The sequence below is a fragment of the Chionomys nivalis genome, chromosome 9 (assembly GCF_950005125.1).
Source record: "Chionomys nivalis chromosome 9, mChiNiv1.1, whole genome shotgun sequence".
In the NCBI taxonomy this organism is placed as follows: domain Eukaryota; kingdom Metazoa; phylum Chordata; class Mammalia; order Rodentia; family Cricetidae; genus Chionomys; species Chionomys nivalis.
The window spans coordinates 11,084,127-11,226,770 of record NC_080094.1 but is presented as its reverse complement, the minus strand read 5'-3'; the positions used below and the strand labels follow the sequence as shown (position 1 = coordinate 11,226,770).

Below are 142,644 nucleotides of genomic sequence, written 5' to 3'. Positions count from 1 at the left end.
GGCCAAAAAGATTCTGTCTACTCATTGGTTTCAACAGATGGCAAAGCCCAGAATAGAGTGCTGTGGGGTTTTACTGAGTCACGTGCCCAGCCCTGACCCAATCACTGTGACCTCAGCGGATAAATGGCTGTAACTGACCAGCTTGGAGGCAGGGCAAGAGGAGCCAACAAATGCCTCTGATTGCATGCACAGAATCTAAAATAAAAATAAATCTTAAAAAAATAAAAATGAGAAGGTCAAAGTCTGCTCCCTCTTTGCAGGGCTGAACTCTGCTTATGCCGCACAGAGAATGAAGTCAGCAGGTTCTAGCCTGGCTCATCGTGGGCGTGCAGTGCACAGCTTCCAGACAACTTTCAGGTTTTGTCTGCCTTGGCAGAGTAATGCGAAATTAGAATGGGGAAATATTTAATATTTAATATCAAGCATTAAAAAGAAGCCTGCTAACACTTCAGTGAATCTCGATACAAAGACTCAGAATGACAATAAGAGAAAGCCCAGGACAGCACGAAGGCTCCACAAGTGAAGAAGCTTGCTGCCAAGCCCGACCACCTGAGTTCGGGCCCCAGGACTCACATGGGAGTGGGAGGAGAGCACCAACTCCTAAAAGTTGCCCTCTGGCCTCCACATGCATGACATGACACATGCTCCCACACAAGCAATCAGTGGAAAGACAAAAATAAGTAAAGAGAGAGAGAGAAAGTTTTGTTCTGAATAAGTCCAAACACACCTGCACTGGCAGTCAAAGAGAAAGAATGTGGGTGGCAGTGCCCACATCTGCCACCCCAGCACTCAGAAGCCTGAGGCCAGAGGATCACTGCAACTGTGTGGTCAACCCCAGCTAAAAAAGTGTCCCAGGCCAGCCTGCACTACTTGAGACTCCATTTCAAAAATGCAAAAGCTAAACCAGGAATGGTGGTGTACATCTTCAATCCCAGCACTTGGGAGGCAGAGGCAGGCGTATCTCTGAGTTTAAGGCAAGCCTGGTCTGTAAAGTGAATTCCAGGACAGCCAGGGCTACACAGAGAAACCCTGTCTCAAAGAAACAAAGCAAACAAACAAGAAAAAGTTACAAATGTATCACGCACTTATCCACAGGAGTGCATCTGATTTTTCTTTTCGTTGTGATGTTTGTTGTTTGAAAAAGAGTCTCTCTGTGGAGCCCTGGCTGACCTGGAATTCACTGTGTAGACAAGGCTGACCTTGAATTCATGAAATTCTGCCTGCCTCAGCCTCCTGAACATTGGCATTAAAGGTATGAATGCTGGCAATAAAGGTATGTCTCCACATCTGGCCCTGGGGTAGAGATTTATTAAGGTGCCCATGATGCTTGCTGTGAGCCACCACACACAGAAAGACTAGTACTTTTTAAATTCTGTAATTCCCCTGGTCTACAGGAGTTCCACAGGAGTTCCAGGACAGCCAAGACTGCTCGGGGAAGCCCCGTCCCAAGAAGCCAACCAATAAAGCAACAAAGCAAGCAAGCAAACAAACAAACAAAAAAACCTGTTCCCTTGGGCCAGTGAGAAGTCTCGGTAGAAGAAGGGTTGATGCCAAGCAACACAGTAGAGAGAACACTGCTACAAGTTGTCCTCTGACCTCTGTACATGTGAATGGCTCCTACGCCGGCTCCCATCCCAAAAAAATAAATACATGGGTGGGTCGGTAGGCAGATAAATAGATAGCAGTAAAAACAATCTGTTATCACTACCATTGAGATAGAAAGTTCAAAGTATTGCTGAAATTTCAAGGCTAGCCTAATCTATTCATTGATGTCCAGGCCAGTTAGGTCTACACAAGGAGACCCTGTCCCAGATTAATTCAGGGTGCGGGAGGGACATATAGGCTGATTTGCATGTCCAAGAGTCACTTGCAGTTTGTATAAGGAAGTTCAAATTTAATAAGGTCAAAACCAAGCTGTTGCTTCCTGACTGCCCCAAACCCATTTCTCCGCCTGGATGCTCTTTCCCAATCTCTCTTCACTTCTGGGGGGCCTGCCTGCAGGTCCAGCTGTAGCCAGGTGACTCACATGTCTGCAGCCCAAGCACTAGGGAAGTAGAGACGAGAGACGAGGTTCAGGAGCTCAAAGTCATCCTTGACTACAGGGCATCTGAGACCCTGTCTCAAACCAAAACAAAAAGGCATCCTGCTGAGGATAGCAGAGAGAGTCCTTGATGTTCTCATATTCCCAAGGGAACCTAGGTCTAGACTTCCTGAGGACATGGGACACTGGATATACAGCCCAAATCATCCTAAAAATGCATGCACACATGCTCAGACAGAGGAAAGGGAAGAAGAATTCTGGGTGTGTTTCTGAGGACCAGGCCTCCAGGGGCTGAGGGACAGGCTTCCTTATCCTGTGGACGCATAGACAGACACACACACACACACGCACACACACAACACAACACACACATTTGTTGATGTTGTTGAAGACAGAATTTCACTTTGTAGCATCAGTGGCTGGCTTCAAACTCACAGCAATCCTCCTGCCTGAGACTTATAAGTGCTGGGATTACAGGCAGGCACTGCCCACCCCGTCATTCTGGGTTTTAAAAAAATATAAAAGGCAGGGTCTCACTCTGAAGTCTTGGCTGCCCTAGAACAAACTGTGTGTTCCGGATTGGCCTTGGACTCCCAGAGCTCTGCCGGCCCCACCTTCTGAGAGCCGGGAGGAAAGGAGACCACTATGTCTAGCACTGGATTTTACTCTATTTTACATACATACATAATTTGAGACAGGATCTCCTGTAGCCCGGGTTGCCTCAGACTCCCAATATAGCTGAGGGTGACTTTGACCTCCTTGACCTCCTCATCCTCCTGCCTCCACCTCTCAAGTGATGAGATTACAGGTGTGTGCCATGTGCCCAGGTATGTGGTGCTCAGGACTTCCTGCATTCTAGACAAGGGCACTATTGACTGAGGCACACTCCCAGATCCTATTGTGTGTGTGTGTGTGTGCCTATGTGTGCCTGTGTGTATGTGTTCATGCATGTGAACTGGTACTCGTGGGCAGGCACTTTGGAAGCAGAGAACAAATTTGGGTGTCGTGCCTTAGGAGCTGTTCAACTTGTTTGAGAAATGATTCTCAGTGGGACCTGGGGTTCACTGTTTCAGCTAGGCAGACTAGCCAGGGAGCCCCAGTGATCCATCCGCCTGTCTTTACCACCCCAACTCTCCTGTGAGCCCAGTTTTTCCACATGGCTGCTGTGGACTGAACTCGGTTTACAAGTGGTTTCCCGGCCCCACCTCCATTCCTGGATTTTTACTGTGCTTGGAGTTTGCTAACTTGAGGTCAGCCTTCACCATTCCAAAATCTAGGTAGCAAGACTTCAAAGTCAACCCAACAACCGGGTTTTACATTTCTTTGAAGTACTTGAGATAAGTAAGCCTTTTCATCCGGCAAGCCCAGCCACAGTAGAAAGTCTCCCAGACGCTGTCCCTCGGAAAGCAAAGAAAGTTGTCGGCAGGTTTCATGACTAAGAGGTCAGAGGTGATTCAGCACTGCATCCGAGGGACCCCCAGCATCCTTCCTGCCTGCCTCTCTATCCCCCTCCAGCCCCCCAGTTCTGCATTTCAAAGATTTCCTGAGCTCACCCAGGCACCGGCTGTACCTCCTTGAAGTTCCTTTGAATGTCAAGTTCAAATGATTCCGCCTACATCCTCTTCAAAGACCACGCAGAAAGTGTGGCTGGCAGCTGAAGGACCTCAAAGGTGGTCTTGTCATTTGTTACATAAGGCAGGAGGCTGGGGTTCTGGAGGAGATGTTTTCCCAAGATGACACATAGCTAGTTGCTGATGAGGTATAAATCACCAAGGCTCCCCAACAGCTAACATTTTCTTAGCATGGGTCTTTTGCGCCTAGGTCCTCTGTTCCCCTTTGCCATCCTGCCCAAGGGGTCTTCTTTGTTTTCTAAGAATGTCAGTACTGGGTGATCCCTATGAAAAAATTTAGCAAGGTTCGGGGTACAGCTCAGTCGCTAGAGTGTTCACTTGATGCACAAAGCCCTAGGTTCAAACCCCAGCATTGCATAAACAGGCATGATGGTGCGTGACTGTGATCACAGCACTAGAGCTGCAGAGACCAGAGGGTCAGGAGTTCAAGGTCATCCTCTACTCTACTACACAGCAAATCCAAAGCTTGCTTATCTGTCTGAATGTCTATCATCTGTCTTCTATCTATCTATCTATCTATCTATCTATCTATCTATCTATCTATCTATCTATTATCATCTATCACCTATCTATCATCTATCTATCTATCTATCTATCTATCACCTATCTATCATCTGTCTATCTATCTATTATCTATCTATCTATCTATCTATCTATCTATCTATCTATCTATCTATCATCCGTCTATCTGTTTAATGAGGCAACTTCTCAGGATGTAGCCCAGACTAGACTGGAACGTCAGATCCTCTTACCTCGGGCTTCCCACTGCGGGAATTACAGATGTTCACCACTGTACTTAGCTGTCTGTTGACCCAAGGTGTCCTATAGCTCAGGCAGATGAGGAACTCAATATATAAACATATTTAATCTTGAAATTCTGCTTGTTTGTTTGGGACATGATCTCATTCTATAACCCAGGCTATCCTGGAACTTATTTTATAGTCTAGGCTAGCCTCAAACATGTGTGATCCTCCTGTCTCTACCTCCTAAATACTGAGATTTCAGGCAGGCACTTCTATCTCATGCAATGGTAGACAAGGAATTATACGTGATAGGTGCTGAGCCTAGCTCCATTCTTCCTTGTGCTTGGGGTGGAGTCCAGGGCTTGCCTCACCATGGAGTCACATTCCGGGTCCTAGTCATTTTGGTTTCTTAGCTCAGGTCGGTATGAGGACATCGGCCAGCCCACTATGACCGGCTGTGCCGTAAATGCTGGAATATGCCTCGGGCTGCAGGCAACTCCCAGATTTACTGTTAGATTTCTGAGGCAGTTTAAAGAAACAAGAGGCAGAAGAACAACTGATCTTTCAGCAGCCCGGACAGTGCCTATGGGTGCATACAGTTGAAGGGGCAGACTCCCCCGTGGAAAGTTGAGCAGACTGCTGCTAGAGAAGAAAAGATGGCAATTTCTAGGGACAGAAATGACCACAGCACTTAGCAACCATTTCTCTTCCGGAGTCTCTCCTTCCCTCCCGGAGGTGCCTGCCCAGGGTCAGAGGGGTTGTCCCAATAGATAGTCATCACTTACAAAGCCCGTAGTGACAGAATCTCAATGAGTTGTTAGTGCTTACCACAGAAAAATGCCTCTCCCCAGCTCTCAGGACAAAGCTGGAAAGGCTGCCCCACCGGAGAGCCAGCATGCACTCTGGGCACTCTACCAGGCCCACCTGTAGGCACATCTTTAGCATGCTTTGGGCTGTGGTCACTATACGGTCAGTCAAGAGGCCTTAACTGAGCTGGATGGTGGTGGCACGTGGCTTTAATCCCAGCACTCAGGAAGCAGAGGCAGGCGGATCTCTGAGTTCCAGGCCACCGAGTGAGTTCTGGGACAGCCAGAACTACACAGAGAAATCCTGTCTCAAAAAACAAAAAACAAAACAAAAAACAAAGGGGGGGGGGGCTTAGCTGCCTAGGACATGGAGTTTTTGTTTTTTGTTTTTTGTTTTTGTTTTTTTTTTTGCTTTTTTGAGACAGGGTTTCTCTGTGGTTTTGGAGCCTGTCCTGGAACTAGCTCTTGTAGACCAGGCTGGTCTCGAACTCACAGAGATCTGCCTGCCTCTGCCTCCCAAGTGCTGGGATTAAAGGCGTGCGCCACCACCGCCCGGCGGACATGGAGTTTTTGAGGGGTAGCCACGACCTGTCTTAGGCTATGTCAGAAAAACAAGTCAGCATCCGACTATGACCCCCAGCGCAGTAGAGCGGATATGGATGAGAACGAGGCTGCTGAGCACGGCACTGAGGTAGAGCAGGCCCCTCTCGCCCCAGGTGAGTTTCCATGTGCCTTTGGGTAGACTGGAAGTAGGAATTTTTGAAGAGTGACCAAGGAGAGGGGGACAACCTTGGGAGCATAGGGCCGGCCACTCGTCCTGGGGGCCACCAGCAGTGAGCCAACGTTCTGTCCCTGTGTCTTCATATCTTCCCACATGTTTGAAATATGGATATTTTGAGAAGCAGGGACTTGAACTTGGCCTGTGGCACCACTGTCATGTTGCCTAGCTCTTACGTTTGGTGTGGATGAACATTATGGCTTGGCCACTGTGAGAACCTAATCACAATGTCATGGGCTTTCAAAAAGTGTCTAGACAGGGGACAGCATGAGAATGGAGAGAGTTTCCATTGAGAAGCTCTGTCTTTCCAGGGTCCTTTAGGGGACCCACATAAGCATCAAGCTGCTCCCACCGTCAACAAAACTGCCTTGAACAAGCCAATGCACACCTGCCCTGCACCGGATGCAGCTTGTTTTAGATATAGCGAACATTAATTTTTTTCTCAAAAATCATAAGTCCTGCAGGGCAGTGGTGGTGCATGCCTTTAATTCCAGCACTCAGGAGGCAGAGGCAGGAGGATCTCTGTGAGTTTGAGGCCAGCTGGTCTACAGAGTGAGTTCCGGGACAGGTTCCAAAGCTACACAGAGAAACCCTATCTGGAAATTAAAAAACAAACAAACAAACAAACAAAAAAACCCAAAAAAACCCTCCTAAATAGGACAGGGTAACACAAACACACCATGTGGCCAAAGATGACCTCCACCTCTCCTGGTTTATCTGAATTTTCAACCTCGGAGGAGCACATTTGAAAGGCAAATTTGCAAACCCTGCATTGTGAAGCACACATGTAGTCTGGCACTCAGGAGGAGGGCACAGGAAGAGCTAGCATTTGGGCTAGCCTGAGCTACATAGCAAGACCTTATCTCTAAGAAAAGACAGAGACAGAAAGGGAGGGAGGGAAGGGAGCCGGAACTGGGGAGCTGGCTCAGTGGGGGAAAGCTCTTTCCGGGCAAGCATGTGAACCTGAGTTCAAATTCCCAGCACACAAAATAAAAGCTGGGAGTGGCCATACACCCATAACCTCATTTCTTCAGTAAGCAGAGAAAGAAGGAGGCTAGGGCTTGGTGGCTACCAGCATAGACCCAGGTTCAGTGAGAGACCCTGTCTATCAAAATTTAAGTTCGCGGTGAGAGGAAAGACGGTTGTGAATTCTGCCTAAGATTCGGGAGGCGCTGGGAAGAACTAAAGGGCTTTCCTGTCCTTCTCATAAAGCGGGGCAGGATTTCTCATTCTTTCCAAAGACCCAGAGCTGAGAAATTAGAAGATGATACGTCAACAAGCCCAACGGTCATCACCTCCCACCTTCCTCCTCCCTCTCCTGGCTGCTCAGAGTTCCCAAAGTAACAGGAAACTAAAGGTGGGGATGTTTCACCCCCCAAAACCAGAGACTGAAAGCCCACAGCTTTGTGACCACGCAGGGAAGGCAGACCTGTGGGCAGAAGAGAGCAGAGGGCTCAGCTCTAACCTCAGCAGAGAAGTTGTGGCCGCGCAGGGAAGGCCGACCTGTGGACAGAAGAGAACAGAGGGCTCAGCTCTAACCTCAGAAGAGAAGTTGAATTCTGGGTATGAAGTGCATGAAAGCCAGGGGAGTGTGAGAGCCAGGCGAGTGTGCAAGCCAGGCGAGTGTGCAAGCCACCAAGGCTCTCTCCTCTCCATCTTGGCACAGCCATAGTCTGTTCTAGCCACAGACTCAGGGACATCCGGGTTCCAAGTCACTACCCTGGACTCATAGACATCACCCCCAAGATGTTTATAGATGGAAACAGTTACGTTAGAAAAGTAGAAGAAAGGGAGGAGGATGAAGATGAGGAGGAGGGAGAAGATGATGAAGACAAACATCACTAGTCCTGGAACTCACTATGTAGACCAGGCTGGCCTCAAACTCCTAGAGATCCACCTGATTTTGCCTCCCACGTGCTGGAATTAAGGGTGTGTGTTACCGCCACTCAACAGAAGAAATCTTTAATCCTAGCATCAGGCAGCAGAGTCAGTGGATCTCTGGAAGTTTGAGGCCAACTTGGCACCCACAGTGAGTTCCAGTCAGCCAGAACTACAAGGAGACTGTATTTAAAATAAATAAATACAGTAGCCTAACTCAACTGAAGGAACTAGAAACAGAACAGTTAACCATGTACTCATTTAGAAAAGAAATGCTATCGTACATCATAGGTCAAGGCAAGAACTGGCCCCCAGCCACACAGGAACTCAGTAGGCAGGCGCTCTCTGCTTGACCCACCGAGATCACACCTGCTTCAGTAGCAGGAGGTAACTGGTCACTAGTGGACGTGCTGTTCACCAAAAGCCCCATGAGTCATTCCCCAAGGTTCCTGGGGAAAAAAGGCATCCAGATAAGGTGCCCATTCCAGGAAGAAATAAAACCTTGGCCCAAGGCCCAGACTTTCAGGGAAAGCCATTGGCCTGCTGGGTGGGGGTCACCTTGAACTAAGCCTCTGTCCCACTGTCTCTTAATCACTCATTCACCAACTATTCATAGGTATGCATTATTCATTCATCCGACGCATGCATATTAGGAGGGGCAAAGTGACTTCATCTTTGAGTACAACCTATGCCCTTTAGCTGGGTTTGTTTTTTTTTTTTCCTATAGTCTAAGCTCCCTGAAGCCAACTGTTATCCAACAATATCAAATGGAAAATTCCAGAAACAAACAAACAATTCTTTGTTTTGTTTTGTTTTTGTTTTTTTTTTCGAGACAGGGTTTCTCTGTGGCTTTGGAAGAAACAAACAATTCTTTTTTTTTTTTTTTTTTTTCGAGACAGGGTTTCTCTGTGGCTTTGGAGCCTGTCCTGGAACTAGCTCTGTAGACCAGGCTGGTCTCGAACTCACAGAGATCCTCCTGCCTCTGCCTCCCAAGTGCTGGGAGAAACAAACAATTCTTAATTCATTTTTGAGCCAGGGTCTCTCACTATACAGTTCTGGCTTGCCAGGGACTCACTGTGTAGATTAAACTAAACACAAATTAATGAAGTTCGTCCTGCCTCTGCCTCTTGAGTGCTGGGACTGAAGGTGTGCACCACACCAGATTACAATTCGTAAGTTTTAAGTCGGGCACCACTGCCAAATAGCATGGTGAGATTTGGCTCCCTCCTGTACCATCTCCTCGGGAGGCCACTCCTCATGTGCAGGTGGCCTACATACATGCACCTTGTCGCATTTCAGAAGTGACTCCGCAGCCATTTTGGATCTGAATCCACTCTTGGGGCACTGGTCTGTTCTTAAAATTATTCTCCTTAATCATTTGCTTAAGCAGGGCTGTGCATGTTCCACACCATAGTGACAGAGGGGCTTCGTGACATCTGTGGTTTCAGGTTTCCATTGAGGGTTTGGCCACATGCCTCCCTTGAGTAAAGCCAGCTCTTCTATATGCTTTCCCATGATCAACGTTCATTAGTACAATCAATACTATGCTTTGGTTGTTCAGATAAGGATTGTGTGTGTGTGTGTAGTGTTCCCCATTAATTCTCCAAAAGATCATCACCATTATCATTAACAACATTATCATCACCATCACCACCACCATCATTATCATCACCATTATTAGTATTGTCACTTGATATTATCATTATCAGCAGCAGCAGCATTACCATTATTACATCATCAATATTGTCACCAGCATCAATACTGTCATCATCATAATCATCATTATCATTGCCATCATCACTGCCATTATCACCATCACCATCATTACCATCATCATCACCATCATCATCACCATCATCATCACCATCATCACTGCCATCATCACCACCATCATCATCACCATCACCATCGTCATCATCACCAACATCAACATCACCATCACCATCGTCACCATCATCATCATCACCATCATCACCACCATCATCGTCACCATCACCACCATCATCATCACCATCACCATCGTCATCATCACCATCACCATCGTCATCATCACCAACATCACCATCACCATCACCATCGTCACCATCATCATCATCACCATCATCACCACCATCATCGTCACCATCACCACCATCATCATCACCATCACCATCGTCATCATCACCATCACCATCGTCATCATCACCATCACCACCATCATCATCACCATCACCATTGTCACCATCACCATCGTCACCATCATCATCATCATTACCATCATCATCACCATCAGTACATCATCATGCTGGCCATGGAGTTTAGCTGGCAGCAGACTACCAATCAATGAGGTAAATAAAAAAGAGGGTGAAATATTTTTTGTGGGGTAAACCATGGAGTAAATCTGTTTGGTGCCACTAGATCCAGGGACTCAACACCAGAATATCCAGCTGGTGAGATAACTTGGCAGGTTCCTGTGGCACAAACTGAGTCACCTGAGTCTGATCCCCAGAACCCACAATGGAAGGAGAGAATGGACTCCCACAAGTTGTCCAAGAACCTCTACAAGCGTATCATGGCACAAGTTCACATACACACACTGAATAAATAAATCTTAAAACCCATCCCCCCATCTCCTCCATCACTCTTTAGCTCTGCTCTACTCTGCTGGGATTCATGTTCACTCAAGCGTTCTGTACAAGGTGACGCCCACAACTGGGTGCCCATGGCTGGGTGCCCACGGCTCCACTTTCATTTCTGGAGGGGTGGTGAGCACCTCTGTAAGCTCCCCTGTAGCTCTATTCAAAGGGACCTCCTATTCTGGGCAGTTCCAGTAAAGATTCCGAGAATGAATCTGATTAGTCCAGCTGGAGCCAGGAGCTTGTCCAAGAACCAATTTCAACAGCCAGGGAATTTTCCCAAGCCATGCCTAAGGCTTGGGTACCAACTGAGACAGGAGTGGTTGAATAGAGTACTTCCCCTAGGTTTGATCCCCTGGACTGCATATACCTGGGCATAATTCAGAGCACCTATAACCTAGCACTTGGGAGGTAGAGGCACCAAAGTCAGAAGCTCAAGGTCATTGTCTCCACATAAAGTCCAAGGCCAGCCTGGACAATAGAACAAATGGGGCAGTGGATGGCTGTCTTCCGATGACAGGATGTAAGATCTGTCACACATGAAAGGCAGAAGACAGTTTCCTGGAGAAGATGGCCCTCAAATTGAAAACTCAAGTTCAGCTGGACTTTACCAGGTGACAGGGAGGAAAAGACTAGAAAAAAAAAAAAAAAAGACCAGAAAGAATATTGAAGGAGAAGGGTCTCATTCTAGCAAATGCAAGTGCTTGAGGGGACAGTGGAGGAGGAAGAGGAGACTGCAGCTTCGGCCTAGGCTTCCTCCCTTTCCCGGGGCCCTGACTCAGTCATTGGATTTAACTCTGCTGGCTCAGGCATGAGTCCTGTTCGAATAAAGTCAGGTCCCATCATCTACTGACCAAGACCACAGCCCTGAGATGTCAGCTGATGCCACATACTGAACCACAGATCTTCTGGGGTTGCTCGGGGGGAGGGCTCCCAGTGTAAAATGGGGCAGGAATTGATGTGGGATACTCCTGCTCGCTGTGTGAAGATATGTCATGTCATTCTGATTGGTTTACTAAACAACTGAATGTCCTTCCTTTTCCCAGGCATAGAGGATGCTGGGAAAAGGAAGGGCCGAGTTTCGAGGAGACACAGAGGAAACATGACATGGAGGAGATGAAGTAACAAACCATGAGCCACATGGCAGCATGTAAATTGATAAAACTGGGCTAATTTAATTTGTAAGAGCTAGTTAGAAACAAGCCTAAGCTATTGGCAGAACTTTCATAATTAATAATGTTTCCATGTGATTATTTGGGAGCTGGTAGGTGAGACAGAAAAATCTGCCCACAAGGTATTGCTATATGCTGTGCTGTGGTGTTTGGCTGACTGGCACCCAGGCAGCTTTTCTTCTCTGGGAGAAGGGTATCCAGTAGATCTGTCGCCACCGTGCCTTGGGTGTGCCCTTTCTGAGTTGACTCATCTCCTCACCTCAAATGTTGTGAGGAACCTCCCCCTTTAAAAAATCAAGGAAGGAAGAAAGAAAGAAAGGAAGTCTGTGGATCACTTGAAACTTATGTAGCCCAGACTGAACTCAATCCTCAACCTTTTCCCAAGCATGAAACCCTGGGACTTGTGCACATGTTTTCCACTGAGCTGCACCCAGCCTTGACCAAGCAGTGGATCCTCATGTAAGATAAAGGAAAATGAGGACCCACAGTGTCTAGGCAGCTCACGAGAGACAGCAAAACTGCGCTATTCAGGAGCCGGCTCGAGGGTATGGAAAGTGGCACGGCCCTTCTGGAAAACTGTCTAGGTCTCAGAGATTAGACCCCAACTCATCGGGTGACTCACAAAACCACCCAAGTGGAACACAACTAATAATGTACAAGAAAGTGAGATCTGAGCAAGACAGTGGAAGCACACATCTTTAATCCCAGAACCTGGGAGGCAGTGGTAGGCAAATCTCTGTGAGTTCGGGGCCAACCTGGTCTATAGAGTGAGTTCAAAGTCAGCCAGGGCCATACAGAGAAGTCTTGCCTCAAAAAGAAAGGAGAGAAGAATGGAAGGAAGGAAAGAAGGAAGGAAGGAAGGAAGGAAGGAAGGAAGGAAGGAAGGAAGGAAGGAAGGAAGGAAGGAAGGAAGGATGAGATTTGTCCACACAAGGTAAATCTAAGTAAGAGAGTAAGGAAGACTGAGAACAACACAGACAGACACACAGACAACTATAAACATGAAGAAGAAAAAGTCTACAGGTATTTGTTCTTCTCCAATGTTCTTCTCTTCTTAAATCTTCTGTCTTAGTCTCTTCTTAGTCTTCTGTTCGTCTTCGTCTTCTTGCGACTCGAGGGAAAGGAGGACGCAAGACACAACAAAGCTCGGCGCGCGAAGAGAGAGAACAGACGGCGTTTCAGCCTTTTAAAGGGTCCCCCACGTGCGTGCGTCAAGCGCCACGTTCTGCGCCTGCGCAGCCTTTGCGTGGAACGCTAGGGGCTCCTGGGAAATGTAGTTCCCCAGGCGAGCCACGCTCAGGGGCCTTCTGGGGAATAACAGTATTGACAGAAAAAAGTGAAAAAAAGGACACTTGAAGAGTCAGAACCTTGTCTCTGAAGATCTATTGTGATAGATTCTTATTTTACGGTGTGTGTGTGTGTGTGTGTGTGTGTGTGTGTGTGGTGCCCACAGGGTCCAGCAGAGGGCACCAGATCCTTTGGAGCTGGAGTCACAGATGTCAGCCACCTGATGTGGGAGCTGGGAACTGAACTCAGGTCTTCTGAGACTCCCAAATCATTTCTGAAGCCCTTAAGGAAGCTGATGAGACAATTTTTCACAAATGTCAACACAGAGACTCTGCCTTTAACTCCTCAGAACATTCTAGGACTCCCACTCCCAGCCGCACCAGGAAACCATGCCAAAACTGCCTCTGGGCTCAGTGGTGTTTCAGCATCAACTCATTGTCTCTGAAATGACTGGTTTCCAGGTACACCTCAGATCATTCTCCACAGTAGATAGCCCACACCCATACCGTGAGTGGCAGAAGGCTGGGTTTGTTTTTTTCTTGAAACAATGAAGCATGCTTTCCAAAACACTCTCTCTCTCTCTCTCTCTCTCTCTCTCTCTCTCTCTCTCTCTCTCTCTCTCTCTCGGTTTTTCAAGGCAGGGTTTTTCTGTGTAACAGTCTTGGCTGTCCTGAAACTAGCTCTTGTAGATCAGGCTGGCCTTGAACTCACAGAGATCTGCCTGCCTCTGCCTCCCGAGTGCTGGGATTAAAGATGTACACTGACTGTGTCCTCTCTTTAAAGACTAAAGCTCCCACCCACGTGAGTGTTGAGACTCCTGATGCCCAGGCATGGATTCTGCACTGAGCAGACCATCTCCTTTCTGAGGGCCTCAGTTTCCCCATACATGCAAGGAGCAGAATTTCGAGGCATAAGTAAGAATCACGGGAGTTGGTAAAGTACTTGGCCCACAGCATGAGGAATTCGGATTTCTGTACCGATGTAAAACGCCGGGACTAGTGGTGCAAACCTGTGACCTCATCTCTGTGGGGGAGTAGAGACAGGAAGATTCCTTTGCTGGCCAGCCAGTTCAGGGAGAGATCCTGGCTCAAAACCTAAGGCAGAGACCAGGCGTGATGGTGCACACCTTTAATCCCAGCACTTGGGAGGTAGAGACACTCTGTGAGTTCAAGTCCAGATTGGTCAACATCTAGGAGTCCAGGCCAGACAGGCCCATATCGAGAGACACTGTCTTGAATGTGTGTATGTGTGTATGTGTGTGCGTGAGAGAGAGAGAGAGAGAGAAAGAGAGAGAGAAATACATGTGCATGTGTGTATATACATACATACACACACATACATACATACATACATACATACATACATACATACATACATACATAAATACATGGCTGGAGAGGTGGTTCAGTAGTTAAGAGTACTGGCTGTTCTTCTAGAGGACTGGGGTTCAGTTCCCAGCACCCACATGGCAGCTCACAGTCATTTACAATTTCAGTTCTGGAGTTATGACACCCTTTTCTGGCTTCTGCAGACACTAGGCATGCACCTAGTACCCAGATATATATTCAGGCAAACATTCATCCACATAAAAGCTCTTTTCAAAATTTAAATTTCAAATAAAGAGATACATAAAATAAGGTGGAGAGAGGTAGAAAAAGACACTCAGTGTGACTTCTGGCTTCCAGCCAAGCAAGTGTGAGTATGCATCCATGCAGAAACGTGAATATATATTACACATTCACAAAAATTTGTAAGGATAATGTCCAGTACTAACTGGCTTGGCACAAAGCCTAAATTTTTTGTCTACTCAGTGACCATATCTCCCCCATTTCCACTTGATTATTTGATTGGCATATACTTTCAAAAAGTAGAAAACAGAGCCGGGCCATGGTGGTGCACGCCTTTAATCCCAGCACTTGGGAGGCAGAGGCAGGCAGATCTCTGTGAGTTCGAGACCAGCCTGGTCTACAAGAGCTAGTTCCAGGACAGGCTCCAAAACCACAGAGAAACCCTGTCTCGAAAAAACAAAAAACAAACAAAAAAAAAAAGTAGAAAACGGTGAAAAACAAGTCTTTCCCCCAGCTCCTGGAGCCACCCACTTCCTCTCTTGACACAACCACGAGAAAGGGTTTCAAAACCACTTCCAAGTGACAGAACCGCTGCGAGAATTAATCGGAGGACGCCAGAGGCTGGCTGTCGTCCCGTCCTTTCAGAGGAGGAGGCAGGAGAAACAGGAAGGAGTTCAAGGCCGGCTTGGGCTACAGAGAGAGTCCCAGGAAAGCCAGGGCTACACAGAGAAACCCTGTCCTGAAAAACCCAAACAAACAAAAAACCCCATAACTAGCCTGGTCCATGTGGTAAATTCCAGGGGAGCCAGATTCACCTATTTATTTGTTTATTTTTTTTTTCAAGACAGGGTTTCTCTACACAGCCCTGGCTGTCCTAGAACTCACTTTGTAGACTTGACTGGCCTCAAACTCACAGAGATCTGACTGCCTCTGCCTCCTAAATACAGGGATTAAATAAAGGCTTGCACCATCACCCCTGGTTTGTTTATTTATTTTATTTTTACCAGTACCAGGGATTGAAGATAGGTCTTTACAAATGCTAGGCAAGAGCTTTACCACTGAGCTACAGCCCAAGCCCTTGTTTCTTTCTTTTTGAGATAGTCTCATGAAGTTCAGGCTGGCCTCAAACTCACTTAAGTGGCCAAGGACGACCTTGAACTCCTATCCTCCCCACTTCTATATTGCAATTACAGGCTCACACATGGTACTCAGCTCAGTTGCTTACTTTTGGCTAGCTTATTAATAACCAATAATGCTGATTTTTCAGACCCATTAGGATCTGAGCCACACACACACCCAGTTTCCCCTCGACATTTCAACACATTCCCAGGGAACAGGATGTAGTTGTTGGCAACCACAGGACTCTTAGCAAATGTGGAAAAGTTACTTCATTACCTTTCTTTCCTAATGTGGGTCTGTGCTGAGAAACGTGTCCTTAGGCAATGTGTACTTTGTCACCCGCCGCAGAAGGCGTCACTCTCACAACACAGCCTGAGCTCTAGTCCGCTGTCCTGCTCTCACTATGTAGCCCTGGCTAACCTCAAACTTGTAGCCCAGAAGTGCTGCAGTGTTTCTACCCATGCCTCGTATTGGTGGGGTTACAGGATTATAGCATATATGTGACTATTCCTTGTGCGTGTGAGTGCCCGTGGAGACCGGAGAACAACCTCTGGTGTCATTCCCAGGTATCACTCACCTCCTTTTATCTTTTGTGTTTGTTTGGTTTTATGTTTTTTGTTTTTTTCCCAAAATAGGGTTTCTTTCCTGATTGCTGAGTTTAAAGGCATGGCCCACCATATCTGGCTCCTTTTACCTTTTATCTTTTCTTTGATACAGGGTTTCACTGTGTAGCTCTGGCTGGCTATAAACTTTCTTTGTAGACTACAGTGGCCTCAAACCCACAGAGATCTGCCTTCCTCTGCTGGATTAAAGTTGTATGCTGCCACCAATCCCACCAGGATCTTTTGTTTGTTTTGTTTTGTTGAGACAGGTTCTCTGATTGGCCTGGCACTCCTTGATTAGGCTAAGCTGACTGGGCAGTGAGCTCTCAGGATCACCTGTCTTTAACTCCCCAGTTCTAGGATGGCAGATACACACCCAGGCCATGTCTCTTGTGACATTGGTGGTTTTTGAAAAACACAGACCTGTTACTTCGCGCACTATCTTAGTCAGGGTTTCTAGTTGTTGTTGTTGTTTTTACTGAGCTCTATATTTTTCTCCGCTCCCCTCTCTTCTTTTAGTCAGGGTTGCTATGGTTGTGATGAAATACCATGACTAAAACACCTTGGGGAGGAAAGGGTTGATTTGGCTTACACTTCCAGATCATTGTTTATCATCAGAGGAAATCAGGACAAGGACCTGGAGGCTGGAGCTGAAGGAGAGGCCATGGAGGGTGTTATTTACCGGCTTGCTCCCCATGGCTCGCTCAGCCTGCTTCCTTATAGACCCCAGGACCACCAGCCCAGGGACAGGACCATATTAAGCACTAATTAAGAAAATGTCTGCAGCCTGATTTTATGGAGGCATTTTCTTAACTGAGGTTTCCTCCTCTCAGATGACTCTATTTCTTGTCCAGATGACATAAAACTAGCCAGCACATAGACTGTACCTCCTTTGGATTAGTGTAACAGTAACTGTAACAACCGCAATAGAAGATCCTCATCCCCGCAGGACCTGAGTTCAAAGACAGCCTGCCCTGAGAGACAGATGCTCTGAGACTCCTGGCCTGCGTAGACGCACTCAGGTTTGATAGAGTCAAACTTCATTCCTTTGGCTGGCAGCAGATGCCAGTTGCTTACAAGGGCCAAGCCAGGTGCCATCTTTGCTCAAGAGCAGCTGCCGTGTCCTTGAGTGTATGTCAAGTTATTTTAAGGACAGCCCCTTCTCTGTCTTCGCTCGTGTGCTGGAATAGCTCCCTCCCTCGTCTTCTTCAGCTCCTGAATTTTATGTTACCTGCCCAGGGAAATTTTAACACTAAGATTGGATGTGTAACGGGGATGGTGCACACCTTTAATCCTAGCGTTCAGAAGGCAGAGGCCGCTGGGTCTCTGAGTTCAAAGCCAGCTAGTGCAGGTGTCTATAGCAAAATTCAGGCCAGCTAGAGCAGTGTATGAGACCCTGTCTCAAAAAAGAACAAAACTGCAAGCAGGGGTTGGAGCAGTATAGCCAGTGCAACCACAAGGACCTTAGTTTCACTGAAGAACTTTGCATAAAAAGCCAGACATGGTGGCACTTGCTTGTAAGCCTAACACTGGGGAGATCAGCAGGTCTCTGGGGCTTGCTAACCAGCCTGGGAGTTCCTGATTAGTGAGACACCTTGTCTCAAAAATTAAAAGAAAAATAAGAACTAAAGGTAAATGATGCCTGAGGAATGGCATTCGATATCCTCTGGCTTCTCATGCATGCACATTGGCGCACACACTCTTGATCTAGATGAGCACGGCTGCTCATCTACATCAAAATAATCCCAAAACTGAGCTGAGGCAGGGGGATCAATACAGTTCAAGGCCAGTGTAGACTAGATTGAGACTCTGTCAAAAAGAAAGAGAGAAGAGAGAGACAGAGAGAGAACTGGACTGGGCTGGAGAGATATCTCAGCAGCTAAGAGGGCTTTCTCTCTTTTAGAGGACCCAAGCTCAGTTCCCAACACCCACGTAGCAGCTCACAGCTGTCTATAACTCCAGTTCCAGAAAGTCAAATGTTCTTTTCTGACCTCTGAGGGTACCAGGTACACACAGTGCACACACACCTGCAACAAAAATACCCATGCACAGAAAATAATGCCTTTTTTTTTTTTTAATTTTCAAGACAGGGTTTCTTTGTGTAGCTCTGACTGTCCTGGAACTCAGTCTGTAGACCAGTCTGGCCTTGAACTCACAGAGATTCATTAAGTCTCTGACTCTTGTGTGTTGGGATTAAAAACATGCCACCACAGCCCAGACTGATTTTTGTTTGTTTTTCATTTTGTTTTTTAATTGGAAGACTCCTAAGCATGGATCAGGCTCTGTGTCCTTCCCTGGCTCTGCTTAGTCAAACCATCTAATCTGCCTTCCTATTTCTCTCTGTTTTCCACCAGAAGCAAACCAGTACCAGGAGCGCACACAGACATATCTGGCCCCTGGCACTGTGCACAGTGGACGCTCAATAAATACTCCCAGTGCTAAGTATGGTAGCGAGTGCCTGCAATCCCAGCACTTGGGATGGGAGGCAAGAGATCAGAAGTTCAATGTCATACTTGGCTAAAAAATGAGGTTGAGGCTAGCCTGGGATAAATGAGACCCTGTCTCCAACAAGAAAGAAAAAGTAAAATAAAACAAAAAATACTCTTAAGGTTAGGGGTGTGTGTTACTAATAGAGTATTTCTCAGATATATGGGAGACTCTAGATCTGTCAGATAGATAGATAGATAGATAGATAGATAGATAGATAGATAACAAATGTTTATTACAAAATGAAAGACTGAGTGAGAGCACCATGGATGCTATGAATGGAGTCTTCCCCACAGCTCTGTCTGGCACCAGACTGAACCTGGATGTGGTCATCACGCCACATTATAGGGGCAGTAGGGATGCTGTGGCCAGAGTCAAGGAAAGCTGGCACCTGTGCTCTCGGGAAGGATATTCCCATTTTGGCCCTCAGCCCCGGCCATAACCAGCTTCGAAAAGACTATAAGTACATGGTGGGAACTTTCAGCTGAGGCATAAGATGCATTCGGGAAGCACTGGGTTTCAGTGTCCGGGTTCATGAGAAAAAGTACACTCATGGCCACTGCCGTGCCACCCTGGGCATGCCTGATCTGGCCAGATCAGTGCACACATGACTTCAGCCACACCACCCCAACCTAGCCCATCATGTCAGAAGAGTTCATACATAAGTGATGGCTTGGTGAACTTTGGCAAGGACAACACCCCTGTAGCCAGGAAGAGGGGCCTGCCCACATCCTTATGGTAACTCTGGGTTGTTGTGGAATGTTATTTTAAGATATGTAACATTTATTTATGCTGTGGAACATTTGTCCTTTCTGCTTCGTTTCCTGGCTTCACAAGGAGACACTTTGCTTTCCACGTGCTCCACACCATCTCTCTATGAAGTCACTCCGTCATGTGTTTCCACAGAGAAACCCTGTCTGGATAAACATCATATTTATGTGTGTGTCTGTGTGCATGATTGTGTGTCTCTGGTGCCCTCGGAGGTCACAAGAGGGCATCGGGCCCCCTGGACTGGAGTTACAGACAGCTGTGAGCCACTGTGTGGGTGCTGGGAGTTGAACCCGGGTGTTCTACAAGAGCAACAATTGTTTTTTTTTTTTTTTTTTTTTTTTTTTTTTTTTGTGTGTGTGTGTGTGGTTTTTTTGAGACAGGGTTTCTCTGTAGCTTTGGTGCCTGTCCTGGAACTAGCTCTTGTAGACCAGGCTGGCCTCGATCTCACAGAAATCCGCCTGCCTCTGCCTCGCGAGTGCTGTGATTAAAAGAGTGCACCACCACCACCTGGCAGCAACAGTTGTTCTTAATCACTGAGCCAACCCTCAAAATCTCAACACCTCCATATCTTTACATTTATCTACTGAGCGTGATTGCTTAGTTGTGCATGGTGGCAATGAGCTCAGGCTATTAGGCTATAAGACGAACGCTCTAACCCCTGAGCAATCTCACTCGCTTTCATTTCTTTTCAAGACAACTCTTACCTAAGTTGCCCTTAGTAGTCTTGAACTCTGTGGCCCAGGAAGGCCTTAAATTCACAGTGGTCCTCCTGCCTTAGCCTCCTCGGCTGGCTGGTTTTATGTCAACTTGACCCAAGCTAGAGTTATCTGAAAGGAAGGAGCCTCAATTGAGAGAACACTTCCATAAGATCCAGCTCTAAGGTCTTTTCTTAATCAGTGACTGATACAGAAGGGCCCACCTAGCTGTGGATGATGCACTCCAGGTGGTCTGGTTCTATGAGAAAAGCAGGCTGAGCAAGTCGTGGGGTACAGCAAGCCAGTAAGCAGCTCCCTCCATGGTCTCTGCTCCTACCTCCAGGTGCCTGCCCTGTTTGAGTTCCTGTCCTGACTTCCTTCAGTGATGGACTGTGATGTGGAAGTGCAGGTCAAATGAACCCTTTCCTCCTCAGGTTGTTTTGGCCATGGTGTTTTATCAGAGCAGTAGGAACCCTGACCAGGACACAGGGCTGGGATTACAATGAATACAGAGCCCTGCTAGTACTGGGTTTGACTGGTCAGTATCAGCTCCCCATCCCCTCACCACAACACCCTGTCACCTGTGAGGTTCCTTTTGACTCCATGCCCATGTGAGGCCTGTGGAGTTTGCTTGAGCCATGGCTCCAAGGAAGACTGAATGCACGGAGCTGGTCAGTCAGCAAATTTTATTGTTCCACCCATAGAATGAATCTAGGGATGCTCATGCATCCCAAGAGGCCCATCAGTCAGACTTTGGAATTTGGGAGGTAGGGGAGTAGTTTGTTTTTCTGGAAACAGGACTCACTTTATAGTCCAGGCTGGCCTTGAACTTGTGACCTTTCTGATTCATCTTTCCGGGTGCTGGGATGGTCTGTGTGTACTAACACATCTGTTTTGTTCCTTGGGATTTTGCTAGAATTATTGGGTAGGCATTGATTTCTATCTTCTTCTTCTTCCTCTCTCTCTCTCTCTCTCTCTCTCTCTCTCTCTCTCTCTCTCTCTCTCTCTCTTTTTCTTGTTTGTTTTTTGAGACATGGTTTCTCTGTATAGCCCTGGCTGTCCTGGAACTTGCTCTGTAGACTGGCGGTGAACTCACAGAGATCCACCTGCTTCTGCCTCCCGAGGGCTGGGACGAAAGGCGTGTGCCACCACTACCCGACTGATTACTTATTTTTAAAATTACATTTAATTTACTCCTTTTGTGTGTGGCATGGGAGGAGCACACATGTACCGTAGCACGTACGTGAAAGTCGAAGGACAACTTATTGGAACCAGTTCTCACCTCCCCCTTGGTGGACCCCAGGGGCCAAACTCAGGGTGTCAGGCTTTGTACCAATCGCTTTTACTCACTGAGCCATCTCACGAGCTCAGGAAGGCTTTATTTCTGCTGAGGTGAGCCGGTGAGGCTTAAAGCTCAAAGGTGGCCATGATTGGGTCTCCAGTCACAGAACTCTGAGTCCTGAGAACACGAGGCAGAATCTAGCTGCGCCTGAAGCACAATCATGTCATCTCCACATACCAACTTTATTCCTCCTTCAGCTGAAGACATTGTAGTGGGTGATGTTGGTTCTCTGCCTCTGCCCCCACTCTCACCACGGATGTGGAATGTTTTGATTCCACTCTGACACTCCCCAGATGGACAATAAAGATTACTTTGAGTCAGAGGGCAGAGCTAGCCGACCAAAATTAACCATAGAAGTTTTTAAAGACTAAGGACATAGAGAGGGACACAGGAAGTAGTAGGGAGGGGCTTAAAGAGATGCTCAGTCCTGTTGGATTGAGGAAGGAGAGAAGGAGGTCACTGGTCACTTCACCACTTCTCGGGTCAATCAGGTTCTTACCCTGATATCTGACTCCTGAGATTTTATTGATAAAGAATTGTTAGATAAAGGCTTCACCTGGTATCCAAATTGGGGCACGAGACCACGAGGCAGCAGCCTACTTTGGAGCCACTGGCATCACCACCATGGCTGCTCCCCCACCAGTCTTTCTATAGCAGCCTCCAGCTGCCACCTGTGCTCAGCCCCAAATGCCACAAACACCACAGGCAGATGGGCCCCAAACACCTCTGTAGTTAGCTGCCCATTGCAGGCCTACTCTGTAATTTCGGTGGCCCCTGTACCCGTGCTTCCTGCCATGCGAGCTGGCAACCCCCTGTATCTGCTTTACCAGGGGCTTTCTCTCTCTCCCTGTGGGTTGAGGGCTTCTCCTGGACCCCCACCTCCATGTACTGCCACACCAGTTCGGCTGCCTTGACACCTGCTTCGGTTTTTACTGCTGCTGCCACCGCCACACACTCTCAGGCAAGCAGCTGCAGCCGTCCTTGAGTTCGGAAAATTAAAGTATGTGCACCATACCATAAATACATACTCAGGATTTCAATGGGCAGCTGCTTTGAGTTCTGAAAATGTTGATCTTGATTATGTAATTATACATTTATTAAAAGTTATGGCCATTATGGGAATACCTGACAAGACTCCAGCATATGTCTCTAGAAAAATTAAACCGTCTTTTGCATATTACAACATAAAGCATATTACGGGGATACCACGCAATCCTACAGGACAAACAGTTGTAGAAAGATCTAATTACTCTTTAAAATAAATGCTTAATAAACAAAAAGAGGTAATAAGGACCCCCTGAGATAGATTGCATAATGCTTTATTAGCTTTAAATCTTTTAAATGCTAATGAGAAAGGAATGACTTGCAGAGAGACATTGGATGATAGAATAAATTGCTGAATTAAATCAGTCTGTATACTTTAACAAGATGTGTTGACATCAGAATGGAAACCAGATATGTGCTACACTGGGGAAGGAGTTTTGCTTTTGTTTCCACAGAAAAAGAAGAGCTATGGATACCATCAAGATTGATAAAGATTTGATTGAACAAGCAAGACCTCTTGATCAGGAAAGGAGACAATTCATCAAACAGTGTGGTCTTTCAATCCAAACTAACTTAGAAGACTAACAGACATCTTTCATTTGATTAGATACTACCTGTCAAAAAGGGAAACTCCCCAAAGTTAGTGTTGGGGAAGGGTTTTATTTTTGTCTTTCCAGGATAATACAAACATCCTACTAAGTAAACTAAAGACCACTGGACAAATGAGACTTGAAGAAGGAGAAATCATCCAGAGAAAATTTCTAGAAAAAGGAACAAATTTGCCTAGTGGTTTAGCACACCACCAACAAGATAAAATTTCGTACATCTTCCTAAATGATGTTTGTTTCTGCTCCTCTCTACAAACACATAAAGCAAGTGGTTTTTTTGTTTGTTTGTTTTGTTTTGTTTTTTGTAGTCCCAATTCAATTAAAAAATTAAAGCTGGGTTTGGAGTTGGAGTGTGGCTATCTCCTTCTCTAAACACAAGCATGCTTTTTAAAGGAAAATCTAAAATCTCTAGCTCATGTCAGAAGAGTCACCTGGCATGGGACAGGAGAAAAGCCAAAATTATGACTGTATTTGCCTCACGGAGCTAGTAAGATGACTCAGTGAGTAAGAGCCAAACTGCTCTTGCAGAAAACCCAAATTCAGTTCCCAGCACCCATACCACATTGTAGCAGCTCTCAACCACCTGCAACTCCAGCTCCAGGGGAATCTGGCACCCTCTGGCGTCCTCCAGTGCCTACACTCACATGCAAATACCCACATCTGGACAATACAGCACATGCGTTTAGTTCCAGCACTGGGGAGGCAGAGGTAAATGGATCTCTGTGAGTTTGAAGCTAGCCTAGTTTACATATTATGAGCTCCAGAAGAGTCAGGACTACATAGACCCTCTCTCAAAATAGTAATAATCATAATCATAAATCTTTAAAAGTTTTTGCCTCATAGCTGTTTTTTCCCAACCTGCTTTACACCTGAAGCAGGGCATGTGCTATATTCTATAAGGTAACTTATGGTCTGTGAAGCAGAAAGGCCAGGCAAGAAGGACTCCCCTCACTTCCCAACACACCCCCACCTCCACCCTCACCCCCCACCCCCACCCCTGGCTGTTCCTGGGCAGGATCCAGATGCCGCTACCACCCTCTCACTCCTACCTCCTCCCAGTCCATTCATCACCAAGCTTGGACAGCTAGCTCCCGCTCAGCTGGCCCCAAAGAAGCCCCGAGTCCTTCCTCCACCCTTTCATCTGCAAGGCCTCCAGGTGATAAGAACTCTGCATCATCTTCCTGTCCCTGACCTTTGAAAGCATCCTGTCCACCAACAATCTGTGACAAAGACTGTGATGTTCTTTTTTGGGATAGAGACAATGGGAAGAGAGGAGTTCCCAAAATGTACCATTCATTCATTTGTTCATCCGTTCATTCATTCACACAGTCAAGAAATACTGAATGAGCGTGTGGGCAGGGGTTCTACGCTGCAGACAACAGAGTCAGCTAGAGGACTAAGGATGTAGCTCAGGTAGTTGAGCACTTGTCCAGCAAGCATGAAACCCTAGGTTCGATACCCAGCATCACATAAGCTAAGCATGGTGGCATACGCCTGTGATCCTAACATTCAGGAGACAGAGGTAGAAGAATCAAGTTCAAGGCCATCCTCAGCTAGTAGGGACTTTGAGGCCAGCTTGGGCTACATGAAACTGCCTTAAAAACTAAGAATCGATTAAAGGAGCTGAGCAGAAACCAATTGATTAAAAGCAGTAGAGGGGCTAGAAAATGACTCAGATTAAAGCCACTGGCTGCTCTTGCCGAAGGTTTGATTCCAGCACTGGCATGGCAGCTCACACTGTAACCTCAGCCCCAGGGGCTCCAATGCCCTCTTCTAGCCTTTGCAGGCACCAGGCATGTAAGTGGTACACAAGCACGTATGCAGGCAAATGCACCATATATAAAAAATACAATAAAATTTTAAGTTAAAAGCACTGGAGCTGGAAGAGGTGGCATACCTCTGTGATCCCAACACTCTGGAGGCTGTAGATGGAAGTTTCTGTCCTGCCTGGTCCTGCAGCCATTCGGTTGCAACAAAACACGCAGAGGTTTATATTAATTATAAACTGGTTGGTCTATTAGCTCAGGCTTATTATTAACTACTCTTACTACTTAAATTAACCTATTATTCTTATCTATGTTTAGTCACATGGCTTGGTACCTTACTCAGTGAGACATTCTCATTTTGCTTCCTCTACATCTGACTGGTGAATACAGACGGAGCCTTTCCTCTTCCCAGAATTTTCTTACTCTGGTTGCCCTGCCTATACTTCCTGTCTGGTTACTGGCCAATAAGCACTTTGTTAAAGCAATACAAGTGACAAATTTTTACAGGGTATATAAGTATTATCCCACAGCACTTCCCCTTTTTCCTTAAAAAAAAAAAAAAAAGAACTCTGTATCTAATCTTTTTTGTTTAGCTTTTCTCCTGACCATTATCCATAACAACTTATAACCGATGCTCTAAACAAAGACAAACATCCATAATCCATTTTGTTAAGAAGGTGGGCGTAGTTTTCTAGGCTACTTCCTATTGATTGAGGGCACTGATAATCTTATGGGAACCCAAAGAAAATTTAGGATTATGGTCAAGTCTTGACTGGAGTATTCTTTGAGGCTGGATCATCTCAGCCATCAGTCTTGAAACTGTTCTGGATGTAGAACTCAGAGACAACTGCAACAGAGGTGCTCTGAAACATTGGCTCATTTGGGCCATCTGATTCTATCAAAGATTTTTCAGGGGGTTCTTTTCAGTAAAACCTGATTTTTCTTAACATAGGATGAATCCACAGCCTCTCATTTCCTGTGGAAACAAAAGCAAAAGCTCTTCTCCAAAGTAACATATCTTTTGACTTAAATTTTGAAGTCAAGGCATTTTCAAAATATATAGGATGGATTAATCCAGCAGAATTTATAATTAAATGTCTTTTAGAAGTACCATGTCTGCCTGCATGCCACTGTGTCCCACCATGATGATAATGGACTGAACCTCTGAACTGTAATCGAGCCATCCCAATTAAACATTTTCCTTCATAAGAGTTATCATGGGCATGGTGTCTCTTCACAGAAATAGAAACCCTAAGTCATTACTCTTGCAAAAAATTGAGTTCTGAGCCGGGCGGTGGTGGCGCACACCTTTAATCCCAGCACTCGGGAGGCAGAGGCAGGCGGATCTCTGTGAGTTCGAGACCAGCCTGGTCTACAAGAGCTAGTTCCAGGACAGGCTCCAAAACCACAGAGAAACCCTGTCTCAAAAAACCAAAAAAAAAAAAAAAAAAAAAAAAAAAAAATTGAGTTCTGTTCCCAGCACCCATGCCAGGATGCTCATGATCTCCTGTAGCTCCAGCTCCAGAAGACCCGATGTCTCTGACCTCCGAGGGCACCTGTCCTCATGCCTGTACACATGAGCACCCAGGCACACATTCACCCAGAGAACAGGGAGTCAGGACCCAGTCATTGTAATAAACTTTATAGTCTTGTGTGGGAGAGTCCCGGAAAGTGTTTGGGAGAGAGTGAGACCCCCCCCACATACATTCGAGCCTTAAGCCTGGTTCATTACTATCTTAACACAAAACAGTCGTATGTTAAAGAAAACTTCACTGTGCTAAAATCCTTGCTCCTCTGCTAGTGAGGGCCTTTAAACTGCACTCTGGAGGCCCCACAATCTTACCTCTTTCTAACCGGCTTCGGGGATATTTTATTTACTTTTGAGACATGGTATTAGAATGTAGCCCTGACTGACCTGGAACTCACCAAGTAAACCAGGCTGACCTCAAATTCACAGAGACCTGCCTGCCTCTTCTTTCTGAATATGGAATTAAAGGTGTGCCTCACCTTACCTGGATTTTTAAAAATAACATGAAAACTGTGTTTATGCTGTGTGTGTGTGTGTGTGTGTGTGTGTGTGTGTGTGTGTCTTGTGCTGGGGACTGAACCTTAGGTTTCACGTATTCAAGAAAAGCTCTCTACTACTGACCTATGACCTATGACTTATTTTTTTAAATGGGATCTCTCTATATGGCTCTGACTGGCCTCAAGCTCACTGGGTAGAGCAGGATGGTCTCACAAAGATCCGCCTACCAAAGATCTGCCTTCCAAGTGCTGGGATTATAGGCTGCTAGCTAAAAAGTGCTTTAAATATCACTGTTGTGTTGTTGTTGTTGCTGCTGCTGTTGTTGTTGTTTGGTTTTTGTACATTTTTGCTTGTATCGGCATGTCACCTCTGTGAGGACACAGTTTTTGGTTTTGGTTGATTGTCATCACTAGGTTCATAGGTCCTGGAGCAGCCTGGCTACATATTCAGTACACAGTTGTTGGATGGATACTGCTCTGTATTCATGGACTCAGCAGGCTTGTCTGAGCTGAATGGTGCTGTGGCAGATTCTTTCCGGGATGACATGTGACTCCGACTCGGTTGTTGAGATGGAACAGAACACCCACCGAGGAAGCCGTGAAGTCGTCAAGTGGGCACATGAGGCTGAAAGCACTGGAGCTGGTCGGGCAAGCTGTGGTCGTCATCCTTGGGAAGTGGAGGACGGAGGAGCGTGTGGGCCAACCTGTGGTCATCATCGTTGGGAAGTGGAGGACGGAGGATCAGAGTCCTCGATCTCCTCAGCTACATACGAGTCCCCGTCTCCAAACAAAACAAAATGAAAGTCCCACACCAAACCAAACTGAAAGGACATTAAACAAAGCAGGAGTTGAGTGAGTCAGGACCCTTCCCCCGCTCCACTCACAAATACAAATACAGGATGGGACAGAGGAGGGGACCCAGGGGACCCACCCAGTCTTTAACAGGTTCCTTGTGTTTCAGAGAGCAAGGACTTGAACAAACAAGGGTGACTTCATGTCCAGGCAAGAGCTACCCAGGCGACATAGTCCCCAAACACAAGGACAAAGGCTCGCAGGCCACTCGATACTGCCACAAAGCTGCAGGGAGGCGGGGTTGGCTCGGTGCCCACTCCCGAGTGCAGTTGGCTTGCCTTTCTGAGTCTGAAAATAACACTGGCTCGTAATTATAATAGATGCTTCCTTTTAAATTTTTATTTTATTTATGAGTGTGCTGTGTGTCTGTGTATGCTACATGTGGGTGCCTCGGGAGGCCAGAAAAGAGCACTAGATCCCTTTGAGCTTGAGTTAGAGGTGGTTATGATTCACCCATCTGGGAGCTGGGACCCAAAATGGGGACTTCTGCAAGAATAGAAAGTGTTCTCAACCGCTGAGCCATCCCTCTAGCCCCTAAAGGTATTTTCAAGGCAGACATGCTCGTATACACCTGTAATCCCAGCATCGGAGAGGCAGAAGCGGGATCAATTCTGTGAGTCTGAGGCCAGTCCGGGCTGCATGTTAAGAGCCTGTCTCAAAAAATAACAATAAAAAAAAACAGGGGCTGGACTCTGCCTTGGTCGAGTGCTTGCCCAGCATACATGATGCCCTGGGTTAGGTCCCCAGCCCTGCATAAAACCAGGCTTAGGCCCATAATCCCAATGCTTGAGAGGTAGAGAGGCAGAGGCAAGAGGGTCCCACGGAATTCCAAGCCAGCCTGGGCTGCCCAAGACCCTGTCTCAAAAAACAACAGCAAAAGCAAAGCAACTAAGGACACTTTTAGACAACATGGGGAGTGCTAGGAGGTGAAAGATGTGAGTTCAGAGCAGTTTTGAAACCATCCTGGGTATTGTTCAGTGCACAAATGGAATTCAAGCCCTGAGGTGAGTCTGTGCTTTCATTCCACGCTGCCACTGGTGGTGTCCTGAGCCCTACCCTGCATGTGCTCCTCACTCTCCGTGTATTGTTGGTCCACCTGCAAGTCACATAGCCCTGTGCGCTGTGATTGGGGAAACCACGGCACATAGCCCTTGAGTGAAGTGCCCATTGACACAGTGCAGGTGACCTTACAGGGGATTCAGGGGTAGACATTCTGGTCTGCGGTCCCCTGACTCTCATTGCTCCCCATACCGTGCTCTTTCCTGCTCCTCTCCATGGGCAGAAGGTTGTGTTGACTCTGCTATTGATGGGAATTAGGGTTTTCTACTCTTTTCCTGATAGGAAATAGAGAGAAACTTCCTCCTGGGTCTTCAGTGAGGTAAGAAAACTATGGTTAAATGTCACCATAATCTGTGTTTCTAACCAGGAGAGGGCAGTGCCGGGGGCTCAGCCCACCTTGATCAGTTGTCCACCAGGCACGGGTGAGGGCTGGGGGAAACTTACCCAGAGGGCATATCTACCCTGCATGGCACTGAGCATCTCCCATGCTCACTCACTCCAAAAACAGTATTCTGAACTGCAAATGGGGTAAGTTAAGGCACACAGACATTGACTGTCCCAGGTGGCAGGTACCGGTGGTAGTGCTGGGATACAACACATCACCTGGTTCTGGCCTCCCATCCTGATTGACAGCTCTGGGATCCAAGGTGGAGTCAGACTTACTATGCAACTGACCGTGACCTTGAATTTCTGATCCTCCTGCCTCTACCTTCAAATGCTGGGGTTGCAGGTGTGGCCATCACGACCAGCTTCTGTGGTGCTGGGGACCGAACCTAGAGCTTGACACCTGCTAGGCAAGCTCTTTACTGACAGAGCTACACACATGCCCAGCCTACGCTTTGTTTATTGAGCCGGGGTCTCATGTAGCTCAGCTTGGCTTTGAATCTGATCCTATTGCTTTTGCCTCCTAAGTGCAGGAGCTACATGTGTGTCCCCAGCTGTTTACACAGGTGCTGGGGTGGGTGGGGCACCAGTCCTCATGCTTGAGAAACCATCTCCCCATCCCCTATGTCCACAGTCACTGCTCGGCCCCCAGTTCTGCAGACCAAGGTCATTGAGGCCTGTGTCTTCTATGCTCAGGACACCAAAGGCAGAAACAGACATGGCTGCCTGAGCTGTCCTCTGCAAGAGCCAGCCTGCTTGCTCTCTCAGATGGCTGTTGGGATTCAGTTCTTGTGGCTGTAATTCCTGTTTCCTTATTTGGGGACACGACGCAATTCTCTCCATAGTCAGAAATGAGAAGGCACTGAACTGGGCATCTGGAAAATGGTATCTGAAGCTGTGACCGGTGTCTGGATGAGGACTGGGCAGACACGGGAGTGCTGTGGATGAGAGGTCTCAGGGAAAATGTTCAACTTGCACTAACCCTTCTGAAAAGCCGATCAACTGATTGGGACTTCAGTGGTGGAGGAAAAGTTGGAATGATGCAAATTCAGAGTCAAACTATCCTTAGCCACCCTTAGCACCCCCAAAACCCATCTGTTGCTTTGGTCCTTGCACTGGGTAAATCTCTAAAATATACAGGCATTGTGTAAACACCAACCAAGAGGTTTGGAGTGTCACCAGATAGCACCTGAGGCCTGGAGCACAGATTTACCCATTGGGCTCTGACCTGTCCACCTAACATTGCCACCAATGCATTCCAGAACTGTCTTGATTTATGGCTTCCTTTGTTCGGTTTCCATAGCAACCCCTAATATTGCTCCCATGTTGCAACTGGAATGTGAGGTGATGTAGATGTGCGTTCCCAGGCCACAGGCCCTGGTATTTGGCTCCAGGATGCATTCTGAATGCCTTTGAGGAGAGAGCTGTTTTGCACGGACCATGCTCTTTGGTCCAGGAAGAAGAAAGAAGGGAGAAGGCTCTGTGACTCACAGGGTAGGGAGGACAGGGCCATGAGAAATGTCAACACATGATCCGGGCTTCCTGTGACTAAGCGGGCAAGGCAAGCTAGTGCCTTGTTAGTTTGGGAAAGAGGATGGGCAGTTGAGAAGTGTGCCAGGCATGGGCAAGGGCTTTGCTGACCTCCTCTGTCTGCTCCTCTGTCGCCAGCAGGCTACACAGCAGCCTGGGGATCCTTTTAAAATTAATTAGATAATTGACCTCATGATAGCCCAGGTCAGATATAGACCAGGCTAGCCTCAACTCTCTGTGCACCTGAGAATATCTTACCGTCTCCAATCTCCAAGTGTGGGACACCCCCACTCCTAGCTCCCTTATAAAATTAAACATTTTTTCACAGTTCAAATCATGTGGTGTTTGCATTAAAAGCAATCAAATAGAAATAAGCAAAAGGAGAGAAACAGAGGAAACCTTCACTGGGCCCCTTAGAGCAGTGGCTCTCAACCTGTGGGTCACAACCCCTTTCAGGTCGGGTTTCAGATATTTACATTATGATTAAGAAAAGTAGCAAAACTACAGTTATGAAGTAGCAATGAAATAATTTTATGGTTGGGGGTCACCACCACGTGAGGAACTGTATTAATGGGTCGCAGCATTAGGAAGATTGAGAACCGCTGGAACACAGGACTCAAAGGGTTAAAAGGAGGCATTGACTGAGACCTTAGAGAGAGTAGAGCACCCTGGGACTACACGGAGGATGTGGGCTCTGGCAGGGACACAGAGTGTGCAAAGGCAGGGACACAGAGTGTGCAAAGGCAGGGACACAGAGTGTGCAAAGGCAGGGACACAGAGTGTGCAAAGGCAGGGACACAGAGTGTGCAAGGGCAGGGACACAGAGTGTGCAAGGGCAGGGACACAGAGTGTGCAAGGGCAGGGACACAGAGTGTGTAAGGGCAGGGACACAGAGTGTGCAAAGGCCCTGAAGCAGATTGGACCCTCAGTTCACACAGAGCAACAAGGAGGCCATGAGGGGTTGGTGGTGACCACAACCACCAGGGAAGGGGGTGCTGAAGGCCAGAGTCTGGTAGCAGCTGTGGAAGTGGGGCACAGGTGAGTCCTGGATGAATCTGAAGGGTCTCAAGTGGCAAGCATCAGAAACAGGGCAAGTGAGAACGGGGGCCATTTAACCACGAGGGAGATATGGAGGTTGGGAACTGCCTCCAGGCCGCCCCAGTGGTGGGAAGGACTGGGTCTGGGTGGAGGGAAGCACTAGGAACTCGCCTGTTTGGATGAGGATAAAAACCCGCGTCACCATGCAACTCCACTGCACCAGAGTTTGTCCCTGAAGCCAGCACCACAGCAGGCCCCTTCTGCAGAGCCTAGGGACAGCCCCCAGGGTCACCTAGCAGCAGGAGACATTAAGAAAGCACAGAGTTCTTGGACTAGCCCGGTTGTGCCCCCAGAGTAGAGCCCCAGGCTTCAAAGTTGCGCTTTCTCTCTCTCTCTCTCTCTCTCTCTCTCTCTCTCTCTCTCTCTCTCTCTCTCTCTCTCTCACACACACACACACACACACACACACACTCCTAAAGTCACTCCATCACTCATCACTCAGGAACAAATACCCAAGGCCCCCAGGATGGGCCTGTAGCAAAGCTACAATTTGAACCTGGGTCTTTGAGACCAGGTCTGGGCCACTAAGCTGTGTTGGGGTACCAGGCTGTTCCTGGGGTGTGGAGGCTGAGGGGGTTCCTGAGCTTCAGGGTCAGTCAGATTCTTGGTCCAACCCTAGTGGGAGACCCCACCAGCCCAGAAGTCCCCAGCCAGGTCTGTGCCTGGTCCCTGTGCATAAGGACAACTACCTAGGAAAGGAAACTGGGACTGAACTGGGGACCAAGGTGCCCCAGGCTCTGACTCCCCACTGTCTCCCAGTCCCCCTCTTCTGGAGGAACTGGATACCCTAGGCTCCAGCTCCCTGTAGATCATGGTCACCATTAACCCCCTCTTTGAAACGAATGCACTGTGCTCTCCCATCCCGCCCCATTCCCTGGCCAGCTGGACCCACTTGGATGCAGACTGCTGTGCAACATCAGAAAGGTGACTTTCCCTTTCTGGACCCAGGGTGATATCAGCCTGTGCAGCTATATGATGCTTGGGTCTGGGCCACCGTCCCTGGGCTGGGAGAGGAGGTCACACTCTGCTCGCAGGCTCACCGCCCAGAAGTCACTCCTTGTTCTTCCGACATTTACAGAGCGCCTGCTGTGCACAGGTACTGCAGTCGGCTCAGGGGACATTGCAGGGAACAGAGCCAACGAAAGATCAGGCAGCCAGCAAGCAGGTGAGCCACGAAGGAGCAGAAGGGGTGGCCATTCGTCACTGGTACAGACAGGGCAGGTGGCAGAGAAGACGCAGGGGTGAGGGACTTCTTCAGGTTGTCATCACCCTTGAAGGCCATGACAGTTCTACCTCAGCCTGCTGATGACGGCGCTCTCGTCACCAGGTTTCTCCTGATCTCATTGTTGGGTCTGGGGCCCGTCAAGTTATCACACAGAGTCTGCCACAATCTCAGGAGATGGGGCTCCTTCTGTCCCCCAGACAAGGACAGAGACGCCCAGAGAGGTGAGGTGGACAGCCAATGGTCACACAGCCAGGAAGTAGCAGTCAGGAATTGGGTGGGAGAAGAAGGGTGACCAATGCCAGGTGGGTGTCCCGAAGCCACTCCTGGAAGGCACCAGGCAGGCACCAGGCAGGGCTTGGATGGGGTCAGCTGGACAGAGCTGGGTGGAGAGCCAGCTGGGACCAAAGCCTTAGCAGCCACAGGTTATGGCCCTTGGGCCCCAGATAGGGTGACAGACACACCCAGGCTCAGAACTGGCCACGCCGCCTGCTGGAACATGAAGTACTCAGACCAGAGGCTCAAAATAGAATGCACCGAGCCTGGGGTGCCTGGGCTAAGGGAAGGGCCAAGTCAAGTCCTACCAGCCTGGGGCTATGGGCTAGAGGGTCTGGGGTACCCTGAGTCAGAACTGGGTCTCCCTGGTGCCATTCTTCTGACAAGACTCCCAAGATGTTAGCGCCTTTCATAATGAAGCCAGCTCCTCAGACAGTTGTGTGGCCTCTGGTACAACCTCTACGAGACTCAAGAGCCATTATCTGCATGGTCTTGTCCAGTCCCTCAGTCATTTTACAAGCTTGTCTGGGAGCTGACTAGGAACCTGGACTCATAAGAGAGCAAAACAGACCCCAAACTGTGCCCTGGCAGAGAGGTCAAGCCTACAGGGAGGGTACCAGGGATACCGAGCACCTGTGGTGGAGGGGACCAACCAGGGAACGGAACACAGAGCGACGCAACAGAAGACAGCTCCAAAGGGGTTCAGGGAAAGTTTCACCCACAGAGACCAAGACAAGGAGGGGAGTGTGCACCCGAGGGAAGACTTCTGTGTGACTGCGACGGCTGTGACTGGAAGTTTTGAAGAAGACTGGAGGGGGACGCTCAGGGATGGTAGCAGAGGGCCAAGGAAGGTTCTAGAGTCATGGTTCAGGGATCTCTAAGACCATTGGGAAACAGATATTTACATTCCAATTCATAACAGCAGCAAAATTACGATTATGAAATAGCAGCAAAAATAATGTTATGGTTGGCAGTCACCACAGCATGAGGAACTGTATTAAAGGGTCGCAGCAGTAGGAAGGTTGAGAACCACTGACTCATGGCAAGGGTGTCTGTGGGTTGGCAGGGCTCCCTCCCATCCTCAGCTTCCTGGAACTCACAGGAGATCAAGTTAGCAGTCCAGACTGGAACCCACAACCCCCACCCCAGCCAAGAAACCCTTCTGGGAAAGTTGCTACAGGTGTTAGGAAACCATGAGGAATGTAAGCCTCCAGGCCGGGATGGACAGTGCCCAAGGACTCAGGAGGCCAGCACCAGACCACTGCCTGCCCACATGTGGAATCTCTCAGCCCGTTGACCAGGATATATAGTGTTCCTAGCCGTGGAGTGGGGGTGGGGACTTCCCATGCCCTACCCCAGTTCACACTCTTTACAGAGGAGCTACCCTGTGTGCTTTGCCAGCACCTCCCCGGGGCCACAGGTACCACATAGCCCCACACACACATTGCCCAAGAGGGGGCTGACTTGTCTCGTAGCACATACACACCAGGGGAGGGAAGAATGTGCCTGCAAGAGCAGCAGAGAGTGGGCAGACAGCGTGCAGGACTGGCTCAGGGAGAAGCAGGCATCCCTTGTTCCCATTACTTACAGGGCAACCGGGCCTGTGCTGGGAGGTGGGTGTGCAGCCTAGAGCAAAACAGCCGGATCCCCCACCTGTGCCACAGCTGCATTCCAGAGGAGGGAGATGGTGAAGGAACTGGATAAACAAGAGGATAATCTCTAGAAAGTTCTAGTAGGAGGCAAGAGGGGTTGGTCGGGGGGCCTCTGTGAACTGTGGCCTGGATCAGAGAAGACTGTGGATCGAGCTGGGGAGCAGCACGTGCAAAGGTCCTGGGGCAGCATAGTGGGGTGTTGCAGGGGTGAGGCTAGTGTGGTTGTGAGAGGAAAGAAAGATGCGAGAGGGGCTGGGGGCAGAGCTGGGGTGCACAGCCTTACAGCCTCTGAAGGCGTTCTGCTGTGAGAGTTGGAGCCCTGCAGAGTTCTGTGGAAACCCTGTCCTCGAAGAGCAAGGGCAAAGGCAGAGGGACCTGCCGCGGACAGCAGTGGTGGGCAGTGTGGACCCAGAGACCCAGGCGCTTGGATGAGCCCAGCAGTGGGAACTGTGGGGAGAAGGGACGGACACCCAGGTGTGAGGTCCCAGGTGGCACCAGTGCTGGCTCCACAGAGGGAGCCCTGGGAGACGTGGAGAGCTCTTGCCGGGCACAGGGCCTCCATGGGGAAAGGGAATCACCTGGTCCCCATGGCCCTGTCAAAAGCACAAATCAATAAAGATCCCCCTGGGACAGGTGGCCTGGCTTCTATGACCAGCAAAGGACAAACTGTATCTTCAAAGGGAGTCACACACTCTGTCCTCTGGCTGCCAGCTCATGCCCTGAAGCCAAGCAGCACCTGTCCTCTGTCCAGGTCCCCAGCTCCCAGGGCCAGGATGGGATGAACACAGTCCTGTGTCTTCAAGCTGTTTCCTCTCGACCTCCATCGTGTGGTCTCCTGCCCCGCCACCCGTCACTGGCCCTGACTGCTTCTCACCCCCAGAAGTCTCCACTTCCTTATCCCTCATAGGCCAGCACCTCTACGTGTCTTCCCTCTCTCATAATCCGCTGGTTCCCAAGTTCACCAGCGAGGTCGGTGGCCACAAAAGCTTCGAACTCAGTCTGACAAGGACGCTCTGAAGCCTCCACTCTGGCTACAGTCTGCTCCTCAGCTGACCCCAGGCGGGTGCAGGCTGATGACAGTGTCAGCAGGAAGGGGGTGACACAAGAAAGGTGGAGCAGACCCCCCCCCCGTGACAACCTGGCTCTGTCCCCAGGCACCTGTGGAAAACAGGTCTCAGATGAGGAAGTAGGGTCTTTGCCAAGAACCCCACTTTTGTCAGTAGGGAGTCTCACAGCCCACACCCTCAGGCAGAAGAATTTGGGACAGTGGCAAACACTGCCCGTTGGACACCCCACAATCCCTGGCTCCTTGGTTTCTAGGGTGCCCTCTGTCTCTCTTCTCCACACTGCTATGGCATCACCTTGGACCCTCTGACCCAGAAACACAAACTCCAGCTGGAAACGGAGCAGAAACTGAGGCCTTGAGAGGACACTGTACCCTGTGATGGCCCCAGAAAGCATTGAGTCTTCCCTCTGACTTTCCTGATGTCTAGGACAGTGTTCACCCAGGAACACAGTAACCTTCAGGGGGTACAGCACAACTGTGATTGGTTCACCCTTGGGCAGATTGCTCTACCCCCGGGGCCTCCGTTTCCTCATCTGAGAAAAGGGGTTGTGTTGAATGATGCTCCACAGGGCATTTGCAGAGATGGGACTCTAGGGTTTGTGGTGAGGTTTGACCTGGAACCCAGGAGCCCTTCACTCACGCCATCCATAAGGCAGCTGTGCGGTTAAGGCTCCCTTGTGGCTGCCTAGCCTTAGACTTCATTTGGGACAGTCTGTGGCAGGAAAGACCCCCCCCCCCCAGGCTCTTGCTCACGGCTGCCTAAACCTCAGGGCCTTAGAGGAGTAAAAGAAGGGGGAGGTGGCCAAGGCCAGGCCTGTGAGATAACTCTGAGCCTTGGCTGTACCCATGCTTCGAGGCCGCTGCCTGTCCACAAAGGGAATGTCACATCTTGCACAACACAGGAAGTGGGGCCTGGACCCCATGTCCACCCGGCAGCAGACAGGACAGTCAAGGGAGGCCCCCACCAGGCTTCCTGTGTGCTGAGCACATTGGACAGAAAGCAGAAGTGGGTCGTAAGGTCACAGGGCAATCCCGGCAGCACCTTCCCCTCCCTAACCAACTGCTCCATCTGCCTGTCCTTGACTCAGGGGTCCTGGGTTCAAATGCCAGCTCTGCCACTTACCAGCAGAGTGATTCTAAATGCCACAGCTCTCTCTCTCTCTCTCTCTCTCTCTCTCTCTTTTTCTCTCTCTCTCTCTCACACACACACAGACACACAGACACACACACACACAGACACACACACACTGTATTCAGTTGCTGTGAGAAGCCGTAGTCTGCCCCAAGCTCCCCATCTCTACTTGGGCATGATGGCCATAGTCTTCATTTCAAAGCCCAAGATAATTGCTACCTGCAATTGAAGATGTTAAGATACCTCAGGAGAGGGTAAACTGAGGCCCTACTGGATGAATAGACATGAACAGGAGACCACTGAGACTCCATCCTTGCTCCCAAGCCCACATCAGGCATTACTAATCAATGAGGATCCAATTTCCCAGGAGTCCTGATGCAGACTCAGCAAAGCTTAACACCACACTCCAGCGCTACCAGCAGGGACAGCATAGCATCTGTAAACCAGTGCACCTGCTCGCTCCAGTGGTGACAAAGTGGACGGAGTGAGACACCGGGCCTCGAGACCCTGGTACAGGCAGCTGCCCGACCCCTTCCTGCCATCACGTCTCCCTGGTCCAGGATCCTCAGGGTCACTTCCTCAGGGCAGAAGTGGTTCAGTGGCAGGCAGGGGTTCGGGCCACAGTGGGCTCAGGGAGGGGAGGCAGCAGCTGCTCCAGGGATGGGGTCCAGGACTGACCCTAAAGATGCTGCAGGCTCCTTGGCAGTGCCAGGGAAAGTTCGCTGACCCACAGCCTCAGCCAGTGGTGCGAGGGGAAAGCAGAGAGGAAGACAGAGCATGGCCCCTCGCCAGCTCTGGCCCTGTGCCTGTGTTGATGGCTGTCTCCCGAGTCCAAGCCTCCATCGTCACACGCCTGGACATCTGTGCTTATCTCCGGTCTGCCTCCCTGCTGTCCCCTATCCCCACACACTGCCAGGGGGCCATGGGTACAAACTCCTTAACTACTCCTCCGACCCTCCCCAAGTCTCCTAAGGGTCCCTTCCATGTCCACCGACTCTCTGCACTGTACCCTTGCTGGTCCCTCTCCCTGCAGTACACTGCTTCCTCAGAGTCTCTCCTGAGACATTGGCCGCCACCCTCCCCATGACCCTCCATGTCTGAAGTTATCATGGTGTGTTGTGGGTCCACCGCAGACAACAGAGAGCACGGTGTTCAGGTGGTGTGTGGAACAGCAGTCCTTAGAAACCGTGACTCCATGGTCCCCAAGCCACCCCTGAGGAGGGGACTCAGGATGTTCAGCAGGTGGTGGTGCCAGGTAAAGAAATGCTGTGCCTTCTGGGGAGGGAGAAACACATACGCGTGCGCACGCACACACACACGTGCACACACACTCACACATGCATGCACACACACACGCACACGCACACACAGACACACACAAAGCTTCTGTTTGTCTTGTTTCTGTCTTTTAAATCACAGTTTTATTTATTAGGCGGAGGGCGTAGGCACACCTCAGCAGGTATGTGGAGTCAGAGGACAACCTGCAAGAGTTGGTTCTCTCCTCCCACCATGTGGGTCCCGGGTATTGAACTCAGGTCCTGAGGCTTGGCAGCCGGCACCTTCCATCCACTGAGTCTTTTTGCGGACTTTGGGTTGGGTTAGTTAGGTCTCAGCCAGGCTGACCTCAAACTCATAATCCTCCTGCCTCAGTCTTTCCAGTGTTGGGATTACAGGCCCGTGCCACTACACCTGACTAGACACAATTTTTTATTTTATTGCTTTGAGACAGAATCTGACACGATAGCTGAGACTGACTAAGTTCCAGACACAACTGTGCCAAACCAATTCAAATTTCACCAGATCCAGGTGCAATTTAAAATATATATGTGATAATTATTATTTTATTGTATATTATTTATTTTATGTAATTTATATATGGTATATACTATATATACACACACACACATACATACATCTGACCTTGTCAGATGGAGAAACTGAGTCTGGGATCTTCCCAGGGTACCACCCATTTCCTCCCACCCAGAGAAAAAGGGAAGGAGGCATTGGTTAGCCAGTAAGAGTCTGGGCTGGGAATGGACAGGGTAGGGATGGATAGAGGCCCTGTTTCCATTTAACCACAGCCCTGGGACTGTCCCAAAAGGGAAGCAAAGGCTACTTGTCCTCATGTCCTGAGCTCCTAGGGGGAGGGCTGGGTACCTGGGGTCTGGGGTCACAGAGCTGCAGTCACAGGGCCTCCTAGCGGCTCTTCCTCTGCTGCGTCCACCACAGAACTCTTGCTGTGCTGAGGGCCCTGTTCCCTCTTTCCCATCCATCTAGCTCTGCTCACCGATCTGCTCTCTGCTCAGCCCCTTCTTGGCCTCCCTAAACTCTCAGCCTCCTCCCCATCCCTGTGCACCTGTCATCCTGAACTGACACCACCAACCCCCCATACCCCCGGCAGGAATCATCAGCTGACCAGACTACGTCATGAACGCTGGCTGAGTGAGTGAGCGAGTGAGTGGGAGAGAGGAGGAGGAATAGGATGTAAAGTCACTCCACCCTGCCCTGCCCCATAGCCCGTTCTGGCCTTCATCTCTGCCCTGCCACCCTGGGGGGTGCCCTGTTTCTACAAGGCCACCTCTGTCACTCACTCCTGGTTTCAAATGCCTCCCCCTCACCTCTCCTCACCTCTCAGCCCATCCTGTTTGGATGGAGATAGAAGGACAGGCTCCAGTCAGGGTATCTGGGAGGTTCCAGGCGTTGTTGCCTTTGCAGATTTTGGACTCCCCTCCAACCCTCAGACAGTGCCCTGATCCCCTGACCTACACACTTGCTTTCTGGCACAAAGCAACACCCAGATCTCTGTAGGAGCTCACTCAGGGTAGGCTGGGCCAGGAGCCCACAGGAACCAACACCTAGATCCTCAGGTCCCAGCACAGCTGGACGCTTTTATTCTCCTGAAAAGAAAAACAAAAACAAAAACAAAAAAATCCCTGCACCAACCTCAGTTTTGGGGAGTTTTCCTTTTCAGCAGGTTATATTTGATCAAATGAAAGTCATTTGTTAGAAGAAAAAGTCATCGGACTGGTGAGATGGCTCAGCGGTTAAGAGCATTGCCTGCTCTTCCAAAGGTCCTGAGTTCAATTCCCAGCAACCACATGGTGGCTCACAGCCATCTGTAATGAGGTCTGGTGCCCTCTTCTGGCCTGAAGGCATACAGACAGAATATTGTATACATAATAAATAAATAAATAAATAAATAAATAAATAAATAAATAAATATTTGCCCGGCGGTGGTGGAGGCCGAGGCAGGTGGATCTCTGTGAGTTCGAGGCCAGCCTGCTCTACAAGAGCTAGTGCCAGGACAGGAACCAAAAGCTACGGAGAAACCCTGTCTCTAAAATCCAAAAAAAAAAAAGAAGAAGAAAAAGTCATTTGTTTGGAAAAAAGAGAAGAGAGAGGGAGAAAGGAGTGGGAAGAGGAGAGGTGTTCTAACATTATAGAAATAAGAAACTCACTCCCTCAGGTCACTGACCTGCTCACTCTCCCCAAACACTCCAACCTCAGCCTTCCCACCCCCCCTTCTCTATGTAGTCATGGGATCATTTTGAAGAGATCAGTATTTGCTGCTGACTTTTATTGTGTTGGAGGAGGCCACTTGTTGTTTCTTGGCTGCTCAGCCCCAAAATAATGACACAGAAATTATATTATTTAAATCACTGGTTGGCCCATTAACTCTAGCTTCTTATTGGCTAACTCTTAAATCTTAGTTTAACCCATCTCCACTAATCTGTGCATCACCACAAGGTTGTGGCCTACCAGCAAAGTTTCAGCGTGTCTTTCTCCGGCGGCTCCATGGCTTCTCTCTGACTCTGCCCTTCTTCCTCCCAGCATTCAGTTCAGTTTTCCCTGCCTAGGTCTGTTTACCCTATCAGGCCAAGCCAGTTTCTTTATTCATTAACCAATAAAAGCAACACATAGACAGAAGGACCTCCCACATCATTATTGTGACTGTAGAAACGACCACCTCAGTTGAGTCCCAGGGCAAGCCTGTGCTGCATATGCAATTCTGCATATTTCTCTCTGGTCCTTAGTTAACAACTGTTTTACTCCCCTCTAACTTCCCTGCCTTAATCTGCAGTGTTGGTTACCAGTTCAATTCCATACTCTATCAATATCATGCCCTTTAACTGATTTCCAAGGAATTCTCCCATCCGCCATTCTGGGATATCCCCACACTATCATCTAGGGTTCTGTCAACTTCTCTCTGGTGCTGGCTTTTGTTGCAGAATATTATTTTAACTGTGTAAAGGTGTGTTACATTTGCTTATGGTACATTTGTTTAATTATGTAAAGGTGTGGGGCTGGAGAGATGGCTCAGTGGTTAAGAGCACTGACTGCTCTTCCAGAGGACCCTGGTTCAATTCCCAGCACCCACAAGGCAGCTCACAACTGTCTGAAGATCCAGTTCCAGGGGATCTGACACCTTCGCACTAATGTACATAAAATAAAAGTTAAATCAAAACATAAAAAAATATTTAAAAAATAAAATAAAATTAAAAAAAATATGTAAAGGTGTATTGCATTTGTTCCACCCTGCCTCCTAAGGCACCTGATTGGTCTAATAAAAAGCTGAATAGTCAATAGCTAGGCAATAGAAGGATAGCTGGGCAGACGGGCAGAGAAAAGTAGGAGTAGGAGACATCTAGGCTGGGATAATAAGAGAAGAGAGAATGAGGAAGAAAGAGAGGGATACGCCCAGGGCCAGAAGCCAAGCAGCTGCCAGGAAGACATGAGGAAATAGGAAAGTAAGATACACAGAATTGTCGGGCAGTGGTGGCGCACGCCTTTAATCCCAGCACCCGGGAGACAGAGGCAAGGGGATCTCTGTGAGTTAGAGGCCAACAGGATCTCTGCGAGTTCCAGGACAGGCTCCAAAGCTACAAATAAGCCCTGTCTCAAAGAAAAAAAAAAGTACAAAGCCCTGAGGCTAAATGTAGGCAGATAAGAAGACACAGATTAAAACAAGAGTTAAGAAAGGCTGAATTCATAACTAATAAGTCTCCATGTCATGATTTGGGAGCTGGTTTGGAGACCCAAAAGAAAGCCTACTCCAAGCTTTCCTTTGCTTGGTCACATGTCTCATTCTTCCTTGCTTGACACACCCCCTCTCATGGTAGCACAGCCTCTACCACCCTGAGAAAGAATGTGAATAAGGTAGGCAGTCTGAGATTTTCAGATCTGAGAATGGTTTTAAATTACATCTATTTGTTTATGGATGGGGTTCATGTGTCATGGCACACGCATGAGGTCAGGGGACAACTGGGTAAAGTGTTCTCTCCTTTCTTTACATGGGTCCAGAATCTGACTCAGGCCTCCAGGCTCCCACATGAGTCATTTTGGGTCTGGCCTGTGTTTCTCTGCCTCCTGAGTGCTGGCTTCCAGGACTCACCCATCTCTCTCAGTGTGGAGCCTCTAGAAGACCACAGGGTCTTTGTTCTGAGCTCAAGTTTCACAGTGATGCATCTTGGCTGGACCAGAAAACCAGCTTCTTAAATAGACTTATTTCTTTGTTTTATACTTTGTCCCCATAGGTCCCCACCCTTTCAGCTTTACTTCCAGAGGTCCCTGGTGCATCTCTAAGTCTTTTAGAACTTTGAGGATTTATGTGTGCTTTGTTTTGTTTCATTTGATTTTATTTTTCTGAGACATGGTTTGTTTGTGTAATAGTCTTGGCTGGCCTGGAACTCACTCTGTAGACAAGGCTGGCTTTGAATTCACAGATCCACCTGTCTCTGCCTCCCAAGTGCTGAGATTAAAGGCATGCGTGACCACCACTCAGCCTGTCTGAAATTTTTTTTTAAAGATTTGGGGGACTGAAAGATGGTTCAGTGGTTAAAAGCACTGGATATTCTTGCAGAGGACCCAGGTTCAATTCCCATGACCTCCATGGGCACCAGATATGCAGGTGAAGCATTCATGTACACAAAACAAATAACAACCTTATATTCAGACATTTTTTTATAAAAATTATTGACTTGTGTGGGTGTCATTTATGTGTGTGTGTGTGTGTGTGTGTGTGTGTGTGTGTGTGTGTGAACTATAGCTCATATGTGGATAGTCATGTGTGGATGTCGGAGGACAACTTGAGAGAGTAGGTTCTTGCTTTTCACCATGTGAGTCTGTGAGTCTCTGGGATTGAACTCAGGTTCTCAGACTTGCTGACAAGCACCTTGACCAACTTATATTATAGTAATGGCACAGTTTAAGCTTTAGACTAGGCAGGCAAACAGGAAGTACCGTATATACCATAGTAACGGCGCAGCTCAAGTTTTAAGAAGCACTTAGCATTTTAAAAAGCACTCCTGGACAGTAAATAATTACAGATATGCAATAAAGACAAGTTCAGATGAGTCATAGTGATGGATAAGTCTTTAGAGAGAGAGAGTACAGATAGTCATAGATTAAAAGAAGTAAAGAAAAATAAGCCATGCAAAAATGGAAAATTCACAGAGTCTGAATTATGTGTATTGTGTTATCGTTGAATTTTTTGACTGTGAAGGAGCTAAATACAGAGAGACATATCATTGTACAGACTGTTAAACTAAACCAGCATATATACTTTAAAGGTATTTTGTCTTCAAAATATAAATATAAGTATATGTTGCTTTGGAAAAAAGATTTTTCTTTTGTTTCCACAGATGATGAAACCCTGGGAATGCTTCCAGATTAATATTGTTTGATGGATCAAGATCCCCTTAAAGGTTTCCCTGAACACCCCTCAAAAATTACTTCACCAAATAAACATCAGGAACTAGTTTGGACAGAACTATGCCCTTATCCCAAATATTGTCTATAAATGTTTCTTTACATTTAAAGGGGGATATACTATAGAGATTTGCATTGGTATGGAGCTTGGTTTATTGATAAAAATTTAAGGTCAATTTTGTTATATGTATATTTCTGCTTTTGATTAAGGTATCATGTCTGTGTAGCTCATTTAAAAATGTAACGTATAATTAAGAAATCTAGACTAATAGATAATCATCTATAATAGCCAAAGCTTATAGTCATACTAGTAAAATTTTCTAGATGTACAGAGATGTATTTCAGATAGATAGGTATTCTTCAAACCTTTCAAAGACTACAGAATATGGTATTTAAAATGTTTTAAGAATTTAGGATTTATCATGGCAATGAGATACATATGCTCCTGGCAGCACCAATTACTTCAAGAGGAAGATGGGCATCGAAGAGGCTCTTTATGGTGCTGGTTAACCATTTGAACAAGAAACTGCTCTTGCCTGGATGGCATGATGAACTGGACATGCAGGACCTGCAGAGAAATGACTGCTGAACTTGCCTAAAGGTGAGGTGATCCTTCGGGGTTCCTGCTTCATGAAAGACTCTGCAAGACATTCTGCAGAACACAGAAGAAAGTGATTGACAAACAGGTGGACCTGTCTTTAAAATTTTCTGCTTCTTGGAAAAGTCTGCTAGATACTATGGGCCTGTAGGCTGAATATGGGTGCCCCAATGGTACAGAAGAACTCTGGGTGACTGTCTAGGTAGCAAAATGTCTCTGTCATTCCTAGAGTTTTGGAGTTACTTACAATGTACTTTCTGTTTACTTAGGTAATATTATAACCTTTTAGAGTCTTTGATGGAGTTGAAAAATTTATAATTATAGTTATAGTTTTCCTTAGTTATGATAAAAGATAAAGTAGATATAAATATTGTAACTGTAATTCTTGTTTGATACATGTTTAGTTTTGTGTAATTTTACTATGTTAAAGTTAAAACCTTCCTTTTTATTTAAACAGAAAAGAGGAGGTGATGTGGGATTCCCTTCTGTGTGCTGTGATTACCATTAATGAATAAAGAAACTGCTATGGACCTATAGCAAGGCAGAACTTAGGTAGGTGGGGAAAGCTAGGTTGAAAGCTGGGAGAAAGAAGAGCGGAGTCAGAGAGAAGCCATGGAGCCGCCGCCAGAGTCAGACATGCTGAAACTTTGCCTGTAAGTCACTGCCACCTGGCCATACACAGATTAATAGAAATGGGTCAAATTAATATGTAAGAATTAGCCAATAAGAACCTAGAGCTAATGGGTCAAACAGTGATTTAATTAATACAGTTTCTGTGTGATTATTTTGGGGGTCTGTGCAGCTGGGAAACAAACAAGTGGCCAAGTGACCTCCTCCTACACCTACTGAATCATCTAACCAGCCCAAAATACTGGCAGTGCATATATATTTTTGATACCATGTAGCCCTGTTGGGCTTGGCATTTCCTACGTAGGCTAGGCTGGCCTGGAACCCACAAAGGTCTGCCTGTGTCTGGTCTCCTAGTGCTGGAGTGGAACATGTGTGCCATCATTTCTTGTGCTGGATTTTCCTCCCTGCTACTAGTGCTAGGCAAGAGCTCTACTATACAGCTAAATCCTCCAGTTCAAGCCTTTCAGTACTTAAAGGTTTTAGCAGAAGCCAGCTGATCCGTTGGCATTTGCATATTGTGAAGTTGAGGCTATGTCCCACAGGCTGCCAGGCCCCAAATCCCACAGTACTTCCTGCTAGCTCTTTAGAGACAAGTCTCAGCATGAACAATCAGGGAGGGCTTCCAGAGGTGGCAACCTTTCAACTGAGACAACAAAGGCTTAATGACAAGGAGGGGAACATTAAAGGCCACGCAGAGAACACGGGCAGGAGCTTGCCCTGTAACCAGACAGCAGCCTTCCAGGGAGGGGTGTCAGGGCGGCAAGCTAGTGCTCTGTAGTGCTGTGGCCTCTGCGGCTGAGAAACAGGCCCTGGTACCAGGACTGGCTGAGCTCCTTTTTGGTTTTTCAAGACAGGGTTTCTCTGTGTAACAGTTCTAGCTGTCCTGGAACTAGCATTGTAGACCCAGGCTGACTTCGAACTCACAGGGATCCACCTGCCTCTGCCTCCCAAGTGCTGGGATTAAAGACATGCACCACCACCGCACCTGCCCGGCTTAGCTGTGCTCTTTAACACTAACCTCTCCGCCTGGCACAGCACCCGCTCAAGTTCAAAGACTCTATTTGCCTCGCTGGGGCAATAACCCAGGAATAGGTGACAAGAGCCTTGGGGTTTACACATGAGCCAGAGGGCAGGTGCAGAGCAGCCCCAGGGTTGGCTGAGGTTGGTGTTAGGCCCAGCAGAGGCGTGGCTGGGTGGCCTCTGGCTGCAGGCTCTGTAAGGGCAGTGGGCAGGTAGGGAGGGTAGTGGGTGGGGAGGGAGGGCACCCCGCAGGGAATTACAGCTAGGTCTCTGCCACTAGAAGAGTGACAGCCCCATGCCCACAGTTGACAAGTGTGACCTGTCAGAGACCCAGTCTCCACCCAGGCAAACTAAGGCAGTCTGGAGCAGCAAAATTCTGTCAAAACCAGACTGTACCAGAATCCCAATCACAACAGTGGCTCGCTGTGTGACAGCAGGTTTGGCTTCTCTGCGACTTTTGGATATTTTAGTGTCTGCTGGGATGACGCATAAGGAATTAAGGAAACAATAAAGAAGACCACACCTACAGGAAGGACTAAGTGTCAAACCGACCCATCTTAACCACTGTGTCAGTGTGCTTTTGACCACAGTCCTAAGAGGCCTTGGCGGTTGCAGGGCTGCTTCAGCCACTAGGCCCAAACTAGACTTTAGTCTGCACTAGGAGGCCACTCCACTCCTTCCTGCCACCTCCACCTGTCACCCTGCCGTCACTAGCTCTGTGTGGGTCACTGCACAGGGCTCCTGGTTCAGGGCTGCCACCCTAAGTCCTGCCAACCCCAGTCAACTCTCCCCAGCAGCTAACATTTCTCTTCTCTTTCAAAGGAAACCTTCTATGACTTTTTTTTTTTTGAGACTGAATCTCTGTCCTGGAACTCACTAGGTAGACCAGGCTGGCCTTGAACTCACAGAGATCTGCTTGCTTCTGCCTTGAAAGTGCTGGGACTAAAAAGCATGTGCCACCACACCTGGCTGACTTATTTTAAAATTTTTATTTACAGTATGTATGTGCATGGGTGCGGGGGTCAGAGGACAACTCTGTGGAGCTGGCTCTTCTTCCATCTTTTCGCTATTGACGATCAAATAGAGGCTGCCATCTTGTTGGGAAGCACCTTTTGCTGCCGAGCCTTCTCCCAGGCAGGCCCCTTGCTTCACTTCCTAACACACCCAGGTTGAACTTATTTGCATTTATTCTGTGGGGCTGGAAAGAAGGCTCGGCGGTTAAGAGCACTTGTTGCTTTCTCAGAGGACCGGGGTTCAATTCCCAACACCCGAATAGTGGTTCACAACCATCCATTTCTCCAGTTCCAGAGAACCTGAAGTCCTGACTTCTGGAGGGAACAGATTTGGCTACATAAGCCTGGCTGGCCTGGAACTGGATACTTACGGCAGGTAGACCTTGAACTTACAGTGATCTGCCTTCTGAGTAGTAGATACAGGGCCCAACACCCATGCCCTTCCCCCTTTCTAGACAGGGTCTTGCTATACTGATCAGATTGGCCTCAACGTCCAGAGCGCTGGGATTAGAGAGGTAGAGGCTGTTTTACTACTGGTGGCCTTAGAGTATACCCGGAGACACAGGCAGTTCTATACTGCCTCCTACAGTTCTTTCTAGAGATTTCTTATCAGGTAAATCTAGGAAGAATTCCTTTTCTCTTTTGGAGACAGGGTCTCACACAGCCCAGGCTGGCCTCCAGCTCACTAACCAACAGGGAAAGACCTTTGACCTTCTGACCTTTCTGTCTCAGTCTCCCCAGAGCGAGGCCTTGATCAAACCCAGGGCTTCACACACTTAGGCAAACATTCTACCAAATGACCTATAATCTCAGTCCCAAGATTCAGAAGAAAAAAGCAAAACAAAAACATTTATTTATGTGTCAGAGGTGTACAGGCGCACATGGCACACGTACAGAGGTTAAAGAACAAAGGTTTCTTTCTGTCCACCATGTGGGTCCCAGGGAAGAAACTCGTCCTCGGGCTTGGTAGCAGGTGCGTTCAACCCACTGAGTCATCCTGCCAGCCTGGTCCCAGGATTTTTGACTCAGCCCCAGAATTTCAAGATGAATATGATGAGGTTTCTTTTGACATTTCTGTGTGTGCACTCTCCCATGTATAGGTCAGAGGTCAGCTTTCAGGAGCCAGTTCTCCTCTGAAGGGCCTGGCATCCGACACTTACCTGCTAAGCCATTTCATTGGCCCCTTAGAGGGTTTTCTTCACACACACACACACAGACAGGTTTAAGAAAGACATCCAGGGGCTGGAGAGATGGCTCAGAGGTTAAGAGCACTGCCTGCTCTTCCAGAGGTCCTGAGTTCAATTCCCAGCAACCACATGGTGGCTCACAACCATCTGTAATGAGATCTGATGCCCTCTTCTGGCATGCAAGCATACATGGAAGGAACGTTGTATACATAATAAATAAATAAATATTTAAAAAAAAAAAAAGAAAAAAGAAAGACATCCAGGAACAAGCAATGTTGGCACATACTTGGGAGGCAGAGGCAAGAAGATATCTGAGCTTGAGGCCAGCCTGGTCTATAAAGTTCCAGAACAGCCAGAACTACACAGAGAAACCATGCTTTGAAAAACCAAACAAAACAACAACAACAACAACAAAAAATCAAAAGAGAGAAAAGAAAGCAAAGTGTCTAGGAAGGGGTAGGGCCCACCTGAAAGTGTGGGTTTGGGCTTCTCCAGAGCGCTGGCTGTCTTTACAAAACCCAGCTACCTGGCTTTGGTGGCTTCTAAAGTCAGGGCTCACAGGGTGGCTAAGGAATTTCTTGGGTGGAGAACATCAATTATAGGGTGGTTGGTTCCTGATGTGCCAAGGACGGGATTGTAGCTGATTAGGTAAAACCGTCCTTCCCAAGGGCTGCATGGGAAATTCAAGTGCTTTCACAGTAATTTTGGGAGAGTCCCAGAAAACGTGAGTAGGAAGTGAGGCCATAGTTACTGAAGTCTATGCTCAGGCCTTAAGAAGGCTTTGCTGCGGTGGGCTGCAGAGGGCTCATGGCTACTGTGCATGCCAAGCCTGGAGACTTGAGTTCAGTACCTCGAATCCACGAAAAGGTGGGGGAGGAGAGGCTCCACGAAGGTGTCCTCTGCTGGGAATGGAACCTAGGTTCTCTGGAACAGGAGTCAACGTTCTCGACCATTGAGCCAACTCTCCAGCCTCCGTTATTTATAAATTTTTCTATTTATGTGTATGGGTGTTTTGCCTGTATATATATACCTGTAAGTTATGTACATGCAAGGCCTGCAGAGGCCAGAAGGCAATGCTGAATCTCCCAGAACTAGAGTTACAGCTCTAAGTGGTGCTAGGATTGGAAGCCAGGTTCTCTGGAAGAGCAGCCAATGCTCTTATCCACTGAATAACCTCGAAACCCTTATTATTTATTATTATTCCTTTTTTTCTTTCTTTCTTCTTCTTTTTTTTGGTTTTGGTTTTTCAAGACAGGGTTTCTCTGTGTAACAGTCCTTGCTGTCCTGGAACTCACTCTGTAGACCAGGCTGGCCTCAAACTCAGAGATCTGTCTGCCACTGTCTCCCAAATGCTGGGATTAACAATGCGTACCACTGCCCAGCTGGCTTACTGTCTTTTTAAATTCCTCGTAAAAATTACATATATTCTTTCTTTTTTCTTTTTAAGATTTATTATGTATTCTGTTCTGCCTGCATATATGTCTGCGGGCCAGAAGAGGGCACCAAATCTCATGATGGATGGTTGTGAGATACCATGTGGTTGCTGGGAATTGAACTCAGGACCTCTGGAAAAGAAAGCAATGCCTTTAACCACTGAGTCATCTCTCCAGCCCTAGTCAGGGTTTCTTTTGCTGGGATGAAACACTATGATCAAAGCAACTTAGGGAGGAAAGGGTTAATTTGGCTTACACTTCCACATTACTGTTCATCATCCAAGGAAGTCAGGGCAGGAGGTGATGTAGAGGCCATGGACGGGCGCTGCTTACCCGCTTGCTGAGTCGTCTTACAGAACTCAGGACCACCAGCACAGGGATGGCGTCACATACAATGATTTGAAAAACGCCCTACAGCTGGATCTTACTGAGGCATTTTCTCAAATGAGCTTCCCGCCTCTTAGATGCCTCTAGCTTATTTGGTGTAAGACTAGCCAGCCCAGTGTGAGTGCGGATATGTGTCATACCACGCGTGTGGAGGGCAGAGTACAGTTTGCAGGGGTCAGTTCTCTTCTTTACCATGAGTATCACAGGAACTGAGTTAAGGTCATGAGGCAGTCCTATTTTTAACATTTACCTTTGAAAATGTCCTTATGTGGGAGGCCTTCTTGGCAAACATTAATTGTGCTAGAATTCTTAGAATCAATGGGAGGCTTCAATTACACTCTGCATAGCCTTCCCAGGCCCATTTAATTTTCTTTATTTTGCCTAATATCTGTATCTTGTTCCTTGAGCCTCGACTTCAGAAGGTACACCTAAGGATACAGCAGATCTTTTCTCAGAACTCAGGCATGTTAGCTCAGCAGAGACCACCTACCCACCTTGCCTAAGGCTCCATCCCTGCACCACAATAGACAGCTGCCTGAGTTGGAGGGGGGCTCTCACACTCAAATCCCAACTGCTCAGAGGCTGAGGAAGAGGATCATTTTTGGAGGAGGGGGACAGAGCAATTATTTATTATGGTTCATTAAACTTTATTAAGGGGGAGAGGAGTACTACTCAGGGTGGGAGAGGCTCTGCAGAATCAATACTGAGAAGGTCCCTTAAAGACCTCGGCAGTGCCAGGTCAGCCTGGGCAATATAAACATTGCAGCTCAGATGGAAAGGGATCCTGGCAGTCAGGAGCCAAGGAATACTCAGTGCTATAGCTCAGATGGACAAGTATTCTGGCAGTCGGGGGCCAGGGAATACTGAGTGTTACAGTTCCGGTGGAAGAGTATTCTGGCAGTCAGGGCTCAGTAAGCATAGCAGGTTACAGCCCTGCTCTAGGTAGGGAAAGGCTTCCTCGGTGTAACATCTCTGCTCTGGCAGGACAGGGCTTCCCCAGTGAGGTTGCTACAGCTTGGCTCTGTAGCAACACTGCTCTGCTAGGAGACGGTCCCCCAGTGAAAGTGTTCAAGAGATTTATTGGGAGGGAAGAACCAGGAGAGTGGCTGCCTTTTCCAGGGTAGAAGAGCAGCTGCAAAGTGAACAGGCGCAGGGCTTATACAGGGCTTCTTAGGAGCAGAGTTTTCCCGGGGAGAAGAGGGATTGGTTAGTTTAGTTGGTCGGGGCAGAGAAGGCTGATTTCAGAGCCAAACTGTGTTTCTTTCACCGGCCTTTTAAAGCTTTTCGGCTCCAGTTTTGGGGCCAGGGCATATTTCCTTCACTGACTCTGTTTCTAGAGCCAACATGTGTTTCTTTGGCACAGGTTTCAGGGTCAGGGTGTATTTCTTTGGTTCTGGGTTCAGGACTGAAGCATTTCTTTCACTGGCTTGGGTCTCAGAGCCAGGGTGTGTTTCTTTTACTGGTTCTGGTTTCACTAGCCCTCACAGAGTAAGGTTGTCACAGAAATTAAAGTTACCCTGTGTTTAAAGCCCAGTGGGTAAAACATTTACTGGGAAAGCATAAACACTGGAGTTCATATCCCAAACGCCCACATAAAAGCCAAGCAGAAAGCCGGGCGGTGGTGGCACATGCCTTTAATCCCAGCACTCGGGAGGCAGAGGCAGGCGGATCTCTGAGTTCGAGGCCAGCCTGGTCTACAAGAGCTAGTTCCAGGACAGGAACCAAAAGCTACAGAGAAACCCTGTCTCGAAAAATCAAAAACAAAAGACAAAACAAAAGCCAAGCAGAGCTGCTGTCAATTGTAACCCTAGGGTTAGAGAGACCCAGAATGGAGGATCAGTAAGTTGCTGACCAGCCAGTATATCAGATCTCCAGCTTTCAGTTCAGGTGGAGACTCTGTCTCATAAATTAAGACGGAGCACGAGCAAGGAAGACGTCTGACAACAATCTCGGGCCTCCTAATGCACCCACACACCACACACACAGGTTAGTAAGAATTATTGGGTGGTGAGATAGATCAATGAGTAAAGGTGCTTGCTGCCAAGCCTTACTACCAGAGTTCAATATCAAGGACCCACAAGGAAGACGAGAATCAAAGCCCTCAAGATGTCCTGGAACCCCCCATTTACACAAAAACCACACAAACCAATGAACCAACGTAGGGGTTGGTGAATGCCCAGCCCGTACATCCCCTGCACTCACTTTTACACTAGGGATGTTCCAAAGGCCCTCTGCTTGTTCCTCCCACAGCTGGGGAAACTGAAGTTCACTCAGGACGCGCCCCTTGGCACAGCCTGCCCGGATGCCCACAAAGCCCGTCCCCCTCTATTCTTAGCCCTGTGAATTCCAAGCGGGGAGGACGGTTTTGCTCACAGCTGAGTCACCGGGATCTCAGAAGAGTTTCCCCCACGTCCTTCCCGCCCGATGACCGGAAAAAGTCGGACAGTTCAGGGGCCAGATCGTCACATGGCTCTGATGGAACAGGCGTAGAGAAAACCCCCGAGGTCGTCCCACTCTTGGGCCACCGAGACGAAGGGGCAGAGGGTCTCCCTGGGCGGCTAAGCCCCGCCTCCCCCGCAGCGGAAGCCGGAAGCAGCCGCAGGCCCCGCTAGCCCCGCGGCGTCCAACTCGGTAGTCTCGGAGGCTCGCAGGATGGGGGAGAAGATGGCGGAGGAGGAGTGAGTGCGCTGCTCCGGGTGGCGGAGGCGGCAGGGCCGGGCAGGCGGGCGACAACGGGCCTCGGGCGCCCGAGTAGAATGGCTCTGGCCCAGCCGGCCGGAGTCGGCGGGGGGCGGGATGAGGATTCGGGCCCTGCGGCCTCCCCGAGGTCATACATCGACTTCCGCGCGCAGGCCTATAGCGTAGCCGAGCGGAAGCGCGAACACAGATCCCGCTCCCAGTTTCCGGTTATCTGAGGTGTCCCAAGCGCTCCTCCTCCTCCAGGAAGTCCTCCCATTGCCACACAAGCGGCTCGCGTCCTCCTTAACCATCTGCAGCCTCACTGTTGATGTCTGTCCCCAGACGGTTTCTTTCATTCATTCATTAGCTGCTGGTTGTCCGCTCCGCTCGCCTTTGGCCGCCAGGAGCTGCCCGCAGGGAGCGGCCGTTTTGCTGTCGTGGGAGGCTTTGTGTAGGCAGGGTGTTTTCCGACCGTGCCAAATGTTTGGAAGGAAAATGAGTAGTGTGAGGGGCGGGGAGTCAGCCCTGGAAGAAAAGTATCTTGTGACCGAAACCTTGAGTCCCCAGGAGAGATAGGGAGGGTGACAAGTTCCAAAGCCTGAACCAAGAAAGGGCTGTAGTTCCGTGAGTCCCCAGTCCTCATCCCTGGCAGGAAAGAAAAGGGAGAGGGCGAGTACTTTGGAGTGAGGCGCTGGCCGCTGGCTGACAGTGTAGAGAGCATCTTTCATTACGAAGTGAGCTCCCGCTCTCTGGGCATATGCCGCTGTTAGTCCATTTCGTACTTGGCAGGATGCCGTCTCTTGCGGTATGTTACAAATTCCGTCTTTGGACTGAGCTCCTGAAAATGAACAAGGAACCCCTCTAAATGATACTGAACGTGTACTGGGATCATTAATTTCAGGTATCTCTTGGCCAGTCAGGTACCAAGTCATAAACTCACTTACTGTGTATGCGTGCTGTCCCAGATGCTAAAGTAGGCCTTGGCCGTTCAAGACTAAAGAGATAATGTGGGGTCGAATGGTTCAAAGTGTGTGTTTGAAGCTTGGTCAGTTATGGAGTCTCTAGAGATCTGCTATGTGACCGGATGCTGGACTGAAGCCATACTCGGTGGATGCCACCTGTTACACTCCCAACTGGGCCACTACTGCGTTACCTCAGGAACCTACCAAGGAGAGCAAGGACTGAAGCCTTGGGTAGCGTGCAGTGTACCAGAGCAGGCAACCCGAGCCTTCTGACATTTGAGAAGGGTTTGGCAGGGTAGGTTAGGGCACTCTGAGCACAACAGCTGGGCAAACTCAGGTGACTTTTTCAGTTTATGGGACATAATCCCAGAAGGACTGGGATCTAAATTGTAGAGCCTTGCCGGCCACACACAAGGTCCTGGGTTCAAGCCCGAGTGACATACAGTGCATACAGAATCCAAGCAGAAATGTGATTAGCACAGGAAAGGTTCCCAGTAAATAGTGTAGAACCTGGGGTGTGGGAGACTCCAGTCCCACTCTGGGAATCTGTTTTGTTTTTTCTTTTGGAGACTGTCTCCTGTAGCCCACAGGGCTGATCCTCAGCTCACTGTGTGTCTCGTCACTATGTAGCCCAAGGGGCCCTTGGCCTTGAACTCCTAATTTTTCCGCCTCTGTCTCCCAAGTGCAGGGATTGCAAGCATTGGGTTACCATACCTTGCTACCCTCACTAAGTTCAAAGGACAGACAGCATTTCTTCTCTTTTGTTGTTATTTTTATTGGAAAGAAAGGGGCCTACTGAGGATTGACCTGTAGGGCCTGGTGCATGCTGAGCGAGCCCTCTATGGCCGAGCTGTTCTTATTGTATTTGAGATGGTTTCGGTACGCAGCAAACTTGTTCTCCTCTGCTGGTATTACAAGCGGGTGCCACTGTGCCATCTCCTCTTTTACTTATTTTGAGAAAGGGTCTCACCAAGTTTCTTAGGCTGACATTGAACTCACTACCCCCTGCAGATTTTTAACTTGTGGTCCTCCTGCCTAACTGACTGTTTGGTAACCTTAGGCTCAGCATTTTTGATTTGTTAGACAGGGTTTCATGTTGCCCAAGCTGGTCTTTTAGCTGAAAATGACCTCAAACTCTTGATCTTTCTCCTCTTCCTACTGAGTACTAGGATTATAGGCCTGTGCCACACACACCTGGTTTATACAGTACTGGGGATCAAACCCAGGGCCTCATTGCCAGCCCTACCGGCTGATCTACATCCCTGGCCTAGACCCAGCCTTTTGCATTTCTTTCTCCACAGGCCTGACCCCCTTCTTCCTGACCTCTGGATGACCAAGGTCAAAGATGCTGGAGGTCACTGGCTGGGGCATTTGTAGGCAGGGCTTCTCTCCCTCTTGAAGGCCTGCCTGTTGTTTGTACCCTCAGGGCTTTGCTCTGTCCTCAGTCAGTCAAGGTATGTTTTGATCCCTTGACCCTCTTCTACCTGACTCCCACTTGTGTGTTTCCAACAGGTTCTCCAACACAACCCATGAAAACTTCAACTTCACCCTTCACACCACCCTGGGTGTCACCACAAGGCTGGTGCTCCCGACACCTGCCAAGCCCATCCTTCCGGTGCAGACAGGGGAGCAGGCCCAGCAGGAGGAACAGTCGAGTGGCATGACCATTTTCTTCAGCCTTCTCGTCCTAGGTGAGCACGTCCAGGGCTGTCAGTTACCTGCTACATCAGACGTCTAGCAGTTCTGAAAACCTTTAGTGCAATGGCTTAGCTTTTTTTTTATTATTATTTATTTATTTATTATGTATACAATATTCTTTCTGCGTGTATGGCTGAAGTCCAGAAGAGGTCACCAGACCTCATTACAGATGGTTGTGAGCCACCATGTGGTTGCTGGGAATTGAACTCAGGACCTTTGGAAGAGCAGGCAATGCTCTTAACCGCTGAGCCATCTCTCCAGCCCCCATTAGCTTTTGAGAAAAAGAAAATTTTAAGACAGGATCTCTCTATGTAAAACCCTTGTTGTTCTAGAGCTTTCTTTGTAGACCAGGCAAGCCTCAAACTCATAGAGATCCTCCCGCCTCTGCCTCCACTGTGTTGGGATTAAAGGTGTGCGCCACCATCCTGGCCATGAAAGAGCTTTTGATCTGGACAGGGGTGGTGACTTGCATTTGCAATCCCTTGCTGGGATGGCAAAGACAGGAAGATCCCTTGGGGTTGTTGGCTAGTCAGTCTACTTGAATCAGTGAGCGCCAGGCTAGTTGGAGACCCTGTTTCAAAGAAGGTGGGAAGCATTTCTGAAGATAATCCCCAATATGTCTTCTAGCTTCTACCAGAAAAATTTACATTGTGAATTAGAATGTCATGCCCAAGTTTCTGGTTCCCAAATAAATTCATGGAGCCTGATTTCCGATGCAAATTACATGAGGGTTTTTAATAATATTCAAACTTAAGTTGGACCAATACCTTTCCAGCACCCCAGCGTGGTGGGTGCAGAAAGTGTGGCAGGGAGCCCTGGGAGAGTAGAACTTTTAAAGGGGAAATGTCTTAATGAGGGGAGTTCATGTCTTGTTGTCTTGGGATTGGGTATGTAGTGCATAGGATAAGGTAGTTAGTTTCTGAACCCATTGCAGACCAAGGTATCTTCAAGGACAGGATGCCTCCCAAGAACATCTGGACTTTATTAAATTTTATGGCCTGCTCCCTATCTTCTTAATTGGCCATTTTTAGGGTATCTGTTCAAATTTCTGATATGGCAGCACATTTCTGGAACGGAGATCACCCACCCCCCACCTCGTTATATGGCTTAAGATGAAGCCCCTTCTTTAAAATGGACTTTGCAAACTCAGGTCCTCACAAGAACAGTAACAAAATTACAGCTATGAAATAGCAATGAAAATAATTTTATGGTTGGGGGTCAGCACATGAGAAACTGTATTGAAAAGGTCCCAGCGTTAGGAAGGCTGAGAAGCACTGCTTAGATTATCTCAGGGATAAGGAAGAGGCTTAGGGAATGTGACACAAGCCTGCGCTCTGCCGGGCAGTGATGCTGCCGCATTTCCTGCTCTGCCTTTCTTTTTTTCCACATTTTTGGAGACAGGGTCTCAGGATGCACAGGCTGGCCTTGGACTTTTTTTTTTTGTTTGTTTGTTTTGTTTGTTTTTTTCCGAGACAGTCTTTACCTCCCAGTGCTACGATTATGGAGGTGTACCACCACCCCAGCCTTATTTACCATCTGCTCTTCTTTGGTAATACCAGAGTCATCTTTTGGGTTATACATTTCCAGGAGAGCAGAAGGCAGAACTGGGTTTTTAGTATTTCCTGAGACAGGATCTCTGCCAGTTCAGGCTGGCCTCAAACTTTGTACCTTAGAGTAACTGACCTTGAGCTTCTGATCCTCCTGCTTCTGCCTTCCTGTTGCTGGGATCGCAGGTTACCATCATACCCCGTTTGAGCATTTCTCTGATGCTTGCTAGGACTAGGTCTTGAAGACAAATGCATTTTTTTTCTATATTTACATTCATACTGTAGTAAATAGTCAACTGAACACCATAGTAATGACCAACTGGTCAGTTGACTGATGTTTTGTTTTTGTGAGGCGCAGGCTGGCTTCAAACTCCCCACTGTCCACCTGCCTTTTCCTTCCCAGGGTTGGCTCACAGGTGGGCAGACGCCACTACACCCTGGCTTTTGCCACACTCCTGGAACAGCAAACTTTTTATCAGATTAAGAAATCTTTAATTTTTTTTTTTTTTTTTTTTTTTTTTTTGGTTTTTCGAGACAGGGTTTCTCTGTGGCTTTGGAGCCTGTCCTGGAACTAGCTCTTGTAGACCAGGCTGGTCTCGAACTCACAGAGATCCGCCTACCTCTGCCTCCCAAGTGCTGGGATTAAAGGTGTGCGCCACCACCGCCCGGCATTAAGAAATCTTTAATGTCTGAAATTTTCTTTGCAGGTGTTGACCAATGGTCGCAGTTAGAGGCTATGAGAGACCTGCCAGAAAGGACTTTTGCAGCCCCTTTGTTGTGGAGGGTGCTGCGTGGGGATGATGAAGGTCACTTTCAGGGTGTGGAACACTTAAGCTTAGTTTGACTGGAGACCACCTTAGCTTGTAGCTGCTAATACCCCTGGGGGCAGAAAGGACTGCAAGGTACTCAGAGGCTCCAGGTTCTCTTGTATCTTTGGCTTCTTGTTTGTTTGTTTGTTTGAGACTGGGTCTCACTGTATAGCTTTACCTGGCCTGGAACTCATAGACATAGCTACCTCTGCCTTCCCAGGTGCTAGGATTAAAAGTGTCTGCCAGGCTCCAAGGATGATTTTGAACTCCTGCTCCTCCTTGCCTTCACCTCTCTGGACCACTGCAATGTGGCACTACACCTCACTCAAAGGTATGGGTTTTCCTGTGTCCCTGTTATCGCCAGCCATTCCTGATTAGCTATCCGGACAAACAAAGTCGACCTGATAAGGGGAAACTATTAATGACTGAAGAACTTGCTAACCCTCCTGGAACTGCTGTGCCTAGTGTCCTAGTGTTTTCTAGACCTTGGGAACCCTTTTCTGGCCACACAGCCCCCACTTTTGTTTCTATTTGAGAGAAGTCATTAGAATTGTAACCTGGTGTTCTTTTTTTTTTTTTTTGGTTTTTCGAGGCAGGGTTTCTCTGTAGCTTTGGTGCCTGTCCCGGAACTAGCTCTTGTAGACCAGGCTGGCCTCGAACTCAGAGATCCGCCTGCCTCTGCCTCCCAAGTGCTGGGATTAAAGGCGTGCGCCACCACTGCCCGGCTTAACCTGGTGTTCTTTAAGCTCATCACAGCAGTCCACCATGGCCCCTGGGCTGAGAAGGAAGGCTTTACCTTGAATTTAACCCTCCTGAGCTTTGGCAACAGGGAACAGTGACTCAGTTAACATTTAACCCTGGCTGGCACAAGTGGTCTAGTTAGTGAGTCCTCACCAAGCGTTCTGGGCAGGAAGGTGGAGGAGCTGGTTAGCGCCAAATAGATGTGACTGAACACCAATCCCTGAGCTGCCTCAGAATCTTGTCAATCCCAGAACTTGCCTCAAGATTAGACCACAAAAAGCACACCTGAGTAAATCATTATAACTTTAGGAATTTAGAAACCGTAACGATCAAATAACATGTTAAGTCCTACTTCCCCTAACCTTGTTCATGATTTTATCCTTATCAGTTATTTTTCACTCTCATGGCAAAAATCATACAAAAATTTATCCTGATCCAAAATATCTTGAAGGTCTGCTGTTGCCTCGTTAATGTAGGGAGAATAAAATTAAATAAATCATCTTGGAGGTCTGTTGTTGCCTCCTTAGTTTGAAAAAGGAGACGCAGTGATATCCAGAGGGCTTTATTGGTGTTGCTTTAGTTGGTGTATACCATGCGGTCACCTTAACCAAGGTAATAGTGAAGTCCCATAGCGTGCCCTCTCTTTAACCTTAGTGATGACAGCTGCTGCACACATGGGTGCTTCCTTCCTGGTGAGGTCATCAGTCAGGCCATGGTACTGTTTACTCCATGGTGAGCCCATCAGGAACTGCCTCTTTTTCTTTTTTAAAAACATCTATTTTCCTAAACAAGAATTGAATCCAAGTTCCATACAAGCATGCTGTAGCAAATTAAGATTACCTATGTATAGTTTTTTTTTCCTTTTAACCATCAACTGTTTCTATTACAAGTTTGAAGCTAACTTAGTTAAAGATTTTACAGATCTTTTAAACCACACCCAGTGAATTACAAATCCTGGGATATAGAAGTTTATACTTTAGCAAAAGTTTTAGAGATATTGGGGGTGTATTCAGAGAGTTAAACATCATGATTATACTTTGTCGTTTTTAGAGCTAGGAAACAGAAATGAGAAAAGGGCTGAAGGGAGCAGCAGCAGCCCCTGCGGGAACAGTCTACTTCTTACTGTTTCAGCATAGGGTGTTTGCCTGTGCTGCTCTGTTTGCCTCTCCGCCCTGTCACAGAGTTAGATGGCCAGCCTGACCAGGACAGAGACTTTGTGTTGGGTCCTTGGGAGTTGTGGAAAGATGGGGACAGACCCCCAAAGTCTAATAATCTAGAAGCAAACTTTATTCCACGAAAAAATAATTAAAAAATAAATCTCCATGGGGCACAAAAAGCTTATCAGCTAGCTGAGACCACAGCCAGAGATGGACTTGTAAGGCTGTGGCAAGACCAGTTTCTGAACTCCTTTTATAGCAAGCATTAGGCAATAACAAAAGAATTTTTACAATCTCAAGGTAAAACTCAGTTACAAATTGCCCTTCTTTGCATTTTCCATTAACAGGGCTTTTCAGTTAAACTAGTGTTTGTACTTAATCTATTGTCTTCCCTGGCATTCCTTGATAGTGTTTATCTGGCACCTCCCCTGACACTGCCAGTTTCGCAAAGCAGGGAAGGGTGTGGGACAATATAAAACCAAAAAGTCAAAAGTCATGTACATCCCATCATTTAAAAGTTAACTCAGCTCACATCAATTTATGGTCATGAGTGGCTGGGGGCGAGGTATCTAAAGACTGATCCTCAGTTTGCAGAACCAACCTAAGTTTGCAGAGGGCTGCTTCAGCCTTACAAGTAGAGCTATGGGTTGTAAAGCAGAGTAATCCACTATTAATAGCTAATCCTTAAGCTGCTGAGAAGGCTGCTGATGCTCTTATTCTCCTAGCTTACAACTTGATATTTATTTATTTCTACTTATTTTTGGGATCTACATTTTTATATTCTTATTCTTGGACTCTTCACTTTGGAAGAAACTCAAACAAGCATGCTTGGGTCTGGAGAGGGGGGCCAAATCTGAGCTCCAGAGTCAGCCTTTTTAATAAAGTAGAATAGCACGTGGCAATTGTTAATATCATCCATATCCACAGACATTTGAATCTGTACAAACAGAATTCAGTGGTGAGGTAGAGACTAGATCAGAGAGCAGAGAGGGATTCTTTCTTGTGTGTGGCAGAAGTGAGACTCTGAAATTAAGAGTGCCATTTTTTGGCCATTGAGATTGATTATTTAGTTTACACTGAGACCAGCTTTTTGCAATACGACAGCAGGCTGAATTTAAGGAGGGATAGAGAATAGAGGTGGTGAGGAGTCATGAGGCTACTTCTGAATGGGAAGAGTTTGTGGTTAGAGGCAGGAGCAAGCGGAAAAAAAGAGAAGACATCCTTTGGAAGCAGAGTGAGGAGGAGGTGGGAGAGAGTTAAGGGAAGGATCACAAGCAGGAACTCTGCCAGAGTGGGGAATCCAATATTGTACGGCCCCAGGATGGCAGAAAGAAGCTGCCTGATTACCTGCACAACTCTAAGGGGTAGGCTCAAGGAGCCAAGAGAGAGAGACTGAGGGTTCCAGCAAGCCAGGGAGAGGGCAGAGACAGAACATACTGCTCCTAGTGTGAGACAAGGAGAGACAGTTAGCCATGGTATAAAGGTCCCTGGGTCAGTCCTAGGTGTCAACACCAAATAGAACTGATGGTGCAGAGAAACTACTAGACTGCTCTGTGGGTAGAAAGGTTTATTGGGGATCAAATTGCTAAAACCACTGGCTGGGGGTGCAGAGAGAAGAGCAAATTGTAGAAAGGCAAACAGATGGTATATGTCAGGTGGGGATCTGAGCTAATACAGGGTGTTGGGATTCACTAGAACTAGATGCCCTTGCTAGAAGTCATTGACCTCTTGGGGGTAGATTAAGGGAGCTTCTTGGAGGACTAAGGGTAGTTTCTGACAACCAGGAACCCAGTTTAGGGAGATCTGCTTTTCTGGTAAACAGAAACCTGCTTAAAGGCTTGTTTACCAGATAACAATCCTTCTGTTTACCCAGCCAAAGTCCTTGTATAAACTGACATGACCACTCCTTAGTGTGCTTAAGAAGGGGGTTTATTGTAGATATAAGAGAACAGCCAGAGGCTTCTGGAAGAGTCCAGAGCAGAGGGAAAGTGAAATACAAACATGGCCAGCCAGGGCTATCTGAGAGAGGGAGCATAGTGGGGGATAGGAATAGAGAAAACATAGAGAAACATGGGCAGAGCATAAAGAGAAAGTGAGCGTGGAAGGGTTATAAGGAAAATGAGTAGCTGGGGAGAGGGAAGCCTATGAGCTGGAGAGAGTTTTGGGTATGAGAGAGGTGAGAAGGACTAGGGTGCTAGCATGGGTTGAAATGTGTAGCAGGTACTTGTAATACTGAGGGAGCATGGGGGCTGTGCACTTTGATATACTAGTAGGTACCACAGGTCCATATGTCCCTTCTGCCAGAGGTAAGGGAAGTGACTCCTTTGGTAGATGGGCATCAGTTTAGTTCCTGAGGAATGCTGGTTTTTATCTAACCACCAGAAATGCTCCTGTAGTCCCTGTTGAGTTTACTGGACTGCCTTCTGGAGTTTGGGGAATTGGAGTTTCCTTTGGATCTAAAGAACCCCAAATCATTGGTGTTTATCACACCCATAGTGTTGCTATTCCTTTATCTGTACCATGGCCAGCTCTCAAATAACAGTAGGAAACTTAATTATGAATGCTCGACCTTAGCTTAGTTTCTAACTAGGTATTTTTTGTTTGTTTATTTGTTTGTTTGGTTGGCTGGTTTTGTTTGTTTTTTTTGTTTTGTTTTTCAAGACAGGGTTTCTCTGTAGCTTTGGAGCCTGTCCTGGAACTAGCTCTTGTAGACCAGGTTGTCCTCGAACTCACAGAGATCCACATGCTTCTGCCTCCTGAGTGCTGGGATTAAAGGCCTGTACCACCACTGCTTGGCCCTAACCAGTTTTTTTTTTTTTTTAAGATTTATTTATTCATTTTGTTTACAGTGTTCTGTCTGCATGTGTGCCCGCAGGCCAGAAGAGGGCACCAGATTTCATTACAGATGGTTGTGAGCCACTATGTGGTTGCTGGGAATTGAACTCAGGACCTCTGGAAGAACTGTCAGTGCTCTTAACCTCTGAGCCATCTCTCCAGCCCCCCTAACCAGTTTTTATAATTAAACCATTTATATTAATCTGCGTCCTGCTATGTGGCTCAGTTACCTTATTGCTGCACTACCCACCCTGGTTTCTCTGCATTTGGCTTGTGGGTCTGCCTTTCTCCTCCTAGAGTTCTCTCTGTTCCCAGAAGTCCTGCCTAACCTTTTCTTGCCTAACTGTTGGCCATTTAGCTCTTTATTAAACCAATCAGAAGGCGCTTTAGGCAGAGACATATCATTACAGTATATACAAATATTCTACAACAATTCCTACCATCTACTTCTACAAAACAGTCATCACCCGAGGAGAAATCTTAGTCCAGGCTATGGCTAGCTGTGATGTGATGTTCCCTTTTCTGGCAGCCAGCACATTGATCATGCTGTCTTGGGAGTTGCCAGATAAGTTAGCTCTTATAAGTGGAACTGAACTACATCTTGATCTTCAGGTAACAGGAAGTGAACTGTGACATTGGATGTAGCTTGAGCATAGGATACCTAAAAGCCCACCTCCACCAGTGACACACTTCCTCCAACAAAACTATGCCTCCTAATAGTGTCATTCTGTTTGGGGGCCATTTTCTTTCAAACCACCACACTGTCTGTTTTCCGTGTGTACCCTCTGCATGTTTGCATACAGACAGACAGACAGATTAAAGGAACAGAGACCTCCATTCTCATCTAGTGTTTTAGTGGTTCCTGTGCTTATTTGGCTCTGGCTCAGCAAGTGAGTGCAGGATTTTCTAATTATTCTAATTGTTAATTTGACACTTCTAATGCTAGGTGTCAAACCCAGGACAAACAGCACAAAAATAACATATCTAAGCAGACCTGGCTGGCAGGTTCTCCCAGCATTCTTGCAGCCCTACCTGTTGCAGAGTATGGATAGCATACAACTCCCCCTCCTGCCCCCATAGCCCAGAGGCTTTTCCCTCCATAATCCAGACGTTTTGGTTGCCACCTCATTTTGTGACTTATAGCCTCCTGGCTGCTACACCTGGTTCCCCTCTCCCCCTCCTTCACCCCTTTCCTCACATGGGCTAGCTCAGTCTACTTATGATCACTTTGGACTCTCCAACTTGGTGTCTGACTGTGGCTATTGTTGAAATCTGCTGACCTGGTCTGTTACCTGGGTACCCTGTACCTTTAAGAGACAAGCTCTGCCCACTTCCAACCTCCCCCACCCTTTGCCAAGGCAAGCCATCTCCCTCCTCCTCTCCAGTCCCCATCCTCTCCCTCTCCCTCCCTCCCTTCTCTCTCCCTCTCTCTCTCTCTCTCTCTCTCTCTCTCTCTCTCTCTCTCTCTCTCTCTCTCTCTCTCTCTCTCTCTGCCCTTCTTCTGTAGAGGCAGCTTCTACCTCTCTCTCCTCCCCCCTTTTCCCCTTACTCTTCCCTTTCCCCTCCATAACCCACTAAATAAACTCTATACCCAAATTCTCTCAGGTGACGCACCGCCACCCCTCATGGCACCACTCATGGTCCCACCTCTTTAAAAATGATAACAATGTTCTTCCTTTCATTTGTAATACACTTTCTCCTCCATGGTACTTAGGAACAGTCATGTCCTTTGTCACGTCCTTTTCTTTCCTTTTTATTTTTTTCATTCACTAACTAGGTTAAATATTTACAGTGAAACAACATCACAAATTGTTAGCTTACAGTGCAGAAGGAAAAGAGGACCAGACATCTGAATTGACAGTGTTTTCTTTGGCCATCTGGTACTTTTTGATGGGATTGAAGAAACCAAAGTTGTCCGTACAAACTCTGAGGGTGGTCTGTTAGCAGCTCCGCACAACCAGAGCCTGCCTCTCTCTCTCTCTCTCTCTCTCTCTCTCTCTCTCTCTCTCTCTCTCTCTCTCTCTCTCTCAATTTGTGTGTGTGTGTATTTTATGTGTGTGTTTGGGGCATGAGTGCAGTGTGTGCATATCTGTGTGTGCACACATGCCTGTGGAAGATGGAGGTCCATTACAGGTGTCTTCCTCAACTGCTATCACTGACAGGTCTCTTGGGGACCCTCGAGCTCACTGACACAGCCAGGCTGGTAGGAGTCCCAGGGACCCTTTCATTTTCACTTCCCCAGTGCTGGGATTGCAGAGATGTGTACCAGCTCGGCTCTGAACTCAACTCAACTCATGCTTATGTGGCAAGCACTTCACCCACTTCCTCACCCCATTTGAACATTTTCTTTTAACAGTTATTTTCGCCTGGTGGTAGTAGCACATACTTTTAATCCTAGCACTCGGGAGAGATAGGCAGATCACTGTGAGTTCAAGGCCAGCCTGGTCTACAGAGGACAGGCTCCAAAGATACAGAGAAACCCTGTCTCGATCCCCCCCCCAAAAAAAGTATATTTCTAGGAGCTGGAGAGATGTTTCAGTGGTTAAGAGCGTTGACTGTTCTTTCAGAGGACTTGGGTTCAACTCCCAACACCCACATGGCAGGTTATAACTGTCTATAACTCCAGTTTCAGGTGATCTAACACCTTCACACAGATATACATACAGGCAAATAAGTGCACATAAAATAAAAATAAATTTAAAAAATTATTTCTAGAGGTGAGCATGGTAACAACTCTCTGTAATCCCAATACGTGAGAATATGCAGCAGGACATTGCTATGAGTTCAAGGCCATGGAGGGCTACTAAGTAAGAACCAGGCTAGCCTTAGTCATGTCATAAGACCCTGCTGGTGCTGTTCTGTGGATAGCGAGCTGGGGTCTGGCCTCGGGGCTGGAGAGCCATGCACACTAGCATCTGAACCATGAAGTGACATTTAGAGTGGTGCAAATACACGAAAGTGGGGTTTGGGGCCAGGAGTTTTTATTATTTTTATTAGTGTGTTTGTGCTTATACATGTGTGAAAGTTAGAAGATGACTTTCAGGAGTTGGTTTCTCATCAGTGTTGTTGAACAAGTGTCCCCGATCCCCCCAACCATCTCTCTGGCTTTTCTACTGCCCCCTAAGATGAGGTGTTTCACTGTGCAGCCCTGACTGTCCTCACTATGTAAAACAGGCTGGTTTTGAACTCAGAGATCCACTTGCCTCTGCCTCCAGGAGAGCTGGGATTAAAGGTGTGTGTGACCATACCCAGTGTGTGTGTGTGTGTGTGTGTGTGTGTGTGTGTGTGTGTGTGTATTTTAAGGCTGGGTCTTGTCATATGACCTGTTGTATTATTTAGTCAGGGAAGGTAGATTAGTTATCAAGATTGCGGGCGTACTCCTCGCCTTCCCTTCTGTTTTCCTGTTCTCCACTGGAACCTCGGGTTCTGTAAGTCTATTTCCCAATTAAAACTAAATATTTTACTATAATTTCCATCTGCTGTTTATTTACGTCGCTACACCCATTAAGATTATCAGTGCTCTCATCCAGCAGGAAGTAGCCTGGAAAACTATGCCCACATTCCCAAAAAATGGACTATGGATATTTTCCTTTGTTAAAAAAAAAAGACAGGGAAGTGGTGTGGGACAATCCTGTATTCTGTCAATTATGTTTTGGATGAACGCTGATTGGTCAGTAGCCAGGCAGGAAGTAGAGGCGGGTCAGTGAGAACAGGAGAGTTCTGGGAAGGAGGAGGCCCATTCCTCCGCAATCCTGTCCAGACACCTAAGAAGCAGGATGTGACCTGCCTCCCTGAAAAAGGTACTGAACCATGTGGCTAACATAGATAAGAATAATGAGCTGATATAAGTTATAAGAGCTAATACAAAGCCTGAGCTAATGGGCCAATCAGTTTATAACTTAAAAAAAACCATCAGAAATTGATGGTCATCCTCCCTATGTAACAAATACAGCAGCATAGGCTATCTGAGACCAAGGCTTAAAATACAACAACAAAACTAGGTGGTGGTGGTGCATACCTTCAATGTCCTAGCAGATGCAGGGATCTCTGAGTTCGAGGCCAGCCTTGTGTACACAGTGAGTTCCAGGATAACCAAGGCTACACAGAGAAACTCTGTCTTGAAAATCAAAAAAACAAAAAACAGCAACTCAGCAACAAAAAGAAGAAAGCAGGACATGCATTATAATCAGGAAAATGTGAACCTTTTTAAGTGGCTGTCAAATGCTGGGTGGTGGTGGCACAGCCTTTAATCCCAGCACTTGGGAGGCAGAGACAGGTGGGTCTCTTGAGTAGGCAGAGACAGGTGGGTCTCTGTAGGCCAGGAGGTCTATAGAGCGAATTCCAGGAGAGACTCCAAAGCTACAGAGAAACCCTGTCTCAAAAAACACCCCCCCCCAAAAAAAGGCTGTCAAAGCTATAACTTTCTAAAAATCTGCTATTAGAGGGCCTGCAAGGTAGCTCAGCAGGTAGAGACACTTGCCACACAAGCCTGGTGACCTGAGTTTCATCCTGAGAACCCATGTAAAGCTCCGAGGAGAGGGCTGTAGCCAGAGCTATACCTTCTGTGTTATGCCCCACAGTTATTTTAGAAATAGGGCTATCCACCTTTAGCCCCAGCCCCAGGAGACAGAGGCAGGCAGAGCTCTGTTAGTTTGAGGCCAGCCTGGTCAGACAAATGAGGGCTATATAGTGAGACCCTGTCCCCCCCCAAAAAAATCAAAAACATAAATATATATATATATATATATATATATATATATATATATATATATAGTATGTATACACACACACACAAACCATTTGTGGGACTGGAGATGGCTCAGTGGTTAAGAGCATTTCTTGCAAAGGACCCAAGTTCAAATTCCCAGCACCCACACAATGGCTCACAGTGGCTTCTAACTTCAGTTCTAGGGGATCTAGTGCCCTCTTCTGGCCTCCATTGGGAATTGCGTTCACATGGCGTACATACGTACATGTAGGCACTCACATGTATACACAAAATAAAGATCATGCATGCGTGTGTATATATGCAGCAAATGTACACTCAGAGGTCTGAGAGAAATCTGAGACAGACCTCAGAAGTAGAGAGTCTCTCCTGCGTGTTGGTCATGGTAATCAAACTCTAGTTGTCAGGTTTATCAGAAATGCCTTTGTCTGCTGAGCCATCTCACAGACTCTACAAGTAGTCTATTGTTTAAAAAATAAAAAAGGAAGAAGACACTAAAAATATGACCACTGTTCATTGTTTGTTTGCCAAATGTCTGTTTGCTGACATTTAGCAAGCCCTGAGCTTGCTGTGTCTTACCTGATGGGGCTTTTACACAGTTCTTGTGCCTTTCACAGCCATCTGCATCATCCTGGTGCACCTGCTGATCCGGTACCGACTGCACTTCCTGCCTGAGAGTGTGGCTGTCGTTTCTCTAGGTAAGTGATACTGGCAGTCCAGAACACTGCACTGGTACACAATAACACTCTTTCTCTTGGGGTCACCTTTCCACAGTTCACCACAGGGCCTTAGAGTCCATTTTACAATGTGTGCTGGGGGCGGGGAGGAATCTGAGAGGGGTGCTGACCCCCTAAAGGTGATGGAAAAGCCATCTTTCTGTGGCCTACTGCTTCTCACCTGACAGTGTCCTGCTCCACTAAGTTGGCTGGCATTTAGCTTGCAGAGTCACAGTTAGAGCTAGAAGGACCCCGGCCTTACTGCTGGCTAATGGCTCCTGTAGACCAGAGCCTTCCTCCTTTTCTGGGGCATTTCAGAAAGGGGTTAAAAAGCTGCTTCAGGGAATGGACAGTTTCCTGAATAGCTGGGGTTTTTTGTTTTGTTTTTTCTTTTTGGTTTTTTGAAACAGGGTTTCTTTGTAGTTTTGGAGGCCTGTTCTTTTAGACCAGGCTAGCCTCGAACTCTCAGAGATTCACTTGCCTGTGCCTCCTCAGTGCTGGGATTAAAGGCATGTGCCGCCACAGCCTGGCTTTTCCTGAATAGTTTTACCAGTTATTAAGAATAAATATTAGTGGACTGGCGAGGTGGCTCAGCAGTTAAGAGCACAGGCTTCTCTTCCAGAGGATCTGATTTCAATTCCCAGTACCCACATGGCAGCTCACAACTGCCTGTTACTCTAGTTCTAGGAGATTTGCCATCCTCTTCTGGCCTCTTAGAACACTGCACACAGGTGATGCACAGACATACGTGAGGACAAAACACTTGTTTGCCCAATAAAAATAAATAAATGTTCAGCTGGGCGCACACCTTTAATCCTAACACTTAGGAAGCAGAGGCAGGCAGGTCTATATTGGTTCAAGAGCTGCCTGGTCTGTGTGTCAAGTTCCAGGACAGTCAGGGCTACATAGGGTTACCCTGCCTGGGGGGGGGGGGGGGGAGCAAAAATTGGTTTAGCAGTTAATAGCATTGGCTGCTTTTACAGAAGGCCTGGATTCAGTTCCCAGCACTTACATGGTAGCTCATAACCATACAGGGAACCTGATGCCCTTAGACAACAGACATGCTTGTGGTACAGACATATATGCAGACAAAACACACATAAAATTAAAAAAAAAATCTTTAAAAAAATTAAAAATTAGGGACAAGAGAGATGTCTCAGTGGTTAAGAACACTTGCTGCTTTTTCGGGGCACACAGTTGAGTTCCCAACACCCACATCATGTGGTTCAGAGCTGGCTGTGACTTCAGTGGGTCCAGTACCTACTTGTGGGCATTTGCACACATAAGTATACAGACAGACTGTTAAGTGTGGGTGCTATGACTCCTGACACCAGCACTGGCCCTCAGGCTCTCGGCAGACATGGCTGCCTGGCAAGAGCCTTTGCCACTTGTTTCCTGGAAATAAAACTATCTTGTACATGGTTTTTGCTGCTGGGAACTGAATTCAGGGTACCACAGTCAGGTGGATGCTCTCCCACTAAGCTGTATTCCCACCCACCTTTGGTTTTTTGAGGTAGGGTTTCTCTGTGTAACCCTAATTGTCTTGGCACTCCCTCTGTAGACCAGGCTGGCTCCAAACTCAGAGATCTACCAGCCTCTGCCTCCTATGTGCTGGGATTAAAGGTGTGCGCCACCACCCAATGGAATCCTCATTTTGATTAGGCATCTTGCTGTGGTGCCCAAGGAGGAAGGAGGTGCTCAGATAGTTTTAGTCTTGGCTATCATGTTATCACATGTTTCTTTGTTCTGATTGGTTGAGGGGATAAGACTATCGGGCCAAAGGGACGTGTTCCAGGGTGGTGGGGTTTGGTTCTCCTTCCTGGTAGAAGTGAGAGAAGTTAGCACCCCCTTCCTTTGGGATGTGATGCCTGGAACACTGTAGTCATCTTGCAATTACATGGCGCAAAGACAAAAGCCAGAATACTGAGTCTGTCCAAGGGGACAGATGGGAAGGCCAGAGTCTTGGTTTATTGTTGTCTTGAACTGACAGCCCACTGTAACCTGGGGCTGGTGAAACGGTTCGGTGGATAAAAGTGCTTGCTGCCAGGCCTTCGGCCTGAGTTTAATCCCCAGCTTGCACAAGGGGTAGAAGGAAACAACTGACTTCTTCAAGTTGTCCTCTGAGCTCCACTATAGCATGGATGCCACTCCTCCATAAAATATATTAACTAATTTTTAAATGATGGGAAATGGACTTCTCCAGCTGGAGCATGGTGTCACATATGTTGAGGTGGCTCCTTCAGGACTGTCTGACTGTTGTGCCAAAAACAACTCCAAGGAGGCTGAAAGGAAGCAGACATGTCCCCTTGGGTATATGTGGCCTTCAGTCACTTAGCACATATTGGCCTTTTGTGTTGAGGTTAAGAGGATCTCCATTGAGCCGGGCGATGGTGGCGCATGCCTTTAATCCCAGCACTCTGGAGGCAGAGGCAGGCGGATCTCTGTGAGTTCGAGACCAGCCTGGTCTACAGAGCTAGTTCCAGGACAGGCTCCAAAAAAAAAAAAAAAAAGAGGCCCTCCATCCACACTTAAAAGCACTTCCCCTTCCACTTTCCTGTGCTTTGAGCGAAGGCCTAGCAGTCTTTTCACTTGCTCCAGGAAACAGTTCCAGTTGTACGTCCTTAAGAGGGTTCCTTAGTCCTGATTCAGAGCTGTCTGTCCCTGTGTTTAGGAGCAGAGCTGACTCAAAGACAGCAGCATCACCAAAGCCCACCCTAGCATGGGCTGCAGCTTAGCAGGTACAGCTGGCATTTCCAGGCAGCTCAGCTGATCTCTGCTCCTTCCAGACAGCTCACAGCTGCTGGAAGAGAGAGGGAAAGGCAGGCTTTTTAAAGGGGAATGGCCCCTGGTAGAAGGCCACATATCTAAGAGAATATATGGGTAACATATGGACTTGATAATTTTACTTTGTTTGTTTTTCCAGACAGAATCTCACTTTGTAACCCAGGCTGTCCTGGAACTCTCTATATAGACCAGGCTGGCCTCAAATTCACAGAGATACATCTGCTTCTGCCTCCTGAGGTGGGATTAAAGGTGTGCATCACTGTTGCCAGTGTGTTTTTTAAAAAAATAAAAGAAGAGGGCACAAAGTTGAATAACATTGCAGAAAATAAAGAAAAAAAACAAACAAACAAAAATCAGAGGTAGAAGGATCAGGAGTTCAAGGCTCTCCTAGCTACAGTTTGAGGCTGGTTTCTAAACCAGCTTGTGCTCACCTCTACCTGCCTTCCACTGTAAACCACACCCAACGGTTGTTTGTGTGCCCCCTTGCTGCAGTGCCACGTCAGGTCAGAGGACAGCTTCTGGGAGTCGGTGTCTTTGTAGCAGTGGCCCCTCCACCCCACCCCCGTTTGTGAACGACAGGACTAAGAATAAGCAGTGTAGGATGGGCCTGGCCTATAACCTTCTGCTGTTTTCCGTTGAAACTGGATGGTCTAGAGAGGGTGACCAGCTGTGAGCCCTCCACACCTGGCATAGCAGTGACAAGAGTTTTCTTCTCCCCACATATCTTAAATTTTGCTGTGGTGTGTTTGCCTGAGACATAAGTGGGAAACTCGGTGATTTACCTCACTTCCTGGCAATTCCTGTTCTTGTTCTCAGACCCGGACCTGCAGAGCTCTAGGACAGCCTGCTGTAGTGGGTACCACCCAGTCTAGGGCACTGCCCAGTCCAGCCAGACAACCTTAGGCTGTATTTCTACTCAACTTTGCTTTTCTCCCTTCTAGGTATTCTCATGGGAGCAGTTATAAAAATTATAGAGTTTAAAAAGCTGGCAAATTGGAAGGTAGGTTTGACATAATCACAGCTCTGCTTGTCATTGTGTGTGTGGATGCATGAGCACATGTGTGGAGACCAGAGGCCAGTAGTCTTGGGTGTCACATGTTCCTCTGATGCTGTCCACCTTATTTTTTGAGAAAGGTCTCTCCTGGCCTAGAACTCATTATGTAGGCCAGGTGGGAAGGCCATGAAACTAGAAACCATCGTGTTTCTGCATCCCTAGTGCTGGGATTCTAAGCATGCATCCTATCTTTATTTTGCCTAATTGCTGGGGATAGAGACTCTTCTGTCTCCTGAGTGATGAGATTAAAGGAGTTGCCACTAGACTTGGCTTGGTTTGTTTCTTTCAAAACAGGGTCTCTCTATATCCAGGAATTGTCAGTCCTCCTGCCTCAGCCTCCCAAGTAACTGGGACTACAGGTGAATGCCATGGACCCTGCTGGGCGGTCATTCGTTTAATGTGGTGCTGAGGATGGAACTCAGGGCCTTGAGCATGCTAAGCATGGACTTTACCACTGAGCTGTACCCCTATAGCCTATATTTGTTTTTCTAAGTTGATTAGATGCAGATGAAGTCGGGTACTCCAGGGGCAGAACCTAGTACTGTAGCCTGGGCTACAGATTAAGGTGCTTGTGAATACTTAGGGTTTGAAAAGACCCAAGGGGGTGTGGCTGGAGAGATGACTGTGGTCAAGAATACTTGCTCTATTGGGGGACTGGTAGCCAGGTCTCATGGTTGTGCACTGCCACTCCTGAGTGTCCTCCCTTTTTGACTCATAGGAAGAAGAAATGTTTCGCCCCAACATGTTTTTCCTTCTCTTGCTCCCACCCATCATCTTTGAGTCAGGATATTCACTGCACAAGGTAAGGTTCACCTGGAGCTTACGTGGGGGTGGGGTGCTCCTTCAAGTTCGGTAACTTTAACAGCAGTGAACCCTCGTGCCTGGGGAAGAACTGACTGACGTGCTGATCCTTCACACAGTCTGAGCTTCTGGGGCAGCAGTTTGAAGGTTGGCGGCCATGACAGGGTGCATCAGGCTACAGGAGCAGAAGCCCCTCCCCCCTTTTTTTTGAGATAAGATCTCACTATGTGGCCATTGGTTAGCCTGGACCTCACTTTGTCTCTGCTGCCTGGGTGGTAGGATTAAAAGTGTGTACCACCACACTTAGCCACAGTACATCCTCTTAACTTTAAACCATTTCTACCCCCACCCCCACCCCAGAGGATACTCTTGAAGTAAACCTGACCCTAGTAACAAGGAGCAGAAATCTTGGTCACTGAAACCCTTGATGACTCCTAAGTAGAGCCTGTGAGGATCTAATAGCTTCGTTTCCTTCTCGTGTGGAAATGTCGGAACTTCCTTGCTGCCAGAACTGAAATATTTTCTCTTTTATGGTTTAGGTTCTTTAGAGTTAGGGTCTCCATGCGGCTGAGAATGACCTTGAACTTCTGATCCTCCTGCTTACACCTCCCAGGTGCTAGGATTACAGGCATATGTCCCAGCACCTGGTGTATGCAGTGCTGGGGTAACCCAAGGCTTCATGCATGCGAGGCAAGCACTTTACAGTTTAGCCCTGCCCCAGCCGAGACTTCTGCCTATTTCATGCTGCTAATACAGCATAAAGGTCTTTCTGACTGAGTGAAAGTGAGGGCATGACCCCTCCTAGGTATAGTTAAGGAGAAGGTCTTTAAATATGAGGGAGAGGACAGCCAGAGGCATCAAGAAAGGTCCAGACCGACCATGACTAGCAGAATAGACAGGGTCACGAGAGGAGAGGAAAAAGAGAGGGGAAGAGAGGGGCAAGCTGATCAAGGGAGATCCAAGAGCAGAGCCCAGAGCCTGTGGCCAAATGGCTGAAGAAAGAGAAGTGGGGGAAGGGAAGGGGAGCTCAGGGACAGGGTGAGAAGTGCTGGGAGGAGCCTGGACTCTGTAACAGGTGTTTGTGATGCTGAAGAGCCTGGCAGTCAGCTTCTGCTTTGATGTGGTAATAGGCACTCAGCCTTTGTCCCAGGTTTCTTTGGTACCTAACACTGACTATTGTTCTGATCTTTGAGTTTAGGTGACTTCAGAATGCACCTTTTAATTGAATAAAAGAAAACTGTGATAGTGTGGATTTATTCTTTCCACACCTATGAATTGAGCATCGTCCTTATGACTGATGTCATTGTTCCTCCTGAACCTTTAGCCCTTTGAGAAAGGCACTTGTCAGTCAGCTTTACATAAGTGAGTGCTGCAGTGCAGCTGGCATTGAAGGAACACAGCCAGATCCCTTGGCGGGGGTGGGGGATGGGAGAGGGGTGGGGGATGGGGAGGGGAGGGCAGGCCCAGGGAAGACTGCTCTGCAGGAGATTTCAGGGCACACCCCTGTGACTAGGACCCAGGCAACAAGGTGGCATGCTGATTCATGAAGGCACAAGCCTTCCCAGGTTCAGCTAGGGTTGGGGCTCACTGGCATCTCAAGTGCAAGTGGGAATCAAGGCAGAGGCAACACCATCAGACTGAGCTTTTGCAGATTACTCTGGAAGCAGTACACAGTAGAGGGAAAGGGACTGGGAACAGGTGAGACTGGTTAGCTCTTGCCTTGGGGTAGGATAAGGGACCTGTGAGACAGGGAAGCCGGGAGACGGTGGCAGGGATTCCAGCCAGCAGGGCAGGCAGGGGTGCCCTGACCTTTGTAGGAGAGTCCAGCCTTGGAAAAGGCTATTTTGGCTTCCCTGGCTCACCAGTTGGCCTCTTGTCCCTCTGTTCCCCCTTCCCAGGGGAACTTCTTTCAGAACATCGGCTCCATCACCCTCTTTGCTGTCTTTGGAACGGCTATCTCTGCTTTTGTAGTAGGTGGAGGAATTTACTTTCTGGGTCAGGTAAGCAAAGCACCCCGATGACCTTGAAGATCTTCTATTGGAGGGTAGTGCAGGGTGGGGCAGGAGCTGCCTGGTAGTGTGTGCCCTTCTTGGAAGAAGTCCCCGCTCATGCATGTGTCTAGGGCATCTGGAATTGAGGGGACTGTAATCACCCCCAGATACTTGATTCTACTTGAAAACCAGTCTCTTCCATTGGAATGCCATGAAGCAGAGTAGTGTGCAGTCCTGCACCCTGAAATGATACAATGGCAGTTGTGTTCTCAGGGCAACTGCAGTAGGGCCGAAAGCTGTTCTTGGGTGAAGATTTGCCTTTAAACCAGAGCTGGTGCCGGGCGGTGGTGGCGCACGCCTTTAATCCCAGCACTTGGGAGGCAGAGGCAGGTGGATCTCTGTGAGTTCGAGACCAGCCTGGTCTACAAGAGCTAGTTCCAGGACAGGCTCCAAAACCACAGAGAAACCCTGTCTCGAAAAACCAAAAAAAAAAACAAAAAAAAACAGCTGGCTATGAATCTGTTCTCTCAGTTCCCATGATGCGCCTTGCCGTTGTGAGCCCTTCAATGAGGCAGCAGCCCAGGCTTTGGGCTTCATATTAGTTTACTTCAGCTAGAACGAAAGCCTCGGAAGGTGGCACTCAGACCTTCATGGTGTGTGCTGTGCAGCACCCGTTCTTGTGTCGTGTACAGAAAGCTGAGCCACCCTGGTGCTGAGAACAAACCAAGCTGAGGGTACAGCGGATTGCTGTCCATGTGGCTGCTGTTTCTCTTGGTAGCCACAGCCTATTCCTGCTGACTGTTACCTTCATGGCTGACTCAACAGCCAAGATCAAGTGTGATGTGCAGCTTTCCTAGATGCTTGCCTTCTCTGTGTTCCCTCGGGGTCAAGGGAAGCCCCCTTTTGAGCAGAGGATCATAGCTGCCAGGCTGGAAGAAGGAGAATTGTGCCCATCTTTGGGTCTAGGTGCCCATGCATGCTCACAGCAGCCCTTTGGGGTTTCCTTTCAGTGGGGACTGAAGATAATGTCCTTATTAGTTGATAAGAAAGCACTGATGGACATTTTCTTGGCTGTTCTCCAGGGAATTTTTTTGTGTGTGTCTGTGTGTTTGTGTGTTTTATTTTACAGGCTGATGTAATCTTTAAACTCAACATGACAGACAGGTAAATCTTTCACACTGTAATTTTTTCATGCGACTGCTGTTGAGGCCTGGGACATTTTTTGCGCATGACTTCCTGGGTGTGGTCCTTTCCTCTCTTCCCTCTGCTTGACTTGCTGTTGTTTTCAGTATAGAATCTGTTCTGAACTAATTATCTCTGAAATGAATCAAAATTATGTTGAGACTTTTGAAGACCCCTGGTCACAACATTGTTGATTGAAATGATTGATCTCATTTATGCTTTGGAGGGAATGACTGGCCAGTTAACTACCCACCCGTATCCCAGTCACATCATATACTCTGTCCTTCCATTAGGAATTGTCTTCAGAGCTGGGAATGTATGTATAGCTCAGTGGCAGAGCCCTGGCCTGCCACTTAAGAGGCCCTGGGTTTAGTCCCCAACACTGTAAAAGCAAGCAAACAAAAACCTCAGTTTTCTTTATAGCCATTGTGGAAGGAGGTTGCCTTCCTAATAAGTATGGAATGGGAGAGAGTGACTCTGAAATTCCCACCAGGACTAGGGGAAGCAGGTAGGACCTGGCCTTGGGATGAACGTCTTCTCAATCTGAAGCCACTCCAGAAGACACTGCAGTGACCTTCTGCTCAGGAGGCTCTTAAAATCTTCTTAACCCGCTCAGGGAGCAGCAGCTTGGGCAGCTGCATCCCAGAAGGCACCAGATCTAGAGTTCCAAAAGGACCCTAGCCCAGTGCAGTTGAGAAGTCTGGATTGTGCCTTGCTCTGTGTCCCTGTGTCCACTCTCAGCACCTATCAGTGGCCAAGTTGGGAGCTGAGGAAGAAAGCCAAGTAGTCAGTTCTAGATCATTCCTGTGAACTGAGAATGTCAGAATTTAGCTACAGTGTAGCACCCTGGACCTGAGCCTCAGAACCTGTTCATAGAAATGAGCCACTGATAACAAGCTTGGTCCCCAGTGCCCATCCTTCACCCGCCCTAGGCAGGAGAATTGGAGCTTTTGTTGTTTAAAAAAAGAAAAAGTATTCCTTGTTTGTTTGTGACAAGGTCTTATTCTATAGCCCAGGTTGCTCTGGAACTCAATATGTAACCCAGGCTGGCCCCCAAACTTGAGGCAGTCCTCTTGCCTTAGCCTTCCAAGTGTCGGGATTACAGATGTGTGAGCAGCCCAGAAAGTTTGATATATAGCCAAGCAGTCGGAGTCACCTTCCTACAGGAGGAGCCTGAAGTACAATAGAACCAGGCCCTGGTGTTTTCTAGGTGTGCAGGAAAGGAAAGGAAAGGAAAGGAAAGGAAAGGAAAGGAAAGGAAAAAGGAAAAAGGAAAAAGGAAAAAGGAAAAAGGAAAAAGGAAAAAGGAAAAAGGAAAAAGGAAAAAGGAAAAAGGAAAAAGGAAAAAGGAAAAAGGAAAAAGGAAAAAGGAAAAAGGAAAGGAAAAAGGAGCACTCTTGACATTAAGGAAGGTGTGGGCTCTGCCTGCTTTTGGGGATACTTGTGAAGAAGCAGTGTTGATCATTGTCTAGAATGAAGTTAAAGCCAGTAGTTGGACATTTGGGTGGAGAGACAAAAGCAATACCTTTGGCTGGGTGGGTAGACCTCCAGCCAGCCTCCCCCTGTGCAGATGTGCCCCTTTCTGTTGGAGGCTCTGTGCATTGGATAGAGACTGCTGTATAGGACCGCAGAACTTTAACAGAGCGAAGTGACCAGGGTAATGGAGGCCTGATGGTGGCCACAGCCTACTGCAAGGGGCAGCACTCCTCAGCTCCTCCTGATCGCCATGTGGACACATGGCCTGCATTACTAAATGTTTAAAAAGTTTTTTGGGGGGCTGGAGAGACGGCTCAGAGGTTAAGAGCACTGACTGCTCTTCTAGAGGTCCTGAGTTCAATTCCCAGCAACCACATGGTGGCTCACAACCATCTGTAATGAGATCTGATGCCCTCTTCTGGGGTGCAGGCATATATGCCAGAACACTATATACATAATAAATAGATAAATCTTTTTTTAAAAAAAAGTTTTTCTGTGCTGGGGGTGGAACCCAGGACCTCGTGTGCTAGGCAGGTGCTACATGTATGTGCTGCTGCTCTGCTTTACAGAACCTTTAGGCCGGACATAGTGACCACGCCTTAATCCCAGTGCTACAGAGATTTCTGCGAATTTGCAGCCAGTCTAATCAGAGAGTTCCAGGACAGCCAGAGCTGTTATAAAGAGAAACCCTGTCTTGGGGGAAAAATAATGTAAATAAATAAATAATATAAACAAACAAACAAACAAACTTCTTCTTAGCCAAAAGGAAGTCAGTTTCTGTCTCTCTCTCCCTCCTCCCCTTCTTCCTCCCCCTCTCTTTTTCCTTCTTTCCTTTCCCTCTCCTTCCCCCTCTCCCTCCTTCCCCCCCCCCACACACAGACAAACATACACAGAGTATGGATTTTAGAAAGCCAAGTTATAGGTGTTTCCTGGGACTTTTCCAATTTTGTTTTTGTTGGCTTCTTTTTTTAGATGGTTTTTGATGTTGTCATGTAGAGCATCATGTAGCCCAGACTGGCCTCAAACCTTATATGTAGCTAAAGATGACCTTGAATTTCTGATCAAGTGCTGGGATTATAAATGTATGCCACCATACCTTGCTTTAGTTTTACTGTTTGCTTTTTGAGACAGGACACCCCACTATGTAGCCCTGGCTGACCTAGAAGTCACTTTATACTTCAGGCTGGCCTTGAACTGGAACTTATGGAGGAGGTTCGCTGCCTCTGTCTGGCATTAATGTTGTGCCACGCCCAGCCCATTGCTCCAGTTTTTGAGTGTTGACAACACCAATTTTCCCACAGACCCACAGGCTGCCTGTCTCGCCTCTGCTATTCTGAGAATACAGCCATGGCTCGTGGTATGGGCCTGGCCACAGGTATCTCTGCTGGCGAGAGTTTGCCGTTCTGCAGCTTGTCCCCGCTCCTCCCCGAGCCTCACCCTGCCCATCTTTCCATGTTTTGTTGGTGTCACTAACTCTGAGGGAGAGAATAAAAGAGCATGTTTTTAGCTTGAGCCAGTTGCTTAAAGCCTTTCGAGGACTGGGTCCTAACGGTGGATGTGGAACCACCGCTGGCCAGACCCAGGCCTTCTGAGGCCTCGGGACTCATGGTCAACCCTTACCACCTGCGTTCCCTGCGAGCACCACTGTCCTGTGCTGGCTTTTCCACAAGGCATGGCCCCAGTTTTGTATTCTGAAGAGTATGACTCAAACATCGAGACCCTGTGTAGTGAGCACCTGCACCTGCATCTCCGGGATCCGTGTTAGCGCTCCCTTTGTCCATCCCTCCCCAGGCATGCCTATGGGCCCTGATCCCAGAGTTCTGGTTAAGAGGCTGCAGTAACTAACAAAGTACATTGGACAGGCATCTCTCTGTATACCTGCAACCCAGTAGGAATGAAGTTCACATCAAAAATGGTTGTTGGCTCATAGGGCTGAAGTGTCTCAAGCATGATGGCCCTAGCTCAGCACCCTCCAGGACACTCTCCTCTCAGCGGTCTCAGACCAGCTCTCCCCTTGCTGGTGTCCACCTCACGTAGAGCACAGGCAGCTCCAAGCACTCTTCACTTAGGGTCAGTCCACTCCTAGTGACCTGGCAAAACTGGTCCAACCTTGTGCACTGTACCCACTCCCTAGAAAGTGGGAGGACAGCACCCAGAGGCTGTGGGTGTTGGGCAGTGAGACCAGAGACTGTGTCTAATGCACTCCATACAAGACCCCTGCAGAGCACAGCCCACTGTGCCCTCCTTTGACACAGTTGAGCTGTTCATCTTCCTTGATGTTCCTGTGGGTGATATCTCCCAAGTGCTGGGGTTACAAGTGTGTACCCTCAGCTGTTTTGTGATGCTTGGGATCAAACCGAGGGCCTCCAGCATGCTTAGCAAGCACTGTAACCCAGTCCACATTGTGCTTCCTAAGTTGACCTGGGCCTTGCTTATTGCTACACCCTCCCTCAAGGCCAGAGGCACTGACTCTGAGCTAGACAGTCAGTGGTGAAGGGCTTGGGGCCAGATCCCACATGCTAAGGAGATGTTCACTGGTGAGCCCTAAGGGCTGAAAACTTGGTAGGCGATGACCAGTATTCGGGCATTGGATCTTATAATCAAGCGCTACCTGTGAAACCTGAGGGCCCAACTTCCAGTCAGCAGCCTGGGCTGCATCCTCTGGTGGCTACTCGCTTTTGGCACCTTCTTGGATGTTGCAAATCTAAGTGGAGGCTGGTCTTGGGCACAATTGGCACAGTTGACCTGGTGGTAGAACAGAGGTCAAAGCCTACTGTTTATATGATTTTCTGGCTGAGAAAGCTGGGCAGTGTGTGCTAGGGTAAGCAGTCTTCTGGGCAGCATTGGCCAGAACAGAGTACAGCACTGCTGCTGGGATGCAGGCACTCTCAGCACTGTGTCTAAGCCTCTCCGCTCCTGTGCTAGGCAGGGGTCCATGGGAAAGCCCACCCTCTCTCCTGGCCCTTCAGCTGCCGTCTCAGCATCACGTCCAGAGCGAATCTGTGTGGACCCAGCACCATGCTTTACAGAATCTGCCTTGCTTTTCTCCTTGCAGTTTTGCATTTGGCTCCCTGATATCTGCGGTTGACCCAGTAGCCACTATCGCAATTTTCAATGCACTGCACGTGGACCCTGTGCTCAACATGCTGGTGTTTGGAGAAAGCATTCTCAACGATGCAGTCTCCATTGTCCTAACCAAGTAAGTAAGAGAGAGTGGAAGGTCCCAGCACCACTCTGACGCCAGTACAGAGGTTAGTCCCATGTGATCGGCTCCTACTGCCTCTGCATCGGCTGTGTCTCTGCCAGGCTGCTGAAGGGAGGTGTGTCTGTGTTTCTCAGCATCCTGGAAGGATTTCTCAGAGGTGACATCCCAGGTTGTACCTCATAGCCTCTTTTGCAGTGGGTCTGTGGTAGCAGACCTGGTAGCAGCCAAGTGAGGGATTAGTGTTCAGGCAGCATTGCTGGAGTAGTGAATGCCGTGTGGGCCAATGTTGCAGGCTTGCTCCACCCTGTAAGAGGCCGTGGTGCCATGTCCAGCTCCATAGAGACCAACAGCTTACAGAGGGCAGAAGTGGAGTTCCAAGTGATTGTGAACTGCAGTGTGGGTGCTGAGAATCAAACCAGTGTTGTAATAGGAGCGGCGGGGCTGTGTCCCCGGCACCTGGCCGCCCGCATGGCTTATGCCCCGAAATAATTACACGGAAACTGTATTCTTTTAATCACTGCTTGGCCCATTAGTTCCAGCCTCTTATTGGCTAGCTCTTACATATTGATCTAACCCATTTCTAATATTCTGTGTAGCACAACGAGTTGGCTTACCAGGGAAGATCTTAACCTGCGTCTGGCTGGAGTGGGAGAATCATGGCGACTCCTGACTCGGCTTCTTTCTCCCAGCATTCTGTCTGTTTACTCCACCCACCTAAGGGCTGGCCTATAAATGGGCCAAGGCAGTTTCTTTATTAAATGAAAGTAACTCCTCCATCATTTCCCCTTTTTTTGTTTAAACAAAAAGAAAGGCTTTAACTTTAACATAGTAAAATTACATATAACAAAACAGTTATAAAGCAAGAATTACAGTTACAATACTTATATCTATTTTATCTTTTATCATAACAATGGAAAACTGTAACTATAACTAACCATTCTTCAACTCCATCAAAGACTCCAGAAGGATATAATATTACCTAAGCAAACAAGAGAGCCAAAACTCTAGAAATGACAGAGACATCTCGCTGCCTGGACAGTCACCCAAAATTCTTTTGTACCGTTGGGGCATCCATCTTCGGCCTACAGGCCCATAGTATCCAGCAGACATTTTCATCAAGCAGGAAATTCCAAAGACAGTTCAGTCACTTTTTGCTGTGTCCTGTAGAATGTCTCGTAGACTCTTTTATAAATCAGGAACCCCGAAAGACCATCTCACCTTTAGGCAAGTTCAGCAGTCCTCTTTCTGCGGGTTCTTTGTGTCCAGTTTATGCATCAGTCCAGGCAAGAGTAGTTTCTTGCCCAAATGGCTAACCAACTCCATAAGAAGCCTCTTCGATGCCCATCTTCTTCTTGAAGTAGATTGGTGCTGCCAGGAGCAGACGTATCTCACTATAACAGTCCTAAGTTATTAAAACATTTAAATGCCATATTCTGTAGCCTTTGAAAGATATGAAGAATGCCTATCTAGCTGAAATATATCTATGCACATCTAGAAAATCTAACATGACTAAAAGCTTGACAATTATCGATGATTATCCATTAACAACCTATATATGTTACATTTTTAAATGAACTACACAATACCTTAATTAATATCAGAAATACATATACACATAACAAAATTGACCTTAAAATCCACACCAATGCAAATTATTTATATCTATATCATATCCCCCTTTCAATGTAAAAGAATATTCATAAACAATATTTGGGAATATGGGTGCAGTTTTTTTCTCTCCAAACTGCTTCCTGCTGAATGGGGGCGTCGTTAATTAGGTCTTTCATGGTATAACCTATGTGCCAGGGTCATCTCAGTTGGCAGTTGAGTGAATTAATTTTTTGAGGGTGTTCACAGCAACCTTTCAGGAGGGCGTGGTCTATCATACCATATTGGGATAGATGCAATCCACAGAGTCTCATCCTCTGTGAAAACAAAAGAAGACCCTCTCCAAAGCATCATATCCTTAGACCCATATTCTGAAATCATAATACCCTTATATCCATTCTGGTTTAGCTTGGCAGCCCATATAATGAAATGTCTCTCTGTAGTTAGCTCCTTCACAGTCAAAAATTTTAAAGAAAACACAATAATACAAAGAATCCAGACTCTCTGTGAATTTTCCATTTTTATGTGGCTTATTTTTCTTTATTTTTTTTTAATCTATAACTATCTGTACTCTGTCTCTTTAAAGACTTTAAGACATTAACTTTATTCTTTATATATATATTTTTTCTCTCTCTCAAGCCTACATACATTCATCCAACAGTGTCTGAATCAGTTCTATTGTGAATCTGTAATTTTTTTATTATCCAGGAGCACTTTGTTTTGTGTTTTTAAATCGCTAAGCGCTTAAGAATCTAAGCTGTGACATTCCTAGGTCAAAAACAGGTACTGCCTGCTTGCCCCGCCCATTCCAACATGGCGGAGCCGCTCGTGCCTCTGATCCTTGCAAATTGCACCAGTAGCATGGTGGAGTTGCTTGTGCCTCTGAGCCGCAGCATAAAATGCCTTCCTTTTAGGCACACAGTGAGTCTAGTTGCCATCAAACAAATCGTAGCACTTTACTCCAAATGCTCCATTCAAAAGCTCTGTCTCCCGCAGGAGCCAGACAGAGATTGCAATGGCGGCACAGCGCAGAAAGCCGGCATTTTAAAACAGCCAGTTTTTTCCTGCTGCTGAGTCAGGACAATTTCTTTGCGGCACGCAACCCAGAAACAGCAAAAAGCTGTCTTAAATTCTCTCTCTCTCCTTTTCAAGCCCTCTCAGGTTTGACGTGGAGTTCATTATCACGCTGGGCGCCACTCTGTTGTAATAAGAGCGGCGGGGCTGTGTCCCCGGCACCTGGCCGCCCGCATGGCTTATGCCCCGAAATAATTACATGGAAACTGTATTCTTTTAATCACTGCTTGGCCCATTAGTTCCAGCCTCTTATTGGCTAGCTCTTACATATTGATCTAACCCATTTCTAATATTCTGTGTAGCACAACGAGTTGGCTTACCAGGGAAGATCTTAACCTGCGTCTGGCTGGAGTGGGAGAATCATGGCGACTCCTGACTCGGCTTCTTTCTCCCAGCATTCTGTCTGTTTACTCCACCCACCTAAGGGCTGGCCTATAAATGGGCCAAGGCAGTTTCTTTATTAAATAAAAGTAACTCCTCCATCAAACCAGAATCCTCTAACTGCTGAGCCATCTGTTCAGCTTCCTCCAACTGTGAGATAAAGTCTCATGTAGCCCAGGCTAGCCTCAGATTGACTATGTAGCCAAGGATGACTGTGACCTGCTGTTCCTCCCGCCTCCACCTCCCATGTGCCAGGGTAAGAGTCCTGCTCCACCACATGAGGTTGAAAAATGAAAGTCCATGTTCCCCGGGGTTGCTGCCTTTGATGGAATCTGAGATCTGACATGTTGCAAGGCAAAGCACAGGTTTTCCTGTTGACCCCACCCAGCCATGTGACTCTCTGCCTCTCTGAGCTCCCCAACAGATTATATCCCTTGTTATAATGTGATGGTAATATGGCCTTGGCCTCACCTTGAACTGAAGGACTGACTAGGTGGGTAAATGCAACACCCGTCATTTGAGAGGCAGCCAGCTCCTCTAGCCCTGCCCTGTTCTTATGAAGTCACCTCTTCACCAGCTGCTGCAGGCAGGGCTTGCCAAGCAGTGCTCAGGTACAGGAAGTCCTCCTCCGACCTTAAAATAGAGCCAGACTTCAGAATGTTCTGTTATTCTAAGGCTAATACATATTCCTCATAAAAAGGTAGAAAATGTTGGCACACAGTTATTATCCTTAAAGTGGAGGTAAGAGAGTAGAGAGTTCAAAGTCACTGGGCTTAGTGACTCACACCTCTAGTCTCAGCACTCGGGGACAGAGGCAGACAGATCTCTGAGTTCGAGACCGGCCTGATCTACTGAGTGAGTTCCAGGACAGCCAGGCTATACAGAGAAGCCCTGTCTCAAAATAAAACAAAAACTGTCTAGGGTATCATCATTTCCTGGGTGTCGCTTTACTGCCCTCTCACTGCCTTCTCACACCCTCTTGATAGAAATGGTGAGCACCCTGCATATGGCCTTTAGAGCTGGTTTTCTTCTCTAAGATATTTCCTAAAAGTTTAACTTAGTTGGTACAGTGCTTACCCAACATGTACAAAACCCTGGGTTCGTCCAGAGCAGCACATACAACGTGCGTGGCAGCACATACCTATAATCCCAGAATTTGGGAAATAGATGCCAGAGGACCAAAAGTTAAAGGTTATCCTCTACTACATAAGGAGTTTGAGGCTAACCTGGGCTACATGGGACCCTGTGTCCAAAATAGATTCTTTCCTAAAAGCTTCTTAGGTCTTTGCCCACATCCCATCTCCTGGTGCACACACTAAGTGATATGGTAAGGAATTGCCTGCTTATAGGTGATGGCATGAGCTATTTCTATGGTTAGGAGCAGAACTCAATTGCTTTGCCTCTGATTTCTTTGAAAACAAGTCTGTCAGTAGGAAAACAACAGTTTTCTCAGGCCTCTGTTGCACAACTGCCAAGTTGAAGAGATATTTTTAAAACAAATGGGAAAGGTTGTCATCATTACACATCTTACTGGAAGAGTGGCTTCAACGGCCACCCACATTAGTTCCTGCAGGTGGCTCTGGATTATGTGTATCTAGAATGGGCAACTTCCTTTTTCATTGTCAGGGCCACCTCTGTTACAGTCAGATTCTCTGGACAGCAGATGCTCTAAAGGTTGTCTACCTTCTGCCTATGTGGTTTAGATTTTAGTTGGATGTGACTTACTTAGTCCATGGTGGGCCAAAGAGAAGTGGCACACAAGAGAGGAGCAGAGGCAGGAATGCCATGGAGGATTCCAGAAAGGGTATCTTATGCTCCAGGCCAGTGAGCATTTTCAGACAGAAACAGGAAGAATGGAGATAGAAGGCTTGTCCCCTTTTCATTGGCCTCTGAACTTCCAAAACCCAGCTGCTGTCCCTCCTGGTTCCGAGGGGGTGCTTGTGAACAACAGTTCTTTCCAAAGTGCTCTGGCCTCTCACCCACATACGCAAATGCAGGGCCTCCTTTCAGTGTTGCCAGAAAGCAAAGCCCTTCTGGTTCTTTTTTAACTCTTGGGTTGTTTTTAGCTTTATTTATTTACTTAGTGGTTTGGGTTTTTTGTTGTTTTTTTTTTTTTTGCTTGTTTGTTTTTGTTTTTTTGAGACACAGTCTCCTGACACAAGCTGGTCTTGAACTCCTGATCTTTCTACCTCAACCTCCTAGTAGCTCCTTTCTAGCTTTAATTTGCTGTTATCACAGTTTTTCCTTTTGTCAGTTGCTGGGGAGGAAACCCCATCTTATACCCTGAGGGTGTCAGTCTGCTTTAATTTCTTTGGTGCTCCTGTAGGCAGAGGAATGCTTGTTTGTTTCCCGGCTGCCCACACCTGAAATAATCACACAGAAACTATATTAACTACAACACTGCTTGGCTAATCGCTTAATCGTATCACTAGCTAGCTCTTATATCTTAAATTAACCCATTTTCATTATTTTATATTTTACTACGAGGCTCGAGGTTTACTGGTAAGGTTCCTGAGATCAGTCTGCTTCAGTGGCTACAGCATCTCTCTAACTCCACTTTCTTTTTTCCTCAATCTCTGGTTGGAATTCCTGCCTTGCTCTATTCTGCACTGTAATAGGCCCACAACAGCTTCTTTATTAACCAGTGGTAATAAAACATATTCACAGCATACAGAGGGGAATCCCACATCATGATCCCAAGCCACCTGCTGGTCCTTGGCTATGACAGCCAGTTATTCTGTGGAACTCTGCTCCCTGTTCTAGTAAGCAGGCAGCAGATTAGTGTGTTCCAAACAGAAACACAGAATGCTGAGCTGCACAGGGAGATTTGAGATGGAGTGTGTTCATGAGGAACACTGAGATGATCACTAGGGCGATAAGTAGTTTATTGGGAAAGTTGCTAACACTGTGGATACCAGAGGCCATGGTGGGGGCTCCAAGAACCTTTCAGGCTTTAGCATCAGAGATACCATGCAGGGTCTGGAGGAGTCAACCCATGAGGCAGAAGTAGGAGTTTAATTTTTACACTGTTCTAAGAATGGAAATGTTTCACAACATAAGCCTGGGTGGAGGCTCTCTGATTCCCAGGTAGGAGGCAGGGGAGGGAGTGGGAGCAGCATGTATGGCCACCAATAGGTCCTGGTTCAGGGAAGTCTGTTATCCAGGGACTCCCAGTGTCTCAGCAGAATGTCTGTAGGTGAAGGTGGAGGGGAGGGGCCGCTACTGGTAAGTCCTGAGCAGCAGCTGGACTCTCCCACTGCATTCTTACACACAGTTGTGGGTGTGGTCCAGTGGGGATTTGGTCAATCAGATCAGCTTCCAGCGAGAGCCCTTGTTGCTCCCACATTCCCTACTTGATCTGCTGGGAAAGGAGGAGTCGAGGAGATGACACAGGAGCTCAGGAAACTTAGGTGATGAGTTCTTTTCAGTTAATACTTTTATTTATTTTATATGTATGTGTGCACTTACATGCACACAGTCCAAAATTGGAACTCAGAGCACATCCTTCAGCAGTTGATGCTCAGGTTTTGCCGCAGGCACCTCTGTCTTCTGGGCCAACTGGCTGCCCTCTGAGGGCAGACTTTATTTGTGAGACCTCTCAGAACTGCTTCACATTCCTCCAGCCTGTGCATCTGTCACCAGGGATCTGAGGTCACCTGACCAATTTATCGCTTCATCAGAGGTTGGTCTCCTGTCAGATAGAATACCAGTTAGTGAAGCTGAATGGCTCTTAGTTTGTTGCCTGATTCCACAAACACACACGAGTACCTCTGATAGGCTGCACTGTGCTTTGGCCTGGGACAGAACAGGATGGAGAGTCCCACTGTAGTTACCACACGCTCTGAAGGAAGAACTGGCTCAGAGGGACCTGGAAATGAGTTGACCTGCTCAGGAAAGGTGTTTCAGGGAAGGAGGGGACTGTCCCAAAGGACAGGTAAGTTAGCAGAGCCAGGGACAGTGAAGGAAAAAGGCCAGTGCCCATGTAGGACACCACAGAGGAGAAAGAACTGGACAGAGCTGTCAGGGATCGGCCATGCTGAAGCTTTGGAGCAGCTGTTCCTTGGCAAGTGTGTGTTAAGGGGATCACTTCAGCTGCTGATGCAGACCTGACTTGAAGACAGATGTGGCTCAGAGAAGGGTGGAGGTGTGGCCTGTGAACAGATAGACCCAGGATGGAGAGCAGAGGACCCTGTGTGATGTTATCAAGAGCAGCTTTCTATTAGTGGTGCTCTTCCTTTTGGGAACAAAGCCACTTTGACTGGCTTCCCACAGCTGCTTTGGCACAGTGAAAGGGAGGACCTTCCAGCTCATCTCTGGGCTCCCTGAGTTATCCTCTCAGCCTGAAGCCCTGTCTGGGGCTTTATGGTAGGATTCCTATACTCAGAATGGTTGAGAGGATGAGGCCTTCAGGGTGAACCACTGGCCCTCCCACTGTCCATGGGCCCTGCACTGGCTGCTGCTCTCCTATGTCCACCCCTGGGCAGTTTCCTCAGCCTGAGAATCCTTTCTCTTAAGTGGAAACCCGGTCTACATTGCGTCAGGAACCTTCCTCAATCACCCTCTCCCCAGTCTGAGTTAGATGCCCACCCTGTTTTCACAGCCCTTGGCCTGTCCCCCTCATTTCCAGGGCAGCTCCTGAGGACATCACCTTTGCCCTCACCTCTGAGCCCCAGAAACCACCTGGACAAGTAGGTGACCATAGAACATGGAGTGATGGACAGAATGCGGGAAAGAAGGGGGATCTGGAAGGAACGGTTATGCTCAGAGCTGAGACTGAGGACTCTGTCTACAGCACTTTAACTTTCTCTGTTTCCTTCTTTCCTAGCACGGCTGAAGGTCTAACAAGAAAACATATGTCGGATGTCAGTGGGTGGCAAACGTTCTCACAGGCCCTCGGCTACTTCCTCAAAATGTTCTTTGGCTCTGCAGCACTTGGCACTCTGACTGGCTTGATTTCTGCATTGATATCCTTTTAGCATGGGAGCACGAGGTGCAGGGGTCACATGGATGGCATCCACTCTCACTATTTTCTCCTTTTCCTCAAGGGTCCAATTTTAATCTAAAGCTTTTTAAAGGAAGGTTTTGTGCTAAACTGTGGTTTGAGAAAGATTCTAAACTCAAGGACTCTTAAATTCAACCTCTGAAGTGTTGGGAGGACACTTTCTCTTCTAGACATCAGCTGGCCTTGAGCTTTGTGTCCTGCTGAAATAACAGATCTTCCCGCCATTGCTCAAGGACGCCGGTTTCTTTCATTCATTTGGTTTTTTTTTTTTTTTTTGAGACAGGGTGTCTACATAGCCCTAGCTGTTCTGGAACTCAGTATGTCTGACTAGGCTGGCCTTAAACTCACAAAAATCCATCTGCCTCTGCCTCCCAAGAGCTGGGATTAGAGGTGTGTACTACCACTCCTGGCAGGGATGGCATTCTCAAAGCCTTGCTGTTAGGGCGGTGGATTTGATCTGACCTGCTGCTGTTGCAGGCTGAGATAGAAATGACGCCATTCTGTCCCTGCCATGGTTCTCACACCCAGAAAACTAGGAATTTTCTTAGCCTCTGTAGGTTGGATGTCGATTTTGTTTGTTTGTTTTTATTTAAGATTTATTTTTAGCCAGGTGATGGTAGTGCGTGCCTTTAATCCCAGCACTTGGGAGGGAAAGGCAGGTGAGTCTCTGAGTTCAAGGCCAACCTGGTTTACAGAGTCCCAAGATAGCCAGAGCTATGTAGAGACTGTCTCAGAGAGAGAAAGAGAACAGTTGTGAGCTGCTGATATGGGTGTTAGGAACTGAACTCAGTGAGGTGGCTCTTCACCACAGAGCTGTCTCCCTAGCCTAGAAGTGTGGTGCTCCAACCATCCTCCCTGGGTGAGAGTTTATCTGGAAGGATGGCAAGGGCTTTCAGGAAGTACTACCCACGTGGGCTTTCAGGAAGTAGTGCCCACATGGTTTGCGCTGTGAATTGCTTTCCAGATGAGGGCTGTCAGCCAGAGAACAGGACTCGATAGCAATGAGACATTATTGCCGGTGACAGTTTATCTGCAGAAATAGGACAGGACCCAGAGAAGCTCGGCAAGTGGCCCACGTCCCCAGAATGGCCACATGGCCCTCCTGAAGCAGTTTGTCTCTCAGCTAGCTGGAACACTCTTGCCTGGTTCTGAGTATGTTTCTTACCGCACTGGCTATGTTCCGGTCTGTTCCTCTGTCCAGAAGCTGAAAGCTGATTGAGTTGATGAACAGCTGTCAATAAGCAGAGTGAGGATGTAGCGTTTCTTCCACACTTAGAGTTCAGCAGTTAAGAGCACTTGCTGCTCCTACAGAGGATCCACGTTCAGTTCCCAGCACCCGTATGACAGCTCACAACTGCCTGAAACTCCAGTTCCAGGGGATCAGACACCCTCTTGCTGATCTCTGTGAGCACTGTACATATGTGGTACACAGGCATAAAGGCAAAACACTCATACACATAAAACGTAAAAAAAAAAAAAAAATTTGCCTGGCGGTGGTGGCACACGCCTTTAATCCCAGCACTCGGGAGGCAGAGGCAGGCGGATCTCTGTGAGTTCGAGACCAGCCTGGTCTACAGAGCTAGTTCCAGGACAGGCTCCAAAACCACAGAGAAACCCTGTCTCGAAAAACCAAAAAAAAAAAAAAAAAAAAAAAAAAATTTTAAAACATGCCAGAGATAGTGATACATGCCTATAATCCCAGCATTCAGGAAACTGAGGCAGATGGATTCCCACAAGTTTGAGGCCAGCAATGCTGCATAATAAGATCCTGTCTGAGAAGCAAAAGGAAGGACAGAGAAGGACAGAAAGAAAACAGCAGTGAATGTGGCTGCCTTCAAGGAGCACATATTGTAATGAGGCAAGAACACGGGAACTCCGCTTCAGTCAGGGCCTGGGAACACGGGCCCTCTGGTCCTAGGGGCACGAGTGGTATTCTGCAGGGACAGGAAGGACAGGCCTTTCAGCAGGGCGATGAGTCCTTGGAGAGTAAGCAGTTGAGTGAGCTGTCTGCAGCCACAGATAAGACAGTGTCTCTGAATGTCTGTCAGGTTCTTGTTCCTACAAAGAAAAATAATTCTGTAGTGAGAAATTCCCCACTGTAACTGTGCCAGATCAGTGTCTTTCTCACTGCTCGTCTGCTTTATATGTCTATGCCTTGCCTTGCATTCCTCCAGTGCCCTGAGCCTTTCTCCTTGACACCTGTGCCACGTGCTGAAGCACATTGACCTGAGGAGAACACCTTCCCTGGAGTTTGGCATGATGATCATTTTTGCTTACCTGCCATATGGGCTGGCAGAGGGAATCTCACTCTCAGGTAAGGTATAGTAACCAGCACGCTGTGACCGTGGCTAGAGACAGTAACCAGCACGCTGTGACCGTGGCTAGAGACAGTAACCAGCACGCTGTGACTGTGGCTAGAGACAATAACCAGCACGCTGTGACCGTGGCTCAGTGTTTTACCTGGTGATAGAGGTTTTGTCAGGTGAGTTGCTTTCTCTTGGCAGAGGTAACAGTGCTGTGATGGCCCCAGTTTTACCACAAGAAAACCTGAGGTTGAAGTGTAGTACACTAGGGTGGGGCAGGTGATGCGGGCAGAAGGGTCCAGAGTTCAAGGTCGTCTCCCACCACATAGCACATTTAGCCTGGGCTTCATGAGATTCTGCCTCAGAAACACTCAAACTCTGAGATGGCTCAGCAAGTGCAGGCAGCTGCCACCAAAACTGATGGCCTTAATAATTCCCATAGTGGAAGGTTGAGAACCGACTCCAGCATTTGTCCTCTGCCCTCCACGTGTGTACACACTCCCGAAAACATAGATAGAGGGCAGTAGCTAAATCAGTGTACTCTATTTAAAATGTCAGGGGCTGGGGCTAGAGAGATGGCTCAGTGGTTAAGAGCATTGCCTGTTCTTCCAAAGGTCCTGAGTTCAGTTCCCAGCAACCACATGGTGGCTCACAACCATCTGCAATGAGGTCTGGTGCCCTCTTCTGGCCTGCAGGCATACACACAGACAGAACATTGTATACATAATAAATAAATAAATAAATATTTAAAAAAAAAAAAAAACGTCAGGGGCTAGAGAGATGGGTCAGTTGGTAAAGTGCTCGCTGTGGAACATGAGGATGTGAGTTTGAACCCACCTTGCTCAAGTGAAAGCTAGGTGTACAACGTGCATGTGTCTGTAGCCCCAGCACTAGGGCGCTGAGACGTAGAGATTCTCAGAGCTTGCTGGCCAGTCAGTCAGTCTAGCAGAATTGATGAGCTCCAGGTTCAATGAGAAGCCCTGCATTAAAAATGAGGTCAATAGCGGAAGACACCTGAAGTCAAACTCCAACCTCCACATGCACATACATACAAACAGGCATGCAGATGCCCATACGGAGCGTGTATACACGTGTACACAGCACAAAAGCAAAGCAAAACACTTGCTGCTCTCACAGCTGGAATTAGAGCTTAGAGCAGTGATGTCTGGACCCCTGAACTGAGGCTCAGAACTGGCTTATCCAGCTCCCTCCAGCAAGCTTCTCATAAACCACACACTGCAACAGGATAACAGTGGGGCTGACACGCAGTAAAATGTTTTTTTGTTTGTTTGTTTGTTTTTTTGAGACAGGGTTTCTCTGTAGCTTTGGAGCCTGTCCTGGAACTAGCTCTTGTAGACCAGGCTGGCCTCCTATTTGTTTTAATTTTTTGTAACGGTGTAAATGAATGCAGACAGATTGTGAAAATATATACAGCTTTAATGGGGAAATAGACTTACAGAACCACCGTTCCCGGCGGAGACCAGGAAAGCAGAAGCAAGCACTGCGAGCATGCTCACCAGATTTATAGGTAAACATTAGCCCGAGGCGAACACGCCCCCTAAGGGGCGGGACTTATCCCTACATCTCCCCCTTTTGTCTAAATAAGACAGAACTAAGGGAGCTGCGGGCTGAGTTCCTGCCACCCAGCTCCCTCTACAAATTTTTGAAGTGGGAATTTAGCCCAGACTAGCTTTGAACTCAAAATCTTCCTGCCTCAGCCTCCTTCATAGCTGAGGTGACAGATGTGTGCTCCCTTGCTGGCTGGCACTTAGGTTTTAACCTCGCCACCCCCAGGAGTGGGTGTCCAGTTGACTCCTTACTCAAAGTTGTGAGACTTAAACACTGGCTCCCTGAACCCCATACTTCCCAGGTGCATATTTCCCTGCTGTAGGAGGAGGGGCCGTCCACTGAGCACTGGTTCCTGCAGCCTTCCATGCTGTGGGATCAGTCAGCAGCCTGTCAGCTTTCTGCCCCAAGTGGTGTAGATCCTGCGTCCACTATTTGTCAAATTGTAAGAGCACCAGCCTTACAGGTCCAGCACAAGCTCCATGCCTTGTTCCCAGGTGCAGGATTCCACCCTTAGGTAAGGGCTGTATGTGGAAGAGAAGCAGCACACAGACCGGGCTGAACTCTGCTGTGAGAAGGCTTCTCCTTTAAACTGCAGTGGGTTGCTCTCTACAGTAGTAAACAGCAGCCGTCCATGTTGGTGTTCTGTTGAGTTTAAACTACAGTGGGGTTGATCGGGTTGATCACAACAATAACAGCAGCCATTGATGTATGGTGTTCTGTTGAGTTTTGATGGATGTGTGTAGTCACAGGACCCTGGTCAGATCTGTGTCTTCTGCAGTCACTATGAACTGCATTGTTAATAGTTCTTTCCCAGATGTCACTAGGTGATATTATGTGACATCTAGTCGTTGGTACCTAACTCTGTCTATGACAGAGGTGGCAGGAAGCACTAGCGCACGACCATCTCATTCAAGGGGTGATCAGGGTCTCCACTTTGGCCTGTGAATATTTTCGAATGTTTTGATTATGTGATGTTGCTAGGTGATGTGATGCATATCAGTTTTACTTTTTTTTTTTTGGGGGGGGGGGTTTTCGAGACAGGGTTTCTCTGTGGTTTTTTGGAGCCTGTCCTGGAACTAGCTCTTGTAGACCAGGCTGGTCTCGAACTCACAGAGATCCGCCTGCCTCTGCCTCCCGAGTGCTGGGATTAAAGGCGTGCGCCACCACCGCCCGGCTTCAGTTTTACTTTTTTGTTGTTATTGTTTGAGACAGGGTTTCTCTGTCACTGTAGAGCCTGTCCTGAAACTTGCTCTGTAGACCAGGCTGACCTTGAACTCACAGAGATCTGCCTGCCTTTGCCTCCTGAGTGCTGGCAGTAAGGGCAGACACCACCACCGCCCAGCCTCAGTTTTACTTTGTTAAGAACTGTTGAGTGTTTGACAGACAGGCCTACAGAGAGAAACCCTGTCTCGAAAATCAAAAAAACAAACAAACACCCACTTCCTTGTGTTTTTCCAGCAGATCATGGGCATATAAAAATTTTTAAAAAGGTTTTTTTGAATGTAGCTAATTCACATATTTTCCCAAAAGTGAGCCTCAGTGGCGCCATCCCCGACCTCTGATTCTTTGGGCCTGTACAGGTGAAGATTTAAGTAGGTGAGATCATCTAAGGGTCAGGGTGGTCGGGTATGGAGAGGTTTCATGGGCAGACTCCTGAGCTGTCCCTTGGAGTGCCCATCTGAACTCCCTTCGGTCAGACTCAGCATCCATGTGGTAAGAAACTCTATCTCAGAAGTGAAGATGCTTCCCAGCAGGGCTGCAGCTCCCTATTTAAGAGAGAGCTGTGCATTCGTCCTGGTGGCCGCTGCTCTGGTACTCTCTCATACCAAGTGTTTTTGGTGTACTTAACCCTGGTCCAGTGCAGCATGGCCACCTGCAGCCCTTTGCCTAGACTGCCCCCTACTGGAACTGAGAAACACTGTTCTAGACAGATCCTGGGAAATTTCCACACAGGCTGCTCCCTGAGCCTTCACTCTCTGGAGCAAGTATTTATAGCCCTTTCTGCCAATCACAACAGCCTCTCTCTTTGTAGCATGACGGAGCTGTGGTTCAGCTGATGGGGGCATTGTAGCTTGGGTTAACATTACATTGAGATGAAAAACATGTTGATAGCCTTTGTCTAAGGCAGCCCTGTGAGCACTGGACTTAGGAGGACCAGAGAGCTTGAGACCACTCCCTGTCCTAGGCCTCTCTCCTAGTCCATGGGTGCTTCTTGGTGCTGGTTGCTGCTATAGTGCTGGACAGAGGGGCCCAAGGCCAGGACCTCACATGTGCTGAACATGACTTTCCCAACCTGCATCCCTGCCTGCTGTCACATTTTTGTAAATTTTTATTTATTTATTTATTTATTTATTTTTAGATTATTTTTGTATGTTTTGTTTTTTTATAAGATGGGCTTTCTATTGTGTAGCCCTGAGTTTCCTGAAACTCATCACAGATCCGCCTACCTCTTTCTCTTGAGTACTGGGATTAAAGGTTTGCCTTTAATTAAAGGCTTGCCACCATGCCTGGCTAATGGGGAAATTCTGTCAACCAATCACATCTAGTTAAGGCATAGCTACCAGGGCCCAGGAAGAAAAACTGGGAGGACCTAGGTGCTCGCTCTCTCTGAGCGGCGCCTACCGGGCAGATAGGAAGTTGGACCTCCCTCTCTTGTATCGTGAGTTTCCCCTTATAACCATTAAAATATAATTGTTATTCTTGAGCTGGCCTGGTTATTTAATGGACCAACCATTATTTAATTAATATTTAATTCGCAACACTTGGCTAGATTTATTGTTGTGTATGATTGTGCACCACATAAATGCCTGGGAATTGTGGGTGATTGTTAGCTACCACATGGGTGCTAGGGCTCACACCCAGGTCCTTTGCAAGAGCAACAAGTACCCTTAACCACCGAGCCATCTTGTCAGCCTCTGGTGTCAGTTTGATGGCTGTGGTGATGCTGCAGGATGAGGGAGGGCCAGCTTTCCTAGAGAACACCTGCAGGGACAGAATGAGAGCAGGCAAAGATGGGGAGTGCTGGGGGTTCTTTGTCCACTGCAGCTCTAGGAAAAGCCCACTTTGTACTCAGTGCCCCTTCCCTTTGTTCATCTGCTCAGGATTATCTCCTTGTCTGTCCCCTTTTGCAGATAAAATGGGAGCATAAAGGAAAGGGCTGCTTCCTGGGAGGTTGGGGATACAACATTCCAGTCCTTCTGTCATGTACACAGCACAGCCCTGTGGGGATTTCCAAGAGCAGGTGACCTGTTTTGCAGGGCCTAGTGTATGGTCAGTTCAGTGACTAGTGTGTGACAAAACTTGTGATCTTTGTCTTGCACAAGTGTAGTTGGCCAGTTTTAATTGCTTCTCCAAAATGGTGGAAGCAAATTAAAATTTGGCTTATGAAGTTTGATTTGTAGTTTCTGTATTTTGGCATCTTCAGTGGCTTTTAAAAAAAACCTCAGTTTCCTTCTGCTCAGATGGGACTAGAGTATCTTAAAGGTCCATGAAGCCATCCTTTATATCCTGGTTCTTTTTTTCTTTTTTTTCTTTTTTTTTTTTTTTGGTTTTTCGAGACAGGGTTTCTCTGTGGTTTTGGAGCCTGTCCTGGAACTAACTCTTGTAGACCAGGCTGGTCTCGAACTCACAGAGATCTGCCTGCCTCTGCCTCCCAAGTGCTGGGATTTATATCCTGGTTCTTAGGTGACAGTACCAGCCACACAGCCATGGAGCCTGGTACTGTGTGTGGCAAGTCTTCCTCTGTCCTGGCAGCCAGCTCCCAAATCACGATAAGGATACTTCTTATTAATTATGAAAGTTCAGTCGATAGCTTGGACTTGTTTCTAACTAGCTCTTACAACTTAACCCATTTCTGTTAATCTGCTTGCTGCCCTGAGGCTCGTTTACCTCATCCACATTCTGTCCATCTTGCTTTCCTGCTTCTGTGTCTGACTGGCAGTTTCACCTTCTTCCAGTGTTCTCTCTGCCCCCAAAATTCTGCTTAGCTATTGGCCATTTAGCTTTTTATTAGACCAATCACAGTGACATGTCTTTACATGGTGTAAAGGAACATTCCACATTTCTCCCTTTTTATCTAAATAAAAAGGAAAGTTTTTAATGCTAACATAATAAAACTAAAAACAATAAGAACAATTATTAGGTAAGAATTACATTTACAATGTCCAGCGCATTTGTATTTGTTATATTTTGAGAAAATACTCCATTATTTATTCTATCTTGATCCAAAGCTCTGAATCTAATTTATCTTTTGTAATAACTAAGAAAAGCTGCAGTTATAACTACCTAGTCTTCAACTCCATCAAAAACCCCAGAAGGATATAATATTACCTGTGTAAACAGGAAGTGCAGAGCAAAAAATTCCAAAACTATAGAAATGACAGAAACAGCTGGCTACCTGGACAGTCACCCAAGTTTCCTCTGTAAGGTTGGGGCATCCATCTTTAGCCTACAGCCTAGAATATCTGACAGATTTTTTTCTGTGAAGCAAGAATTTTGAAGGACTGATCTACTTTATTTTGGCAATGTTTGGCAGTCACTTTCTTTTGTGTCCTGCTTATCCAATTTGGACAGCATTCTGTCAGCAGTTGAAGAAAGGGCCATTTCTTGCCCAGTGACTTACTTTTGCCATGAAGAAAGCAAATTCCATATGGCGTTCTTCGATGCCAGTCATTTCTGAAGTAGATCAGTGCTGCCAGGAGCAGACATGTCTCACTGTCATAAACAACCTTATGTTATTAAAACATCTCAAATGCCGTATTTTGTAGATCTGTGAAGTGTTTGAAGACTACCTGTCGCCGGGCGGTGGTGGCGCACGCCTTTAATCCCAGCACTTGGGAGGCAGAGGCAGGTGGATCTCTGTGAGTTCGAGACCAGCCTGGTCTACAAGAGCTAGTTCCAGGACAGGCTCCAAAGCCACAGAGAAACCCTGTCTCGAAAAACCAAAAAAAAAAAAGTACCTGTCTATCTCAAAAATCTCTGTTTCACCTTGAAAACATATCTACCACAGCTACAAGTAAGACTAGAAATTTATATTCCATTGTTAAATGAGTTGCATAGGTATAATACCTTAAACAATAGCAGAGGGGGCTGGAGAGATGGCTCAATGGTTAAGAGCACTGGCTGCTCTTCCAGAGGTCCTGAGTTCAATTCCTAGCAACCACGTGGTGGCTCACAACCATCTGTAATGAGATCTGGCACCCTCTTCTGGCATGCAAGCATATGCAGGCAGAATGTTGTGTACATAAATAAATCTTTTTAAAAAACAATAGTAGAAACGTAAGTATGTTCTAACAAGTAACCTTAAATCTGTATAATATACAAAAAAATCCATACCAATGTGAAATATTTGAGACTACTGGTTGTTTAAAAGTAGACTCAACAATTCACCCTTTTATCCCACCATTTCTATACTGTATCCCCCTTTTTCCCTTCACAAAGAGATCCCTGAATCTAATCTTCGTTTAGCTTTCTCCCTGACCATGACCAGTAACAATTTATAATCAACCCCCCAAATGATGACAGATATCTATAAACCCACCAAATGACCAAAATCCACCCATCCCACCTCTTGGGAATGCTAGACTGCTTCCAGTTGTCTGGGGGCTCTGGCATCTTTGCAGAACCCTGAGAAAATTAGGATAATGGTCAAGTCCTGGCAAGTAGTCTGTGAGGGTGGACCATCTCAGCCAGCAGCCTTGAAGCTGTTCTGGGGCAGAACTCTGAGGAAATTGCAGCAGAGGCACTCTGAGAGGCTGGATCACCTAGGCCACTCATCTTCATTGGTATCTGGTCCCCTTGCTCTGAAAACACATAAACCTTTAAAGGTAACATAATATCTATATTAACATAAGACGGACTATGTGCTGTACATAATCTAGCCGAAGATGAGTGTTTATTTCATGTTTGAGCAAGTAAAATATATGTCACGTTCTTGTAATTTTTTTAGGTTTATTTTTGTTTGTAACCAGAATTTTCAGGGGGTCTTCTCTGATCAAATCTGATCTCATTAACCTGGAATGAGTTCACAGCCTTTCATTTTCTGTGGAAACAAAAGCACAACCTCTTCCCCAGTGTAACATATATATTTTTTTACTTTCATTTTGAAGTTAAGACTTTTTTTGTATTTTTGAGACAAGGTTTCTCTGTGTAACAGCCCTAGCTATCCTGGACCTAGCTCTTGAACTCACAGAGATCCACCTACACCTGCCTCCCGAGTGCTGGGATAAAGGCGTGCACCACCACCGCCCATCTAAGACATTGTTAAAATACATAGGGTGGTTTAATTTAGCAGTCCCTTCTACAACCCAATGTCTCTCATCAGCTGTTATCTGTTCATTATCATTTTAAAATTTCAAAATTAACAAAGTACCATATAAGGTCAAACTCCTATTTTATAATATTTCCCATCCTTACATGGATTATTCTTTTTCTTATTACTTTACTTTTCTCTTAAAGGCTACTTTATTTTTTAATTATTTTTTATGATTGTCTATACCCTGCTTTTTTTCCCCCTTTAAGCCTACACACATTGATAAAAACACTGTAACATGTTTAGAGGTTTTTCTTTTTGAATCTGCTTTACTGCGTATCTGTAATTTTTCTGTCTACATGAGCAAAACCTTAAGCCACTGCACAGCTTAGCTCGTGATACACTAGTGACTCAAGCTCACAGGCTTAGCTCATGGTGCACTAGTGACTCAAGCCCACGGGCAGTGACTGAGAGATGCATCTCAGTACTGCGGCCTGCATGAGAGACTGTGGGACTAGGACGTCACGTTTGGCTCTGTTTTTGTGTGTTTGCAGCCTTTTTAAAAAGCTTTCTCAGGTCTTATGTGGAAATATGTCCTCCACGTTGGGTGCCATATGTTGCGAGTCTTTCTCTGTCCTGGCAGCCAGCTCCCAAATCACAACAAGGATACTTCTTATTAATTATGAAGTCTCATTTGATAACTTAGGCTTGTTTCTAACTAGCTCTTACAACTTAACCCATTTCTGTTAATCTGTATGCTGCCCCAGGCTCATTTACCTCATCCACATTCTGTCCATCTTGCTTTCCTGCTTCCTCCATGTCTGTCTCTTGACTTCTGTCTTCTTCCCAGCATCTTCTCTGTCCTGGAAATCCTGTCTAGCTATTAGCTTTTTATTAAACCAGTCACAGTAACACATCTTCACACAGTTTAAAGGAATATTCCACAACTGATCTTCAGTTCGTATCTCTCACTCATCCCTGACTGTTGTGTCCCACTGAGGGAACTACAGCATGGAGATGGGGAGCCACTTGGCCAATGTCACCAGCTGGCAGAGAGAGGCAAGGCCCTGACCATTTCTCTGTAGCTTCTGAAAGGCCTCAGGATTGTGTGTCTGCAGCCCCCCTTCTCTCCCTGCCTCTGTCTCTCCCCACACCTTGTTCCTCACTTTCTTTCTCTGTCTCCTCCTCATTTTGAGTTTCATGTAGCCCAGGCTGCCCTCAACTTGCTATTTAGCCAATGATGACCTTGAATTTCTGACCTGCTGCCTACTTCCCAGTTGGTGAGATTGCTGGTGTGTGCCACCACATCTGGTTATGTACCACTAGGGATGGGACCCAGGACTTGTTGCCTGCTAGGCAGACAGTCTACCAACTGAAACTGCATCCCAGTTTCTTTCTGTGATCTTTTCTTTCCTTTTTGTGCACCTGGGTGCTTTGCCTGGGTGTGTGTCTTTGTACTGCTTGCAAAGCTGGTGCTCATGGAAGCCAGAAGAGGGTGTAGGGTCCTCTGGAACTGGAATCACACATAGTTGTAAGCTGCCTTGTAGGTGTTGGGAACCAAATGTGGGTCCTGTGGAAGAGTAGCCACTGCTTTTTACCTCTGAGTCATCTTTCCAGACCCTCCATTTTCTTAAATCCCTAATATTTGGGGTTCTGGGATCCAGGGAAGAGTCCCTGTCCTGTGTATCATGTCTTCCCTCTGCCCTCTCTCCAGGCATCATGGCTATCCTGTTCTCTGGCATCGTGATGTCACATTACACACACCACAACCTCTCCCCAGTCACCCAGATCCTCATGCAGCAGACCCTCCGGACAGTGGCCTTCCTGTGTGGTGAGTCCCACCTCTGAGTGTCCACACAAACTGGGATTCCTGCCCTGGTGGGGTGTAAGCTAGGATTTTTCTTTGGCAGCAGGGCCCAGAATCTTTCCAAGCCCAAGCAAGTACCATGCTCCTAACTCCTGGGTTGGCTCCTGTGGTTTTGTGATTCCATAGAAAATGTATAATACTTAAGATATGGACGTTTGGTGCCTGCAGTTTATGGCCAAAAATGGAACTGCTGCTGAACATTCCAGATGTTAATGTGGAGATCTCCACAGATGTTCCTAGAGATGATGCTGAGGGTAGTCAAATGGCCCCACCCTTGAGTGGTGGGGTCTTAGGCTTTCCATCTAGGGGCACTGTGAGCTTCTAAACGAGGACATCCTAGCCCTAAGGGAAATTCCAGAGTCGTGTTCCCCTGGGATGAATATGAGGCCTGTCAAGCAGTGACGGTTGGAGCTTCTTCCCCCTCCATGTACCACATACCCACTCCTGTTCATACCTGGAGTAAAGATGCTATCTTTAACTATCCCTCTAAACTGCTCAGGCGTGCATATGCGGTGGGGCTAGACCTCAGCTGCAATTTTAGCATTCCCTGGTGTTGAGGGGCCTTGTTTCACTTTGGAGCTGGGGATGGCAGGGTTGTCTGCAAGGTAGGGAAGCTGAGTAAGGAGAGGCCAGATAGCCCATTGCCAAGGTACAAGCTAGGAGACAGTCCTCTAGTGCCCGTGTCTCCCCCCCCCCCCCCCCCCGGAGACAGGGTTTCTCTGTGGCTTTGGTTCCTGTCCTGGAACTAGCTCTTGTAGACCAGGCTGGCCTCGAACTCACAGAGATCCACCTGCCTCTGCCTCCCGAGTGCTGGGATTAAAGGCGTGCACCACCACCACCTGGCTGATCCGCAGCTCTTATCAGAAAGCCTTGGCCAAAGGCTCTGACCTGGTCCTCACAGGGTGGAGCAGAGAACAGCACACCTCATGGCTTCTGTTTTGTGCCTCTGACCAGCTTTAGTTAGTACTCAGTTCTGGGACTGTACATGCATGCCATCTTCTCTGAAACTCCATCACAGCATCCATGGGAATTCACCAGGCGTGTGCTTTCTCCTGACTGCTCTCCGTGAGGAGGTCAGCCGTGCACTAGGCTGCCTTCATGTAGCCCGCATTGCCAGAAGCAGCGTATGTGGCCACTCTGAAAGGGCGGCTTAAGTCCACCACACTTCCTGCTGCTGGGGAGAAGTGGAGTAGGCCTGAACGCACTGGCTTGAAGGATCGTACATTATTATATAAGGTGTCTCAGGGAGGGGAGGGACAAGCACCCTACTAGTGCTTTGTTGAAGAATACACAAGCCACTGCAAACGCCACTGAAGTGATTTAAATAGCCTCACCAGCTGATGTGCACATTTTAAAATGCAATCCCTGTCTCCTTAGGTGTTGGGCTCTTCTTTTGGGCCCTGTAGTTTAATCAGGAGCCTGGAAATTTATAAGGTGCTCTTTTTAGCACACACAAGTGTTTGCACCAAGTGTGACTAAGCCTGCAAATGGGTCCTTCCCACAAGCTAACCCTGTGGGTTTGCTGCCTCTTGAATCTCCAGCCAACATCAGTACATTCTGTCCACCAATGGGTGCTGTTGGCACGATGAACTGGGAGGGAGTTAACTAAAGCCCCCTTTCTCACTTGTCATATGCACCTACATTCAAATGCTTGGAATTCTTGCCACTTTGAGCCATGTAGGACCCTGACTGATTCAGTGTTCAGCAGATACACGGGTGGGAGCTTGTTTATTTGCATATAGTATCTGACAGCTTACTCATTATGTTGGGAAATTGTCAATAGCAGAGACACATTGCCTATGTGACAGTAGAGGGGAAGCTGGTCATGGTGGTTCACACCTGCAATCCCAGCACTCAGATTGCATCCAGGCCAGCCTGGGCCAGATAGCAAGACCTCATCTCAAGCCATCTACCCACATCTAGGCCAGCCTAGGCCAAATAGCAGGACCTTATCTCATTCCATCTACCCTGCCCCCCAAAAAAATACTAAGTACAAAGTCTAACCACAGTATCTAGTGCAAGATTTTTCCAGGAAATAAGATGGCTGTTGGTGTGGCTTTGGGAATGTCTGCTTAAGTTACTACTGGATTGTAAGAAAGGAACTGGGGTGAATAATCCATTCTTTGATTTCTTTCAGAAACATGCGTGTTTGCATTTCTTGGCCTGTCCATTTTTAGTTTCCCTCACAAGTTTGAAATTTCCTTCGTCATTTGGTGCATAGTAAGTATTTTCTTGTTTTTATTGAATGTTTATTGTTAGAATATCAACTACATGGTCTGGAACCATCTATATAACTGTGACCAGTTCAGAGCCAACAACTACAGAGACATGATTCTGTTGAAAATGTCTTTTCTTTAAAAAATCCTAGACATAAGCATCTGGACGTTTTACATTTTCAGTGTTCTTGAATGCTGTGGTCACCTTCAAACAGTACAGTCTTAGCCAGAGCATGTCAGTGGGTGCCCATAACCCCAGCACTTGAGAAATGGAGGCAGGAGGATTAAGAGTTTAAGGCCAGCTGGGTGTGATGGTGCATGCCCTTAATCCCAACACTTGGGAAGCAGAAGCAGGCAGATCTCTGTGAGTTTAAGGCCACCCTGGTCTGTGTAGCAAGTTCCAGACTACATACACAATGAGACCCTGTCTCAAGAAAAGACAATAAAAAAGCTTTTTAATGATTTATTTATTTTTATTTTATGTGCACTGATGTTCTCTCCAGGCCCCCAGGAAGAAGTCTTAAGGGCAGTTTTAACTACATGGCATGTTCAAGAACAGCCTAGGCTCACAGGCAGAACCTGCCTCAAAGGAAAGGAGAAATGTGTTCAACTGCACGAGACCCCAGTTTTCTTGGGTCCTTTTGACTCTTTCCCGTTCCCATGTGACCTCCATTTAGAGTGGCTGCCTGCCTATGTCAGTCTGTCCTGTGAGCACAGGTCTGGGGAAAAGCCTTGGGAAGGCCTTTCACAGAAACTCTGACAGTTTCTGAGTTGCCGGGATCTAACCCAGGGCCTTGTGCAGAAGCAGATGCTTGGAGCACAGCTCTTACCCCAGCCCCTTGGAGCTGTGGTTGATTAAAGTAGGAGGCTTTACCCCACAATAGGCCCAGGACTTGAGCCACCTTTGTGCTCCCAGGTAGGCCTCACTCAGCCCGTCCTCCTTGCTCTGAGGAGCCAGACCCCAGAGCAAAGGCAGAAGTACCTGTGTCCCCTTCCCCGCAGTGCCACAGTGGGGAGGATTAGCATAAGCCCACCCTATTATGGATTCCTTTTTGTCTCTAGGCCCCACTGGGAGCCTGGTGGTGCTGCCTTTGTTCTGAGGCTGTGTGACTAAAACCTAGGATGACGCTTCTAGCCTCTTCTAGCATCTGAGACAAAAGGTCAGACTGAAAAGCTCCACCCAGGTCGAGCCAGGGCAGCAGCACATGTGTGAGGCTCTGACTGTTGGGGCCTCTCTAGCTGAAGGCAGGACTACCTCAGACGGGTGTGTTACCCTGATGTTGGGGTCTCTGTAGCTGAAGGCAGGACTACCTTAGACAGGTGTGTTAACACTGATGTTGGCCTGAAGGTGCAGAGGATTCTGCCTGCATTGAGCACATTGATACACTGATATCAACAGGTACTGGTACTGTTCGGCAGAGCTGTCAACATCTTCCCTCTGTCCTACCTGCTGAACTTCTTCCGAGATCACAAAATTACCCCCAAGATGATGTTCATCATGTGGTTCAGTGGTGAGTGGCAGCCAGGGTGGGCGGGCGTAAACCTGGGCTGCATACATGGGCCCCTGGCAAGCCAGGCTCCAACAGGTGTTACCAGATGGCACCTTGTCACAGCACCATGAAGTGGTTGACCCTTTTCCAACTCTGGAATGAGGATGCTCAGGTTCCAGGAGGGCAAAGATGATGCCTAGCATCCAGGAACCCTTGGAGGCAAAGCAAGAACCTGTCCAGCTCCATGCACAGCCTTGGCAGGCCTATGTAGTATGGTGTGTGGGGTGGGGTGGTGCTAAGCATGGGGATTCGACCCACAGCCTCCTGATGCTATCCAGTTACTTCTGCTGCTGCTGCAGGGCCCCGTAGCTGAATCTTGAGCGTTGCAGCTTCCTGTCAATCACACTTCTCTACTTTCTCAAGACTGGAATGACTTTGTCAATATTCAGCTCTAAAGCACCAGTCCCTTAGGAACTTTAACTCTCAGGACTCTTCCTATTTAAGTCATTAGTCAGGTGTGGAAGCACAGGCCATGATCCCAGCAGAGACAGGCAGATCTCTGTGAGTTCCAGGCCAGCCAGGGCTACAGAGTGAGACCATCTCAAAAAATAAAATAAGTAAGTATAACTGAATATTTCCATGTGGGTTGAAGTGCTTCATAATGTTCAATACAATTTGCCTCATAATTCTTTTTCTTCAAAAAGGCCTTATTATAAAAACTGAGCTAAGTACACTGGCACTTAACTGTAATGCCAACTACTTGGAAGAACAGGGCAGATGGATTTCTAGCTTGAGTCCAACCTGAACCCCTGTCTCACATAAACATGTAGAGGTCTAGCTGACCCGAAACTTGCAATGGAGTCTAGGTTTGAACCTGCAGCCATTCTCCTTGCCTCTGCCTTCCAAGTGCTGGAATTATCATTTAAACAGTTAATGTCCCTCCCAGTCAAAACCAGGGCTACTCTCCCAGCCCCAGCTCCTCACTCTGTCCTCATTTTCCCACCTCTCTTCCCGTCTGCTGTGCTGGCCTTGGCCCTAAGCAGCTCTCCAGTGGCTTCTGCAGAATCAACCCATGACCTAGTGTATCTGCTGGGCTTCAGGCTCCCTCTTCCCACTACTGTTGCCAGTATACCAAAGACATCTCCCCAGCCTCCCACTCAGCCCTTCCCACACCGACCCCAGACAGTGGCATCCTGGGTCCTGGCCCCACCTCTTTCTGAACCCGTGTTCTGACAGTATTGGACTTCCTGATCTGGCCTTTCCATGTGTCCAGCTCTCCAAACCAGCCCTTCCTTTGGAACCCAGTTCCTATTCCTTTCTACTTCTGGGTGTCATGGGCCACAGCGAGTTCCTTGAGCCAGAGCCCACTGCCTGCCTGCTGCTTGGCTTGCCTTCCCTTCCATGGGAAGCAGCACGGTGGATTGGTATATATCGCTCCCTTCCTAGCCCTGCTAGGCATATGTGCACACTGAGCCTGTCACATGTGTCAGGTCCCCTCATCCTGTGACCCTTGTAGGTTTAGAGAAGAGTAACTCGCCCTGCTCATATCTCTGAATCCTGGCCTCCTGACCATCTCAGGTCTGGATTGCTGCAGCAGCCAAGCTTCTTAGAGCCTCCCCCCCACCCCTTACATGTATGAGCTGCCCCACTGTGGTCTCTTCCCAGTGACTCTTCTGAATTTAGTGTTGTGTTTACTGACCTAGCTGCTCTGGGAGCTTCTGGAGGCTCAGGAGCCTCTACTCTGTGTGTATGGTACAGAGCAACTGGCTCCAGCTCTGCCCACACCCCAGTCCTGTCATCATTGCCAGTAAGCTCTACCGATAGGAGAGTCACTAGGCAAATCATACTCTCACTGCTGCCTGGGTCTGCTGGTCCCCGCCTGGGCGCTGTGGAGAGTGGCAGCACCAGCTAGGCAGGTTTCTGTGGCAGACAGCTCTGTCTGTGCACAGAACACCTAGCTGGGGGCCTGGGGCACCCAGGTAGGACTCAGCTACCATCTCTGTCATATGACAGATCTGATGAGTCCCCAAATACGCCTGCTACACAGTGCCATGGCTGTGGTCACCTTGCCTGGAACCAGCCCATGCAGAACACACAAGGGACTTGAACCTGTCTGCCCTGCTATCTCACATCCTAGGCCATTTCTGCAGGTCCTGCTGTTAGTGGTGCTAAGCTGGAGCCACTTTCTTCTCTCTTCTCTCCCTGCTTCTGGCTTGGCCCTGAATCTCCATTTACTACCGTTCCAGGCCTTCGAGGGGCCATCCCCTATGCCCTGAGCTTGCATCTGGGCCTGGAGCCCATGGAGAAGCGACAGCTCATCGGCACCACCACCATTGTCATTGTGCTCTTCACCATCTTGCTCCTGGGAGGCAGCACCATGCCTCTCATTCGCCTTGTGGACATTGAGGATGCCCGGGCACGCCGCAGGAACAAGAAGGACGTCAACCTCAGCAAGACTGAGAAGATGGTTAGTGTGGCTGTGGGCCCCGTGGCCTATCTGCCAGGGAGAGCAGGTCAGGCTCTTGCATATGCATTTGCTTACCCCAGGGTCAACAGTGCAGGCCTGAGAACAGGTGCGGCAACTTGGCTTCTGAAGCATGACTCTCTGGGGTAGGGTGTGTGCCAGCCTTGTGACCTGCTGAAGCCATAGCAGCTGAGAACTGATGCCATCTGTAGCTCAGAACATTTGAAGTAGAGCCTGGTCCTATGCTAGAGTCCTGGGAGAGTGCCTCAGCCGCCAGGAACTGAGCCAGAAGCCCAGGTCAGGGACCAGATGGTTTCAAAATTAGGTATTCTTCAGTGTGCATTTATACCTCTCGATAGGGACCAAGAGGATGATGGCTTATAGCTGAGGGGTCAGCTCAAGGTGGCATCCTCAAGGACACAGGGGTCATGGTTTAGGGATAGAGGGATTCAGGGCCCAGACATTGGAAACTGAGGCTTCTGTGCCCCCTTGCACATCTCTGCTTCCTGTGAGTCACCTCCTGCTGCCTACTCTCGGGCTGGGACCACCTTGCATTGGCTCCCTGTCCTTCCTTCCTCACGGCAGCAACCCTGACTCCTGACCCACCCTTCCACCCATTGTCTGCATTCTGAGGTGCATTTCCTTCTAGTCTCCCTCTTTGAGGAAGATGTCAGTAACTTGGGTCAGTCATCAAAGTGATATCTGGAATGGGAGAGTCAGGGCCATTGGTCCAGGGCTTTTCCTCTAGGTAGCCACCCTTGGACTCTGCAGGTCCTTCTCATGCTCAGAGCCCTTTCTTCCCATCTTCTGGCTAACCAGTTTACTTGGGGTTGTGTTATGATTTTTACTTTTTTGTTCTTGCTGTTTTTGTTTCCTTATTTTCAACTTTTTAAAAGTCTGTATCTGTCTGTGTATGTGTAAGCTGTGTGTGTGCTCACCTGTGCGGTGCTCACCTGTGCGCGCATGTGTACATGTACTCATGCCCATGAATGCAATAAGAAAGCATTAGATCCTCCAGAACTGGAGCTACAAGCAATGATGAGCCTAACATGGGTACTGGGAACTGAACTGCAGTCCTCTGGAAAAGCAGCATTCAGAATGACTGAGCCATCTTTCCAGCCCATTTTTGTGTTTTGATATGGGCTCACTGTAGATTAAGCTGGGCTTGACTGTGTTGTGGCTACAGCTGCCTTGCAATGTTTTTGCCTCTACTTCCCAAGTACTGGGAATTACAGATGGGATCCTTGTGTAGGTTGACATTTCTTTCAAGGCTACAGTCCTTCTTGGACTCTACAGGAAGCAGGGACTGTCTTTTTTTTTTTTTTTTTGGTTTTTTCGAGATAGGGTTTCTCTGTGGCTTTGGAGCCTGTCCTGGAACTAGCTCTTGTAGACCAGGCTGGTCTCGAACTCACAGAGATCCGCCTGCCTCTGCCTCCCAAGTGCTGGGATTAAAGGCGTGCGCCACCACTGCCTGGCAAGCAGAGACTTTCATAGTCCCCAATCTGCAGGTGAGAAGGACATCGAGGCATGAAAAAGGTTCCAGTCAGAGCCTGCACTCACCGACAGATGTTCTTACTAGGTTTTGAGAGGAGAGTCGCCAAACCAGCAGCAGTATAGGAAGTTATTAAGTGTGCAGATGTGGTAGCCTTCCCGCTAACCTGCTGTCGCAGGAATTACAGCTGGGGTTGAAATGTGTAGCATCTTCAGGGCTCTCAAACCCCAGAGATTGCCGGGTGATGGTGGCGCACGCCTTTAATCCCAGCACTTGGGAGGCAGAGGCAGGCGGATCTCTGTGAGTTCGAGATCAGCCTGGTCTACAGAGCTAGTTCCAGGATAGGCTCCAAAGCCACAGAGAAACTCTGTCTCGAAAAACAAACAAACAAAAAAAAACCCAGAGATTGACCATGCACTCCTCCACTGTCCTCTGCACTGTAGGCCCAGGCAAGCAGGGCTTTACAACTTTGGAGACTCCTATGCTCCAAACTTGTCATTGGACCTCCCTGCAGACCTGCAGAGAGTAAGCTTTGCGAGCCCTTTGGTGATCACCTATACTAGGGTAGCATGTGTTAGAGGTGGCATTCTGGAAGGAAGGCAGAGTGGGGGCTCCCAGGGAAGTGCCTGCTCACACTGCCAGCTCTGTCACACAGGGCAATGCCATTGAGTCAGAGCACCTGTCTGAGCTCACTGAGGAGGAATATGAAGCCCACTACATCAGACAGCAGGACCTCAAAGGCTTCATGTGGCTGGACGCCAAGTACCTGAACCCCTTCTTCACACGGCGGCTGACACAGGAGGTGGGCATATCAGGAATCCCTTACCTCCCGTCAGGCCTGCAGTGGCCAGGGGTGGGGAGGGAAGTTGCTGCTGGAGGCTAGTAAGCAGCCTAGCTCTGACCCTGCTGCCTTTCCTTCGCTGCATGCCTTGGAAGATGGCTAACAATAGTTTAGATTTCCCTGCTGCCCTCAGGGACATGAATCAGCTTCTGATGCTGAGCCAAGAAGTCTTAGATCAGCCTGTGACCCTTGCCCTCCAGGCACTGCAGCTGCCTCCTCCAGGAGTGGCATGCTCTCCTGGCCGCTCTCCCTCTCTCCACAGCAGCCCCTTACACCCCCAAGACCATGTCCTCCAACAGCTAAGCAGCAAAGCATGTTATCTCATTTGACAGCATGGGAAAGTGAGGCCCAGGCTCACATGAACAGGGCAACATGTTCCAAAGCTGGCAAACGAGGCTTACCTAATTCCTAAGGCTGAGTTCCTAAAATGCCATTTCCCCCTCCATCCCTCAGTTCTCAGCAGGCCCTCCTGTTACCTCCAACTCATAGCTTCACAGCAGCCTCTTGTTCCCTGACCTTGTCACTGACGCTTACCTGTCTTGCTCCAGGACCTCCACCATGGGCGCATCCAGATGAAAAGCCTCACCAACAAATGGTATGAGGAGGTCCGCCAGGGCCCGTCGGGTTCTGAGGATGATGAGCAGGAGCTGTTCTGAGCCCACGGTGCTCTAGGCCCAGATGATGATGCCTCGTGCAGCCTCCTCAGAACACGGGATGGTAGGTTGAGGACTAGTCTTAGCTAGGAAGCCTCAGGCCCTTGGAGAGTGCTGACTTTGGGAATATGACTGGCCTCCATGGCTCACGAGCCAGACCTGCCCTGGTGTTGTTTCTGGGCCTGCAGAGGAGGGCAGCAGCCAGCCTCCTTCCTGCTTCTGTGCCAGACCCAGAGAAAACTTGGGAGGCTGGCTTGCTCAGCTCACACCGTGCCAGGACCACACCTTCACACCTCTGGAGCAGCTGTTGGCAGGCACATCTGTTTGTCTCTGCATTGTCAAGGTGCCTTGGTGGTGGTGGCGGCGGCAGCAGCAGCAGTCTCAGGCCTGGTGCCAAAGCTGAGAGACTTTAAAAGCCCCACAGTCCCTGTCCTATGTCCCCAAAAAGAAAGGCTGAAGGACCTTTTTCTTGCCATGGAACTGGCACCTCTCAGGCCTGCCTTTGGGCAGACAGCTGCAGCCCTCCTGTGGGCATACTACAAATGTTTACACTGGTGCCTGGTAGGGATCAGCCTGCAGGCTTCTAGGAAAGGTGTTGACCTATCCCCCGGGTTTGGATGGACTATTTTCCGAAGAGACAAAGGGGGTCTTTTGACCCTGGAAGCACCGAATCCTTGGGGGCACCTTTCCCAAGTGTCGGAGCTACTTCCATATCCTCTCTCCTCTTCACCACTGCCTCCTCCCTCACCTTGTCCTCTGCCCTCCGTGCCAGGACCCCAGATCTCCAAGACACTGGGGCAGGGGCCAGAACACAGCCGCTGAGGCCAGGGCTCCCTACTCCAGCCAATTGCCTCTTGGGATGCCTGTGACTTTGGGTCACACAAACACACTCCCATGCATGTGTCAGTGTAAGGCGTGCTGGATCACACCACAGGCAATGGTTACTGCCTGATGTCCTCACCTGCCCTTTTATAGCTGCTGCAGTCTCCCCTTCCATGTCCCTTCAGCAACTACTCATGTGGCCATAGTACTTCCTTGCACCCCAGGTGGCTTAGTTGTTGTGTATGGCCTTGTCCTCACAATGGGGACACAGTGGGCCTGAGTGGGCTAGTTGCAGGTGTTTCCCACCTCAGGTGCTATGGTTCTGCTGTTAGAAGACAGCTCTCCACCTCACTTGCTGCAGAAGGTGGCAGAGTTGGAAGCGTGTAGTTTGTTTCTGTACATAAGGTCACTTATCCTTGGCATAGCCAAGATATGGTCCTCTCCCTTGTCTCTCACTTTAACCCTGGAGCTGGAGCCACCCGTGGCCTTGTGTAATTGGGGGTGAGACTGAGGTCAGGCTGGATTCTTCCCTTTCCAGAACTCAGGCTCTGTCTCTAAGATGGAAGTTGCTTTCCAAGCTCAGTGCTTTCTTTGAGCAGTGAGGCACCGGGATGTCACTTACTCAGCCCTTGTCACCAGGTCTCTGACACAGCACTCTTGGCCAAGACATGAAGTGATCTTCTGGGAACTTGGTGGGAGGACTGTTGTACCAGCCCTGAACGCCAGCAGGCACCTCTGCCCCTTCCTGGGGAATGTGGGCTTAGCAGCTGGGAGAGTGCCCAGCCCTGAAGGGCCCATGGCCAGGGAGCATAGCTCTAGAGGGATTTCTCAAAAGAGAAACAAATGGTTACCACCACCTTCTCAGACCAGCCCATCCTGTTGTGTGCAGCGGTGGATGTGTGTGGTAGAAGAGGACCCAGTTGTACTGCAGATTTCAGGTCTAGGCCAAGGGACAGGCCAGCTGACCACACAGAAGGTTATACTTCAGAGTGAGGGGCATGGCTGCCCTTGAAGATCTGGCACTTTAGCCAGTGGGCAGGCCCCACCCTGAAGTTCCTGGTGGCACATCCCTGCAGTGTGTATGAGCCAATTTTTGGGATCAGTGACCTGCTTTCTGCAGTGTTAAGGTCACAGGGTTCCTCCGAACAGCCTCCAGCACTTTGGGGTGAAACCTGACAGGCTGACGGCCTGATGTGCAGATTCCTTTCTGTGCAGTAGAATGCCAAGACTGAGCAGAGAAACCTTCTTAAAAACCACCCTAAGGACTACTAGGTCTACATGTCCATGGTAGGTTCTGAGCTGGGTGGCTGCTGCCCAGACCCCTCCCCCTTAGCTGTGGAGGTACAGCTGTTCCTGGCTCCCATGTGAGGAGCAATTCATTAGCTGTCTGCCATCCATGAGGTTTCAAAGATGCCACATGGAGACAGGAGCCCTTCCCATTCTCTCAGAAATAGCAGCTTGATTTCTCTGCTGGCTGGTGCCCAGGAAACCAGGTCCAAGCGGTGGCAGCGGCAAGTCACTGGGTTCTCTCAGGGTCCCAGAGCCAGGCTGTGTTACCGAAAACTGAATGGTAGGAGGCTCCCACCTGTCCACCCAGTTTCAGACAAGGGAGGTGCTATGGCCCCCTCACCGAGGCACGATCATGTGCAGTCATGGTGGGACAGGCCACTGTTGGTAGCTGTAGCCCTGATCTCCAGCCATGGTACTGGGTGGGGACTGGTGGAGTCCCCTACTTCACCAGAGAGAGGCTAAAGGCTCTCTTCACAAGCCTGGGTTCCTTTCTTCTCTGACAGTGGAAGGTTTTGGAAGAGCAACGTTTCTGTTCTTTGGGGAGGCAGGTGGGAGCCATGTGTGTGAAGTTCCTGGGACCTGAGGGACCCTTTGCTGCTTTCTGGAAGGGGCCTGGGCCTGAGCAGTGCGAATTGTGTCACTCTGCTGGAGCCCCCCCTCGCCTGCCTCCCTCCCTCCCCTCACCACCTCCCTGAATAGTTAGAAATAAAAGGCTGTGGAACCAGAGCTGCTCAGTTGTGTCAGTGACTTTGCAAAAGCTGGGTTTGCACACTCCTGGATGTGGCTTTGGGTCCCCACAGCTCTCCAGGACAGCATTAGGCATGTTCCAAGAAGTGCAATGTTTAAGAGTACATCTCTGTTCCTCAATGAGCCACATGTGAGGCAGAATGCTCCTATGAACCCTGGCTTCCTCCCAGAGCTCCAGGCCTCTCAGTGCCTGCTGCTGCTTGGTTGCCCATTGATTTTACAGCTGTCTACCTGCAGAAAAATGGAAAACTTCTCCATTAAATCCACATGACTGAGGAGTCAGAGCCTCTCTGGTCCTCAGCTCACGATGTAAGGTCCTGTGCATGCACACACAGGGCAAAAATCAATTTCCTGGTTTCTAGCTCTGAGATTTCCCCCACCCCCACCAGCAGCTGAGAGACTGAAGGGGCACCCATATCTACCTGGCACCAACTGCAGGCTGACGATGCACCAAGGGTGCAGGACACGAGGGCCCCTCTGTCGCCTGGGCCCTGTCAGGGAAAGCTGCCCTAGTGTGACATCTCCCAGTGCAGTAACTTAATTAGCTTAAGTCAGGGAACACACAGGTAAGCAACAGACCAAAGTCTCAGGGTGCCCTGGCCTTGAAGATGACGAGTTTCTCTGAGTAGTGCCAGCCTGGAGGAGAGGGCTCAGTCCCACTGAAAGATAACCTGGGCAACTCCAGAGAAAACCCTCAAGGTAGAGGGGAGAAACAGGAAGAAATAACTTCCTCTGAGACCAGAAGCAGTGGAGAAAAGGGTCCCAGAGCCTCCAAACCATCCCATGAAGGAACTCAGTCTGAGGAAGAGTATGCATACTTAGTGCACGCTAAAAACATGCTTATTGGGTGTGGTGGTACACGCCTTCGATCCCAGCACTTGGAAGACAAAGGCAGAAATCTGAGTTAGAAGCCAGCTTGGCCTACATAGCAAGTTCCAGGCCAACCAGGGCTACACACTATGCTGCCAGACATACTGATGTATAACCATAATCACAACACTAAAGAGGCTGAGACAGAAAGATGGCCTCAATTTTGAGCCATCCTTGATTAGACAAAAATAGTCCAAAAAAAAGGCAAAGCAGAAAAGGCACACATACTACAAACTACACTTGAGTTCTCCGTGGTGTCTCTGGGCCTTTGGCTTTGATGGGTCTCTGAAAAGCTAGGCCCAGTCCCAGGCTAGCACTCCTGTCAATCCCTTTATTTGTTGAGGAAGGCCTCAGACCCAGCGTAGCAAGAGAGAGCAGTACTCATGGTTCCTCCCCTTACATACAGGTGTAAAACTTGGACTTATGGCAGCCATTCTGAAGCCTAGAAGGGAGGTTTCATGAGGATGGCAGAGCATTTTTTTGGTTTGTGTTTTGAGACAGAATTTCTCTGTGTATTCCTATCTGTCCTCAAATTCAGAGATCCATCTGTCTCCTGAGTGCTGGGCTTAAAGGCATGTGCCACTGTGAGCTGGAATTACAGGTAGTTGGGAGCCACCTAAGGTGAGCCACAAAAGAGTGGCAAGCAGTCTCCTCCACCAAGACATCTGGCATTTTAATGTGCATTTTGGGGAACAAATTGGGTTTTTATAATTGAGGCAAACATTTAACCAAATGAGCCATCTCCCCAGAACAGTGTGTTTCGCATGCAGCTACGGCATGGTGGTAGGTACTTAAAATTTAAGCATTTGGGAGGCTGAGGCAGGAGGATTGCTTCAAGCTTGAGACCAGCCTGGGCTCCATGAACACCAGCTAACAATGACTGGAGAGACATTCTTGCAAAAACCAGAAAATGTTTATGTGGTTTGTGTGTTCCTTCAGTTCAGCGTGATTTTTCACGTCTAGATTCACACTACCACAGGGAGTCCTTTTCTAGAAGAGACAGCAATGATCCAGTTGCTAACAGAACTGGAGTGCCCACATGTTAGCACTGAGTGAAATGACAGCTAAGTAGGGAATAGTGGCCTCAATGGCCTCGCCATGCCTCCTGCTGAAGCAGTCTGTCTGTCTCTCTGAACACCTGCTGTTCTCACAGAGGACTGGGCTCCAGTCCCAGCAGATCTGGCTCCCAGCCAGCTACCTTCCAGGGGATTCCATGCCCTCTTCTGGCCTCAATGGGCACTGCATGCATATAATACACAAACATACAGACAAAATACCCATACATTAAAAAAACAAATATGGGGGAGGTGGCTGTAGAGATGGCTCAGGTTATTAAGTCCTGAGTTCAATTCTCAGCAACCAAATGGCTCACAACCATCTACAATGAGATCTGGCACGCTCTTCTGGCACCAGAAAAAAATAAGATTTTAAGCCAGGCAGTGGTGGATCTTTGTGAGTTCAAGGCCAGCTTGGTCTACAGAGCAAGTTCCAGGACAGCCAGGCTACACAGAGAAACCCTGTCTCAAAATAAATAAATAGATTTAAAAATTTTTCTTTTAGAAACAAACAAGCCTTACACACATAAATTAGAACTGGATCCCTGCATGACCCACTATCCCACATCACCCTCCTCCACCTGTCCACACAGACCCTGAAATGTTGCCAGTGAAGACTGGAGTGTCAGAACCAGGCTATGCTTCACTTATGAGCTAAGCTGGCCCACTGTTAAGGGCTTGTCCTCAGACCACAGTGGCACCTGGGAACAATGCATGCCTATAGGAAGGAATCGGGGAGGGTCTAGAACATGTGGCAGCAGGATTGGACTAAGCAAAGCTCAGACACTGGTAAGCCTGTCAAACCAGCTTCTGTGAGACTCACTATATCCATGGGCTCTGGGTTTAACCGATACCACACCTCAATGAAGGTGGAGAGCTATCACACCAAGGGCTTGCACATATGCATGTGCACGTGCAAACATGCATACATACATACCTCTCTCGCATAACAGAAAAGGCCCTGCAGGGCAGCCTCGGTAGCAAAGGCATCTTAGAGACACATCAGTCTGGGCTGGCACAGACTAGTTGAGTGGCACATCACTTGTCTAACATACCATAGGCCCTAACTTCAACACCCCCCACACACCCCAGAATGTGACGGACTTGAGCTTGGTGGAAACAAAAACACACATGAAACAATTTTTAAAATTGTGTGTGGGTGTTTTGCCTGCATATATGTATGTATGCCATGTGCCTGCACCAGAGGCCCGAAGAGGGTGTTGAGAATTGAACCTGGGTCCTTGGAAGAGCAGCCAGTATTCTTAACCATTGTTAACCTTTTTTTTTTTTTTTAAGTTAAAATGAAAAAGGAAGCCGGGCGGTGGTGGCGCAGGGCTTTAACCCCAGCACTCGAGAGGCAGAGGCAGGCGGATCTCTGTGAGTTCGAGGCCAGCCTGGTCTACAAGAGCTAGTTCCAGGACAGACTCCAAAGCTACAGAGAAGCCCTGTCTTGAAAAATCAAAAAAGACAGACAGACAGAAGGAATCACTGACTGGGTGTGGTAGAGTATGCCTTTAATTAGGGAAATCTGGAGGGAGGGATCTTAATAATGTCTGTAGCCACCAACAATGATTACTCCCAGAGGACACAACCCCCACTTTGGGGAAATGGGCAGCTTGACCCTTGAGCCTGGTTCCCTTCTCCCCCAGATGACCAGACAGTTTCTGAGTCCTGTCACTTGAATGGACAATGGCCTAGAGGCTAGTGTTGCTGCAAATGAGGGGAGCCATAACACCGTCAACACTTTAACAATGGAAGACACTTTATTTAGTTTTTTTAAAATCTCTGAACATTTCAACTCTGTAGAAATCAAACGCAAAATAATGTGCATTTTAAATTAGCATATACTCAACTCTCCGGATCACAGCAATCTCCTATAGGTAAGACACACCTAGGAGGGTGAGGCCATGCCAGTCTGTACACACAATATTTCCTGGGAGAAAGTACACTGGACGAACCTGGCCAACCTGGCCTCCATCTTAGAGTCCCTGCAATGCTGGAGCAAACTGGAATGGAAAACTAGAGCTCTCGGGAGTGTGCCAGGCATCGCCAGTTCCAAAGCATGGAGGGAACTTCAAAGACCGCTGCCCAGGAAGGCTAGTCTCAGTAATAAAATTGCTCAAATTTAGCTGTATATACACCTATCTACATGTAATCTATCAGCTAGAGATTTAAAAAAAGAGCCATATAAGATTTGAAAACTCCAGTAAATTGGAAGAACACCAGCAAATTCACAGTGGCTCAGGGTTTGGCCAGAGTCAAGCCTGCTCTAGAGCTGAACGCCTTTCTTCGGGAAAACCCCACTAGCATATATGTCCCACACAGCATACGTCACAGCTGCCTATGGCTAAAGTGTGCTACCAGTTCACAAGAAAGTGACAGTTTCAAATTCCTGCCCTACTCCTGTCTCTGCTCCCCAAAGAAGGAAAATTGAGAGGTGGGTAATTTATACAAGGAGTCGTGGACACTCAGCTGCGTACTGGAGAAGCATTTATCCGATGGGCACATACCACCTCTGCCCACCCTAGTGCAAAAAGACTGAGAGCTACTGCTGAGAGCCCTGCAAACCAGTGAGGAAGGCTTAGATGGGCGTGGAGGGAACCCCACATAAATTTCCTTCTGAAATGAACTTGAGGTTTGGGGTGCGAGATCATGCTCAGCAGGCACCAAGACCAGAGCTGTAGATGTGAGGGCTGAGGTCTCCACCTTGTCACTGGGGTCATTGCAGCCCTCGGCACCGTGCTAACCCCACGTGCACACTGGAGGTAGGTTTATAATATTATCTGTAGGGAAGGGCAGCCGCCCTCTACCCATACAAGAAGGACCATGGGCTTTGTCAGTTCCCTACCCCGAGGCTCTTGGTTCCACCCTAGAAGTGGAGACCACCCCCCTTGGAAGACTAAAGGACCCAGGGCACCTTTATAAATACCGTTATCATTAATTTCTTTCACCATGTTGAAATACACAGCAAGTTGAATACTCACTTAAAAATAACCTCAAACTCTATATACAGTACAGTCGGGGGGCGGGGGGTGCAAACAGGAAAGGACATCAGTCCTGCTGTGGAGTCTACTTTCCAATCGCTGAGCAGAGCTCGCCAACACTGTGGGCTGATTGAGTGGAGCTGGCAAGATGACATTCAGCTAATACTGGACTTGTTCCCCTTTGATACCAGTTGGAGGGAGGTAGGGGACGGGGACATCTGCCTAGGGATCCTTGTATCAGGGGAGCAGGAAAAGAGGCGAGCCATCAGAGAGGCCCGGTATGGCAGGAGGGCTCATTTCACAAGCCAGCAGGCCTCTAGCTCGCCGCTCCTGGTGGGCATTTGAAGGTGGCCCAAAGGATCCTTCCCAGTCCAAGCTGGCTTTGCGGTGGGAGGGGTAGATGTGGCAAGAGTCCCAGAGACAGAGACCTTCTTTCAAAGGAACCAGAACCCAAACCCAAACCAGCTGAGCAGGGAGTGGAGAGGTCAGTGGAATGACTGAATGGAAGTGCCACCCTGTCCCTCAGACCGAGAGTGTGAAGGAGCAGTGACCCTGGCTGCTTCCGTGGTCAAGCTCAGATCCCAGATTCTGATGCTGCTCTGCTACCTCTGGACGGGACCAAGCCAGGTCAGCGGTGTAGCCCTTGTAGCGGAAGATGGGGGTGGGGCCTATCTGTACACAAGATGGGAGAACTGAGTGGATTTGTAGTTCAGCTGGTTGTTGGGCATGAACTTGTGCAGCTCACTCTTTCTGCAGCATGGGTCGTAGTGGTAGGCGCCGAGGCAGGCGTCACAGGAGACTTTTGAACACTGGGTGCAGGTATTGGTGGCACCCACACGGTTACAAAAGCCACAGCGGGAGGTGGCTGTGGTCGAGGGCTTGGACTTTGAGTGGACAGGTGGCAGCCGGTCAAGGCCCTGAGTCTGACCCACATACTTCTCCCGCATAGGTGCCCCATGGACCAGGCTGTCGTGACCAGATGCCTTGCTGGGAAAGGCGCTGGGCTTGGAGGCCAGTAGACTGTCACAGCGCTGGCAGAGGGCGGAGCTGCAGGACAGGCCGCAGTTTTGGCACTTGGATAGGGCAGACTCTTTGGTGGGGGGTGAACGCTTGTGGTAGATGGGGTGGGCATCATTTTTGACCAGCCATACGTCCGGCCGCAGAGCATCCTGCCTGCGATAGGTGGCCCTGGGTTCTGAGTCTGTGTACAGGTCCACGTCATCCTGAGTGGAAAAGTGCGTACTGCACAGCAGGCCAGGGCCGTTGATGGGGGAGATGGATGGAAGGTCATCAGGGCTGCCATGCGGGGAGCTGGACATGGTCAGCAAGGAGGGGGATGGGCGGATGATCTCATCCTTCAGGTCATCCCCTACATCCATGGCCACTGGCTCCTTTCGCAGACTCAGTGAGGCCTTTGAGGGGAGCTTCCGGCTCTCCCAGTAGCTGTCATAGGCATCCACCGACCTGGAGGGTTTGGTCACTCGAGGCTTGTAGTAGTCCTTGGCTGCCCGCTCACTGGCTGACTTCTGAAGTGCCACACGAGCCATGGATGTGGTCAGGTGTTCCCTGCTCTCAGCCCGTCGCCGCAGAGCGTCTGAGCACCCGTGCGCATCCTCTGTGGTGCTCTTGCGTTCAGTCACCACATCCAGCTCTGAGTAGCCCTTGTCCTTTACCTGCGAGTGGATCCCCAGCATCTGCTCACACTCGACCTTGGCCAGGAAGAGCTCAAAGGAGACCATCTTCACCTGGAGGGACTCCACAAGCTCCCTGAGTTTGTATGCAGTTCCCAACTCAGGCTCGTAGCCCATGAACCTCAGAATGGCTCGGATGTCCTCCTCCAGCAAAGTGGACTTGACATAGTAAACAAAAGGGCCTGTGTAGGTCTAGGGAGAAAGTGGGCAAAAAAAAAACAAAAACAAAAAAGAGGCATGCTACAGAGAGGCCTGTTCAAACCAAGTGCAGAGCAGGACCAGCAGGGAGAGAGACGGGAAGATCCTGCCTGCAGACCACAGAGGCAAGAGCATGCTAAATGCTCACCACCAAGCAAGGGACACACATGGCCCCTATGAGCCCAACAAGGTCATCAGCTCTTTGTGTAGGCATGAAGGCTCTGCTCCACGAGGAAGCACAGGGGATGGGACTATAGGGAGTGGGATACTAAACCCAGAGAATGTCCCTTTCGGGCCTTCGCCAAAGTTTGAAGAACACACGGAGCCTGGGGATATGGCTTGGGATACAGCATGCACTACAGGTTTAATCCCACTACAATAAACACACATGGAACATGCCACAGTTCCAGCCTGGCCTGGGGCAGTCTCTACTCACCCCCATTCCCCTGCTATGGGATCTTCTCTCAACCCCCCCCACCTTCCCCAACTGGAGCTTTGGTCCACACCAGCTCCCAGCTGCTTGGAGCCCATGGGATGAGAACAGGGTATGTGCACTCAGGAGGGAACAGCAGGCAGAGGCGGCCACCCCACCTCACCTTGATGCTGCGGAATTCCTTCTTCCAGGGGAACAGGAAGAGGTTGATGGCCACCGTCTCTAGCATGCTGAAGGCGCAGTGCAGAGCACTCAGGCTGGAGCTGCTCAGTGAGCGGAGGGAGCTCTCTACCACTTCATAAAACCGGATCAGCCGAAATCGGTGCAAGGGGTCCACCTTGTGCAGACTGAGCAGGGTGGCGGCTGCCACTCGCAGGTACTCATCGCTGCCAGGCTGCTGCTTGCTGGGGGTGGTGTCCACTTTGCTCTCATGGAACTGCACGTACTTCCGAAATAAATCATCCTTGTACTTCGCATCCATTGAACTGGGCTTCCCCAATCAAACCCAAGGGCTACCTTATCTCCCCCATGGCCCTGGAACTGGAGGCTGGCACATCACATGAAGAACTGGCATGGTGACCATGGACCAGTGCATGCTCTGAAAAGGGAGGAACAAGAAGCCATTATCCATCTGACTGGTCCCTACCCCAGCTTCAGAATGCTGAGGACAGCAAAGCCAAGAGCTGGCCTATGCTATGCTGGCTCTTTAGCCCAGATGGTCACCATATGCTCTTCCACCTGGCACAGATATGGTACACATACGTGGTGCAAGGAAGAGAAAACACACCAGGTCCTGGGTCCAGCAGCTCACAGGAGTGACTAATGCCTTGGAGGCAGGGTCAGGGAGCTGGTGCAAGTTTTGGCCTTGGTGTCACAGAGGAGGAGTTTGGGAAAGCCCCGAGGCAGAGTTAAACCTGAAGCACTGCCAGGCCAGGGTGTGACACTGGAGGAGGCAGGAGGGAGGTGCTGAGCTGGCTCTGCAGAGCACGTCCCAGGCGCTTAACTCCCTTACTCCTAAGCAAGAGGAGCACAGGGAGCTACTGTGGGTCCTGAAGACGGGCAGCTATTGAGAAAACTACCCAGGGTCACAATGCTCCCAAGGCAAAGCTAAGGTCAGAGACCAGGCAGACTCCAGAGTCCAGGCCCAGACCACCACACCCAGCTTTCCTGGAGCAGGAAGTAGCTTGGCACCAACAGAAAGGAGGCTGCTAAAGACCAGGCAGCAAGAGGAGATGGGGGAAGCTTGGAGAAGGCTCACTACTCACGGGGCACACCACCCCTGTCCTGGTGGTGGGGGCTGGGACTGTAGTGATCTATGTGGAGAGACCGTGGGTCCCACTCCCAGCAGCACACACAGCAGGGTTTCAGTGAATGGTCCAGGGTCTGAAGAGGGACCTCAGAGAACAGACAGACTGCTGTCCCCTTTACCTTAGATGGGGCCAGAATGCACATCAGCCCAGCAGCACACAGGCAACCTTGGGTAAACAGCAGCATTCACACTGCCACACATGGCTCAAAAGGGTGTACCAGGACCAATGAGGCAGCAATGCAGGGGCTCCCAAGCCTGAGTTCAGAGCCCTGGTCCATGTCACTGGGACAATCCCTCAACCCCTGGGCCCCTTTTTCATGAACCCTGCTCAGCACACATAGCTCTGCAAACGTGGCCAAGTAAGGACTTACACTTGTTTAGCGAGATGGTGACAGGACCTTCTCCACCCTGGCAAGGTGCCCACTCGCAAGACACCAGGCTCTCAAGAAGACTCCAGCAGAGTGGATGTGAACCACACCTGACATTTTCCTGGCCTGAACCCCAGAGTATGGGTGGTGACCACCTTACTCTTACTCTAAGCGAGCCCCTGCACCTGCCCAGGTGGGACAAGAGTTCATCAGCATCACTGAGACTGTGGGAGGAAAAAGGGCGGCGGGGGGGGGGAGGGGGTAGGTAGGCTGGCCTGTGGGGTCCTCTAGCAGATCTGTGCTCTGACAAAGTCCACAAGGTCCACAGAACAACCACCCTGGCCTCAGTAAGCCACAGCTCAGGAGCTCTGGTTTGGAGAGATGTCTGGCAGCATTAATAGTAGGGTAAGTGGTGGAACACACAGCAAAACTGGGGGCACACAATGGATGTGGGGGCACACTGTGGAGGTAAGGCTGATAGCCTTGGTTACAGAGTGAGGTTGGAACAAAGCTAACAACAGAACTTAAGGACCCGAGAGACCCCTTCTACCCACTGTCCTTGAGGGCACCCAGCACTTTAGAAACAAATGTACTGAGTGCCCAAAAGGCAAACACAGAGCTCCAAAGGTGAGTGATAACTCCAGACCAAGGCCAGAGGCCCTCTGGGGTCCCACTCGCCCTCACAGCGGTCTAACACCCTCACAGCAACAGCCATACAGTCCCTTGCTCCTCAGCTGTCAGGAGGGCTCTACAGCAGGACGCTTTCACATGCATGGTTTTTCTGTTCTTTTTGACTCTTGGGTGACTGGCTCACTGCATCAAGCAGGCCTCAGCTCCAACATAGAGCTGCTGCTGCGTCACACGGAGTAAATCCCACCTCAATGCCATGTAACACTACGAGAGCCACGATATGAAAATATCAGCCTTATTCTTTTACTTGCTTCCTCTCAGTTCCTCCCTCATAACCTGTAACTCTCACCTAGTCAGAGGTCACCACAGCACTTAGTGCTGATGCAGTTCAAAGTAGGCACCTAATACATGGAGCAATGCATGATGTAAGGAATTCACGCACACACACAGTGACCTTCACCTCTCAGCAGGATCATGAGAGCAGCTAGAGAAGTTGCAAAGGCATGCCATGCAGCCTGAAGCTCAGGGTGAGCCTGTGCCTGGACAACCATGAAGTCCATGTCACACCAATGTTTTACAAAGCACCTACCTTCTGCCTGGCCTGGTTATGGGTGGGGGACAGGAATTGTAGAAGCCATCGGTGAGGAAGACAGTGTGGACCAGTTCTACCTAGAACAGCTCAGCAGCCACCCGAGCATGCACATCCTTTCAATATAAACTCACATTTGCAGCTGCTCTAGATAATAAATATGGGGTTTAGCTATGAGAAGCTCCCTCCCGCTTACGAAGCTCAACTGGTTTTGTTAAGTTTGAAAACCAAAAAGAATATCAAGTGGATGGGGGTGACTCAGTGGTGGAGCACCTGCCTACATGCATGAGACCCTGAATCCCATCATAAGTTCTAGACAGGGTCTCATGCAGCTTACATGTCTCATGTAAAGCAAGCTGACCTCAAATCTGCTATACTGCTGAGGATGACCTTGAACTTCTGATCCTCCTGCCTCAGCCTTCCAGGTCCTGAGATAAATATTAATGAGAAGGGCTGAAGGCTGGAGCCATGGTTCAGCAGTTTAAGTACTCTGGCAGCTCTTGCAAAGGACCCAAGCTTTGATTCCCAGCACCCACATGGCAACACTGCCTATAACTCCAATCCCAGGGGATCTGATGGCCTTTTCTGACCTTTGAGAGCCCTGCATGCACACGATGTACAGGCCTATATACAGGCAAATCACCCATACACATAAGACAGGCATGGGCCACACACACCTTTAATCCCAGCACTCAGGAAGCAGGCAGGTGGATCTCTGTGAGTTCCAGGCCAGCCAGGGCTACACAGAAACAGTCTTGTTGAGGAGGAGGGCAGCAGTGGGGTGGCTACCATGCGTCTCCCTAAACATTGCTATTTTCTTCTCTCCATAGAAGCCAGCCCTGAGCTCCAAACAGGTGATATTTTCAAAGTGAGCCACCCTCATGCCCTTATCAGTTCAGAGGTGCTGTTTGGCAATGGCTCCTCACACCACACTCTTGTTTTTTTGCTGGCAAACAACAAACGAGGAAAGAAGACCAACAACTTCAGTGGGTGCTCACAGTCCTAAAATAAGGGTGAAAAACACACGTAGGAAGAATCCTGAAGCTGAGCGTAGCAGCAGCACACACCTAGAAACCCAGCCCTAGAGAGGCTGAGGCAGGAAGATTGCTATGCACATAAGCACAGTATGGACTACTCTCAAGAAAATCTCAAATAGGCCTAGTAAGGGAGGAGAAAGGCAAAGAAAATGAATGCCTGTAATCCCAGCACTCAGGAGGTTAGAACAGGAAGACCTCTTAAGAGTCCAAAGCCAGCCTAGGGTACAGAGTAAGACCCTGCACAAAAATTGACAGAGGGACAGGGAGATGGCTCAGCAGTGCTTTCCATGCAAGCGAGAGGGACTGAGTTCAGCACTCAGCAGGGCACTGTGCACACTGTAGCACCAGCACTGGGGAATAAAGACAGGAGTCTGAGAGTTTGATGAACAGCCAGCCTAGAACGGGAGCTGCCGGGCTGTGGTGGCACACACCTTTAATCCCAGCACTCTGGAGGCAGAGGCAGATGGATCTCTGTGAGTTCGAGGCCAGCCTGGTCTAGAGGAGCTAGTTCCAGGACAGGTTCCAAAACTACAGAGAAACCCTGCCTCGAAAAACCAAATAAATAAATAAATAAATAGAAGAATGGGAGCTGCACACACAGTGAGAGGCTCTCTCTCTCTCTTAAAGTAAAATTAAAAGCTGGGCATGGTGGCACATACCTTTGATCCCAGTACCAGGAGGAAGAGGCAGATGGATCTCTGAGTTTGAGGCCAGCCTGGTCTACAGAGTGAGTTCCAGGGCAGCCAGGGCTACACAGAGACACCCTATCTTGAAAATAAAATAAAATAAAGAGAGCCTAGTTCCAGGGCTACACAGCAATAACCAATCTCAAAAAAAAAAAAAAAAAAAAAAAAAAAAAAAAAAAAAGAAAAGAAAAAGAAAAAAAAGAAAGAAAGAAAGAAAGAAAGAGAAAAAAAGAGGTGGCGGCAGCTAGAGAGAGGGGCTCAGTGGTTCAAAACACCTGTTCTTGCAGGCACCTGTGTTTGATTTCCGGCACCTATACAACAGCTAACAACTGTCTATAACTCCAGTTTCAGGAGATCTGACACCCTCTTCTGACCTCAGTGGGCATCTGGCATGCCTAGAATGTGGACTGACATACAAACAAAATACCCACACACATTAAAACAAACAAACTTTTTTTTAGTGGGGGAAGGGGCTGGAGAGATGGCTCAGTAGTTAAGAGCCCTGGCTGAGGACCTGGATTTAATTCCCAGAACCTACATAGGGGCTTACCACAGTCTGTAACACCAACCCCAGGGGATCTGACATTCCCTTTGGGCCTCTAAGGCACACACATGGTCCATAGACATGTGTGAAGGCAAAACACCCAACCATATAAATAAAAATAAATAGAAAAAAATTCTTAAAATGCAGAGATAAGAGAAAGTCATGCAATCTCTGGCTTCCTCTATAGATATATGTGCAGGTGTGAAGACCGGATGACCACACATGGCAGGGTAAGAGAATGGAACAGTGAATAGTGGGTCTACTAAGTCCCAAGTGACATGGCAGGCTCCCTACTTTATTCACATCTCCCATTTCATCCTGACAGCAGCTGAGGAAACCGATACCCTCAACATCTCCAGCAGGGCCAAAAGGGCCAACAGGTTGCGAGGACTGGCTCGCTTCCATTTAGCTCACTCATTTCTGGCCGTAATTGGTACCAGGATATGCAGGTAGGTCCCTGTGCCGGCTGTTCAAAAATCAGAAAGATCACAGGACGGCCCCAACATTCAAGACGAAACTGAGCACAGAGAGGTAACTCACTTGTCCTAAGTCACAGAGTCAAGAAGACATGGATATGAGACCTGAACTTGAATCTAACTCTAGGCAAAAGCCATCTTGTTCATCTTCAGGAGTGGGCTCCTTGAAGGGCTCAATCAGTCAAAATGCCCTGCAGCCCGGGAAACCAAATCTGACAGTAGCAAAACTGCCATCTTCCCACACTGAATGGGCTGGGAGAGCCACCAGCCTCTTTATGATGTAAGCTCAAGGGCCCAGGAGAGAGGTTGTTGGCCAGAGACCAGCCAGCAGTGAGGCAGTTACATCATCCCTGCTGAACACATTCCCTAAGAATACAGGCTGCCTTATGGCTGGCCCTAACTGGTGTCTTTTCTGAGCACAGAGCCAGCAATTTATTCCCAACACTCTGGAAAGCACAACAACAAAAAAAAAAAAAAACAGCTCTCTGCAAAACACAGCCTGGTTACGGGAGAGCAAGACAGCCCAGCGACAGAAGCTGCTAATTTCCCCAAGCAACCCAAAGACTGGAATGCCAAGCCATACTAGGCTGGCAGGGGGAAAATACAGCTCTGAGAATATCTGGCACACAGAAGCAGAAGGATGGATGCCTAGTGTCATCGGCTCTGGGTGGCACCTCCTGCACCCACAATCTGGGCCCCTTTGTAGAGCAGTGCACAGGGAGGGAGGGGCCTTAACCAACAATTATTCTTTAAACATCCAACGGGAAAAGCCGAACGCGTTTAAAGTTCGCCCGAATGAAATCCAAATAATTTGGGAAGTGGAACATAGGTTCGGCTTTATCTCTGCTGGCCCTTTTGAGCAGAATGTGTCCCGTGGCAGCACTGAAAGGCACTCCCTCCCTACACTGGCAGATGCTATTTGTGTCCCAGTTCTCCAATCTACATGTTTACACACCCCTGGTTCAGCTTCGACCTCCAAATAGGATCAGAGCGACACGGCTCCACCTCTCTTCTCTCTACCCAACCTCTATGCACTCATTCTAAGTCAGAGGTTCCCAGACCTCTCGGCGGCATCTCCTGCTGACTGTAGAATACTACAGGAACTCCCCACCGCTTCTAGCCTCCAGAAACACTATCGCCCGGCCTTCCAAAGCTCTGAAAACAACTTGGGCTGTACTGGAACATGGCTTCTCTGCCCACGGCTGCTTCTCCTAAGGGTTCTGAAGGGAGCTACGTCCCTTCTCTGCAGGGGACGCAAACCTGCGGCGGCTTCTCCCGACTGGGTGAGTCGCCTGCTTCTGACCGCCATAGCGGCGCGGAAAACGCCCCAGGTTCAGAGGCAGGCGCGTGCGGTCTTTTGTCGGTAGTGCTGGGAACTGAAGGCAGAAACCAGAGCACCGCACACGCTGGGCAAGCTCTCGCTAACGCCCTTCCCTCTGCCAATGAGGTACCGGGACCTGTCACTGGACACTTGCTGTACCCCGGCACCGTGCAACGCCTGCGTCCTCTCATTCCACGCCCACCGCAGCCCCGGAAGGCCGCCGCGTCCCTCCTCACAGACCCGGAGACTGAGACTCCTGAGGCGGAGCGACTCAGGCAAGGTCACTACGCCGTGAGCCCAAAGCCAGGTCCGCCTCCCCTCCCAGCTGCGGGCCGCGCGCGGTGCCTGCCCCCGGGGCCACCGGGGGCGCGTGTGCAGTCTCACCCGGGAACGAGTGCTGGGGCCGGCCGCAAATAGCAGCAGCGGCCGCGGGGACGGAGCCGAGGGCCTGGCCAGCGACAACGCCCACAGGGACCTGTCCTCCCGCCTGCTCCGCACTCACCCGCCGCTGCCCGCCAGAGAAGCGAACGCCGCCGGAGCACGGCCCCCGTACGGCCCCGCCGCTCCCGCCGGCTCCGGGGACCGAGACCAGGACCCGAGCCAGCGGCGGCCCGGAAGCACTCAGCCCGGAGGTGACGCTACGGAGGCGGGCTCTGCGAGAGGCTGGGTCGCGGCTGCGCGCTGAGCCTAGGAAGGACCGGCGGAAACCTGTGGCCAGCAGATGAACGCGAGGAACGGAGAGCGGAGAGGAGGCGGCGGGAGACGGGGTGGGGAGCACTTCTCCGCAGAACCCGACTTCGCCCCTTCGGGACTGTCGAGGAGGCACAAGCGGAATCCGGAAGCAAATGAGCTGGAAGTGACGCGCAGCGCTTTGCCCGCAAACGCTGGTTAACCGGGTTGTCATGGAAACGGGTACTAGCGCGGGGAGGATTGGTTTTTCCACCTGGCCGGCTTTCCCCTGGTCAGGACAGTGCTTGAGAGCCCGGACTGACGTCGAGACCCGCGATCGCGACAAAACCGCTGGGGATAGAGACAAAGCGTAGGCGGAGGTCACGTGAGACTGGAGAGCGGACCTTGAGTGTTAACTACAGGCGACCGAAGTTGATGATGCAGATGGGGGGTGGGGGGAAATAGGGGACTCAGGAGTAGGCTCCGCGTTTAGGAACACTTGTCACTTTCAGAGGACCCAGGTTCGATTCCCAGAACCCGTTCAAAGGTCCCAGGTTCGATTCCCAGAACCCGCGTGGAGGCTCACAACCATCGATAACAGTTCTAGGGAATCTGATGCCCTCTCTGACCTCCACGGGTACCAGTCACGCACGTGGTGCACATACATAAATGCAGGCAACACATAACGTAAAATAAAAATAAATCACTACATAGGGAAACTGTCTCAAGTGATAATAATCCATTATTCCCATTAATCCATAGATTGAACCTCACTAATCCCAACTATTCCGAAGGCTGGGTCAGGAGGAGTGTGAGTTTAAGGCTAACATGAATAGTTTAGCGAGCTCCTGTCAATAATAAAATAATAATAATAATAATAATAATAATAATAATAATAATAATAATAATAAAGGCTGGGGCTGTAGCAGGCCTAGAACCCTTGCCTAGCCCATGCGTACTTCCTGGGTTCAGTTCTCAACAATGAAAAAGGGTGAGGAGACTCCCAGTGTTGACTTAACTGATTACTGGCAGAAGCATGGCCTTGAACAAGCCACTTAACCTCTCTGAGCCTCATCATAATACCTTTTAAAAGCAGTAATAATATCAATATCAGCTGCCTAGTGAGCTGTAGTCAGAATGAACTATTACATTGAAACTACTTAGTACCTAGCACAGACTAAGGACCTAAAGGAGTTGTTTTGAGACAGGTAGTCCTGGCTAGTCTAGAGCTTACTATGTATTCTGGCCTGGAACTCACTTGTAACCTGTGGAAAGCTTTCCTAAGGACACTGGCTACCTCGTGGAGTTCAGCCCGCCTCTGTCTCCTGAATGAAGCTGGCTTCTGTTCTGTAACCATGGAAAACAGAGGGGCAAAAGCAGTCCACCCATTTCCCTTTGAGACCTGCTGTCTACAGTGGCTTATGTCCTAACAGCTTGCCACTTGACTTTTCATAGGTTTCTCTAACTCCTGTTTGTCACATTGACCAGGAGCTCCCTGAGAGATAACTTCGGGGGGCTGTGCTGGAGAATAGCTCAGCCTTTAAGGGATGCTGCTCAAGGACCTGGGTTCAGTTCCCCAGAACCACATGCCAGCCACAGGAAATTAGACACCCTCTTCTGGCCTCCAAGAGGGCACTGCACACATGTGGTGGACTACTTTTGCCCCTCTGGTTTCCATGGTTACAGAACAGAAGCCAGCTTCATTCAGGAGACAGAGGCGGGCTGAGCTCCACGAGGTAGCCAGTGTCCTTATATATTCAGGCAAAAAGAAAAAATTATCATTTTTTTAAGCCGGGCAGTGGTGGCGCATGCCTTTAATTCCAGCACTTGGGAGGCAGAGGCAGGCGAATCTCTCTGAGTTCGAGACCAGCCTGGTCTACAAGAGCTAGTTCCAGGACAGGCTCCAAAGCCACCAAGAAACCCTGTCTCAAAAAAATATATATTTTAACTTACGAGAGAGAGAGAGATGATTTGCTGCAGAATCCCTAGAGTTTGCCAAGTGCCAGATACATGAATTAGGCATAGAACATCATTTTTGACTGGCTGGAATTTTTGTTTTCTCAAGACAGTCTCCATGTGTAACCTTGACTGTCCTGGAACTCACTATGTAGACCAGGCTGGCCTCGAACTAACAGATCCACCTGCCTCTGCCTCTTGAGTGCTGAGATTAAAGGTGTGCGCCCCATACCTTGTTTGTTCACCCCTCTGGCCTCTCCACACCCTGCTGCCTGGTAATGGATAATGAATGCCCTTCCCTGTCTTGCTTTCTTCCTGGCTTCTTCTGATTTCTCCAGCTAAAAGATCCAGAGCACTTCTCTTCTGGCTTCCCACAACAGTCTTTCGGAATTGTATCTCAGCACTCAGGCCACAGATGTATCCAGCCTGCTGTCTGCACCAGGACCCACATCCCTTTTCACCTGTGCTCCCCAGGAGCTCTGTGCGTGTCTGATCAGGAGCCATCCAACTGGTGTTCCCTGGTTGTACGAGTCACTCTTCGAACCAGGGTGACACCAGGAAAATAAATCCAGTAAGGTTTGTCAGAAAGCTTGATGTAACTCCACGCATAAGTTTAGGTTAGAAATGTGCACTGCTTTTTCAGATGATCCAACTTCGGTTTGTAGCTCCCACATCAGGCTCTTCACAACCATAACTCCAACTCCAGGGGATCCAACTCTTTCTTCTGGCTTTACCTCTTGAGAGCACCTGCAGACACAGACATATAATTAAAAAAATAAATCTTTTCCAGCCAGGAGTGGTGGTGCATGCCTATAGTCTCTCAGAACTCGGGAGATAGAGGCAGGAGAATCAGGAGCTCAAGGCTGTCCTTGCCTAATAGTAGGTTGGGGCCAGCCTGAGCTACATGAGACTGTCTCAATTCCCCAAATAAAGAAAGGAAGTAAAAGCCCTCTCAGCAAGTGTGACAAGCTTGCATTTTCACATGAGGCTTCGAGAAAGTCCCTTCCACCTCTGTGGTTCTGTGACAGCCAAGAGGGAAGCCCTAGTGATGGAAACATGTGACATTTCCTGTTAGAAAAGACCCAAGGTCTCAAGAGAGGCACATTTCTCATCCTTGACACAAATGAAGACTTGGGACTTCTGTGCTTAGTATTCAGACTTCATTACATAATGATTAGCAGGTTACATAATGATCATGTGACAACCGTCAGGCACCCTCACTTTTTAGGAGCCAACACTCTACCTACCTCTTTCTATTTTTTATGATTTTTTTTTTCTGTAAATCACAAAAGTAGCAGGAGTCCAACAGTACAGAAGCACACAGAATGAAAACCAAAAGAGGAGCTACCCTGTGACCCAGGAGTGGGCTTTCTTGGCCTCTGAGAGAGAAACTCAAGCACAGGAAGCTGTATGATTACAGTGGCAGGCAAAGGAGGTGGGTTCCGCACAGCAGCAGGTGAGTGGTGTATCTGCCTAACCAACCTGCACCTGCAGAGGATAATGGACCTCTACGATGCCTCAAAACAGTGCAAGGAAAAGACACTGCGCAGCAAAAACAAAACAAGCATCAGCCAGCTTTACTGAGTTTAGGTTCATGTAAATATCAAAGCCAACCAGAGACGGGAATATAGGCCAGATGCCTGTTTTCCCTGTCGTTCCAGTCCCGGCACTGAGGTCAAGGCAGAAGAATGAATGTGAGTTCAATACCAACCTGAGACCTAAGCAGTGAAAAGTGGTCTGGTTGGGGTAGAGGAGGCGCTCCACAGTTAAGAACCCTTGCTGTTCTTCCAGAGGATCAAAGTACGATTCTCAGCACCCACACTACGAAGTCCACAATCGCCTATAGCTCCAGCTCTGGGGGATCTGACGCCCCGCTGCACATAAAAAATCTCGGACAGGTGGTGTGGTACTTGCCTTTAATCCCAGCACTCAGGAGGTAGAGGCGGGCGGATCTCTGTGAGTTTGAGCCCAGCCTGGTCTACAGAGGGAGTTCCAGAACAACCAGGGCTACACAGAGAAACCCTGTCTCAGCCGGGCGATGGTGGCGCACGCCTTTAATCCCAGCACTCGGGAGGCAGAGGCAGGCGGATCTCTGTGAGTTCGAGACCAGCCTGGTCTACAAGAGCTAGTTCCAGGACAGGCTCCAAAGCCACAGAGAAACCCTGTCTCGAAAAACCAAAAAAACCAAAAAAACCAAAAAAAAAAAAAAAAAAAAAAAAAAAACCCTGTCTCAAAAAACAAGCAAAGACAATTTGCTTTAAGTTATTTTATGTGCATGGGTATTTTGCCTGCATGTTTATCTGTGTACCACGTGGATGCCTGGTGCCCACAGAAGCCAGAGAGTTCAGGGCGATCAGATCATCTAGAACTAGAGTTACAGACGGTTGTGAACTTCCGAGTGGGTGCCGGGAGTTGAACCTGAGTTCTTTTTTTTTTTTTTTTTTTTTTTTTTGGTTTTTCGAGACAGGGTTTCTCTGTGGTTTTTGGAGCCTGTCCTGGAACTAGCTCTTGTAGACCAGGCTGGTCTCGAACTCACAGAGATCCGCCTGCCTCTGCCTCCCGAGTGCTGGGATTAAAGGCGTGCGCCACCACCGCCCGGCTGAACCTGAGTTCTTTGAAAGGGCGAACAGCATGCTTCATGTTGTTGCAGAGCACTTGCCTCACAGCACGAGGCTTTAGGTTCAGCCCCTGGGACTCAAGTAATAAAGTTTTTTGTTGGGTTTTGAGCTTATGCACAGGTCTGGCCTTCCTTTCAGCTGGAGGGAAGAAAGCAGTCAGGCAAGAAAGATCCAGGAGATGAGACCCCAGCTGCTGGCAACCACAGAACAAGAACAAGTACTAGAACCTGGAACGCACTGTGCTGGGCATAGTAGGGATGGCATCTTCCAGAGTGCTAGCTCACAGTGTCTGATGAGCACTAGAGAGCCTGAAGCCTCTGCCTCAGGCTCCTGGCTGTCAGCTTCCGGATGACCACAGCACCCACAGCATGCAGCTGACTCCCTCAAGCTCTCCTCTGACCTCCACACATGCTGTGGTATGCAGCGACGCCCCCCTCCACCCACAAACACAATAACTAAATGTAAAAACAAAAAGGTCGGCCGGGCGGTGGTGGCGCACGCCTTTAATCCCAGCACTTGGGAGGCAGAGGCAGGTGAATCTCTGTGAGTTCGAGACCAGCCTGGTCTACAAGAGCTAGTTCCAGGACAGGCTCCAAAGCCACAGAGAAACCCTGTCTCGAAAAATCAAAAAAAAAAAAAAAAAAAAAAAAAAAAAGGTCAAGCTAGAAGGTGGTTGCACACACCTGTTACCCCTGCACCTAGGAAGTGGAGGCAGAGTCCTAGGCGACGTATCATGTTTTAGGCGAGTAAGAGCTGCTACCAACCAACCCCCAGTAATGACAGGTGTTGCTGAGTGCTTAGTGCTCAGTTCTCGCCTTCTGCCACCATGACCCTGGGGATCCAACTGAGGTCATCAAGCACCTAACACACCTTGCCAACCTTCCATCTGTCTTTATCCCCATCCCTACAAAAGAGCTGAGAGCCACAACACTACACCCACTTCTCCTTACAGTCTTTTTTTTTCCTTCAGAAGTTTTTTGTTTGTTTTGGTTTTTTGTTTGGTTGGTTTTGGTTTTTCAAGACGGGGTTTCTCTGTGTAACAGTCCTAACACTCCAGAACTCGCTCTGGAGTCCAGGCTGGCCTTGAACTTTCAGAGCTGTGCCTGGCCTGCCTCTGCCTCCTGAGTGCTACGATTAAAGGCAAGGTGTGTGCCACTGCCTGGCTCCTTGAGAGTTTTGCACTGTAACGCAGGCTGAGTACTCACTATGTAGCACCATGCCGTCCCTGAACTCAAGGCATTTCAGCCTGCCTGCATTGTAGATGTGGGTCCTGAAAGCTGACTACTGTTCCTTTTGATTGAATGAAACATCTCTGGATCATCTTTCAAGGACCCTCCCTCTGGATGATAAGCTTTTTGTTGCTGTTTTTTTTTTTTTTTTTTTTTTTTTTTTTTTGGTTTTTTTGAGACAGGGTTTCTCTGTGGCTTTGGAGCCTGTCCTGGAACTAGCTCTGTAGACCAGGCTGGTCTCGAACTCACAGAGATCCGCCTGCCTCTGCCTCCCGAGTGCTGGGATTAAATGTTGCTGTTGTTTTTTGAAGATTTATTTTTTTAAGAATTTTAATTTATGCCGGGCGGTGGTGGCGCACGCCTTTAATCCCAGCACTCGGGAGGCAGAGGCAGGCGGATCTCTGTGAGTTCGAGACCAGCCTGGTCTATAAGAGTTAGTTCCAGGACAGGCTCCAAAACCACAGAGAAACCCTGTCTCGAAAAACCAAAAAAAAAAAAAAAAAAGAATTTTAATTTATTCATTTTGTGTTTGCAAGTGTGTATGTGTACTATGTATGTGCTTGGTGCCCCTGGAAGTCAGAGGGAGCATTGGATCCCTTGGAACTGGAGTTATGGACAGTTGTAAGCCAACATGTGGGTGCTGGGAATTGAACTTGGATCCTTTGCAAGAGCAGTAAGTTCTCTTCTAAGTTATCTCTCCAGCCCCTAATTTTTTAAAGATTTATTTATTTTAATTTATATGGATAGGTGTTTTGCCCTCATGTATTCTGTGTGCCACATTTGTGTCTGGTGCCCACAAAGGACAGAAGAGGGGTTCCGGTTCCTTGGGGCTGGAGTTGCAGTTGGTTGTGAGCTGCCTGATGTGGGTGCTAAGAACCCAACTTAGATCCTCTGAAAGAGCAGTAGATGCTGAGCTCTCTGCTCAGACTGTTGAGTCTACTTCTAACTGCCTGCTTGTAGGTTGTCTCATGACTGTGAGTGCAATGGAATTTCATTTTTATTTTAATAAATAAAGCATACCTGAGGATCAGAAAAGTAACACAGCCACACTGGCCAGCCTTTCGGATCAGACAACAACAACTCACACCTTTAATCCCAGTAGCCACACTAGCTTGCCATAGTAACCAAGTGGTAGTGGTGCATGCCCTTTATCCCTGAACTAGAGAGAATTATAAAACAGGAGGAGACAGTTCTCACTTAGGCTCAGGCTCATTCTGAGATTCCTGGAGGCAGGATCGCCATTTCAGACTGAGGTTGAGGTAAAAGCCAGTGGCTGACTGTTTTGCTTTTCTGACCTTCAGGTTGAACCCTGATTTCTGTCTCTTGAGTTTTTATTAGTTGTGCTTCCTGTGAGTATATGCTTCAACCTGGATTTCTTAACCTGGATTCACAGTCCCTTTCTCAAGGTTATCTTGATTTGGTTTGCTTTGTCTTCATTTTTTGGAGACAGGTGTCACACACAGCCCAGGCTGGCCTAGAGCTGCTCTGTGGACAAGGCTGACCTTGAACTCCTAACCCAACCTTTCCCTCTGGACAACTGGGATTAGAGGAGTGTCCCACCTTGGTCATGCAGGGTCACTTAACCGGGCAAGTGCTCCACCAACTGAGCCTCTTCTCCAGTCCTCAGAAGGTTATCTTGCCCACTGGATAAGATACCAGGAAGAAAGAACTTCACCTGAGCCTGCCAGGGAATGAGTCCGCAATAGGTGTTACCCTGTGAGGCGTACTGTCCTCGCACAAGCTGAATGTGCTGGAGGCTGAGGAAGCCATCTAGTTCCTGAATTGACTTGGGGGAGGCTATCACCCCAAAGCAGGCACGTGGTGTTCTCTGGTTCTTTCACAACACTTTCTTCCCCTTTTCTCCCTAAATATAACCCTAACTGCCAAGGCTTCAAAGCCTTCATGCCACCCCCAAGTCCAAAGGTAACTAGTGGCTAAGAGCTGTTATTACTGGGGACCTGCCCTTCCAATCCACCTCCAAGGAGACAGAGCTCACACACAAGGTTGGATCTTGATCTCAACTGGGTGCTTCCTAATTGCTCTGAAAACAGTGCCCAGAGGTCAAGTCTTCTACTGTGTACAGTGCAGCTCTTCAAGCGCCAGGCTTCAAAGAACATAAGCATCTTTGCCCTCGTTACATAGCAGTATCATCCCTTGGTAGGAAGAAAGGGGAAGGAGGGGGCTGGAGTCAGGAGTCAGCAGTCAGGAGCTGAACCAGAGTTCAGATCCGTGCACCCTCACCGTGTGTGTGTGTGGGGGGAGGGGAACGACTCAAAACAGCCAGGAATTCCAGCTCCAGGTAACAGAACACCTCTTGGTCTCTGTTGGCACCTGCACACACAGGTGCATAAATACACATATATGAATAAAACCTTTTTTTGTGTATTTTTTTTTGTTTGTTTTTTGTTTTTCAAGACAGGGTTTCTCTGTGGCTTTGGAGCCTGTCCTGGAACTAGCTCTTGTAGACCAGGCTGGTCTCGAACTCACAGAGATCCGCTGCCTCTGCCTCCCGAGTGCTGGGATTAAAGGCGTGCGCCACCATCGCCTGGCGAATAAAACCTTTTTTAAAAAGGAAGGCAATCAGGCAATCAGGCACAAGTACAGTAAACTCTGGGCCCAAAGGCCTACATTCAGAGCGCCACTCTGCCTCTGTGTGACCTTGGACAAGCTATGTAGCCACTCTGGGCCTCCATTTCCCTGTCAGTAAAGTGGGACTGACTGTTTCCCAAGACTAGAGATCTAGTTTGTGATTCTTCATGAGCCAGGTACCTTTTTTCCCCCAAAGTTGGGGCTCAAGCCCAGGGCCTCATGCATGCTCAACTACACACATCCCAGGGCCTCATGCATGCTCAACTACACACATCCTGTCACACCCAGGGCCTCATGCATGGTAAACTATAGCGTCACAATGAAGCACAACTTTCTTTTTTTTTTTATTATTTATTTATTATGTATACAACAATATCCTTTCTGCATGACTGCCAGAAGAGGGCGCCAGACCTCATTACAGATGGTTGTGAGCCACCATGTGGTTGCTGGGAACTGAACTCAGGAACTCTGGAAGAGCAGGCAATGCTCTTAACCTCTGAGCCATCTCTCCAGCCCTGAAGCACAACTTTCTAGAACCTTTTTTATTGGTTTGGTTTTTGAGACAGGCTGCCTAAATCCTAAAGCTCCTCCTGCCTCAGCCTCCCAGAAAGTTTTGAGATTTATAAGTGAGTACTATCATATATCCTAGGCCAGTTTCAAGCTTACTGTCAAGTCCAGGATAACTTTCACCTGGTCCTCCTGCCTTCACAAATGCTGGGGATTATGAGTGTGAGCTATCACACCTGGCATATTCAGGATGGAACGCAGGGCCCAGGGTGCATGCAAGAACTACACCTGCTTGGTCCCGCCCCAGCCCTAGACACAGTTGTTGGAAATTAATCACTGCCAGTACCCTACATCTGCCAGAACTCTTTTTAAATAGATTATTTATTTATTTATTCATTATGTATACAGTGTTCTGCCTCCATGTATGCCTGCACGCCAGAAGAGGGCACCAGATCTCATTATAGATGGTTGTGACCCACCATGTGGTTGCTGGGAATTGAACTCAGGACCTCTGGAAGAGCAGCCAGTGCTCTTAACCTCTGAGCCATCTCTCCAGCCCCTTGCCAGAACTCTTGGCACCTGGAAGTTATTGGCTGGTTGTACACAGTCCAGGGTCTTCCTGTTATACTTCCTTCCAGCCCAAGCCTCTGTCTTTATTTTCCCGTGATGTGCAAACCATAGAGAAAGGGAGACCTGGAAAGACTGAAGGGAAGTAGTGTCCAGCTATAGGCCAGGTGAGTATGTGACATACCCATGTACCTCCTTAGAAGAAATCCTGCCTCCTCGTTTCCAGTCAGGAAAAATCTTAAGAAATCTGATAAAAATCATCTGGCTACCCCTGGTGGTGTCGTCTATATCTCCAACTACTTGGTAGGTTGAGGCAGGAGGTTGGAAAGTTCAAAGCTCGCCTTGGAAAGTTGGTGAGTTGGTTAAGGTCAAGGGTAACAATACACATTCACGGTGCGAGTACTTGTGGGCTTGGAGTGGCTGTGTCGTCTGGGGAAAACCTACCTTCACCGGGCCGCCACAGCACACCTGCACGGCTGCGGCTTTCAACCCCGCCCACCTCCCCGGCCCGCCCACCTCCCCGGCCCGCCCCTCGCGCGTGCGCAGATGCCGACAGCCCCGCCCCCCGGCGGTTCTTTCTCTCGCCGAGCGGCGCTCCTCAGCAGCAAGATGGCGGCGGCGCAGCAGGGAGCCCACGATGGAGCCGCGCAGTCGGCGACGCCCGCGTCCGATACTGACCCCCTCAGCCGCTTCACGTGTCCGGTGTGCCTGGAAGTGTTCGAGAAGCCGATGCAGGTGCCCTGCGGACACGTGTAAGTGGCGGGCGCCGGGCGGGACGGGACGGGGCGGCCGGTCGGTGCCCTCGAGCATCGGCGTCGCGCCCCACCCGCCGCGGACCGTGCGGCCGAAGTGTGCGCGTGACCGCCGGGCTGTCAAGCGGGGCCCCCGCCGGGCGGCCAGAATTGACAGCGGGCACCGGGCGAGCCCCGAACGGAGGGGAAGCGTCGGGGGGCTTGGCCTTAGCCGCGGCCCGGAGGCGGGACGCTCACAGGGGCGCGCTTCGTTCGGGCCGTAGCAAAGCCCGCGTGGTCCGGAGCCCCGTGTTGCTGTCCGGGCTGTGTCAGCCGGTTCAGGAGCTGAGCGCGGGCCGCCTGGGCTGCCCTCGGGGCTGGGACCGTACAGCGGGGTTTCAATTCCACCCTGGCACATTGACACATCCCTCAGCTGCAGGGACTGGGGACACGTCACCACCTGCTTCATTTTCTCCGTGGCCCCGCTCACCGATTGTTACCTAGGGTTGGTCCTGGCGACCCCCGCAACGCCGGCACCCTTTGGGCCCCACAGGCGTTCCCACTGCTGTCCTGTGCGGGCCAGCCTTTCCCAGGTGAATAAACTTTGAAGATTGGCATGAGGCCACCTCACCTGCCCGGCTGTCCCCAGGTGGCTCTCCAAGTCTGGTTTAGCCCAGACCCGCTGCCCGCGCGGAGCCAGGCCAGCCTTCCCAGCGCCAGGAGCCCTGAGCTCCTTCCAGCTGTAGTTGAGGTGTAGGTGACCTGGTCCCATCCCCTCCCCACCAGTGTTCGCGCTTCGGCCTGGCATAGATGACCTCTCTCCCTGCTCTCCTGTGGAGGCTTTGCTTGCTTTTCAGTACCCAGAGCACCATGTAGGGACCACAAGAACAGGGGTGCCATGCCTCCCCCCTTAATGTAATCCTTTGCTCAGCACTGTAGGTGTCCCCTAGACCCCTCGCAGTCAACTGGAGTGTCTGTCTGCATGCCCTCTGTGTGCTGGCTTCGGGGTACAGTAAGAAGGCGATTTGACACTAAGGTTGACAGCCCAGGAAGATGATAGTAGGTAGTGGCCGGTGAGATGGCTCAGAAGGTGAAAGCGTTTGTGACCAAACCTGATGACAGTTCACTCCTGGGGAGCCACATGGTAGAAATGACTCCTAAAAGTGGCATACACATTTGCACTCGCGTGCATACATGATACACACACACACACAACATTTTAAAAAAGTGCTAATGATGAAGCTGTGGTGTAGGTCGCATGCAGTTGGAAAGCATTGCAAGAGTGGTGTGCAGCTGTTAACTTTGCGAACAAACTTAACCAGATTGAAAAGCAGCCAAATTTGAGGCTTCCTTGACTTTTTCCTAGGTCAGAGGTCAAGGAGCTGAGTACCAGCCACAGGTACTAAGCAGTTTGGTGTTGCCCGAAGTCAGACACACCTTGAGAGAGCCTTCTCCAAGTGCTCTCTGCTCTGCCTAGTTGATTGTTCCACTGTGGTCGGGACCTTTGCTTTTTATGAAACTCGGATCCAACCCTGAGTGACTACATCCTCTATGGTCTGGGTGGAGTGCAGATAGCTAGAGCTAAAGAAACAGCCCCATTACTAGGAACTAGAAACTGAAAGCTCAGGGCACAGGCAGCTTAGAAGCTGCTTCCTTGTCAGGGTATATCAGGGTATGACTCAGGCACTCAGGCATACCCAAGGCTGGTGAGCTTGTGATAGGCCATTAAATAAGCTGCTTTATCTGCATGCTGGGTAGGCTTCCTCTGTTGTCTGGAGTTACTCTTTGGGTGGGCTTTTGCAAAGGCCCTGCCTTCCTTGCCTTTTCTCTGTATGATCTGCCACATCACTGTCCCAAAGGTCTTCTTGTCTACTCTTAACACTTTCCGTCATGTTTGGTGTCATCTCTGTGACACTCTTTGTCCAGGTCTTTGTGACCTGCAGTTCAGTGTCACCTCCTCAGAGGCACTTCCTGTGGTGTTATCCTTATTCTCCATCACCGTAAGAAGTGACTGTGGTTTCTTCAATTTAAAAGTATAACATTGTGGTCAGTGTCTTTAATCCCAGCATTCAGGAGGCAGAGACAGGCAGCTCTCTGTGAGTTCAAGGCCAGCCTAGTCTACAAATCAAGTTCCAGGACAGCCAGGATTGTTACACAGAGAAATGCTGTCTCAAAACAAAATTTATGTGTACATGTGTGTATCATCATAAAGACTCACCACTCTGCCCTCAGGTAAATGACTAGGACACCCAGTCTATACTAGAATTTTGCCTAACAAATGATAAAGATTTCTTAAAAGAAATAAAAAACGGATCAGCTGTGCTTTAAATTCATATCCTGGGCTCTTCATCAGATTTTGTCAATGGAACTGCACAATGTGTCAGTGGCTGAGTAGTGTGGTGCCCTGGCCTTCAAAGCCATTCTTCCTGTGTTTCTCCTCAGCATCACCCTTGCTCTTCTCTTCTTCCAACTCAGTGAGCCAGCAGGTGCTGCCTCTGCCTCACAGTGTGCTTCTGTGACTGCCCGAGTCACTCGTTAGGTTTGCACTGTCTTCTTCGTCAGTCTTCACATTCAGAAAGTGTGCTGCTGTCTGCAGTGCACCAGAACCAATTTCCTGAAACTTGGATTTGATGTTAGTATCTTGCTTTAAACCTTTGACCTGTTTTTGAGAAAAACTTTTGCCTCCCAAGTATTGGAATTAAAGGTATGCACTACCACCACCTTTCGAGAAACACTTTAGAATTTGGTTTCCTGAGTACTTAGAGAATTTTCATCCTGAACACTCCCTCTCCCCAATATCCTCTTTTCATTGTTTAGTTTGCCTGCCTGTGAGTAAAGTTCCCTTGACCCTTTTGAATTTGGGATTGATATTTGTTTGCTTTGTTTTTTGAGGCAGGGTCCCTCCCTCTGTGTAGCCCTGGCAGTCCTGGAACTTGCTATATAAACCAGGTTGGCCTCGAACTCAGAGCCTCCTACCTCTGCCGCCCGAGTGCTAGGACTGAAAAAAATTTTTCTTTTTCTTCCCCTACACCATGCATAGACTGAAAAACAATTTTTGGCTTGAGGTCATAGAGTATTCTTCCTTTGTCTATTGCAGGTTTTTTGTTGTTGTTGTTGTTTGTTTTTTCGGTTTTTCGAGGCAGGGTTTCTCTGTAGCTTTGGAGCCTATCCTGGAACTAGCTCTTGTAGACCAGGCTGGTCTCAAACTCACAGAGATCTGCCTGCCTCTGCCTCCTGAGGATTAAAGGCATGCACCACTAACACCAGCGGTCTATTGCAATTTTTTTAAGGCTGATCCAGAGGCTGCCTCTGAGGTCTGATGGGCCCCATTCTTGGGTTATAATTAGCTCTCCTGAGTTTGTGTGTACCCGTGCTTTGCGTTCACCTCTGAGAGTTAGCAGTTCCACATACTGTATCACACATGCATGACACCCAGCTAAGTGTTTGCTATTAATGGGCCGTTCTCCAGCAATACTCCAGGTGGGTATGATGTCTTCAGTTTCACACAGAAGCAAATGGGGTCAGGAAACCCCACCAAGACTCCCTAGTGACAGGAACTAAGCTTTGAAGGCTCAAGCATAATAAGCATAATTCCTTTTTCTACATAGTGTAGAGTGTGTGTGCAGTTTTTTTCTGTCCTGAAAGCACTTAGTATTTTATTTGAATGAGTAGGAAGTAGGCTGTTCAAATCCATTATTCATTGGTGTCTTTTAAAGAGTTGATCCACTTTTGTTGTCTTGTCTCTTTGCATGACAGGTTCTCTGTATGTCTTGTTCTAGCTTTTGCTCTGCATGCCTGCAGGAATGTCTGAAGCCGAAGAAACCTGTCTGTGGGGTGTGTCGCAGCGCTCTGGCACCTGGCGTCCGAGCTGTGGAGCTCGAGCGACAGATCGAGAGCACAGAGACTTCTTGCCATGGCTGCCGTAAGAATGTATGTGGACATACGTGGAGAGTCCTTGTCTTTCAGTGATGAGATGGTAAAACGGTACAAATGTCTAAAGTTAGAGCCGAGGAGTGACTAACAGCGCAAATGCATGCCTGCTGTTTGTGGTGGTCGCTGTGCTGCTGGGCTGGGTTTTTTTTTCCCCCCATGACCTTGCTGGGTTTTTTCCACCCATGACCTTGCTGGGTTGTTTTTTTTTCCCCATGAGTTGATTTAGTTTAGCAATTTATACATTTTACCTTTGAAATCTATAGGAATAAACCCCACCCTCATAAAAGACCCATCTTCAGCTGGGGAGTGGTAACCACTTCTACTCTCAGGACTTGGGGACAGAAGCAGCGAAGTCAGGAGTCCTAAACCAGCTTGGGTTACCGAAGACCTATGTGAGAAAGTGTTAACTCTCTTGTTTGCTTTCTATTTTAATAGGATATAAGGGTATTTCATTATTTTTAAAAAATATAAAATGAAATTAGTGGCTCAAAACATCTGGTGCTGTAGGTATAATTCAGTAGAGTACTTACTAGCGTGCAAGAAGCCCTAGGTTCCATCCCAGCATTCTGTGTGGTAATAGGAGGATCTGAAATTCAGAGCCAACCTGGTATACATGAGACTGCTTCAAAAAAAGAAAAAAATCATCACTAGAGTTATAAATGTACTGAATCCGTTTTAACCCTCGAAAGACTTCTGAGTCGATGTGAGGTGGAGCGCGCACCAGCAGTGTCTACCTACCAGTGGAATGTGGTCGTGCTGTGCATTTTCTCAGGGACATATCACTGTGCCCTGTGCTTGCACTAATCACTACTGCTGGGAGCACAGATAACTTGTACTTTATCTTCCTTGTTGGTTTTTAAGTCATACAATTTTTTATTCTAGACAGTAAAATAAATAAATAAAACACCACTGTGTGTTCCATCATAGATCCCTTCTTGAAAGGGGGGTCAGTTTGCTATGTGGTGGTGTACACTGGTGATCCTGGCACCGAGAAGAG

General features: G+C 48.4%; 3 protein-coding genes across 5 annotated transcripts in view; 2 read left to right on the top strand and 1 right to left on the bottom strand.

The window, feature by feature from the left end:
- The first annotated feature begins 52,867 nt into the window (after nt 1-52,867).
- On the top strand, nt 52,868-112,630 carry Slc9a8 (solute carrier family 9 member A8). The gene is made up of 16 exons (XM_057781439.1): nt 52,868-52,903; nt 55,379-55,557; nt 67,997-68,077; nt 71,821-71,879; nt 72,652-72,735; nt 74,633-74,734; nt 75,855-75,889; nt 80,439-80,582; nt 88,477-88,615; nt 90,862-90,967; nt 100,490-100,606; nt 102,780-102,862; nt 104,258-104,369; nt 106,595-106,815; nt 108,960-109,106; nt 109,694-112,630. The coding sequence occupies exons 1-16, from the start codon at nt 52,878-52,880 to the stop codon at nt 109,799-109,801; spliced, it is 1,743 nt and encodes a 580-aa protein (XP_057637422.1). The 5' UTR covers nt 52,868-52,877; the 3' UTR covers nt 109,802-112,630.
- A 3,691-nt stretch (nt 112,631-116,321) lies between these two features.
- Nucleotides 116,322-127,540, bottom strand: Spata2 (spermatogenesis associated 2). Of its 3 annotated transcripts, XM_057781324.1 has the most exons (4): nt 126,788-126,995; nt 121,569-121,750; nt 120,052-120,486; nt 116,322-119,449 (listed from the first exon to the last, which is right to left on the bottom strand). In XM_057781324.1, exons 3-4 carry the CDS (start codon nt 120,367-120,369, stop codon nt 118,235-118,237), a joined length of 1,533 nt encoding a protein of 510 aa, XP_057637307.1. In that variant the 5' UTR covers nt 120,370-120,486; nt 121,569-121,750; nt 126,788-126,995; the 3' UTR covers nt 116,322-118,234. The 3 variants fall into 3 exon arrangements, with proteins under 3 accessions (XP_057637307.1, XP_057637306.1, XP_057637308.1); XM_057781323.1 differs by lacking the exons at nt 121,569-121,750; nt 126,788-126,995 and adding an exon at nt 127,351-127,540; XM_057781325.1 differs by lacking the exon at nt 126,788-126,995 and having other exon boundaries at nt 121,569-122,506.
- A 10,034-nt stretch (nt 127,541-137,574) lies between these two features.
- The window catches only part of Rnf114 (ring finger protein 114), a 15,348-nt gene continuing 10,278 nt past the window's right edge, over nt 137,575-142,644 (top strand). The window contains exons 1-2 of the mRNA XM_057781563.1: nt 137,575-137,735; nt 141,494-141,644. Coding sequence (XP_057637546.1) covers nt 137,593-137,735; nt 141,494-141,644 — 294 coding nt within the window. The 5' untranslated portion in view covers nt 137,575-137,592. The remainder of the gene's footprint in view (nt 137,736-141,493; nt 141,645-142,644) is intronic.

Coding starts and splice junctions, on each gene's coding strand:
- Slc9a8 (XM_057781439.1), top strand. CDS start 52,878: ATGGGGGAGAAGATGGCGGAGGAGGA. Junction 100,607..102,779: donor GACAGTGGCCTTCCTGTGTG/GTGAGTCCCACC, acceptor GATTTCTTTCAG/AAACATGCGTGTTTGCATTT. Junction 106,816..108,959: donor TCAGCAAGACTGAGAAGATG/GTTAGTGTGGCT, acceptor TCTGTCACACAG/GGCAATGCCATTGAGTCAGA.
- Spata2 (XM_057781323.1), bottom strand. CDS start 120,369: ATGGATGCGAAGTACAAGGATGATTTATTTCGGAAGTACGTGCAGTTC. Junction 119,450..120,051: donor AGGAATTCCGCAGCATCAAG/GTGAGGTGGGGT, acceptor CTTTCTCCCTAG/ACCTACACAGGCCCTTTTGT.